We start from the raw sequence: 144,179 nt of genomic DNA on the forward strand, positions 1-144,179 counted from the left end.
TCTCAATGGAACCTCGACACTATACCAATGGTTTTATAATTAAAATGATAAATAAATATTGAATAATAAAATTAATGTAGAACATATAAGATGTAATTGCATGAATTTGTAATAGATTTCTATTACTATAATGTATTGAGTACTAGCCACCATGGAGTTTTATTCATATTTTATGTATTTGGTTATTAGTTATTACACTAGTAAATTTTACATGCTCTAAGCTCATGTTATTCGATCATAAAGAAACTTTGTATGGATAAAAGAATGATTGAAATAAATGAAATATTTTTGAGCTTCTCTAATGTACATTTAGGTATATATATATTTTTTTTATAATAATGTTAAGATGAACAAATATGTGTACGTACATACTTGTATCTGACCTATGAAATGAGGAAAATGTAGCCAATTTGCCATATAAGTATATATTTTTTTATTTTACAATAATCCTATTTATGTATACAGCTTTATCTGGATATAGTAACGACTTTGTAGAAACAATTAAGTTGATTGCTTCTAATATTTCTTATAAAAGGACTTTCCACGAAAATATCTCGCTGAGAATTTGCTTAATTAAAAAATTTTGATAAAAATCTTCAGTCTGTAAAAAGAGATAAGATTATAAGTCATAAAGCATAATACGAATTTTAATAGCCCGATACTGAGGGGATAATCCTCCATAAATCTCGCAAAGGCAAGGGTTGCGCTGAAAACTACCTTTGCATTAATATTTTTATCTATGGCTTAGCTTTTTGCTGAGGATATAATTCTACCATAACTCCTTCATAACGATATTGCAACTTTAGTATATTTAAAGGAAGCTGTTAGGTCCTCCGATGCAGTAATATGACGTATAACGTTGCCTGTGTTTATTACCATTTTTAGAATAAGAGACTATTCAGTTGACTTACGTCTAAATATAATACGTTGTGAAGTCTAGTTTTTATTTACACTGGTATATTATGTATCTCTGTGACATTATTATAACATTCACGGTTCCAAATTTCGCTAGAGTAGAAGTTTTGGGAATCAATATTTTCTCTGAATTATGTGAGTAAATTACCGGAGGATACATATTAAAGAAACTTAACCACATTTAGTATTTTTATATTGCACTTTTAGTGTGGAAAGTACTCATTTATCTCACTTCTATGATAAATGCTTTTCGTCTGTTCAATAAGGCTGAGATGACGTTGGAATAATACGTTAATAAGAAAAGATTTTGTTCTTCTATACTACTTTCTGTTATGATTTTAATGAATACCAAATACAGGCTTTGTTCTTACCTCATGTACTTTAGTCATGATATTCATTATTTTTTCTTTAGTATAACCACAGATAAGATAATATAATACATTGGTAGCTATATATAATTTCTTTTTTATTTTAACCAACTAAAATTCATTGTTTGTGGTCGTTAATGGCAGTTTGCCATTATAGTGGCGGTACAATACCACTGCTATGTTACCTACATTCATAATACATTAATAATTAGTTTCGTATTGTGGTGTCCATTATTAAGCTTCATTCCCTAAATATTTCTATATACACTAATATTGAAACCATGTCACAATTTGCTGTATTTATTTGTACCGAAATTCAATATACACATACCAGCAATGATACGTCACCAATTTTACATCAATTAACCGCGACGTGGCTACAAAATGATTATGCTAATATACCAGGCAATTGCTTCCACGTTGGTTGCGTCGCTGTAATTAAACCTCATCAAGCAGTCGAGTCGTGTCATCTACTTGTACTTATATATACCTATAGTGTAACTATTTAAATAGACCTTCGTTATTTTCTTTACGACCCCTTTTTGGTCTTCGCCATAAAGCGGTGCGGGGGGAGGGAAAGACGTTACTAAGTTGGATGTTACCTGTTTGCCGCAACATCGGCGCCTCTGGCCTAACTACCGTCATAAATTGTGCAAGTGGCGAAGCGGCTGGAGTTTTTCGTTCCTCTTTAGAGCGCACTCCAGGGAACGGTTCGCTCGAAGATTTCTTGTGTGAATTAAGCTGTGGTTCCACACGTTTGGGAATTTGCCTGTCGGTTTACTAATGCTAATGCACTGCATGCAGTACTAATAGTAAGTGTCATGTATGTTCGTGTATTTGTAATTTATGTAGCCTTGTACTAGGGAAACTCACTAAGTACATAAGTTTAGTATCTATATCCGCACGTGCTTTTGTGTATATTATACTATACAGTACTAGGTGTATAGTTAATAATTTAAATTCTGAATCTCGGTTGACATTAATTTACTTGTGATATATTTATACACCACATGTTAATTAAAGTTAAATGTCACTTTATTAATATTTTTAATTTCATAGGTCATAGATTTGATTAGATTCATATATCATAGTAGTCATATATTTTTCAAAATCTACTCTCTGTGTGCCTTTTTCGCGATAACTTTCGGAATTCAAGCATACTACCGATTTTTAATTCAGTCACTCTTTAAATAAATAGTTTTTAACTGTGTTAGTTTTACAGTAATATTGAAGTGATTTTAGTAGAATAGTATCAATTTAAATTTAAATTTCAAAAATTTCATGATAACGCGGGGAAATAGATAATTCTCATTATTTGCCTATTGTATTAAAATTAAAAGTTTATTTAAAAATTTAAAACATAAGGTACTAACTATACACATATATGCTTATGTTATTTTCATAAGAGAAGGCACTAAGGACTGACATGTCTCCATAATTGTATAGTAGCAAGGCCTTTAAAGGTTGCCCCCATTTCACTTGTCAATTGTTATCGGCAGTTATAATCTTGACACAGAATGGATAGTTATACAATATGTCAATAGATATGTCGAAAATGTTTCTCAGATATCTAATGTATTATATATCAAGTAGGTTGTTCATTTTATGTACAGGGGACTGATAAATCTTGTATGGTGTTACTTGACATTTTATGTTACTCATATATTGTATTAGATAGGGATATAACGCGTTACAGAATAGAATAGAATAGAATAGAAAATCATTTATTCAAATAAACTTACATTGAAGCACTTTTGAATAGTCATTACATTTTTTTAATCTACCGCTCATTCGGAAAGCTGTCTCATCATAAGAAGAACGAACAAGAAACTTGCGTGTTGCTCTTTTAAATAATTTTATTATTTCTTTACATTTTTAAGTTTAAGTGTGTGAATACAAACCACCAATTAGCACTAATTCAATTAAATACACAAACAGAAAAAATATTGAATATATAACCAACTGGTTAAACAATTAATAAGAGGAAATCAGTCATAGTGATTAGAGCAGACCAGTCCCCACAAGCAGCACCCGTTCACGATGTTATTAATTTATTATCATAATTTAATATAAATTGATTACAGGCTATTTTAGATCTTCCAGTTTCTTTATTTATAATGCTCCAGACGGTTTTAATTTTGTCAGAAGACTGCTTAATATGTTTATTAATATAATTAGATTTAGCCAAAATACAAACTTTTTAAAAAATTTTAGCATAATTTTTCACATAAGTGGTGATACAACTACAGCTATCTATGTCTATACATTTTTTTATATGAATCATATTGAAATGGAGAAGCGGTTTCTTCTAACAGTATACGCTGGTGTGCCAATAGTGAAGGACTAGGACAGGTCATTTAGCGCATGGTGATAAATACTATAGGGATTTATCACTATGGTTTCTCGTGTTCCATGTGACCAGCTAAATAAGCAATGGTACCTATTAAAAAAAATTGTATAATGTTTCAGTCTGGTCCAAGTATAAAGTCTAGTCCAGTAAATTCACTTTCAATATGGAAGTAAATTAGTATTTGATTGTATTGTTTACAAAAAAATGTAATTATAATGATGAATATGCTGATTATGACGGTTACAACTTACTATCTGGTTGGGACCAGATAGTAAGTGGTAACTGTCGCCAATATATAATACGGACATCATTTTATCAGATGACACCCGGGATAGAACTCATGCGTTATCATTGCAGGTGACTAAGATGTCAAGCCTCCTATTCTATAATTTGACTGTTTAATTGTTCTTTACTACATAAACACAACTTACAAGCTGCTTGGCAGCTGTAAATAAGATAGAACAAGAGACGGTTTACCTGCTGTGAAAATAAATAGAATATAAAGATTAATTACATTGACATCTGTAGAAGATATAATACGCATTCAATTAGCTTTCTGTACATTCATTCTAAGGTACGATGTGCATTTGGTGCGACTGTCGGAACTGGAAGCCGGGGAATATTGTCTCAAGACAACGAGGTTCATAATGAGATGCGGCTGGGCGAATTGCTAGCTCGTCCCGCGCTCCAACTCCGGGGAAATTAAACAGTTTATTTATATACTGCTCCTGACACATATCAAGTGATAGATAAACAGGAAGTAGTACAATCTAATTACAACAAGTTTGTATGCTTAAACGAAAACATTGGGTATGATTAGCAAGATATTTGGCAACGAGTTTTGATGTCAATTTAGGTGCCAATTTATTATAAAACTATATATTACTTATTTGAACTCTTTAAATATGTAACTTGTCTTTCGTTATAGGATCAGAAAATTTTCAATATTAATTAAAAAAAAAAATAAAGTTTAATTCCAACAAAAAGTCTTAGTTATTTATGGTTTCATTATCATAGCAGTAATCTAATATTGCATCTAATATTGCATTGCCATAAGTTCAAAAGCGTGTAATATAATATCAACAAGGGTTTGTTATAATAATTTGCAAATTAATAACTATACATATAATAATAATATACTAATGTATATATATACAATTTCTATAGAAGAAATTTAGTAAAATGCAGTAAAAATAATACACCAAAAGTTTTGGTGAAATTAAATTGAACTGAGCTCATGCCATTGTGAACTTGTAACAACTGTCTATGAATACAATTTTGTGTGCCAATATTTGCTCATAAATTAAGTAACTCGATTAAATTTACATTCCTAGTTCTTATATGAAATATATGCTGGAAAGAGTTTAAAGGATGCATCTGAGGGACATTGCAGATGCATTTTAGTACTGACGGAAGTTTACTATCAATAAATAGCTTCTGTAATATCCAGTAAAGTGTGAGGTAAATAGTTTAACAGTAACACGTGAAGTTTCTTTAACATTGAGGAAGATATATTCTTTATGTCTCTTGGTTTATAATATCTATTGACAGTGCTAATTTAACTACTATTTTATTTAATCCCAAGTAAATTAGTGAACTAAAAATGGAGGTCTGTTTTAAATACTAGACAAATAATTGCTAGGTACGTTAATTAGACAGGTATATTATTAGAAAACATACGTTAATAATGTAGATGAGAAGAAATGAAATATATCAAAATTTCCTGTATATTATGTACGCTATGAAAAAATGATGCGAAAGACAAAACAAGGCGATGTTTTTAACGCTCGCAGAACATCCATCACGGCGGTTACGCGGCAAATCGTTGACAATATCGATTACTGCGAGGAAAAATAATATTTATGGGACTTGCCAGTCAAGTTTATACATTATTCCCTTGTTTGTTTCACTTTTTCAAGTCACAAAAAAGAAACACATTTTCGCCTCGTAAATGCTTTAGAAAAAGTTAGTGGACACCCATCAATATAAGAATGGACCTTTTTGTCTCGGAACTTCCGACTAATAAATAGAACGCGCTCTATATAAGATTCGGGTCTTATAAGAGGATTTTGTTAAAGCAATCGGGAAATATTTTTTCTTTTATGACAATTGTTGACGTCATATTAGTACAGCGATTTAAGTGTCGGCTCTTAAGAGGTTTCCGTGAAGATGAGTAGTGTGAATTATTTTTCTTCTATGCTCATTCAGATTTAGTTTAATGTATATTTTATATACTGTATACATATTTTATTTGTGCATCTCTTTGTTGTTGTGTTGTTCAAACATACCAGATTTAGGTTCTGGCTTCTATGCTAAGATCTTCGACTAAATTAAAATTTTATATTCCGAATAATACATTGACTGCATTACTGCATACGGACAAATAATATTTAAAGAAATAGGTTTCATTTACTCTACATAGCGTTATCAAGTGAAAATTAATAAATGGATTACTTATACTTACTTAATTCTCTAAATTAAACACAGACAGTTCATTATCATTATTACATAGTATAAAACAAAGTCGCTTTCGCTGCCTATCCGTTCCTATGTATGCTTAAATCTTTAAAAGCACGCATCGGATCTTGAAGCGGTTTTTAATAGATAGAGTGATTCAAGTGGAAGGTTAGGAAGGTTTATATATAATATATGTACACCCGTGTGAAGCCGGGGCGAGCAGCAAATTGTCAAATAATATAATATTTCGGAACCCTAAAAGAAAATTGACTCATAAGTTAACGAATCTCAATTCCGAGATACTGCAGTTCTCTCCAATTTGTAGGCTGGCGCAGCCCACCGCCGTACTTTGCATATTGCATTTTATTAATTCACTGTGGATGTCCCACTGCGTCAGTGGTTTATATTATATATTTTTTGTACACTGTGGCACCGGTTTAGGTATGTACATAATTAATTTTTGCCTTACGCTTTGTTGAGTAGCTAAATATCCGTGCACCTGCAAATTAATACTATAGCATACTATCTTTAAAGCAAATTCTTTACCTTGCCTATTTTTAAAAAAAAACTACATTTCATGTAACGTATAGACACAGATAACACAATATTACATAGAAAACACTGTCTTAATATTCGCTAAATGACGGTAGAGTAAAATAAATAAGGTTGTTAAGTCGGTAATTGCCAAAAACACACAAAAAATATTTTTGTGACTTTATCATGTTCCCACCTATATATTCAATTTGATTAATATCATCAAATAATAGTAGGAGACAAATTGAATTCTTTTATTGGCCGCACAAAAACCTCTCAACGTCAGATATTTAATAGGACCCGGCGATTTGAGTATTCAATTACGACTGTGTTCTCAGGTGACAACAATTCAATTTACATTTAAAGTATTTCAATAGAAAAAGGTGACCATAATGACAAGCTCGAATCTGCATCAATTTGTGTAGGGTGGCAGTGAGTGATTTACTGAGAGCTGGGTGATTAATATGGGCCTCATCGTACGCCGTACAAAAAACAATGCACGCAACGCCTGGTTGATAAGGGCCCATTGGCTCCATTAACGAGCTATATTTTTCTCACCATTCTAAGCATTATTTTCTTTATATTTTCTTGTACTCAACTGTTCAACTGTGTGTGTAAAAACATTTTCAAATATTTGCGTATTTTTAGCGCATTTCACAGTTACAGAAAGTTTTTTATCTGTACATACATAAATAATGTAATCCCGAATATTTTGCATCAAGTCTATGGAATGACAATGATATTTTCATTTTTTTCTCGATTGTGTTATTGCTTTAAGCTCAAGCTAAAATTAAACATTAATAAATTTACTTACTACTGATATCGTACAGTTTGACGGTCTCTAGTCTTGTTTACATAGTGTAGCGGTAATACATCGATTTACTTCCTGTGGTAGTAAGTTTGATTCTTCGCACGGTGCAAACATTTGTATTGGTCTGGGTGTTTTCAATGCATATTATGTATGTACTTACAAAAGTGAAGTTAATTCGTAAATGTCTATGCTTATACCATATCTGGAACTCAGAATTTATAAAAAAATAACTTACTGTATTGAAAATTAGGTCGTATAAAATAGTTTTCACATATCATTATTGTTTCAACATAGCGTACTGATTTTTGTGATGTCTTTTTAGATATTTTCAGTGGAGTTAAAATAGGAGGAGGCTCTCTCTCTCTCTGTAAGTTTTGAAATTGAATAGGTTTAATGGCACATTAATGCCTCACTTTAAGTCTAATAGCAGTTGGTTATATTTATAGACCAAACATAACGTTCTAGTAACTTGCAAACAAATGATTGTTTTAAGGTATCGACTCTGCTGAAGATTGAATTTGGAACTCAAACATAGTTCTAAGTGGTTTCAAGATTATCCCAGGGAGTCTGGAGCATACAATAATAACTGGAGTACTATTGATTACATTCCTCGGGCTCTAATGTTAGTAATATGCTTACAATGCAATGCAGCTTACATTGATCTCGTTAAATTCCCGTCATTGTGATGGAATCTCTAAAATATTTCATATTTAGAATTTAGAGTGACGTGTAATAACCGGTAATTTCTGACAACAATATTATTATTCAATGCTAATTATATTTCATACTTATGATGTTGTGGATAGCTGAATTTTACTAATAACGATGTGATTTATGATTTCTAGTACTCATAATAGTTATTTATTTATTTATTTCAGGCCCATACTATAAATACATTAACATACATATCAATTAATATTATAAAATTAATATGTTGAATTTGTCTATGTTGTCACGGCACTGACGACAGCAATCTGTCATGGTAGCGTTGATACAATACAGCCTTCGGCCAGTAGTCCTCCTTCATGAAGGTGGGCAGCATAATTGTAAGTATAGGTCATTGTGATAAAGAGATAGCTGCTATGCTTCCTTTGGGCGAGGTTTTTCACTGTCTACTTAAATTACCAGTTAAACTTCAGTATGAATAATTTATAAGGCAAACTCATATAAACTTGGAACCGATAATTTCAAACGGCATTACCACATAAAGAAATGAAACATTGTATATTTTAAAATTGGATCATACGCAATTTTTTTAAATTGTAATTGTTTGTAGGACAAAATTAAAATTATTTTTATTATGAAATCGTCACTGATTTATGCGTCATCAATTTTAACAATACATAGATCAAATATGAAACTCTGTATTTAATAATACAGCAGATAGTCTACTAAAATGCTTTGGCAATGTGTCGCAATACGTAAATGTAAGTGATATACATTTTATAGATATAATGGATTGTACTCATTTTATATATGGACATAGTTATATGGATAAACATTATTATTTTATATTATATAAATTATTAATTCAATATGCTGGTTAGATAAAGTTATTCCCATTACAACAAAGTATACATAGATGGTTATTGAAGATATAATGGCTATGTGTGCAGACATTTTGGTAACAGAGATCTTCGCAAACCCCGACTATGCACGCCCATGACAATACATTACATCAGTGTCTGTCTATATCATCCCTTATACGTTCTTACTACGAGAAAATTAGATATTGTCTGCCATTGACTGCATTGATTGTTCTTCTCATTAGGCCTTTACTAATTCTACAAAACTGAACTTCCTAATAATATTATTATTGATATTACATATAAAAAGACAAGTATTTTAATTATTAATAATAATTATTAGAATCACTGATTATTATTAGCTAAAAAAACCTCGTCAAAATCCGTTGCGTAGTTTTAAAGATAGCATACATAGGGACAGACAGCAACAGCAACTTTGTTTTATACTATGTAATAATAATGATAATAATGAGTAACGATGATAACATTTAATGTAAGTGGAAAGTCGAATTTAGATGAAATAATTCCTAATTTAGTTTAGGTCTAACAGTCAAAACCAAGTGCATTATTTTATTTATATTTATAGCTATTGCTAATAATAATGCATTTTTAAACTGTATGTGATTTGAAAATTGGAAGGCTGCCGTCTTTTATTATGTCCGCAATCCCGCTGCTCTGCTAAACTGAGTGAGCAAATATTAGTTTATCCGTCTTGACTCTTGACTTTTACTGCTTTTATTTGTCAGTGTGGAGTTTCCTGAAATTACAATGTACATTTTTAACTTATTTATTAGTCGCCCAACATGAACAAATGGTAGTGTTTATTGGAGTGCCGTGCATAAGCTTTATTAATTAATACCAACATCTACGTTGCTTGCTGTTCATATTTTCCGTTTTCCTTTCTTTGTTTGTTTCTCTCCAGAAATGGAAGTTCGTTATGGTTTATACGGTTGTTCAGATTTCACTAAATTAAAAATATTTATGATCTATGAAGGCAATGAAAGCAAATTATTCTCAACGAATTCTGATCAATAAAATGAAATTGCGTACCTAACTAGATATTGATGGAAAATGTATTTTATTGGACGATATTGTTTATAGTTGGATGAACTGTAGATAATAAATACGACTCAAAGAGCTCATTTATATTGCTTTCTCAATATCAGAGCTGTATAAGTAAGTTCTTTTTGTTACTAAGACCTCTGCTGGGTCTGATGATCAATCTTGTAAGTTAGCTCCCAATGGTTCTGTTTATCCCAACCAAGATCAATTTAAGGAAATCTCGTGACTGGATGTCATATTATGTAGTATTAGGTGTACAGTGTTGTTGCAGTATTGTAGTAATTCCTACATATTGTTAACAATTCCTAAGTCGGTGTTACAAGGCGGAGCTCACAACAACCGCGTTGCAGCATTCACCGGCTGCAAATTGAATTTCTAAGTTATTCTACAACTTGTGAAGGCACGAATGAAGTGAAGTCGTGCCGAGTTGTTGTTTCTCTCGAGTCGGGAGTCGATGATTGGGGCGGGCGCACGAGCGACTTTGGTCTACGGAAACTTGCCGACGGCGACACGTAAGTGATTACGTGTTCGGAACTTGACGGAATGTCCTTGAAAGGTAATTCTCTCATTTTCTGTGCGGATTGAATCGACTCCCTACAATCGAGATCAGAATTTAAACAGCTTACTTTCGCTTCCGGAAGGTGCAGAAGAAATATGTTTAAAAACTTTTTTTAAAGCATATTTATAATTAGTATGTTAAAACTTCTAATTAGTTTTTTAATACTTTCTTGCATGTGGTTTATGCATTACCACGTCTTTTATAACGCAGCACTCCATGTAAATTGCTACTATTAATACTAAAAAGAATAAGCAAATGTAGACTCCAGGAATATTCAAGTAGAGTACATTTTTTAAATAGAATTTCTGCATAAAATTCATGTCGGTTATTTTAAGTTGCGCTAAGTTTTTTTTTTATTGAAATATGCTATTTTATACTTTAGAGTTCCCTTTTTGAAATCCTGAACAATTCAACCAATATTATCGCTTGTTATGTTTAAAGTAGAAGTAGAGTTTAAATTAAATTAGAGTTTTAAGCATAGGTAATATAAATTAATAATTTTCTGATATCTGCTGCAATAAAGTGTATAAAGCAATAAATATGTATTTAATGCTTCACTTGCTTATCTAGTTAAAGTTTTAAATAACCAACATTAATATTTTAAATGTGCCAAGTACGGGACAAATATTTTTTTTTTATTTATGTTCTGATCAGTCACTTTTTTTTTGTATAAATTGTAATATATAAATAAATAAATAATCTCAGAACTATTCAAACAGCGCCATCTAAACCCAAGTTAAGCTAGCTAAAGCTTGTTTTATGGCTAATACCCATAAAATAAGTACAAATATATATGACTGATATAAATACATAGATTTTTCAATATACTTTCGAATTGCTACAAATTTTGTATTAATATTTTATTTATAGCTTTTATAACTATATTTCTCATACTAAAAATTAGGTATGATTTCAATTTTAAAAAATAATGTAACTTTATTATATTATAAGAAACCCAACACCCATTTTCCATCGCGTAAGGCGATAAATTTGAAAAACTGACTCTCAGGCTTTTGTTAACAAATTATACATAGATAATCTGAGCAGTGGATCCCTTCTCTACGCCCTTGCGCTCAGACTCGTAACCTCCAACCATGAAAGGGAAGTCAGCGCAGCGTCAGATAATGATAAATGAGTCGACTTTCTTATGGTAATAATACTATGATAAATAACATATCCTTTACACTTATATTTTGGACGAAGAATTTCTATGAACAATCTACTCATTTTTGTACTAATTTCAAAAGGGAGTAAGTAGGTTGTTTTTATTTTTATGGAAAGCTGTTGTCACTTTGTCTTTGGTAAAATATAAAATAATTTCAAATCCATTCAAGATTTCAAATAATTTTGCATATTTTTGTGGAAATTGATAGCTTACTATATTGATCCCATATTTATTTAATAGGGATTGAAGTTATGCTTTAGTTAACTTTTACGACACTACAATTTTTATAGAATTGGTTCATTTTATTCTCAACACATTATCTTACTTACGGTAGTGGGACGTTGAGGAAATAAACGTGTAACTTCGCGTGCATATAACTGTTCCCATTAACGTTTCTCGTGACCACGTCATATGGCGCAGTTACAGGTCTTCATATATTGCATCTAGCCACGTTTGTAATTCAGACGACACATAAATCGAGCCTGCGTCTGCTAACGTACACAGTGGCAAACCGTGACAGCACAATGTTCTTATCTTAATTGCCTATCGAGATAAGATCGCACTCGGATTTATCTGCGGTGGCGGCGGAATAAGTGCGCCACTTTTTAGCCGTTTGCAGACCGCTAAAAGTGGTAAAAAGTTTAATAGTGCCCGCTGTATCTGTAGTCTGTAATCTGTAGGTGCGAGATTGCACTTTTTAAGAATATTCCGCTGTCGTTTTAGCTCGCCAAAGTTTTCTTACTTTCAATATTTTAAGCGGCTTGTAAAGTTTGATCTCAATTCTTTATTATTCTTATAGTTTGACAGGCAGTTTTCACGTTTGGCGTTTGCTATATTGCTATCTCAATCTCAAAGGCGAGTCGCGGTCGCGGGTGCGACTCTGAGCGAAGAATTGCACCCGCGACCGGCATCGTCGGAAACAAAGCATATTTTAAGCGACATGACCACCATCATTGCCTTGCCTTTATCTCATTATTTGGGGTCGGCGCAGTATGTCATTCTCTTCCACTGCTCTCTATCGGTCGTCATATCTGAACATACTCTTCTTTTATTCATATCATCTTTCACACAATCCATCCATCTTTTCTTAGGGCGTCCCCTCCCTTTACATCCATCCACATAAGCGACTAGACCACCGAGACTGTGAAATATATACTATAACATAATACTCAAATGTATGTATAATTTGTTTACAATTGTATATTTCGCATTCCACAAAATGAGGTATTCATACTATTTTAATATAAAAATTAGACAATTACATATTGTTAAAAGTAAATGTTGGCGAGATTAGATTTTATTCGTTTATTATTTATATTCCATAATAATTGTACCGTTTATATTGCATTATGGAGTTTGACCCGTAATTAATAGAATTGAAAAAATATAGACCACACGTTTAAAAGTTTACTAAATATACTATTTATTTTCAGTAAATTATTTCTGTATATTGCACAAATAATTTACTGATACAATTGTTATGACTATGTTCATACACCTTTTTTATTTATATAATTCAAAATCAATATCCATCTGTCAATATACAGAAATTGTTATTTTTCCTGCCAGTAATTTAAAATATATGTAAAAGATACTATTGAAATTGAACTACTTGAAGTAGGTACCAAGGTATCCAAGAGATAAAGTCTCATACGGACTAGTTAGTAACATATATTCTGTGGTTTCGGCTACGGAAGTAACTGTATGATAATGTCTTTAGGGATTATATATCAGCTACCCTCATAAAATAGGACACCCGCGTAAAGCGGCATTATGTTTATTTTAAATCTCTTGCTTCATTTTAGTTGTTTATACAGTTCAAAAGAGCAACACACAAGTTTCTTGCTCATTCTTCTTGTGATGAATCTGCATTCCGAATGAGTGAAGAATCAAAAATATGACTATTCAAAAGTAATATAAGCATATTGAGTTTATTTGAATAAAGATTATTTCTATTTCTATTTTAATACTTATATTATTTGAGTACATAATTGGAGAAAAATAATACCAAATGCCTTTTTTTATAAAAAACTTGCTATATATAGGACAATAATCCCGACTAGGTGTTGGCGCTAGAATACTAGAGCTCAAATGATGAGATGAGAAATATAACATTTATTTTTGTATTTATATTTTATTTTACGAATATTTACATATAATTTTATATGTTACTAATCATATTACAATTATACTATGCTAATTAATCATCTTCACCAATAGTAGGTATTACTATATAAATTTTGATTATGATCCAGCAGATATAATATTTCAAAGTAATTACGAAACAGATTAATATACCTAAAAATAAATATGTAGGTACTAACAGACACCATACTATACGGAATAATATATCTATTATACATGAGTTTTCTAGCTGTGAAAGTACTGAAACAAAATAGGTTAATGTCGTGGGGTAGGTATTTGGTTAAAAATACCATCGAAATAAAAGCCTTATTTTCTTATTCCTTAGCAGTTGCCCATAGTTTTTACTTTAGTATTTTATTCGAAAAAATTCCTACTATTCTATATTAATTAATACCTATAAATTAATTTTATGTAAATGACGATGGAATTGTGTGTAGTTTCAACACTTACGTTATTTATGGAACTCCCAAGATTAGTTCTTAAATAGCGCAGCTGTCACGTTTGATTATGCACATTTTTTTATTTATTATGTTTTACGGCTCTGGATACATGACCTTTTATGCTCAACGGTAACAAGTACACTAAACTATAAGTTTTATCAAATTACTTTATATATTTTACAATTTACTGAATATATTAATGGGTGCAAAGTCGTTAGCTGCTCAGTTGGCACGAAACAAAGTGAGCTAGGTACGTTAATTTTGCGTGGTCATAGCAACGGTAGGCGAGTCATGTTAATAGGTCACTTAAAATATAGCACATTCTCATTTTATGGTCTTTCAATTTTATTCACTATATGCGGGCAATTAGAATTCATAGCACATGACGAAAATAGAGCTGCTAATTACTTATATATATATATAAATATTTCAAGATAACAACAAACCGAAAACCTTTTCTTTTTCTTTATTTCGACGAAGTTTGCAACATTTTCCATTGCACCTCCGTTCTCAATAAGATCAGGTATTGTTAGGCTATTATAGCCTTTCTTGATAGATGGGCTATCACACACTATAAGAATTTTTAAAATCTGATGTGATGTTACCCGAACATACAAACTCACAAACATTATTGTTTTTAGTATTGGTAAAGATAGATGTAATAGTTTTTTTTGCTACTGTTAATAAACAACACTTTCTGTTAATACTTAAAAACAATTTAGTAGACAATATTGTACGGCATTACTAAGGATTTTGAAAATATGTAACACGAAAGGAGTACATAAAAAGTTTAAGTAAGTACGGTCGTGATCAGTAATCTCATGGAGAACATGGTTAGTGACGTTCAGAAGGCAATATACAGTAAATAAAGAATTATATAGATACTTTAAAGAAACAAACGAAGTTAAATGTACTTGTTTACTACTCGCTGCAGATCCAGTTGTCATCGAGAGTGTTGGAATAGAAGCACGTAAGTAAGTGCTCGCGTCAAAAGATGTAACAACGAAAAGGAGATTGCAATGTGAACATAAAATTGAAAGCAATAAATTTCACACTTGAGATAGAACTATATATACATAAAAGTATTACGACGATAGTACAATGTATGTTTTTCATAAAAAAACATTTATTATTTCATTAGAAAAGCTACTGAAATTGAACAAATGATATCAAGGATCAAAATAAATTGTTTAATATAAAACATTATTTGTTCGTAGTATATGTTCGTGTATTATATTATTTTTAGGAGATAAAAGAAGACGGACCTCGTGATATATTTTATCATGTCAAATTTAAAATCCTGTGCTCTGCTTAGTCGTGAAACGTTAACATTGAAATAGATAGATAAACAGATACAGATATATAACAAGATAAAAATTTGCATTACAAATTTTTTATACACATTACTATTGTATTGTTAATGTTAGTATCGATTCTCTAACTTTCGGCTCGGTTTATGTCCTATCAGGTATCGTCGTGTGGTTAGTTGATTGAATAATGTAGGTGAAATTACTGATTTTTTTATTCAATTTCCAAAAAGATACTAACTATTACAATATATTTAATGTCCATTCCATTCACGGCACGCTCCCCGGAAAGTGGTGATAATGGTTACGAATAAAAATTTATAGGCATGGAAATGGCCTTCTATTCTGTTAAGCTCCATCTCAATTAAAGTGCTATTATCTACTGGAACGGTGGTGCCATGTGCATCGAACTGCTGCTATAAGTATTATTAACAAAGAATTATCTGAGTTCGTTCATAAATTTCTTTACCCGACATTTAATTTGATGACGATACTTCACCCTTGTTATCATATAATTTTTTTAGTATTATATCTATTTTATATGAGATTGCAAATTTAATCTATTTATTTGACCTCACGCAAAGTTTCCTTATGGCGTAAATGAGAAGAACATTGCCACTGCCTCCAATGCATGGTTTATTCGTCTTCATGACTCTGGTGATACAATGAATTAATCATATTTATGAACAAATGTTTGCATCGTACCCGGAATCGAAACCGCGACTATCGGAAGGAAGTAAGGAAATGTGTTAAATTGCTAGAACACCGAGGCCGTCTTTTCTCTTATATTTAAAAATCAATATAAACGCGGTAATAGTTATAGTAGTTAGCTATACATAAATATTACATAAATTGCTGTATTATATTAACTTATCCTACCCAATTAAGTACCGACAGTATAAATTAACCACTCATAAGTTTTATTATCAGTTAGCCAGTGTTGCAATGAATAATAAGGAGTTTGCCAGTCAGTTAGAACTTTGCAGGCATCCTGCAATCATGTTTCAGTATATATATCTGTATACTTCAGATAACTTCTCGAAATAGTTGCCTACTCTCAGATAATTTAGACTGTTATATAGAACAAGTTATCAAACCGATTTATTGTATGAAATTTTAAGAGTACATTACAGAAAGCACGGAAGGGAATAGAATAATGTAGTAATAGTATAACTAAGATTTGTTATTGTTTTCACGGTCTTTTATATCCTCAAAATGTAAAATAAATGGTTAACCACAAGTAAGTTCTATATTCTATTAGCCTGAAAGTGACCTAACTTGATAAATAATTGGTCGTAGTGGGAGTGACCTCTCTACAATCTTTTATAAGACCTTGGCCTGTTCAGAACTCCAGTAAGTTATATACTACAACGGGTATCTAAAATATAACTTGCAGGTTCCTACAGATAGAGAAATACGAGCGGTGAAGGTGAGCAACAGTTACGTACATCCGCAAAGGAGCCCCTTAAACCTATAACCGGGCCACAGGTCCAGGGATCTGCTCCGAGTTTCCCCTTCTGCCACACCATATATATGGCTATCTTACAACGGCTGAGAAAAAGGATTTAATCGAGAGTACAGACAGATATCTTTTTTTTCAAAAAGTAGTATTGTCTATATATAATGTGTGTAGCTGCTCCAATTGTTTTTTAAATTCAATATATATCGGAAATATCTATTTTTATTTTAGTATGTATAATACATTTTATGGTTCAGTAGTTATGGTGCTCAGAGGTAATAAACAAATAAACATTCTCAATCTCGTGTAATAATACTATGCCAATATTATTATCTTATATTCGAAACAAAATACTAGACATATTCGTACAGTCACGTGTTATGGGTGTTATTATTACCGGTTCATAACTTCAACCTTCGAGTCTAAAAGAAATTCATATTTTAGCAGCATAGTCTTTGTATTTTGTATAAAGAAAGGTAGCTTTCTTACAAACGTGATGTTTTCTTTTCAATATTTATGTTTTTCGAGTGTGTATTTATGTCTCTTTTTTATGTTCAAAGCTTATAGAAAAAATAATTGTCTTCAAAGAAAGATGGATTAGCTATATCATAGTCTACATACACAGTATCCTATTAAATAGGTATATTTTTGTATCTGTTTACTCATATCTAAAAATATGTAGCTATTAATCATCACTACTAGGACTTTATCATCGTATTATGTTGTTTTGTATACAATTTCTATAAACTACATTGGTACATAAAGAGAGGGATACAGTTTATAATAATAATAATAACTCATGACAATGATGATTTATGTAGGTATATAATTTAAGCCAAGAATTGGTACGAAAAGTATATTTAGGAAAAACATCTATTCAGTGGTATTGAGCTTCAAATCAGTTGTAGCATAGTTAAAAGAAGATAATATTATATGATTGTGTAGTTTTACTTCCCACTAATGGCAAGAATGTTTTAACATCTGATATTCAATTTCCGTATATTTATAAAGTGACAGCAATCATAAATATATAACAATATAGTAATCTGTGGCGCTCTGTGAATTGTTTTGAGAAAAAAAAATCTGGTATAAATTATTTGAAAATTTCTAAACGGATGAAAGATTATCTTTTTTATACCTTCTACTGCTATCATGTTTTATACGGAAACTCTTTTTACCTTCTATTATCTGAAAAAGTAGACATTTCATCCATTTAAAACTTATAAAATCGGATTAAAACACTTTCTAATATTATTTATTTATAATGAGTGCAAAGCTCAAATATATTTATAGAAAACAACTAATTTGTTCCTCTGTACGTGCCTATTACGCTCTTATTTAATTATGTCAAAGCTTTGTGAATAAATTATATGAAAGTTTATTACCGTGTTAAAGTTTATGATGTGTTGTACGACGGGCGTTTACTTCGAACACTTGGCTGTAATTTGTTGATTTATGTTCCTGTGCCTATTTACTGCAATGCAAACATATAATGTAACTTTACAAATTTGATTAACGTGTGTAATGTTTTGATATTAAGACCGTGATGTTCTGAGTAATGAATAGAATAGAGCAAACGGTCTATACCGAGTTCTGAGTAACAGTATGTCATCTGTAACGAAGTATTAATATGGTACTTACAATTTTCACTTTTAATTACTTATAATTTATTAGTAAACCAAAGTAAACCTATTTTTTAAATAAAATAACAATTAATGTCATTGAATATTCTTCGTGAACAAACTTCAAAAGTAACTACAACGTATACTACATACTTTGTTACAAATTCATAAAATTCTATTCTATCTTATATGAATAACTTAGATTCTGTCGCTGACTCTCTGTCTATAAAGATAATACATGCCTTACCTTATATGAATAACTTAGGTAAGGCATGAATTTATCTTTGTAGACAGAGCGCGTATCATTAATAAATCTATGTATATCTAATCATTGTCATTCCAAAACTAGTGGAATATTCTAGTCACTTCAATAGTGATATTAGTAACTTTTTACTTCGGAGAGCGTCGCTTTAAACTACAACCATTATGTTGGCAGTATGCTTCGCGACTTCCTTTAATGTAAGTGCAGACGTTCTTTGTGGAGTCAATTTTGTTACGTTGACTTATTCACTCGAATAATGGCTTTAACAGAATAAGAAGGTTTTAATTTTCGTAAGAAGGCATCTAAATACCTTATTGGCTGATAAAATTAGTGTAGTACTTTTTATTAATTGCTTTACTACTAACATATTATATGGCTTTCTACTTCTCCTCAATTAATGTGAAATAAAGCATTTGAAATGAGTGTTCGTCTTGGTCTCTTATCGTCATCAGATCCTTCGTATCAGGTTCCTATGAAATGCCTACTAATAGTAATAATATTGTCAATTGTAGTTTACTGCGCTGTACATTGTTATAATCTTTTAAACTAGAGATTTTGTTATAGTAGGCCCATCTTGTCCTTAGACAGATAGTTTTGATGGTGGAAAGTATATAGTTAATAGGATTTGCTTAATTAATACAAATCAATAACAAACCACAATAGTACAAGTTGCCTTATAACGAATAATAATAATATATATTGCAGTTATAGGTTTTGTTACATAATTAAATTGTACATAAGAGTCAATACATTTTGAACATACAGGTGTAATTGTGTCATCTGAAATCGTATAGAATTATACTGTCACATACCTTTCCAGGGTGCATAATATTTCATTTCTTAACATTTGTCTTTACTCATTATAAGAACATATATACTACTTAACATAACATTACATAATCAATAAAAAAAGGAAACAATAAAAATACATGAAATCAGTTAGAGATAAATAAATCATTATATGCGATAACCACGTAATCAAACTTTTTTTATAGTATCCCAGGTATATTTTATATTTTATATTTTCAGTATAAAGTTTTCTGTTCCGTCATAACTTAATTTTTTTAGCCCGGTTTTGATACACTTTTTACAGGAAATTTTTAACAAGGATTTAATATTAATTATTATTTTATATATTTTGTTGTATTGGATGTTACCTTGGTAGCAAAAGAATCTTTCTATAAACGAGTTTATAAATTTGTAAATGCTACAAATATTCTGTTATATATTGTTGAATATAGCTGTTTGTATATTGTTGGATAAGTAATAAATTTTAAACTGTGTAGAAAGGGGATTAATCTATACATATAAATAAAATTGGAGTGTCTGTTTGTAATATTGAAATAACCGTTTTTACTACATACATATGAATATAAATACGGTACATAGAGCAAAATAACATTTTTTACAATTTTTTTATCTGTCTGTTTGTTCCGTCTCATCTCTGAAATGGCTGGACCGATTTTGACGGGATTTTTATTGGCTGGTAGCTGATGTAATAAGGAGAGTAACTTAGGCTACTTTTATTTTAGAAAATAAAGTTAAATTCCACGCGGACGTAATCGCGGGTACCTACAGCTAGTTTATTTATATGAATTAAAAACATTTAAGGTGTTTCGTATTTGAAACTAAATCCAAACGCAACAATATAGTTCAATATATGTAATATTAAGGAGAAAACTTTACTGAATCACACTAAGGATGTAAGTCATTGTAAGTATAGCAGTTTATGTGGCTCTCAAGTCACGGTCGTTTCGCCTAAGTTTATAATACCAAATGCGTGAAATACTTAGTAGACGATTCACCTAATGCTAGCGATTTCTTAATCTAGTCTACCGTCTTATGTTATGTATTTATATTTTAAAATAACATCACTGAAATAACTGAAATCTTCCATTTGAGAATATCAGTGATAAATAATGCAGTTAATACAGATCGCTGTTACGTTACAGATTGATCTTGTATTAAACATAATTACATATTTAATAGTCATACGGTATTTAACATCCTGAGTATTGTGTAAACATAGTTATTCCAACTAGGTGTTGTATTTCGCAATGCCGATCTTCTGACCGAGAAAATAAAATTAAAATTGTAGGTATTTAGGCCATGAGTTTTTTTTTCAGAATAGTTAGGAATATTATAAAACACTAAGAATAGATATTGTCAAAAAATCATGACTTTATACTGAAGGATTTCCTTGGTAGAATAAGGAAACATACGAAAAGAAACTCAATGTAAGCTTTAATACTATTATAAAATGTCATTCTAAACATTTATTAGGTCTCTAACACTAAAATTTCTAACGGGATATTGAAGTAACAAAGTAGGAGCCGAAGTAACTTTCATAGTCTGTACTTACGGTAGCCACTCTTCAAGCAGAGGCCGATCCAAGCTACGAATTTTGAATTCAACTGCAAATGTGCGGAACATTTGGCGTTGTGATTGAAGTTCTATATTTTTGTTATGTAAAATATTTGTCGCTGGTACTTCACTTTTCAAATTTGAGAATATTGTGATGATTGAAATAAAACTACAACAAGTATATTTATTAACATTTTTATGTATGTTATTTAGAAAAGATAGCATATATATTTTTTGTATCTTATTGTTTTTATTGTATTTAATTGATGATATGTTTGTAATATTAATCTTAACTAGGTATAAAGTTGACTCAACGCAATCAAAGAAAACAATACATGTGTTTTTAGCGTTACCTTAAAGAAGGAAAACCTATACCAAAATAAATGCCTATACCAATTTATAGAATAGACATAGCAGTAATTGTTGGCTATATCCTCACGAACCTTTTCTCGTTCTATTGCTGTTCTAGCAATAGAGCGAGGAAAGGTTGTTATTATGTTGAAGATTATTTAACTTTTAGGGTTTGATTATACAAATTCTGCTAAGAAGAATATATGTTCTTCTTAGCAGAATTTGTATTGTGAAGCAGGATTTAAATAAAAAAATCTAGAGACCCAAAGATAGAATTGTAAAACATACGTACTGTATTTTGTAACATACACTAGACTCCTAATTTTTTTATGAATAATTTGTGTTTAATTGACAACGTCTAACATGTAAAGGATCAATGCCTGTTCTTGGACTGTGTGTCATGGCCAGAAAGGTTTTATGTGCGGCTTAATCTGACCCGCGGGAGGTCACTACCCATTAATTAGGTTGGTCGAGGTTGCTTTCGCGGTTTTTGTGGACGCAATTGACGTATGTCTTTCTACCAACGTTTAGGTAGCTTTGTTGAACACTTCCACTGTCTTCTAATGTGAAGTAGTTCAGTAGTAGTAGTAGTGTTGTAATAATAAATAGTTTATTATAGCGACTTAATACTCACAAGACAGGTGCTCCTTTAATCTTGTTGAGGATTGAAAACTTCCACCTTGTTAAAGTTATGCCTTACTGCCAAGCAGTAGATCACATCTTGTATAGTATACCTACTTAAATATTTTCATTACGTATATAAACTAATAGGTGGAGGAGAACAATCCAATTCAATTTTTTATCTTAACTTGAAATCTTTACTTCTAATATTATAAATGCGAACATTATTCTGAGTGTCTGTCTATCTCGCTTTTACGCCAAAATTGCTAAACCAATTTTTATGAAATTTGGTATACAAATAGTCTAGACCCTGAGAAAGGACAAAGGCTACTTTGTAATCTTCATTTTTAAAGCTAGAAACATGAAACAATTTTTTCAGGTTGTTTTTTAAATATAAATAAATATGGCATTCAAAATACGAGTATGTAATTATTTTACTCTAAGGAGTAAAATAAAATAGAGGTTGAAACTTTATACAGAAATTCTTCATTTTTTAAGCTAGTGTTAACTTTTATCTTTGGCCTTTTTGGGTTACATTATTAAATATGTTATGTTATTAGGCACACCTAGTAAAATATATATCCTTTTAGCATACAATAAATTGTACAAATAAAGATTTACCAATTTAATCTATACATATAGCTGTACTACATAAATGTTACAGATCAATTAGCTAATGTACAAATTAATAAATATTCAAGATTATTTGGCACGAAATATTGTGTCTTCTTCCTCTTGCTCTCTTCCTTCCACAAATGTCGTGCGGAAATATTCATCTCCACAATCTCTCTGTCTTAAGTTATTAAAATATATTCATTCATGTAGGAAAAAGTTATTACACCCGGCAAAAAGTGCCACTGAATAATAAGATGTTTTTTTAAATATTCCTGATCAATAGAAAGTACTTTGCAGGCTTTGTATTAGATATAGAGAGTACTTTGAAGGATATTGGAAAATGGTTTTATTATTTGAGTTGTTTATATCATTTTTTCTTTATATTGTATCTAATTAACCACATCAACTATTCAAAATACTATAAGCACTAATATTTTATTGAAGACACAGCTTTTCGTATCAATCAGTACGTTATCTTACGTATATAAAAGAACCATTTCAATATAACAATTTAGTTAGTTTAGTGTATACTAAACTAACTAACTTGTTATATTGAAATATTTGGAAATTGAGTGTAATATTTAGTATACAAATATTACACTCAATTTCCAAATATTGGTCTGGCATTAATTGAAATGAAAACCATAAGTTAGTGTTTTGTGTCTTGAAATTATAATGATCTATTATTTCAAGTATATTCATACAAATTCTAATGGAATAAGAGAATTTAATTGAGATCCAGACCAGTGAATACATGGTTAGTCCTTTCTTAAGATAATATGAAATTATACACTAAGAAAATATTCAGCCGTGGCATTACCTTTTGAATTATGTAATAGTTCGTATGTAATATGTATCCATTTCTAAGTTATTCCAAATTACTTTGTTTGGAACTTTGGTTGAAATATGTAATATTATCTTTTCTGTGGTTGAAATAATATTTTTATATATTATCTCTTCTAACTCTTTGATGTTGTCTCTCTAGCTACTTAGAGGCCACTTTACACTGTATATATATATATATATATAATTCAAAATTAATCATTTATTTATTATGTAGGACATTTTAGCCACATATCAAGGAAGTCAAGTTTCTTGTATTATTTAATTTCTTTATCATTTCAACAATAACCATGCTTTCTATGATAAATCCAAAGGTAAAAATAAATAAAAGATAAAAGTTTATATTGTAAATAATTGTCTATTTAAAAAGATCTTCGTTAATTTTGCGAAGAACAGGATAATTACGAGGTACAAGTGTGAAAAGTAATTTAATATGAATTTACGCTCCACTTATTACAATTGGCGAACATTTTTTATTATCCCCGAATGAGAACAGGTCGTTATTTGAACAGTTCGTTGATATTTAACCTTTTTTAATAATGTTTACATGGGTAGCGGGACCTCTTGTACATAAGGTCTGTATCTTATATTTTATGAATATGTATTTCATTTTTACGACTTCTATTTAGAAGAAAATGTACGAAATGTAGGTACTTATTTATACTTCTCATAATCAGATGAACATGGAATGGAAGAATTAATTAATTTAACTATTTTTTTTTAAATATATTGAGCAATGACATGTACATAGGATGAATAAATATACATAGGTATATAAAAATATTTACCTAAGACTAATAGTCTTAGGTAAATATTTTAAAATTTATATTATATAGCTTTTAAAATTTTTAATTGTACCCATACTGACCAAAATAACCTAAATTGTAAAATATAAAAAAGTAGGTTATATTATTATGAATTTTAAATTGTTTGTATTATTACTTTCATATTTCGTCTTGATTTTTTTTGTATATTTAAGAACAAATTTAGAATATTAGAAAATGTAAGTTCTAATCATTATATAGTATAAAACAAAGTCACTGTCGCTGTCTGTCCGTCCCTATATATGCTTAAAGCTTTAAAGTTACGCAACCGATTTGGAAGCGGTTTTTTTTAATACATAGAGTGATTCAAGAGGAAGTTTTATATATATAATACATGTACATCCATGCGAAGCCGAGGTGGGTAGCTAGTATAATATATAAGGAAAACGCTAGATAGACACCAAGGTGTTTTTAAATGTTTATTTACTTTTTTATACAAAGAACAGAAAGGTCGACGTTGTTATAAACAAGTGAAAGATATGTGGGTTGGATGTTTACATGAACATTTAGTGGATCGTGACCTTATTCCTGTGTAAAAACGGGACATCAGTTGGCATCCACTTAATTCCTAACACGTTTGGTAGGCTCGGTAGGCAATGATGCTGTAAATATGTATAGACGCGACGAGTAGTGTAATCATCATATAAGGCGCCTTCAATATGCTATGGTAAAAGATGCTTCTAGACTCTACTATAGTATAGTGAAGATTTCCAATATAATTTATTGCTAAAACCACATATAAGATACTATTACATACTGAAACAGTACGTACAAAAGTATCAATCTGTAATCAATGATTAATCTTAAAACCATATATACTTTAATGTTAATAATTATATAATATTATTTTAATTGTGAAAAAACAACTTTGTTGTTCATTTTACAAAAATTACGCAGACGGATCACACTTATAATTTACATAGAGTTAGTTCTGGTTTTGGATTCCGGTAATAATCTCTATTTTTTTATAATTGGAATAACTGGGTAATTAAATAACGTATGCTGAAAAATGCTCCTAGACTACATATACATACAATACCTAAGTGATATTTTACTTGCCGAGTTACTTACGAGCTCCAAACTGTAACAATTTATTCTCATTTAATGGGTTCGTACCAGGTTTGTACAATAAGGTATTTTTAAATTTGTGTATTTTTCTTAAATATACATATAAGATATCAGTATGTATCACATAAGATACGTTCAATATGCTGCAGTAAAATACGCTTCTAGACGCTATTATAATGTCTGTTCGAAAACGATTTTTTTAACAAATAAATAACTTTTTAGCGTCTATGACATTTAATTACTCAACAAATCAATCAATTACACAACAAAGGTTGAAAACCTTTGTTGTCAATATTTCCGCTTAGTACATAATTAATTTTATTTAGGTATAAACTCATATGATAATGTTTTTGTGTAATAGAAGCTTTATAATAGATTTTAAATAGATTATCTTTATAAATATTATAGCTATTTGGTTCCAATTCTATGATTATTTCCATTATAATTGAGTACTCAATTTATATACTATTCTCTACATAATCATCATTATCGCCATTTAACATATACCATTGTCAATATAGCGCTATGCCTGGCAACACAAACATTACTTTTCTTTCTCTGATTTAATGGTCGGAAGGTCGGATGATTTTCAAGAAAAATGTAGAGCATTTCTTCAAATGACTTGAATGGACTGAAGATCGTTTGATGTTAAAAATTCTAATAATAAAGATTTCATTTTCCTATAAAATAATCAGCCACAGTGATGGAAAATATATGCTTTATGGCATGTTCTCATAGAACTTGCCATAAAGATGAGTGGAGCCATTTCAGTGCTATATATACTATATGTATATTTATATACATTTAAATTCAAATTCAAATTGAAAAATTATTGGTTCACGGACATTTTAGCCGCTCATGAACATGAATAAACACATATATATATATTTTATCTTTTGATTTTGTATTACGTTTTTCTTTCTTACTTTCTTTCAAAATTACCTAATTGTTTAATTAATACATAAGCGATGCTAAATTTTGGCATGAATGTTCTTAAGTACTAAATTGAATCATAGTCGACGGTCCAAAAAATATGCTAAGGAAGCTATCAAGCACTTGGTTATTGGGCCGGCAAACAGAACCGTTCATGAATAGTTAAAATGTTTGCTACTTAGGTTATGTACACATGGCGCGAAAAACCTTCAAGTATTGTCTACTTACACATCTTAACAGTTATACTTATAGCTTCCTTTTCAATTAGGTAGCGAGATTGTAATATTTATTATACGTACACATTATACAAGTTAATATTGTTCTAATATTCAGTTTAACTGAAACGGTGTGACAGAACTATTTAGATGTTGGTGTAAGCTTGGGTTTATTGTGATGGAGGCATGCGCGGTGAACGCCGGCAGGCAGGGTCGGCACAGTGGCGACTGGCCGCGCGCGGAGTCGCCCGCCCTCGAGTCGCCTACCCGTCCGGGCGGGATTCCCACGTCCCTACTTACGTAAGTCCAAAATACGAAAAAATAAACAACTAATTAATCGACTCGAGAGCAAAAGTTTAAGCTTCATTAACCAGTATCAAATAAAAACAGGAAACTAGAGACTTAGAAAAAACAGGTTATGAAATGTGAGTAATTATAAGTGGGTGAACATATGATCGTGTTTATTTGACATTATAGTGGTGTAAGACTTTATATTATAGTGTTACAACTGTTGGATGGGGTAAGTGTTCTTATAATGCAAATTTCGGAGTAAATACATCTCTTATTGATATAATATTCTTCTTCTTGTATAAAACTCATTCGATATTCCGTTTTGACTTAATGTATTCAAATTTTGAATTGATGGAAACCGTGGAATGATTATTCAACGTTCGTATTATTTTCGGATTAAAAAGCAGTATTAACATTTTAGTCGAATGTAATATTGTAATAAAATAACGTTTAACATAAAATTTCGGTAAAATATTGTGCTATCCACTCTACACTTATGGATTAATATACTTTAGAAAAAATGTACAGAAGATTGTATTTAAAATATGCTTTTTATTTATTTATTTATTTAAGATACAAATAGTTTTACAATGCTGTTACTATTTAAACACCTATGTATATATATATATATATCTATGGTAATGATATCAATATGATGAAAGTGTGAATATCATGAATAACGGATAATTTATAAAAAACATTTTTTAATTAAAGTAAAAAGAATTGACTTAGTTTTTATGTTTTTATATTTATGGTCTCGAAGTATGTATTAAAGATAGGTGGGCATTACATATCAGAGCGATACTATGTGTGTTGTTGTGTTTCCAGTCTGAAGAGTTTCATCCTTACGAGACTTATAAGTATGCGTAAACTAAATATAAATTATCATACTTCTTGATAAAAGTTTATAATATACTAACTCTATAATATCATAATAATTTTATTAAAATGATTTTATATAAATTCTTTTTAATAGTACCGTTATATTGGCTAAAACTGCTTTCACAACAGGTACTAGAGTGGTGCGATCGTGGGACTTTATAGTGGTAGATATTTCGGTATAATTAAGTTTGGTGAACACTCCGTTTTAATATATTATTATATGTATTTATTACTAGCTATACATTACGGGCGACTTCCACTGCAATTTTTTTAGATAAAACGTATTGCTGTTGTCCGTAATCGTGCTACAGTCCTAAAGATATTAAAGTCAAATTTCATTATCCATTTAGCCGTTTAGTCGTAAAAAATAATGAAATAGATAAACAGACAGATATAGTTACTATACTTAACATTAGTATAGATTATTTATTATTACTACATCCTTACTATCCTGTTACTAACTTACGTAGTCTTGATCACCATGGTCAGGATACTTAACCATAACAATAATTGATTTATAATTAACTATTTTATAATTGTAAATCTTTTTATATGCTTCTTATTTTATCTTATTTTTCATTTCTGGTATTTTTTTATTATTTCTAAATAACACTTACAAAAAGTTTTAGTGTTTAATAAATATTCGGCCAGTTTCTTAAATAAAATCTAAGCACACAACACAACATAATATTGAAAAGGATGGATTAATTTATGCAGGTGGGCGAAGAAGTGTCAAAAGATTTAAATATTAATATACTCGTCAGCTCGTAAAAAAACTAATTTAAAGAATATTATTTTGCATAATAAATTATAATTAGGTACTGTACAACGGAGACTTGCCACCTGACAGATTGATTTATTGAACTCACGAGATTATAGAAGTGACTGATACAGGTACTCCTTTACGAATCACTGTCAACGGATTTTATGATATGTAGTGCTAAAAACGGCTAATAACTAGAAAAAATAAATAAACGGGTGTTTATTTAGTATGCGATGGTATGCAAGGAATATAGGTTCGAAGTTCCTATGTTCCAATATTCAGCACAAAATATATCCGCACCGTACTAAGAAAGGCACGTTAAGCTGTTAGTCTTAGTTATCATTCAATCTGGATGTTAGTTGTCGACAAAGATGAAATGGGTCTGGTATTTTCTTCATGTAAAATAACAGGATATTATTTTTAGGTTGAATACCGAATTTCGAGATATTTTGTATAATTGTAAGGAAAATAGAATAAAAATATAATTTCTTTATCTATAGGTATACCTACTTGGTAATCCAAATCCTTTACATTTTTCTACACATTTTCTGAATACTGTGGCTTTTTATTGGCAAAAGAATTCTAGGAATCAGTCTTTTGAAATGATTCCAAACTGTATCCGGTAAACAGTTTTATTTCTTTATAATATTATTACAGATTGGTGCTAATGTTGCTATTGTACAGTCGAAAAAACAAGTTATTTTTTTACAATACCATTACTAGAATTCATTACATAATAATAATAATAATAATAATCTCAAGAAAATTCACACCGTGCAATCTATACCTAAGTTAAGCTAGTTAAAGCTTGTGTTATGTGTACTAACTGATACAAATACATAGATATATGCCTTTTTCGTAAATATATAAATATTACACTGAGAAAACATCCAGACCGATACACACAATCATACTCATGAACACAAATATTTGTGCCGTACGAGGAATCGAATCCGCGACTATCCGATGTAAGGCGGTGTCCTAAACCGCTAGACCATCGAGGCCGTTAATAGAATAGCAATAAGAAATAATTACTCATTATTCTACTACTTTACTACTTCCAATGCTCACTTAGGGTGTATTTAATCTGGGACAGTTAGAATCATAAAGTAAGTAGGTCAGTCCAAGATCAGCGAGTAATGCGGCAATCCGTGACGAGTCAGGGATGCGCGACTCGTAGACTGCACTTTCATTTTTTCTATGCAACCGAGAGTGCCAAAAGTTTTGCGCACTGCGTCTCTCAAACTGAATATGTATGGAATAAATTTGCCAATTCAAATTCAGATCCATTATTCTCCCACAATGGATACTTATTGAATCTCCCACTTTCTTTCCGTGGATTTTAAGGTTAAGAAACATGAGCGTTAAAAGTATCTTTATATAGTTTAAAATGAAGTCGCTTCAGTTGTCTGTTGCTTAGATCTTTAAAACTACGTAATAGATTTTATTGTTGTTTTTAGCATAAATAGAGTAAATCGGACGATTCGTGTAAGTTTGTAAAGCCAGGTCGCAAAGCTAGTATAGAATAAATTGTCGTTGAACTGTAGTATTAAAATTTTTGAAATTCGATTAAAGTCATTTAGATATTAATACAATACTAGTGATACATAAAGAAAAATATGCAATATATTAATTGACAATATTTTTAAATTCAGTTTGCTCTTAACATTTTTATATGAGCTTTATCATTCACTGTCAGCTGTGGCATGTCACTGTAAATCCGAGTTTATAAAAAGCGGAAATGTGTGCGAAATTGTCACGCTAAAATATATTACCAAAATTTCTAATTTAATATATGCCTTCATCGTACAAAGTTATTCATAGAAAAGGAAAGAATTTGCTTAGTCAGAATTTATAGAATTCAATATTTCCATAACATTTCCATTCATAAGTTATGTCATAATTTATAAAGTCACTCTTCAGTGGGCTCATAGGATTTGCTAATATATTGAAATTAGGGGCAGTTAAGAGTTAGTTTATATTGAATATGTTGTTCTTTATATAGAATGAAGTATTAAATTGGTATAACTGAGTCATCGTTGCAATTAAATTCATACTCTCTAAATACGTTTCAGAATTTGTTTTAATTTACGACTATACGGTCTTGGTGTTCGTAGGATCGTAGATGTAAAATCGCTGTCCTCTTAACTAGTCAGTGTCGATCTTCTGTGTATAAAAATATTAACGCGTCGGAACTAAGCTCTACCAGAGCTTACACAAACTTCCATATGGTGAGGTCGACCCGCTACGGTAGGATGGATCTCTGCCGTAGAAGTGCCGCTCGTTTCACTCGCCACGCCTCCCTAAACGACATCGTCTATCATTCTCTTACCTCAGCTACGTTGTACCAGCTATGCTGGACCAAATTATCGTGCGTGACGCTGCTTAAAAATTAACAAAACATGCGTTTAGTATTTATGTCTACTTCATTCTGAATCAAGAACCTAGATTCATATCGTTCATAGTTTCGATATCGAATTTAGCGAAGTATTTAGTGCAATCTGCAATAGGGTTCCAAGAACTTTTCTCGCTCAACTGATTTGGTTTGGTTTGATGTGCATTCCAATTGAAGTCATTCTCGTTATATACTATAGTTACAACATTTGTATATAGACAATAGATAGAACATTCCTATCACATTATCCCGAAAAAGTAGTCAAGTATGATACGTCATGAATTTAATGGAGCGATCGCTGACAACTTTATGACTACTGATTTAACGTCAGAAGCCATTTTAAGAAAAATAATATACATGAAACTTCAAACTATTTATAATAACTTATAACTTCAATATATAATAAATATAACTTCAAACTAAACTTCAAACTATCTTGCCAAAATATTAATGCTTGCATGTCGTTGTTACTAACTAGATGTTGGTAATATTATTAAAATAAATGAAAACTTAAAAAATGTTGTTAAGAAAAAGCAAGTCAATCTAGAAGGTATCTGTCATGATCTGAAATTGGTTCTAGAAACATTTTCCCTAGTCGCTATAAGGTCGGAAATTATGCCCCTTTTGGAATAGTCAAAGAGGATGAAACGCCAAGTCTAATTTAGTTTATGTTTATTAAACCATACAATTTTCTCGTCAACCCTTTAGGGAAATCAAAAATAAAAACTTCAGATATATAATAATGTTTACAAGGATCTTATTTGCATTATCGAAAAAATGTCAAAATATTTTAGTAGTATATTTTCATTTGCAACTGGCAAAAGGAAGAGGTTTCCAATTTGTTTGGGTTTACTCGCATATTGATTGATTAAGATCTATCTTTACTTTAGTTCTACGCGTAGGCTGAAAACTTTTTTCGGAGCCTGTATTCATGTTAATCACAAAAATAAATGTTTGCAGAAAAATCACAGATATTTTTAAGTGATTTTTGAAGCTATTTAAATTATAAAATTTCTAATTATATTTATTTATTTCAATGCAATAGACTTTTACTTTAGAAGTACAAATTATTAACTTTCCCAGCTGTCATGGAGTCAAACCGGAAAACGACCATCGTCGACAAAGTTCCGTACCATTTATTTCCGACATGATATTTTGTACCTCATATATTTATGTCAGAAGAAAGGAAAATACAGATTGTTCCGTGAGTTAATGGCTAATAGATCAATAGCTTTATTGACATTGAAGTGATTTATTATATCACAGACAAGGTCACCTGTACGTATAAAATATCGCCGGGATATCACAACGATATTTCCCTCCCCAAATTGTACGTTTATTTTGTACTAACTTGTCATATTTGAAGCATGCCAATGAAGTATTGTAGAAACTCAAATTACCTAACCGTAACACACATTAATTAGTTTGTCAAACATGTACCAAATAATACCCGTGTTTATAGCCGTATATGTGGTTTCAAGTGAAACTAATTTGTGTATCATTAACGTGTATTGGTAGTTCTATTAATTGTATCTTGTTGTTAAAACTAAACGTTATCGTTCAAATTGATGTTTTATTTGAGTACCAGTAAGGTACTCATATTTATACCAGACTTCAATCGTATGACTGGATTAATATCTATGTAGTATGACTAGGATATAAAATTCTGTAATAGATTTTCTTTCAATTATCAAATAATGCCTGCAAAATTCACTTTTAAATACATAAAATATGTATTTAAAAGTGAGAGATCTAAGGATACTCAGATTAGACTTATAGATTTATAGGAATAATATATAGCCTCATCTTTTTCAATGCAGTGGTAGAAATACTTTTCTCTGAGTAAATGAGTTTTCTGGTCCGATTTCTCGTTAAAGCAATTTAATAGAATAAAAATTACTAGAATTGTTGGCTTGTGTGCATGCACAATTTTACATTTTATTTATAAATACAAAAATTAAAAAGTATAATAAATTCCTAACAAAATGGCTCGTACACAAGACTTTATATTTATTGAATTCAATTAGTTTCTTATTTTCAGTAATAGAAAGCCTGTATACTATTCCTGAGATGTTTAATTATGCCAAGCTATATTTCACAGATAAATTCCCTTGAGATCTTGTGAAAACGTGTTCATGATAACCAAACCCGAGAACTAGTATGGTATAAAATAATAGAGTTGTACTTCATCGTATTACGAATATCGATACCTGATTACTTCATTACTGTGGTGGTCTCATTAATACATTGTTTTAATTAATAGGTGGAGGGTGTAGACTCTGGATACCGAGGGGATATGAAGCTCATTTGAAATCCAATCATATCGGATAACGGCAATCCAATAACTACCGTGGCGAATTGGCTATCCAGTGGTCTCAGTTGTTATTGTGGACGCCAACTTAATTTGAATACACGGTCATATTTGTAATGAAAGTCTCATTAGAATATTCTATATACATGAATATATAAAGTAATTAAAGTATTTTTTTAACCGACTAAGAAATCAACATATAAGGTTTTACAATGAAAAATATTTGAAATATTGTCTAAACACGTTTCTAACTTAGTCCACGTGAGATGGCTACGAAATTACTTTTTAAAATTAAATGCCACGATCATGTGTTTAATTCATAAAGTGGAAAACCGATACAATAAAAATGAATAGCTGAAAATAACGAATACGACAAAAGTTATATTATATAAAAGGAACGTGAAAAATGATATATACAAATAATATCAGCAGCAGACGATTTAATTAATTATCTCTATCTTCAATCCATAATGATTTTAGAGACTTTTTAATATGGTGAAAAATTGCTGACAAATGTACACTTAAACAAAATGATAGATTTGCATATTTCAACAAACACACATTATTATACATAATTTACACAGTATATTTATTTATTTATATGAATAGAGAAATAATAAATAGATTTCCAAATATTTTTATCAATCTCAAATATTTTATAACTATTTAACTATTAACTTTTATAAAATCCTTAATAATAAGGAAACAAAAGGAAGGAAATATAACAAAATATTACGTAATGACAGTTAAGTATATACTATTTTCTTTCAAATAAATATTTAGCTTAACTTTACTCAAATTTTTGTATAAAAACTCTTTTACTCCATTAAGTTTATAGAAGTATATAAACTAGAAAGCTTATCTAATATATAGTATATTAGATAAGCTTTCTAGTTTCTTAAGATTTTAAATACCAAACAAGTACGATTATATACGCCATACGTACTTCATATGTAAGTAGTTATAAATAATGTTGTTCGATCACAAATAATATTATTCAAAGTTGTTAATGGAACCTTAATAGGAGTGAATATACATCAAAGGAATTTTTGCACCAACTGCGAGCACAAAGCGTTTTCTTTACTTGATGAAGTTACAATTTATGTTGACAGATTTACGATGCTGGCGTCTTGCTCAGTCGATAGTGCTACACTACCTATGAACTGGGAAAGAGTTGTACAATTTAGTGGATAATCGTTATATTATACAGTGTTTTCTACATTCGATTAAGAGACGTAAATTTATAACTACTTTATTTATGAAGCTGCATAGGCAGAGTTTACATGATCAACGAAGCTATTCTGGTAACAAAACTATTTTCTATAATCATATATATCTAGATATCTACAAGTCGATTGTGAATATATAACATATATTTTATTTCAGGTTACAACATTCATATTTTAAATAACATTTATACAAATTCATACATTATTTAAAGAACACAATACAGTTATTATTTCTACCTGGGTTGGGGTCACCCATAACGCGTTTGACACAATACTGCATAATGTAAGGGCAATCCACTAAATTGAAGGTGGCTCCCACTCTACGCTCCAGGCACGCACACGTCAAAACCACGGTAGAATGAAAACAGTGGGGTAATTTGTTTTTCTCTTTCATTGGTAAACTTAATTAATTATCAATAGAGGTCTGCGCTACCACAAAAAAATATAAATTATTCTTTCCTTTGAAAGTTAACAATTCGTATTTAAAAATGTAAATCTGAATGAATACAAATTAAAATACTTATGAATTACTAGTTGTGCCGGCGGTTTCTCTCACGTTAAATTTCAGAAATAAATACATGTGTCTATGTGTTATTATGAAGCATAAGGTATATTAGTGTAAGGTTTAATCAAAATCCGTTCAGTATTTATTGCGTGAAAGAGTAACAAACATTCATACTCACAAACTTTCGAGTTTATAATATCATTAAGATTAAGATGACATAATTTATAAGCTAATTACTTAAATAGTAAGATCTCACAGCATCAAAAAAAAATCAAATGCTAACGTCATGTATATTCAACTCAACTCACGTACTTAAAACTATATTATCTCAAACCATATCTACTTATTTTAGCTAGCACATTTATTATAATTAGTTTTCAAATTATTTTTTTAAATTTTTTATTTATTTAACTTCAATGCACACAATATACAAAATATAGTAAAGTACATTTGGCGGACTTAACACCATGCTGCATTTTCTACCAGTCAACCATAGGTGGTGCAGAGAATAAATGTTCGCGGTGCAAATATAATAAATGATAAATAAAATGCAACAAAATATTATAATATATAATTATAAATTATCATTAATTAAAAATGTTTTAAAAACATTGTAAATCAGGTAATTTTATTATTTATGTATATATCACATTACAAACTTTCGGCATGGTTAAATAATTTAATTAATAGTCTGTTATGTCACTATAATACATGCATATCGACTTCAATAATTTCTTTGTATTTTTACTATTTTTTTACAGTAATAAGTGACACGAAGTCAGGTGTTTCCCAAAACACATTATAATACTACAAGTAAATATTATTACATTCTATTTACATGTCTAATTGTAAGTCGGATTTAAGGATTTTTAACCCTTTCCTTGTCACAGATAATCACATTTTTGAGACTGCCCATTCCCTAGTGGGATATTACGTTATATTAAGTATTATGAAAACGATTTAAATTTTTACTGGTTGATGTAAACTGTTGTTTAATGTTTGAAATTTTGTGTTTTATGTAAGATATATTAAATTTTTAACCTTTCACCTTTTTAACGTGTGAGGTAATTTATGCCTCTGGCCTAAAAAGACGTTATGACCGTCAGCTAATATTCCGTGGTAATCCATAAACACTAACTATATCACAGACATGAATTTTAGTCCACAGTCTGTCATGTCTGCCATGTTACCAAATATTTCGATGCAGGCGATATACTACGGGATGCGGTATTTTACTGCTGCACATACTAGTTACGTTACTGGAATGCCGGCAACGCATCTCACTAAGGTGAGGTTCTGGGAAGGTGAGTTAGTAGATCCATGAACCTATTCATTTGTAATCAAACTGAAGGTACCACGTACTGAAACTTTATGTCATAAAAACCTTGAAGCAAGTTAACGCTCAATGTTTTCCATTCTATTATTATAATATACATATACTTTATGCTAATATTATAAGTGAGAAAGTCTATCTGTCTAAACCGATAAACTAATTTTGAAGTTTTTTTTGTAAAGAGATACATTGGTTATTAGGAAATTATATAAACTACTTTTTCAATACACTTTAATATGCCGAAAACCGGTGAAATTAAATGCACTTTACGAGCGTAAAATGGATTTTATATATTATTTGTAGATTGTATATTAATATGATCGCAAAAAAAATCTTGAGGTGGATGGTCAAATTGAAACAAATCTACTTTCTGATCAATTAAGTAGGTTATATTTTATACGCAGACGAAGTCGCGTGCATGAGTTAGTTAATATTATAATTTCACATTTTGACGTAAGTAGGTGTGCCGCCACGCCTGTGTAATTAAGGCGGGGCGCACAGTGTTCGGAGTTTTTTACATGGGCCATATTAATGCTCTGACATTTTGTGAGTAAATGCTAATTTATGGGATATCTACTAGCTGTAGCATATGGCTTTGTCTGCGTATATAAATTAAAATATATATCTCAACGTATATTATTTATCTTACACTTAAAGGTTGCAAAGCAACGACCATATGTAATAACGACTATATATTAAAAATAAATGTTTAACAATATCTATCATAGTACATCGCGTACAATTTTTTTAAATATAATCTTTAAATTTAACTAATTCTATTCATTATTCTAGTCACGTAAAAATTTTATAAGAATATCCCTGCACAATTCTCCCGACGCCATCTAGTTCCAAGCAGAGTTTGTGTTACGGGTACTGGACATCTGATATAAATACTTAGAATCATGTTGTTTATAAATGCATGTACCTATAATATAAATAGAAAATACCCAGCTCGAGACAAAGATTCATACTCATGAATATAAAAGTTTGTGACGTGCGAGGAAACAAACTAGCTACCAACGAAAGTAAAACGGTTTACTATTCCGCTACACCACAGAGGCAGGCGAAATTACTTAATAGAAATAGAAACAGAATTTTTTTTAATAAATGGAAAAGCAATCAAGCTATGATTGCTCTTCCATTTATTAAATATAATAAAAAATATGGTTAAGTATGACAATCTAGATTTATTGTTAGACCTACATGAATACTATTAAGCATCTATAATATTACTTCTATTATGTTGGGTGGTCCTCATTTGGCTCACTTATAAAAATATAAATGATGCCTAGTATTTTTTTCTTATTCATGAAACCGGGACGATGCGGATTATAACATCTTCACATGATAAATAACAATAATTTCATGCTCTGAGAATTGTAACGGCCCCCGTGGTGTACATTCCGGTTTCTCTTCCACCTCTTATTTTCAACCCTTTGTATTTTTGATACATTATATATTAATTGGATTAGTTTCTTATGCTTAGGATATATATATATATATATATATATATATATATTTTTTTAATATAGCCCTTTTTTCAGACTTTTTTTGCCGTTCATACTATATCTACCAGTTCTTGGTCGTCTGCTTGCTTCCAAGCAAAGGCCTACTAATCTTTTCCACTCTGTTCTGTATTGGTTTAGCTTGTCTGCTGATCTAACTATTTTATATTCCCATCTTCTATTTGGTAGTCCTCTTTTTTAATATTATAATATAAATATATATATATATATATATATATATATATATATATATATATATATATATATATATATATATATATATATATATATAATATTAAGACATATGTTACATAAATATATAGGTATGTATTGCATATTTCTATAACCGAAAAAAATTATAAGCCGATAAAAAAGACGTAAGTAATCAACAAATTTAATAATTATTTATGAAAAATAATTAATGGGCAGATATTTATGCTTCTAAATATTCATAGCGAATATTGTAAACAGCAAACAATAAAAATATGATTACTTTGACAGTTTCATAAAAAAATCACGATATTCGTTTTGGGAATCAAATTTTCAATCCAATCAATTGTTCTGGAAAAATTCTATAAAAACAGAAATGTTTAAAAAAATGATTGTCAATTGAACGAATTTATAACACGCTGGGGACTAGACGAGTGTGTAAATTGAACAGACACGGGTTTCGTGTCTATTTGATCCTCATGGCGACGCCGACGTGTTCTGCGTCAGCGAACGACTCTCGACACAGACAGAAATTTTAGTTTTACTTGTACTTTTCAGATAGCTGAAATTACTATTAATAATTTTATTTAAAAAAAACAATGGAAGTTTAAACTATGCTTACCTTCGTTTGTCCACGGTATAGGTACAGTGTATCTTCATGTCAAATCGACGGCCTCGGTGGTCTAGCGGTTTAGAACATTGCTTTACTTCCGATGGTCGCAGATTCGATTCCTCGCACTATGCAAACATTTGTATCCTTGGGTATGATTGTTTGTATCGATCTGGGTGTTTTATATGTATATTATGAATGTATTTTTAAAAAAATCTAAGTATTTATATCAGTTGTCTAAAACCCTTCAAACAAGCTCTGCTTACCATCTGACTAGAAGGCGCTGTGTTAATTGTCTAGGGTTATTTATTTATTTTAGAGTTATATAAATTTCATTAGGATCCGTTAAATTATTTAGTCGTGAAAAGGTAGCAAACAGAGTGACACATCCTAATTTATAATATTAACATGGATAACTAAGTAACGATAAGTATCTAGATAAATAGTCAAATATTTCCCGAACTCCTGACAATCACAGACAGCTTCAGCTGGGCCCAGGCAAAGTAAACTCTCAATTAGTGAGAAAACAATAGGTAAAAGGAAAACATTTAATATGAAGCAATGGACCCTTTTTTCCGTAGAAAACATAAATCTTGTTGGCTTGGACTCTTTTTCGACATTCCAGGGTCAAAGAGCGCGTAAAAACTAATTCTGTTTTCTTTTTTACTTTTTTTTTTATCACACTCACCTATTTTGGGTGTACTTTTATACATTTTTAGGATATCGTTTTATTTGCACACACTGTTGGCACTTTGTAATATTTTACAGCAACAATCAGAATTACTCAACCGCGTTCAAAATATGACATGCAATTTGCAAGTTATATTATCTATATAAAATAACAAATGATTGTAGGGGATTGTGGGAACCGAGTGAGATTTAAGCTCCATTACGCACAACATTCTCGTGTTTCGGAATACTTTTATATTTAATGTATAATGCATTAAAAATTTGGGGCATCTATTGAAATAAACGTGCGAACATTTTTAATGTATGTAATATTTTTTATCATGAATAACTTACTGAATGTTTTTCAGTTTCATGAAATCATAAAAAAATATAGATATAAAGCTAGTAGTTAAATGAATAATAAATCTTTTTAATAATGATCAAAGTCAAGTTAAGCTATGCACATTAAAAAGAATATTGTACATTTAGGCCCTATTAGACACAAGAACCTCGTGTCAGCGTAATCGGGTCTTTGAATTTGTACATATTAGTATAATGTAAAGTCTATGTAAGTATGAAGTAATATAAGTTTTAAATAGTTAAATAATTTCATAAATATGTGGAGTGGTTTTATTTATTTTTCTCATAACAAATACGGCTCTTTTTATACAGATTGCGTAATATATCTAAAAGCGTAGAGAAAAAACAGGGTAACTAATTTCTTTTGTGTTTATTATAATATGTGAGTAAATAAAACCAAAAACTCATAATTTCGAGAGATCAGAAATTCCTTAAGTAGGTACGTAATTAGATAAGTGGCATTCTGGAGGTTACCAAAAGTCTCTGATTGACCAATTTCCATTTATCCCATATAATATTAACAATAATATAAAAACTAATATTATAAAAAGGAAAGATTTTACATAATACATAACAGAAACCTATATTAACAGTTAAGAACGTCGTAAACTTTATTTTCAAAACAATTAGATATCTTTGATAACAATTATTAGTAACTGTGCGAAGACGGAACGTATGGATTTATCTAGATTTTAGCATCAATTTTATATCTACAATTTACTATTGGTATTTAAATTGCAGTACAATAAACTTTGTAATAACATTTGATGTGTTTATTTAGGATCAAAGTGTGGTCACATGAGTATGAAATAATATTTATACACATGTGTCATTTTGGATTATTTAGAACATTTGTATGCGGATACAAAAATATAAAGAAACAATGAAATGTCATTTAAATTAATAAAAATGTAATTAAGAGAGAGAGAGGGTAAAAGAGCCACTCGATTAAATGTCGTGAAACAATGGAAAAAGGTTCTTAATGTAACTGAGGGCACTCCCAGTGACAGTCCCTTTTTATTGATGCACAGATAGGGAGTACCCTATCAAAATTTAAATGCGCTCCATTTTGGTGTATTCACATTGTGGTTTTGTAATGAAAATACTCCTTTTTTTCTATACTGGTTTACTTTTTGCAATTCAGATTTCAGCCCACGATTATTAAGCCGGTTTGATTATTCCCCGATTGAGATCGTTGTTCTATTATAGTCTTGTTGTTACGAAGGTTCGTTATTTTTATCCGTAAAAATGGCAACTAAATAGTAACTGTAGCCGACGTCAACGATGTTCTGAGAAAATATAGCGCTTTCATAAAATCCGAGGTGTCATTTCCTTCTGAATAGTTCGTTATATGTGCTCTGTGGACGGGGTCGTATAGAGGTCTCAGGTTATTCAGGTTATTACAAGCCGTCCCAAGATCCTTCCTCGTTTCATCCTCTCCGTGTTGTGTTATAAAGCATACATATATTTCACCTATATTGACAAATGACGACGCTCGTTACAATATCGTATCGTTTTCCACGTCCATTCCATATTTCCTGTCACCTGCTTGATATACATACTTCTTTTCTATATACATTGGGTACTTTCCTTGTATGTTTCATTCGATACTTGTAACAAATTGATAAAGTTGAGTAATGTATATATATATTTATATTTTTGAATATTCATTCTCTCTCTCTCAGAGCCTGAAGGTATTTTTCCTATTGTCATCGTTTATAATATTTCTTTAACCTTAGTGTAGTTATATAAACTTGTTTAGTAATTTATGATTTTACATATAAAATACGGTAAATTTACCAAGATAAAAATACCAATTAAATGTGTTTAATTTAGTCACTAAAGACTTTTCTATTCTGTACTACATTTTTTATTTTTTTTTAATTTCATTAAAAAATATATAGGTATATATTTATTTTGGAATACTATAAGTCGTGAAAACCAAGTTCTTCTAGATGTCGTTATGAATTCCTTAAAGTGGTGTATATATATCATGGGTATGATTTCGACTAGAAACAATGGTGAATTCGAAAGAGAATAGAACCCTTTTTAATTTAATAACATCTAATCTTGCTATAATTATTTGACACAAATGCAATTTGATATACATCACTTTGCAGAAGCACTCCTCTTGGCGTTTTAACTATAGATTCAATTGTGATGAAACTTAGTTAGTGGACTATATACATACTAAATTCCTAGTTTTAAGTTCTAGAAAGAATAATCTATTTTTTATTCCAATAGATCAATGCTACATCACGAGAATGAACTAGCAGATAGAAACCAAGCTTTCTATAAATTAATTAACCAAAATTAACTTATCCACCATAATGAATAAGCTGATTAAATTGACACAATGTTGATTTAATATGTACTCATACAATAGAGAATCAGTTATAATTATAACTGGCTGATTTCTTTTAATTAATAAGTAAATTTATTGGTATGTTCATAATTCAAAACAAAATCATTATTTTGACTCTATCTACATCACTTAGTCGAAACCCATATATAATTGTATTAGAACAAATAATTCAAGTCATATATTCGGCGACAGTATTCTGTAAACACAAATCTTCGCATTCAATACTCTTATATTCCATACAAGCGGAAGAATTTATCACGTCTCGATAAATAGGCGTATATGAACCCTCTTTGTGGAATGGTTCATAAATCACGCGAATGAACCCCAAGCTCTTTTGACAAAAGTACCGTCATAAATAAATAAATACATCCTTATACATTTCCACCACTTGCGGGGCTCATTGTGGCGATGTGCTCTTTATGTAAATAACAGTAATAGTCTTCTTATCTCAGGTACTCTTATTTGCTCTGATGAGTTATTTTTGCTATGTTGATACCCCGGTTCGATAGAGATTTCTTTTTATGCGACATATAAAAATTTATATGTACTGATAAAAGAATATTGCAAACTTCGGCTTCTATGTAATCTTTATTAAAATAGTATTTAATTTTCTATTTCGTTGGGGAACTAAACGGGCGGAACTGGGGCTATTGTCTACTATTTTATTAATATTTTATATTGAAACAATATAAATGTCATTGTCATATTATGACAATGACATTTATATCTACTTAGCATAGTTTGATGATTATTGAATTTATTTCGATGAAAAATGTTATGATGATCTGATGTAGGCGATGTTACAAAAACGGATAATAGATTTATCTGATGATATTTACACAAACTTTATTACACGTTCTACCCATTGTTATACGTCATATTTTGCCCCCCCTTTAAGTTTTTGTAATTTCTAGATGAGATGCTATTGTCTTTTATTTAATATCTGCAAATATTGGCACTTAAATAAATTAAAATTAAATAAATTCAGAATGGAATATTTACTACTCGTAATATTTTACGACTATTTATTTATAAAAATTTTAAATAATATATCAGGACCATGCACAGACTACCACCTAATCTCAAGTTAAGCTAGCTAGAGCTTGTGTTATGGGCACTGTACAATTAATACAAATACATAGCTGTATTTTTTTGTAAATATATAAAAAATATTATAGATACCATAAATTATTACGTATGATAAGAGTGTCTAAAAACAACATACACAAATCATAATAGGATTTGCTCTGTATATCCTGTCGAGTTCAATAGACCTCTCGCGTTGAGAGCGTTATATTAATGGGATAATACATTTTCATTCACAGATTATATAAAGCAATTTCTATTATGATTTCTGTATAGAGGCACTTTTAGACCTTTACAATTATATTATTAACACGTTTAAATTAATTGTATAGTATTATATTATTCTCTTTGTGGTTGTGACATATAGAATTTGCGTTGAAAATAATGTATGACTTATTTATATTCCATAAAGGAGAGACATTTATAGCCCAAATTAGAAACGGTGAGGTTAACGCCAGCTCTTTAAATAATACTGTTTATTAAAATCAATTAATTGACAAAGACTTGATTAATAATTACAATAAGCATAAATAAAAATTAAGACAACTATTTAAATAGTAACCTAAGTTACACTAATTTGTTCTCAACATTGTTGTGGAGTATAAATAACTATACATTGTATATTTTTTTTATTTCAAATATCTATGTATCTACTTTAATCTTCTCTATGTATGTCTATTATAATTAGTGGTAACAGTGATCGATCGAATGCGACCATAATTAATTTAAATTATAAGTTTAAACAATAATAATATTCTATTGTCAAAGACTTGCTTTACGTATTAACAGATAACGATACGTTGATTTGACATTGTCAAATCAGCGAATCGACGTTTGTCAATTTCAAAAAATGTCAATATTGTTCAATTAACAATATTGACATTTTTTGACATTGGTATTTTGATATCAGTTGTGTACTATAATTGTGTGTAATGTTTTTTTCATTAATTTTAGGTATTGTTATATTAATTGTACAAGTGTGCGAAATAATAATATAATAATAACTAACTTTACTTTATATATCTTACTTCATATGTAATGTAATGATATCAATGAAAGCTAATATATTATTTGTTATTTATTGTAGAACTTGATATTTAAAATCGAACTCAATCAATATACATTTTCTATACTTTCCTGAAATATATTGTTTTGCTGAATACAATAAGCCTTCATAAATAACCTACATTTTAGTGTACATATTTTGTATGACTGTCACCCGCACCATGCTACAACGTGCGGAATATAACAATAGCAGAAATATAAATATCAAAATATAGGTAGGCAGTGAATTAAAAACTCATTCTGATTTTTTCATCCACATGAAATATAAATTGAAATAATTCCTAGATGGTATTTGTGCGCATAAGCAAATATAATAACGTGATATTAACAATAATATACAGGATAGTACATACATCTCTTACACTATTGAAGTGATGTAAAGTGGAAATATCTACGTACGAGGGTATCGTGTACACCGCAAAGGAGACATTGAAAGGATTTACTCGATTGGAAATAATCGCCTTTTTCAGGTGATGTTGTTAGATGTGATTATTACTGAGGGTTTATCTTCAATGTGCGTGTGTGCATACATAAATGTATTCAATTGATATATCTAAACACTGTATAGTTAATTGTATCAATCAAGTGAATACCTAATTATATTTTCCTAATTGTACGTATAGTATATACGTACAATACTTCTTCGTTTACTACTACTACTACTTCACTCGTCTTCGTTTGTTGCTACGTTGTTGAAACTCGATCAAAACTCATCTTAGCAAACTATACTAACAGTACATTTTATACACTTTCTGATCGCGATCATTGTTTTTCAACCCTTTCCACCATGAATAGATTTTTTTATTGTTTTATTTGTTTCGCAGTTTTTTTATGTAAGTATATATTTAGATTTTTAAATTCTGATGCTTACACTGCGACTTGATACAGCGAAAGTTTTTAACAGAAGTTTCACAGTAGTAGACACTATACTCGCTGTGCCAGCGGTTTTACCTACATGAAATTTATAGCCTATACATTTCATCAAAATCCGTTCAGTACTTTTTGCGTGAAAGAGTTGGTAACAAACATCCATACTCACACACTTTCATGTTTATAATATTATTAAGATTATAAATATCATGTAGATAGTTAGTCTACACTCCATCTACTTAGCCAAGGTACCGTTCTTCTTTATAAGATTTATTAACCAGTTTAGTTGTTCTGCGGACAAGAACATAATCGTACGGCACACTAATAAAAAAATATCTATCACATAGTAGATGAGTCCTCTTCTTTATATTATTAAACCTAATTTATGAGAATATTTCTGGAGAATGTTGTGTTTGGTACTCAAACAATTTTTAAGTTTAATTTATTGAATTTATTATTTTAATAAATTCGAACTTTTCTGTACATGAATTAAATTTAAAGATCTTTAATATGTACGTATATATGCGGCAGGCAGAAAATTCAAAGAAAGGTGATTAGGTTTATTTCTTTTTCTTAAAAGTCGTTTCCAAAAACTATGTTACAAGATCATTATTGTACCTCAAAGAAACTTGTAGTAATCTGTCTTTGAACGATAAGTAGCGCTTATCTGAAAAGGAAGCCATTTAAGTAGTTTCAAAGATTACTTTGAGCCGCCGCACGGAATTTCAATCCCTTTAATCAGAGACCATTTACTTTTGCATGACATAGAATTTAGTGCCTTTAAATAAAAAATGATAATTCCATTTCATTTCTTTAGTTTTAAGCAAAAATAGGATCGTTTGAGAATCGATATTCTCTGCTTTAAGATACGGTATATCTTGTAAGGGATATAATACGAAGATGAATCTACAATATGTATGTTACACAATATGCAAATCTTTAAAGTGTGGATCAGACGAAAAATTGTATTCCATTATATTGAGTGTTGTTTTGTAAAAAGCAAAATGTTTACTTTGCAGATTTTCAATACAAACAAACGCACTAGAGTGCATTTTCATGGTTGCTTCGTGCAAACAGAAAACTTTAAAGCAATTTAAAAAGTTTCCTTTGTTCGGTTTCCTATTGAAGTATCGTTAAGATCTTTAGATAGTAGATAGAGAAAGGATTACAGCAATGCAATAAGATGGAAAGACTGTAATCCCAAATGGAGTAGTCAGAGAGGCAATTTGTTCTCTGTTGCCGTTTTTGTAAAGTAACTCTATTTTTAGTTTAAAAGTGACCTGCGAATGATTTTGTTTACTTTTAAACTTTACTACAGTAGAATTCATAATTGTATCCACATCTGATTCAACTATTATAAGAAATAAATATCTAAATCTGTTTAATTATAATTAAATTTGTAAATTTCGAAAACACTACATTTACTTAAGAATTACCTGCAATAAAAATAAAATTACTGCCTCAGTAATGGATGTCTTTAGCTAATAATATTTGTTAGATTAATTTTAGATAATCATATTATAATTAATAATTACATTTAACTTTTACTACTATTACTTAACATCGTAGCCTGTAGTAGCACTATGTTCAGGCCATCTTTATATTAAACTAAAATAAAAAAACATCTTATAATAATAATACATAAACTAAATTAAGTTAAAATATTGCATGCTATTTCAATTAATTTTATATTTCATACCAGTTTTATTTAAATACGAATGCCTATGGTGTACGAGTGTAAAAAGAGTTAACATGGAAACTTAATTAAAAATAGATTTTATAACAAAAATAGAACCTCATTTGATTAAAGTTATTGTTCATATATAAATTAAAAGCCATATAGTATAATATTAATAAAAAGCAATAGAATCTACAATTCAAAATTGAGGACATGAAAAAAAATTGTTGTCTAAATTAAAAATATGTTCCTAAATTATCAGTAATATTATGTGAGATAAAGAAGAAAATAAAAATTGTATACAGAAAATATATCAAAACATGGCGTACTGTTATTCTGATGATTGTGGGGAATTCGCTGTAACTCCGATGTTGGTCGCTCCTTGTTACCCATCAAAATGTTATGAGGAAACAGTATCTTATCCTTGTCTACCACAATGTCCTAAAGGACGTCTCGTGTACTGTTGCGAGAAAGATCTTCCCAGGACGCCTCCTAGATCACCGATTTCTCGTCTAAAGGAGCGAGTTGATCAATGCAATGATCCCCATTGTCGATTGCACCATGGTTGCAATAGTCCCCCTCGATATAGAAATCGTTCGCCACCCCCTACACGTTCCCCACCATGTACTCCACAAGACTGCTGTCCAACTTGTTGTCAACCAACCTGTAAACCTGTCAAAACTAAATACGTTATACCTTGTTATCGGTATGAAGATGGACGAATTGTAAGTTTATTTTAATATTTTATAATGTAAAAAATATGCAAACCAGTTTTGACTAATTTTGTAAAACTAATATCTAGGAGTACCTATATATTTAAACAATATTAAAATAGAGAATATATTATAAGATTCAGTCAAATTGTGAACCATCAAATTGGATGACAAAATAAGAGTAGGTAACAATAATACACAAACATACAATATACAAAGTAAACATTTTTAATTTCTGAAACCAATAGCGAAAACATTTATGTATACAACTTACTGGTTGTTGGTTTCAGGAACGATACGTTCCTACACGTCACGGTAGGCTGCCGATGTCCGCATACCGGTGGAATGGGATGCAGGACCAAATTCATAGTTATAGAGGAGCAATTCGATATTTATGTGCCGGGACAGGCTTTCACATGCCTTGTGTATATACTGCAGTTGAACCTTTACGCAAACTATATCCCAAAATTACACAGGAAATGCTGCCTGTTAAAAAGAAAAATAAAAAGTGAAAACATTTATTATGTAAATACAGGCATACCTTAGGTTATTAGAGACCAGTGTCAGTTTCATCTTCTAGTGAAATAAAAACATACGTTCACCAGGTTTATCCACTACCATCATCTGCGTTAAAGCGTAATGGACTGCAAGATCAAAATTTTACAGAAAGTGGTAGTGGAATATCATACATACGTAAATGTTGGCACAATGCCATATGGGGTTATCAACCAATTGGTATTCCTATCAAACCTACGAAGAAACTTCCGGCCAAGCATAAAAAGTGATGCCTCTCTAATGTGTGAGTTAGGTTTAATTACTCATTAGTCGGCATCAAATAACGTGTAAATTAGAAAGCAATTATGCAGGTATATACATAAATCAGGGCAGAAATAATTATCGTAAGTGACCTATTGTCAGATTTTTTTTGTTGTATGTTGAAATAATTTATTTCTTATTGTTAGTATTAGGCATATCGGATTTATTATATTAACCTCTCACAAGTAAATGGTATACGACAAACGGGTTTAAACAGCAGATATGTATCTGACCGATTACAGGTACGCAAGTTACCCGTGACTGCCTTCAAGCGTAACGGCATGCAAGACCAGGAGCACTCGAAGCTACTGGGCACTACAAATTTCCTCGTCAGGCATCCTTATGACGTGTCGATCGAATGTGATGTCTGCACTAATCCGGTCAAAGTGGGAGATCCGGCTAAAGTACCTCTATGTGACGCCAAGCACGTTCTTGGCTGTAGAGCGCTTAGGAAAAAACCTATAGAATTGTCCCTTGAAGATTTATTAGATGACTAGAATTGTTTCTTATGATTCTACTTTGAAAATTACATGGAAATAACGAATTAACACAAAACTTGTGGCATTTGAGAAATTGTTGACATTAAGTAAAGGGTAAGAAACAAACGGGACGCTCTAACGTAAGCGGATTTTCTTGTATTATGCCTGAGACGCTTTGCATAGTTATGGGCCTAGTTAGAAGTCTACGTTTAGTTCTATTGTCTAATATGTATACAAATAAACAAAAAAATATATAAATTTAGTTATATTGACATTAGTTTAAATATATGCATTCAACATAACTATTTCTATTGTTTCAGCGTAATCAACCCACTGTTCTGATGCGACGAGCTTGCGAGGTGGCTATAGGCACCAAAGCGAAAAGAAAACCATTCGTCGAGTCCATGTACTGTGCTGATTCACACAACGAGGTCCATCGATACCGATCTGAAGATGAAAGGGTATGAAAAAAATACTTGAATATTACATTAATAAAATCCTGAAAAAGTCAATTGAGGTCTATATGTTTTATAAAAAATAATATAAATATTTTCTTCTATTTTAGATAAGCACTACAGATTTCCTATATTAATTCGGCCATGATTTCACATGCTTAAAGTAAAATGAGGGTAGTTTATACTACACAGAATTAAAATTTATATCTCTGTATTAAAAGGCTTAAGACCCCTCAAGAAGAAGCATATAAATATCTTTATAGGTAATATTACAATATACATGAAAATTCATTAAACTAAGAACTTTTATAAAAATACTACTGTTCCTTATGGAACTTCTTTGGGAGATATTGAGTTCGTATGCTTTATAGTCCGTGAAATTATTAAATGGTACTAAATTTTGAGATTACGCTGAGAACAGTATAAAGTTAGCCGAAGCATTTTACGTGAAATTAATATGCAGCCAGTGGTTGGATAACCGCCACCTGAATTGATTCCCACGCAATATCCTTTCAGAAGCCAAAAGCAAAAAGCTGAATAAATGCCGTTTATGCCGCGCGAGAAAAATCCAATTTTGTTACGAACTTCAGTCGGACAGAACTAGAAAAATGAATCTGATATGAAAGTCGAAATTTAAATTGAAACCTATCTTATTAAAAAACTTCATATTAGATTAAGTTACGGCGTAAGAAGAAATGTTAGAGCTACTTTTAAATAGTTTAAATTGTAGAGTAAATGTTACCACAAAGCATCCCTAACTGATGTTAAAATTAAAGTATTCAAACATCGAGTTATTCGTTGAATTAGAATTTTAATTGAATCGTACTACCCGTTTGCGAGCAAATTACAGAAGATTAGGCGTTATTTAGAGGCTGGTTGCTTGGTGTGTTTTTAACATCGATCGCTCCGCGTCCTGGCCACAATGTTTATTCGCCGAATGCGGCGAGGGTTCAGATGGGGATTTATTTCCGACTGAGGCTCAAGATATGGCTCTTTGTGATTGGGCCCTATAATCCGATGGATTGCATGGCCGCGTTTAACTGTCTGTCTATACGCAACATACTGATTCCCCTTAGTTGTTCCAATCTTACTAAAATGAATATAACAAAAGGTAAATTTTGGGTAAATAACAATAGGTAATAATGGTTATTAAAGTTTAAATGATAATTAACGTCAAATATACACTCATGCAAATGAGCACTTACAAACAGGGTTCTTAAATATACCTGATATTTCGGAAATAAATACAGAGATAAGTAGATTGGATAAAGGAATTTAAACTTTTCTGTTTCTCGTACTCCCTCTCTGACTTTCTCTAAGCTTTAGCAATTAACAAAAAGCGTAGTATTACTGAAAACACGACAACTTTCCGGGCAGGATTTTCGTCTAACGATTTTTGCTTTTTTACCTGCAAAGTTAATTAATTTACGAGGCTCGAGTTAAGAAACTTATCTGCTTATGCAAATAACGGGATTGGTGTCTCCAATCCTGGAACAATTTTTTCAAAGTTTAGCTCGACTTGTGCGTTGGAATAAACAAAGTTTAGATTTTCATTTTTTTCCAAATGAACTTACATAGTAGGTAAAATGTTTATTTTTTATTTGCGTTTGCAGGGAAACTGTTGTTTTTATTATAAGAGGAAAAAGCAAGTAAATGCGCCATCTTGCCTACTGCGTGAAAGGGTACATTTGAGGAATCGTCATTGCCAGCCTTGTGTGTCGTGTCCCGAGTGTCAGTATGTAGATTGCATACGAACACGTATTGCAGAGCCATCAACACCCTGTTGTTATTACTGTCGTTGAATAGTGTCTCTATATTGGGTTACGTTTTGTTTTGTACATTGTGTTTAAACAAATTGGCGGCTATGTTATTAAAATTTTCTTAGTTAATTTCCATTGTTTTATTAACTATTTACTATATATACACAGTTAGGCAGGACTGGACAGTAGGGATAGTGATAAAAAATGTTAATGTTCATATAATCTTTTGAAAATAAAAGTCATGTGCTGCATGTGATTTAACATTGAATCTAAATCGATTATGTCAAAAGTCAGCGGCAATTAATACCCAATATTTTACATTAATTAGCTAACTGATTATTTGAACACCTTTATATAAGAAAAAATATATGTATAAAGAATCGGGGAAAAACAATCTTGAATTGATAATCATGCTATATCTGTTAATTCTGAGGTAAATAACGTTTGATATTGTTTGCTACAGTGCACCATCGATCTAACCTTTTAGCTGATTACAAATAATATGAATAAATAGCCATTACAAGCGAAGCATTGAACCGAGACTGCTATCATAATATTTATGAGTATTATAGTATATATTTTAGCTATTTTAGTATTACGTTTCACCACTACGTTGCGATTCTATGAAGATGGCCATGTGGTCAAGTTTCTGTTTCAAGACCTCAAAATAGTCTAGCCATAGATTCAAGTTGTCGTTGGCCGTGACTGTCATGAAATAAGTAATCTATACATTATCTTACGTATTCTGTACATATAAAATCTTGCTTGTAAAAAACTTTTTTTTAATATTTTACGGCTCTGGATACAAGTCAATCTATAACATTGCCATATAATATATATTAATAAATAACAACAATTAGTCCGTAAATGTTGTCATAAAAACACCTACGAATTTTGGAATAAAATTATGTTACGACAGAATAACTATTAATTTTCAAATCCTCTGTACTCATAGAAAGATGTAGCCACTATTGAATAATATACTACAAATACTCTTTCTTTATTATTTAAGCATAACTTGCAATTGTAATTTTGACAGAATCTCTATTATTTACAAGGTCAAAAAACTAATATTAATAGTTAGAATCCTGATCACTATGAAATATTGTGATACATAATACTATAACCACTTAATTTTGTTACAGATATGCAAACCTTCGTACAAAATCCAATGATAATGAAAGAAGAAACACTACGGAGATTTATAGTAAAGTTGCGATAAATTCGATTGTATAGTGATAGTAGGTAACACTGAAAGACTTTAGTTTGCTTGTAATCATGCCAACCATAGTACAGTGCATCATAAAAAGTTATTTAGTTTTTGTTAGGTGTGTATGACAATAAGAAGTGTAGTAAGTGATTGTGCGAGGTAATGAGAAGACGGCGAGGGAGGCTGGCGGTGCAAGCGGCGCGGTGACTGCCCGCGCGCACGATGCGGCATGCGTTAGCGTTACTTGCTGCTGCCGCGTGCACCATTGCCTCTGCGCAGCTTGCATGGACACCAATTTTTCTTGATGGTAGTAGTAAGTATCCTAATAAATCGTTCGCCGATCCAAACGTGATGAGTTCTTAGAACGTTCAAGAAGTCGTCGTCCTCTCAAATCCAAGGATATATTAGTGGAGGGTTCTGATACGACGGTTTATATCAATGAACGACTAACGTTTAATAATCGTCGCTTATTTCGGGACACCAGGCTATTTGCAAAAAAACACGGCTTCAAACACTGCTGGGTACGAAGTGGTAACATTTTTCTTCGGAAGGGGGACTACAGAGATGGATACCCTGCTATTAAAATACAGTCCGAAAATGATCTCGAACGCGCACTTCCTACAACTGGTAAAAATCAGTCCAGCTTACAGGGAGAATCGTCGGTCATTATATCTTAATCAGCCCAGCTCACTGTTTCAGTTATTCTCTTGTTATTGTTTTCAAAAGTCATATACTTTGTCTTGTATTAATATTTTTGAATGTATAGTTTTGTTCGTCTTGATTATGTTATTTGATATTGTATGCGTACTGTATTACACTCTCATTTTTACCACACACACATACACTGTTCATACTTTACTTCACAGTGTCCTTGGCGGACTTTTTAGTTTCACACATTATTTGGAAGTAAATAGTTCATTTTCTTATTACATGGGTGTTGCATTTGGTATGTTCTTAGCTATGGCTTACTAAGCATAATTTGGAACCCTTTCTCTTTACTATTTTTCCATGGCATCCCTGAATTTACTTGAAGAAATTGATAACTCTTTTAAAGTAAAATGCCATACTATACCATTACCGGAAGAATGCACCCGAGTAATTTGTAAATATAATCTGAAAATCTTAAATTTAAACATAAGAAGTCTTCATAAAAATTTTGATAGTTTTTTGGTTGTTTTTAAAAGAATGAATATTGACTTTGATGTCATAGTCCTTACAGAGTGTTGGTTAAATGAAAATTCCACTGTAAACCAAATTAAAGGTTACACGTCTTTCAACTCAAAAAAGTACATAAATAAATCAGGCGGTATAACGGTTTTTGTTAAGGATAAATGGTCATACATTTCCTCGGAACTGGAGGTAGAGGACGCTAATTGTGTTGTGATCGAGGCTCCAAATTGTTTTCAAGTAGTAGCAGCTTACAGGTCTCCAAGTTTCCAAAACCCTAGTCGTTTTATTTATTCCCTTGGCTCAGTTTTGAAAAAACTTACTTACAATCCATTTCTAATCTTTACAGGGGACCTAAACGTAGATATATTAAGCCCAGAAACAGATACCAATTATGTTTCCGAATACTTAAATGTACTTGCTGAATTTGGGCTTACATCGAGCATTGATATAGCTACTCGCCAAAAAACTTGTCTGGATCATATTTTTGTACCAATTAAGAGCAGGGCAGAATCTATAGTTTGTTCCTCTGATATAACTGATCATGAAATCACTATGGCAGGAATTACGTTAACGCATCAAAAACAAAATGCTCAGACACGTTCAAGGATTAGAGTAGACTATGAATCGCTGCATTCTGATCTTCATTTGATAAATTGGCATTCTTTGATGAACACAAATGATATTGAGAAGGCAGTATCTCTCTTCTCCTCCACAGTCGTGGATGCTTTATCGAGGCACTCTAAGATTGTGAAAGTTAGTCGCTCCAAATTTAATATCGAACCTTGGATGACTCCTGGACTTATGAGGTGTTCTAAACATCGTGATAAGTTACACAGCAATTTGCGTAAAGATCCCAACAATAGCGTAAAAAAACTAATTTATTCACGGTACAGAAATTTTTATATTAACTTACTAAGGAAACTTAAAGCTGATTATTATAACAAGCTGATAAACCAAAATAAGGATGCTCCAAAAAAACTATGGAATACTATTAGGCACATTACTCATAACACTGCAACTGTCTCGTTACCCGAAGAGCTAATTAGGACTAGAAACAATATTAAAGAGTCTCTCAATTATTGTAACACCTGCCTCTCTTCCACAGGTAGTAACCTCGCAAATAAAATTTTGACTAGATTAAATGAAACACAGGACTCAATCGCCAGTAAAGTACACTACACTAATTCACCTAAAAACTCTTTTTTTATGGAACCTACCGATTCTCATGAAGTGCTGTGTTTAATAAAATCTCTTAAATCAGGAAACACCTCTGGTTTTGATGGTCTGAATAATAGTATTTTGAAGAATATTGGACATCTTATAGCTGAACCGTTAGCCTCAATATTTAATCTGAGTATATCGTCAGGGACTTTCCCGCAGGTCTGGAAAACGGCGGTGGTGATTCCCATATATAAAGCAGGTAGCAAAGACGACCCGACTAACTACCGTCCAATATCACTTTTGCCAGCTTTTTCGAAACTTTTAGAACGCATCATCTATAAGCGGCTAGTTAAATTCCTCAATCAAAACAGCCTTCTAAATGACAAACAGTTTGGATTTCGTCAGGGAAAGTCCACTGAAGATGCTGTAATCATTCTAATGGATGCTGTTGTTGATCACCTCGATGAGGGTAGGTGTTGCATAGGTGTTTTTCTGGACCTTGCTAAGGCATTTGACACTGTTTCTACACCTATACTCCTCAAAAAGCTGGAGTGTGTTGGAATACGTGGCTTGCCACTAAACTGGTTTGAGAGTTATTTGTCGCATAGAAATCAATGTATCAAGATTGGTGATCATATAAGTGATCCTATACATGTATCTTTTGGGGTTCCCCAAGGGAGCATTCTGGGTCCAATCTTATTTACTATATATATTAATGATTCTAAATCTCCCGCTCCAAAGCTGTAACGCAATCTGTTACGCAGATGATACTGCTCTCATATTCCATGGCCCAACTTGGCAGGAAACGCAGTACATGGCTGAATGTGGTCTTCGACAAGTGTCTGAGTGGCTGGACTATAATCTCCTAACATTAAACGCGTCTAAGACCCAGTATTTGTGTTTCCATAAAACAGCTGTATCTCGCCCACCTTCAAGTAAGTTCAATATTAAAATACACAAAAACTGTCTATCGCCTAATGGTACTTCCAACGCTTACTGTAATTGTGATATTATCAACAGGGTGGTCTCGCTGAGGTATCTTGGAATTGAACTGGACGAAAATTTAAATTTCAAGAAACATATATCAATTACCGCAAAAAGAGTTATAGAGAAATTAATGTACACAATGAAATTATTGAGAGTCATTTCAGACAACACTACTCTGAAATTGGTATACTTAGCGTTATGTCAGTCTTTAATAAATTATTGTCTACTAGCCTGGGGAGGTATTACGAAGTCCAATTTAATTCCCTTAGAAAGAGCTCAACGAGCTGTTCTGAAGGTTTCTCTAAAAAAACCGCGACTATTCGACACGATGCAATTGTATAAAGAGGCTGAGGTCTTGAGCGTGCGCAAATTGTTTGTAATGCGAGTTACTGTATACATGCACAAATATGTGAAGAGTCTACCAACATACAAAGATATATTAAAGAAGAGAATCTATAAAGCTCCTGTGTCTAAGGCTAAAACATCATTTGCTCAACGTCACAAAAAAATTCTCTTTCCACACATATACAATCAAATTTGCAAACTAATTGATATGAAACACTCTCAGTTATCAGGTTTAAAAACACTCCTCAACAGTATACTGATGTCCTGGACATACGAGGACACTGAGAAAATACTAAAACCCGTAATATAAATTTTACACAATTCTGAAATATTCTAACGATTCTATATGAATTTATAACATTCTTACTCACTCAAACACACACACACACACACACTCACACGTACACACATACACACACACACTCGCCGACTAACAAATACATATCTGTAATTTTTATTATTGTATTCTTTGTTTATTTTATTTTATTTTTTGTCATATATTACTAGTATTAATATTATATAAACACTAAATTTTTATATGCACTCTGATCGCCGTACCAATGTAACGTTAACTGTCAAACCTGCTTTGATTTCCACGATACAGGCATTGCCTAGTGTGGGGTCATAGTTACAATGTTATTTAAGTTATATTTTATGAAATAAATGTTATTCTTATTCTTATTCTTATTCTTAAATAATCTGTCAATTATTTAGGAGACGACCATGTCTGGCGTTGGTTGTTCAGACAAGGGATATTTTAAATATGTTAGACACATATTCTATTTAAACACTATTACCAATTTTTCTTCATGATAGTAGTATATATCTATCTATCTATATATATCTATACTGTATAGTATATTTATACTATAAACTAAACTACTTCTTCCTTATTTCATTGAATTAGGGTTGGCGTAATATGTTGTTCTCTTCCATTCATCCCTGTTCGCAGTCATCACGTTATTTACTATAACCTTAAAACTACTAAGTACTCTATATATACTATATGACTAAATAATTTGCTATATATTCGTCAAATAATTTAACTAACAATTAGTGCTGTTAACACTGCTAACACAACTTAAATTTTTGAGCTACATTTATGAAAATTTCACCACAGTAACGAACGTAAGCTATTCTCAACGCAAATTCGCAACTAAAAACGAATTTTACATAATAAAAATGTCCACCTTTTAATACCACATCCTCGAAAATGGATGCTAAATGTATGATATTATTTATTTTAGGTCAAGTGGATCTATGGACCCAGTCTTCGACTGGGTGTGCGTGCCCAGGCGGCGACGGCGAGGACTGTGCGTGCTGCGTACGCGACGGTGCCTGCCCATGCGGGGATGTTGCACCCACGAGATGTGCCCAATGCGGCCTAGAACAGTACTGTGCTAACAGTGAGTATATATTTATTAATAGCGCGTATTACGAATTACAGTACTCGCATCCAGCTAGTATATAAAAACCATATGACGACAAATTTTAATTAAATTTTGTAATAAAATATTTCAACTCTTTACTGTGCTAACTAAAAGAAGTATGTCACTGTTAGAAGTTTTAACTAATGTGTATCTGAAATCGTATCGCAAATCACAATTGTCACAAAAACCTAGTCTGCGTTTTAGAGATCTGATTTGAAATTAAGAATATTCCAATTAAAAACTATTAAACTACTATAAATATTGAAATTGGAACTTTGTGGCCGCGTTCCATATTCGGCCCGTGCAGGTTATTCTCTTTTTAGTGGGGTTTCGCTGTACATATGTATAATACATATATCGTACATTTTTCATATAAATACAATAATAAAAAAATACCATATAGATCCAAGCAAATCAGAGCTTGCTTGTGTTGTGGGTACTAAAGAATTGATAAAAATAATTAAATATTTTTTTGGTAAATACATACCTAATATAAACAGAATACACCCAGGCCAATACTCACCAATCGCGCGAGGAATTACACCCGCGACCATCGAGAGTAAGGCGATGTGCTAAATCGCTAGACCACCCAGGGCGTCAAATATAATATATATTTTAGTGTTTTGATGTTGTTAGAATCGCTATAGAGTTCCTTCTATTCTATTCTATCTATTTTTTAAGTGAGTATTATTCTGTTACCTTTAAAATGAAGTGGTTTCCAATGTACCTGTATTTTATGCATGACTGTTAACAAGTTGGAGGTGTTTAGTTCGAAATTCTTTTTATGTATTTTTTATTTTATATGTTTTGGTCTATATATATTATTAATTTCAAGTCTATTTGATGGTTAAAATAATTTTAGAATTAAATTTTAGTAGTACATTTGATTTCATACAATTTGAATGTTAATTACTAAATACTTACGTGAAACAAAATAAATTATGCGGCTTTTGTATCTCAGATATGAATTGATGTGTATCGATAATTACAAATTCTAAGCAATCATATTAGATTGCTTAGTATTTGTAATTAAACAATAAATAAAGCTTTTATTTTAAACTTCACATTCTAGATCTAAAACTGTTATTAAAACGTACGAGATGAAAATACAATTGTTTATTAACATTATGAATTGTAATAAAATGTTATCCATTCAAATACAGTGAAACTTAATTGAATACGCAATTATCACAAAGTATAGAGGTATAATTGAATGACCCATATCATTGATGTGGTTGTGCGACGTACCAGAGATTAGAAATTAAACCAATTAAAACACGCATTTTAATGTTTCAAGATTATCTTTGTCGCTGTGAATATTAGCACAAACAATGAACGACAATTTGAAAACGGACTGTTTGTTGGCAGGCACTCTCTGATCCCACGAGTATTGAGACCCGAACAATGTTTACCTTTTCCTTAAATAACGGACCATTATTAACCCTTAGTCAACATGAAGGCTTTAGGATGCTTTTACTCGTCCAGTGAGGGTCGAACTCGAATTTTTAGTTGACAGTGGCATTTTGTTTTAGTTGTACAAAGATAAGTAATTGAAACTCATAAACATATATGTTAATAATATTATAAACGCGAAAGTTTGTGAGTATAGATAACCACGTAAAAATTAATGACCTGATTTTCATGAAACTTTACAGTAATATATTTTATACATCCGAATATATAATATGTAATCACATAGGCTACAAATTTCTTGCGGATGAAACCGTCTAGCTAGTCATTTATATGTTACTACATTTTATGCGTGTCGGATTTCAAACAAGACCAATCAAATCCCAATCCAAAATCAATCAAACGTTGCACACAGATTTTAATCAATCAAAATACTAAATATAATTTATAACACATGTCCTGTGTTATATTGTGCGTACTAAAATAGTAGGTACCTACCGTGTGACGGGCATAATAATAAATGTATGAAAAGTTTTAAGGCCATTGTTTTTTAAATTAATTTATTACTATGAATACCTTTGTCTCACGTAGGTACAAATAGTAAATATATATCTATATATATTTAAACTATACATATGTACGGTAAATAAATTGTCGATATATAGATTACTAGCTACTCGCCCCGGCTTTGCATATGTGTACATGTATTATACATATAAACCTTCCTCTTGAATCACTCTATCTATTAAAAACCGCTTCAAAATCTGTTGCGTAGTATACATATATATTTATAGTATTTTACATAGGGACGGACAGACAGCGACAGCGACTTTGTTTTATACTAGGTAGTGATTTTCTGAAATCACCTGATTAATACGTAAAAAAAATAATTATGACAAAATCAATATATAATAGATTGTGCAAATTGTTGATTTGATATTCTATTTCTAGTGTGCAACATTACCATCGACTCGCGTATCCTCAAAAGCAAGTCTGGTAAAACGTTTGGGCAGATCAAATCACCGTCAATCGAAGGTCCAGGATCGTGCTCATACATCCTTCAACCTGATGCTGGTCAACGGGTGGAGATACAACTGTATAGACTTGTATCAGTAGGACGATTTAATGGTACTGGGTGAGTAATACAATTTTGTTTAAAAGGACAAATGTCAAACAATTTTATGTAAACCTATTAAAAATAGAGAATATTTATAATTTTACATGTTTGTAAGGTTCTTATTCAATACATATAATTATTTTTAGAATCAAATAAGTATGGGAAACTTTGTATTAATATTTTTTTTCTGCCTCATTATCTTGTGTTTAAACAGCTGGTTTATATTTATTAGTCTATATATTCTTTTACAACACCGAACTTTTTTATTGTTTAAAGTATTTAATAAGTTGGTAGATATGTGATTTTTGCACAGATATAATTGACTTTGTTATTATTATTATTATTTTTGTAGAAATTCAGCCTCGTAGTCAGCTGTTTGTAAAATACAATTTGTTCAAAACAATATTCTTTAGAAACCATTTTTACTTTGTATATATTTTTTGATTCACACAGTTGTATACTGTACAATTGTTAAATCTTTCTGGCAATAACAACCCGTTACGGGTGATATTATAATGAAGTTCGCAAGCAATGAGTTTCATTGCAATCTGATAAATAATTGTTCTATAAGTATTATTCTAAGGTCCAAGAAGTTCATAAAATAGATTAATAAATGTAATTTATTGGCCATTGATATGGCTATTTTTGTTTATTTCACAAAAGATTTCGAACCACAACTTTAATGTGAAATTTACTCATTTATGTAACTTGAATAGCAAACAAGCTGACACCAAAACAACGTTTGTGGGGTCAGCTAGTTATTGTATATAATAATAAAAATGTGTTCTATATTGTATATTTTTATACAACTATAACTTATCGATTTGGCTTTCATAAAAATTGACATTTTATGAAGGACGAATCGATAATAATCGAAGCATAGATTTGGGTGTGACGGGCCCGAGATTGTCACATACAGCGGTTATGATCAATGTCCCGTCAAATTGAATATTTCAAGCGGACCGTCTTCACATCGAACCTGGGACCAACTAATATTTATGTTTTTTCATGTCAACCAGATTATAAGAAATTCTAAGGAAATAAATTGCACAAATGTTCAATTTATCCTTAGTAGGTATATTATTAAATACGTTTTTATGCGTTATACCTACCTATCTATCTAGCGAATCGAACACGAAAACTCAGAGCTTAAAGTAATGGTTTTTGTTTACTTTATAGATAATAATTATTTATATATATGTGATACAGATAATTTTGTTCGTAAGGTAAGCTATGTCGTTTCTAACTTTTTCTGATATTGAAGTTACTTAACCTAAAATCTGGTAGGCAAACGTTTAACATTTGGCTTTCAAACTGCGTAAGATACTTAGTCCGAAGCCTAAGAAATGCTGAGACCGTCTCGTTTAGAGGCAATACGTGTATTGCAGCATATTGTATAGACGGACGTAATGGATGGGGGTTAATCACTATTGAGAAAAGTGCCTGGTCTACCGAAAGAAAATGTCGCACTAATACGAATAAGAGTGAACAAAAAAAATTGACATCGTACATTTCGGTATAGTATACCAATACTAATATTAAAAATGCGAAAGTATGTCGTCTGCTTGTTTGTTGGTATTCTTTTCACGACTATACAACGGAAAGGATCTTATTGAAAGACGTGAAGATAGATTGCATCCTGAGAACGGAGATTTTATATCTCAAAAAAGCAGACGATGCTACGCAGCAGACGATGTTACGATTACGGCTAGCATCCAATAATTTAATGTTTATATATTGGGATAATATTACACATTTATATTTTTTTAATAAAGATCTACTTACTTTTATGTCTGAAAACTGTTGTGCTTGTCCATTAACTAACAATATTTATATAAGTAATAATTATATGATCAAGCAGAAATAAACGCGTAACCAATTTAAATAATCAGAATTGAATTATATTTAATTATAAAGTTGGATTTGTTAAGTTTGTTTTACACAACTGAAACTGTTATTATTATTTATGAACAAATTGTATAACATAATATAATAAGAGTATAAATATAGAGAGGAAAATATATTTCAATATAAGTTATTTACTTACTGCCTTAGTTACATAGTAGATTATAACATATACTGTATGTCTTATAAAACTTTTTTTTTTACTAATATCGCAGTTTTAGTCTGATATACTTGACGAAAATATTAAAGTAAAACTAAAATAAATATTATGCTGCAGCCAAACTGCAAAATAATATAGATACTTGAACTACGATTATTTTTGGATAATCTTGTCTAAATATACAGATAGACGACAAATAAATATATGACTGTATAATAAGGGTCTTCAGTAATATTAAATATTCAACAGTTGCATTGGAGGATGGTTGCAATTGGGCGCCGCGGGTGCAGTGCAAGGCAGCGCAGCTGAAACACGACTTTGTGGTGCCAACGAACGCTATTCACCACCCGTTGTTCTGTTTGCTGATCACGGCGCCTCAACTTTAGAATTTAGGTGGGTATTTAGTATTAATAATAAAATAATTTATTTAGTAAAACGTCATAAAATGAATATGATTAGTTAAGTTATAATTAGTAAGTATCAAAGATCATGCTTCTGAATGGATAAGTGATGGGGATATCTCTGGAAAAGTACAGTAAAAATGTAATTGTAGACTACTCATAACTTTTAAGTCTAATTAACTTACTGCAAATGCAACTAGACCAACTCTTAACAACTCCAGACACTAGATTTCAAAAGTACGTGCTTGTGCATTTAACAATGTCTTTCATAGAAGAAAATGATTCACAATTGTGTTGTTCACGAAATGTGAGCGTAACCTATAGCTTTCAGCGGAATATGCAGGCAACTGACCTAACCGGCTGCTTGGTAAAAGTGACAAAGTTTAACAAGTTTCATGCAAATTATGAACTTTAAATTACGGTGAAGACAATTTAATTTCCTTTACCTCAGTCTTAAATGCGCTCTGACGCGCGCTTATGGAACTGGCGCCGTTTGAAGTAAATTGCAACTGTAAGGAATTATTATGTTTTCCCATTTTATTATGAATTAATCATATATCACTGCTACTGCATATTAGCATCTATTTTATTATCTACGGATTATCTAAATGAACCATAACAGTAACGGCGTGATTGAAGGTATGTACATATACCTACTACTAAGCTGTATTTCGAAGGAAATCGACAGGAAACAAGCAATGGTGTTATTTTTCCATTCCAGTTCAGTCACATTCAATAAATTCCCCCGATGTTGAGTATGCTCTGCATTTATCTGTTCAGGTTAAAGAATTATATAAAGCAAAAATCACAGATTAGACCATAAATAGAAAGACTTTATTTGGAACAAAAATATTTTGTTTGAAGTAATTTGCTGTTCCGTTATTTTCGACCGTCCAAAATGACCAATTTGATGTAATCACCAATATTAATGTAGGTTCGTAATATATACGTAATAAAAACCAATAATCATTTATCTAATTGCCAATTTTCTACAAGAATCTGCAAATTGGAAACTTTGTCAACGAATTTAATAAAAAGGAAAATATTAATATGATATTTTTCTGTGTGTAATCGACATTTTGCCTATTTCTGTACTAATATGTAGATCATTATTTTTATAGCACATTATTCGATAACATAACTCATGATGCCATAAGTACACGGGCTTTATCTTTTAATGTAATCGCAAAAAAATGAAAGCATGTATAGACTTTTCAAAAACTTTATATCTAATCATTTACCAAGAGTTCATTATTTTATTATAATTAGTTAGAATTTTAATTATAATTATTTTGTATATAATTAAATCACCACTTTTTGACATACAACCACAACCACTTGATACATTAAAATACGGATTACGGATAGCAATATTGCTGAAATATTGTACAAATCAATTAAAACTTAATAATAATAAACCTATGTTATTATTTAATGCAGTAGTTAAATAATTACTGCGTCAAACATAAAAGTAAACGCTATAATATTATTTCAACTTTATATTGATTTCCGCCGGCTTTAAAAAAAATGGTAGTTAGTTGCATACTCGGTCTTTTTAGTTTACTCACGTTCCGGTTTCATGACTGTAAGGCATACTTTTCAAAATTATAGGTTTACACATGAAACTGCTGATAGAATTAATCAATGTCCTGAAACCATGAAACTAGTTTCAGTCTACTGGTTTCATAATATAAATTAGCCATAACTGCCAATTGAGTGAATATGAATGATTCCAGAAATCTATTATGATGTCACTATGACGGTTATTCCCAACTCTCTAAATTATTTGTTCATTGATCATCCAACAGTAGTATAATAATCCCTGGTAGTTAATAAATTTACTGCACGGACAATGATTGTCAATTACATTATTATTTGATAAATATTTCATATTTTGCAATTCAATTCACTGGAACCATAGGTAAATATTTATTGCTCCATAAATTGGCCTTTTACTATACAACAGCCTTTTGATCCAAATGATTTATTCAAAGTAGTAATGAAATAAGTAGATTTGTTATTTAAGTACCTAATTAAATATTATATAATAATAACATAATTACATATTCGCAGTTACTGGAATTTATGTCCATAAATATATTTATGAATAATTTCCAAACTATTCATGATTAAGTTAAGTGGAAGAATTACCTCCTACTTGTAGAAATCATTACAATTTACTTGTAGAAATATATAAGTAATATATAAAATAAAAAAAGATGACAATTAAGAAAGATCTTTATTTCTATGTGCACCAAAATCCAATTGATTTGAGTTTGGGTTTTTATGAATATGATGTTATTTTGCGGAGTTCTAATTTACTCAATAAATTATAGTAATACATTAAAATCTCCTACTATGGGAATAATATGTAAAACTACAAACGTTATGATGACTGACCACCAGCTGTAGAGACCTTCAATATTAGTGATCAATTTCCCACTGTTATTAAGCCAACTCTAATATTGTGACATGTTGAAGATTAATCAATTATATAGAAGGTTATGTAGCCTTGAGAGGAAATCGGAGTGATTTGCTTACATCGATAATAAACCAAATTAATCTGAGAGACGACTATAGGCTTGCCTTCTCCAAGTTGCATTAACGTAATTATTAATAGCAACATCTCCAGTGTTACGTTCACTACAACATCGTCAGTTGACAATGCTTCTGACTATCCCATCTAGAATTACGTGACATCGTCTAGATCATATCATGATGTCTACGTTATGGAACTTCTGTTAGTAGTGGTTAGTTCTTCCGAATCCAAAAGGTTTAGTCTGGATATGGGAAATAATAGCGAAATTAAATATCATTATTAATATATATTTACTAACCAAATTATTTCTCACAGTGCCATATTTGGCTATCTACTTTTTATGATTATCTCCTAAGAATACAGAGTCACTTATAAATATTATACCATGCTGAAAATTAGGTATCTAAACAAAATACAAATTAACCAATCACTTTCATTAAAATTAAAATTTAAATAGAATGTATTCAGAATTTCACTTTGTTTCTTGATGCGAGTAGTTCAGTTTTCTGATTATTCAAATATTACTAGACTTATTAGTCTAGACTAATACTGTAAAACATAAAAAATAAATGACAAATATTAGATCACACAATAACCAGCCTTATCCTTTAAAGCCATCGTTTCTAGACAACCTTTGATAGCTAATCATCCTAGTTGATAAAATTTCACGACGAGTTTAATCTCGAGCGCTAGACTGCTTCAGTCCGAACTGGAGTAAAATGGACGCAGAACAAAAGGTTGTCACTACGGAACCGGTAATGCTCGATTCGGAATTGTGGCGTACTCCGCTCCCGGTCTACAAATGTTCGTGTCAGCCGGAAACTAGTGCATTTCTCGATTATGTGAACTTAGCTTTATGGATATCGTCGGCTATAGGCATAATGAATTAAGTAAATAATCTTGATAACTTCATTTTGTGTTGTAAATTATTATATGTACATATGTATAATATTATTAGCTATATTGTGTATTAGTATATATAAATAACTATTGTCGCTTTTAAATGAAAATGAATTATTATTCCAAAAACACACTTTTTAGGATTTTTTGTAAATCAACTTATTTAGCGACTCCTTGCTTTACAGTGTAATTCTGTGACAATATTTAGTCAGAAATTGGGTACAGTTAGGTCCACTATATGAAATGCCGAAATATTCATAATGTCAATTATGCAATTCGTTTACTTTAAAAATACGTTCTAGTCGTTACATTAAATGGTATAACTTCATAATAATGAAACTTAGAGAAACTTATCAAATTGTCTTTTATGTATTATTATAATTCTACAGTGTAAATATACCTAGGTAATGTATTTTGTTTTTTTACCAGGATAACAGAAAAAACTGTGAGATCACAGTTCCTTGCGTTCTTTAGCTTCACGTCGTTAAGCAACACTCAGGGCGTGGGGTTCCATCCACGAGGCGGCTCCAGGATACCACATACAGGTAATTACAGCGTTTACGTTAAAAAAAAACAATTTAGGTAGATTAAAAACTATAGCTGAAAGGAGTAAGTTGCTTGAGAACATATATATATATATATATAAGCGGAAAGGGGATTTATGGGTATTCTTTTTAAATAAAGAATTTACGACGAAATGACGGAAGACGTAAAACGATGTACTGACGATTGTAATACATGAAGAAATATTATTAATAGTCTAAAAGACTATTTTTCAAGTCTCACCTGCAATATTTCTACATATGTAAATGTGTAAGCACTGATAACTTTAGACACAATGGTCAGATCCTGATCAACAACTCTCAGTCTTCGGTTGATGTGGATCTAAATCAAATAAGTTAGATAGAAACTCTAAGTAGTGTTACATTATTTAATATAATGTTCTTATATAAGCCTTCATCAGATAAACTTTACGCTCACATTATTGGATTGTCACCGAAGATACATAAATATTCCATTTAATTATTAAGGTAACAAAAGTCCTTTTACATTTACAACCGTAAAATGTACTTGGAAAAATAAATGAAGCCGAAGGACCGACATCTATTTAATAACTCTTATTAACAGTGCTAATTAATTTTGACTTAAATTACCCATAATCGCCATGAGCTACTGCAAATATTACAGAATTACGTAAGTACCTACTCGTATTTAAAATAAGATTGGTAATACAGTTTAAAATAAAAACGTAACTGTCATATTTTTTAACTTAGTAATTATTAATAAATACACAGACTTCTTGTACTAGACAATTATATTAATCAAATTGGTAGCATAGATAAAATTAAAGTTAAACTAGAAGTAAGTTAGTGTCTATTATCCACTTTGGAAACAAATAAAGAGAAACTACAAAGTTCGAAACAATAAATTAGATAGTTAAACGTTGAAAATTAGTCTTATTAATTAATTAACCTTATTGACTGTTCTGACCTATTTAATTTTGACATTCTTACTTAAATACTATTGATTATTTCATATTAATATTACAATACATGTACACATACATGTATTCTTACAGCGTATAGAAGCCATCGGTCATCGTCCCATATAATATCGGCGATCGATGGTAATACGATTTATTTATAGATTTCTTGAACAATATTGTATTGGAACAGTACTAAGTTGGAGAATCAATATGTAGAGAACAGATTTACTAAAACTGTTCATTTCGCGCCCATTACTCACGTTGTTGACCGAATAATTCCATAGATTTACTGCTATGTCGTGTCAAGATTTTGGTATGAAAAGGGAGAGCAAGTGTGGCGGACTTTTGCGCGACCCATGTCAGTTTTACATAGGTATTCTTAAGTATAATATTATACCTCATTCATAAAAAACCAAAGAACTAATAATATTGTTCAATTTAATTCAACCTCGATATTGGTTTTTAGCTAATCCACTTTTATTCATCTGCAATCAAGGCTAAATCGAGTAGATGAAATATAATTTCGTTTAATTTATTCAACGACTACATAATGTTGAACTAATGTGTGTACAATTCGAAGGTACAAAAAGTCGTATTATCTGTGGTATTAGTAATAAACGTAAGAGTTGACCGATAAGCAATTGTGATGTAGGCCTGTATGAAATTGTTAAAATGAGACATTTTTGATAGGGTATCTATGATATTTTCTTCAGAGCTTAAAGAATGTAGTCCAATTAAACCATATAAATAATAGTTATCAACAATATAGGAATACAATGTAAAAATACAAAACAATACAAAATAAAAAAAGTTGCCTCAGTAAGTTTATACTAAAGAATGCACGAACAAAGTTGATACCGGAAGCAGTACAGCTACTAAAGAATGTTTTTAAAATCTCTTTACCACGTTTACACAACATGCATTTTGGTGGAATAGCAGTATTGGACCTTAACGCTCGCTCTATTAAATACATGTGATAAATTCACACCCCGCACTCAGTCATGTCGTCGTGAAATACCACCTTACATTTTTGAAATGCCAAAATCTGTGCACCCGGTGAGAATGGACGACCCAAAATGAGGTAGCCGACTTCAATATAATTTATCGCACAGTATGCGCATGTTTCGGCCGATTTGCAGCGCCGCTCCAGACGCAATGAAATACTACAGCACTGCGTCGTTACGTGGCGGGGGTGTAAAGTGAATCGGAAATGCCTAAAATTAATTCAATTTTTTATGCCGACACATTCAATGGTTTGTTGCGAGTTGTTTCCTGGTGCGATTTCCGCCGCATGAATGTTTATACCTACATATGTGGGGGTAAATATTTGTTTGGATAACGGACTTGTCATACAATGAAAAATTTTGAAATTGATCTTCATAAAACTTTGCATAAAAAATATACTTCTTAATGTTTTTGTGCTCAGCACAGTACTCACATTGTATTAGGAAAATGTGTAATTTGCAGTACTTACTGATTATTTCAAATAGCAAGAGATATATTTAAAGACCTTTGGCAGTCTATTCTCTTTATGTGCAGTATATAGGACTTGGCATTATTCCGAGAGATCCTGTCGTGTTGGATTTCTGCGAAATGCGGGGATGTCGAATATTATGATCACCACAATGGCAACAATTGTAAATTTTGTCTTTAATTTAATTTCAAACGTATACACTCCTACTACGTATGAAAATAAAAAATATAATGAACATGATATTTGTGTATGCACGATAGTTTCATAAAGTTACAGGCTACATTTCACAAATATACAAATTAATATGTTTTACAAATATGTCTGATGAGTAATCATTGTAATGAAACATAATAAAATAATCACATTTAAATGATATTATAATATCGTAATGTCAACAGTTTTTACAAACAATATTTATATAAAATGCTATTGCTTTGAAAATATGAAAATAAATGAGATGTACGTTTGGTGATTGATTGGTTTTAATTTAATAAGACAAAAAACAGATGTATGTATGTATAGTAAAACATTATCGAATGATGTTCTACTACAAATTCGTTTCAGTATTATAACAGACTACCTTACTTCTACAATATACTAAAGTATATAATGATTCTTTCGCAACGAACTCGTTATTTCTCTATTTTATCCCTTTTCTACAGAAAACAATAAGATCGCAATGATGTGACAGCACCAAGCTCTAAAGGGGGAATTGTTTTCGCTAACTGTGAAGTGCAGTTCAGCCACGTTTCACTTCGCTTGTATATTTCCCGACCTTTTCCATTTATTTAAGCACCTACTCGAAACGTGTTATTTTGCGATAAATTTTATGTTCGCCACTAAACTAAATAGCGTACGCGTGGCCACTTCGTGACAATGTTAATTAATTATTTTAATGTCGACTGTAAATTATGTGGAAACATTAGCTTTAAGAAAAAATAATTTCTTTAATATTTATGTCATAATTTAACATTACCTAAATGTTTTCTGACTTGTTAATTAAAAAATAAAATGTTTTATTTCACATATTTGTACTATGTAATCGAAAGATTTTTATTACTATTGCTGAATTTATGTTACGATACTATAATTATATTAAAAGAAAAACTGATTTTTATAGTAGAATACAGTTTTAAACTGTATTAGCAGTGCTCGCGGCTTCACTCGCATATTTATAGTCTGTGTTATTCTGATGACTCAGCCATATTGTAAATTCAATAGTTTTTGCGTGAAAGTGTAACAAACATCCATCCATCCATTCAAACTTCCGGGTTTACAATATTAGAAAGATAATTACATACTAGTTGATGCTCGCGGGTTCGTCTATGTGATGTATTCTCGTTTTCATGATACATAAACCCAAGACAAGGAGTTCATGAACTGGTATTAGACTAATTTTCTTCCTAGGACTAGATCGACTGTATTTCTAGGACAAATGTGTTGCCTTGAAAATAAAAATAATGAAATGAAAGTAATACTTTCATGATTGTAAGCCACGTCACCAGACCTTGATATTGAAACATACCTGAATAAAAGATAGCAGGCTTCTAAACGAAGCCAACATTCACGTCTAACTGTCGCTCAACTTAGTACATTGAGAAACGACAGCCAGAGCTTTCAGTTAATAAAAAAGATACAAATAATATTAAGGTTGAGCAGCGTGAATTTCGTGAATTGAATAGAAAGTTTATTTTAATATACCACAGGTATACTTATAGACTTCAACGTTCCAAACGTAAAAATCATACTGTTTATAAAACCTCTAACGTATAATCTCTGAATAATATAAAGCAAATTCGCCCTTTAGTCTGGCTGTTTTTACGCTTACAGGATGAACTACGCAATGTGTGTTGATACTTGTCTCACTAACATTTAGAATTTTTTTTTTGTTTACATAATATATACATGTATCATGCGATCTTTTTTTAAATATACGCAGATGTATATTTAAAAAAAGATCGTATGATGCAAAGCCGGGAAGAGTCGCATGCTATATACCTATTTTTGCCTAGGTAGACAGTACCAAAAGGAATTCATTAATAACTAAACATTCATATAAAATACGTTGTTATAAAACAAACTTTTAAACATTATTATAAGCTTTACTTTTGTAAGTAAATAAAAAAAAATGCGTAATTAAATTTGAATGAACCTGTAGTGTCACTAATGAAAGTATAACTTATTTCTAATGTTAGTTATTTAATTAAAAATATACTAATGTAACGTCAGTTTTATAGCTGCTTATAACTACTTAAAATGTTTATTTTTTTGTCATAGATTGCGACTGGCTATACCAGGACGTGTCCTGTCGAGGCGCCGGGTCTTGTGTACTCGCAAGCCCCGGATATCCTGGACTGTATCCGCCACACCGTCGCTGTCGCTACCTATTCGCAACCAATTCTGTTAATACAAGGGTCAAAATCATCTTCACATCTATACTACTGCCTAGAAAGTAAGTAAAACTATTTTCTATTACATCACTAGGTTACAAAGAATTTTAAGTCTAAGTCAGATGGATTCCTTATTGCTAATTACTATATACTAATTACTTTATATTTCGCACACCACCTCACCTCCGATGGTCGCCGCTGCATTTCCTCCCACATTACAAATATTTGTACTCATAAATATGATTGTTTGTATCGGTTGGGTGTTTTCTATGTATGGTATATACAAAAAAATGTCTATGTATTTATATCAGTTATCTAGTACCCATAACACAAGCTCTGGCTAGCTTGGGACTAGATGCCGCTGTGTGAATTGTCCAAGGATATTATTATATTACGATATCAGGTGACTTGATAAACGATTTGAAGACCATTATTAAATTAAAATAATGTATGTAGTGTTTATTCACTACTATGATATAGTCTACTGGCTATCCATACATATACACAGAATATACATTCGTCGGTATATAGGCGTTCAACACATACATATATCAGTAAATAATTGCCACGTCGATTTTATCTTGTAATTCAACTTTTTTAAAATGTATTAATAATTTTACTTAGACGATTAAATTTTCTATCACATGACAATTGTCGCAAACGACGTATTAAACAAGTGCCGTTCGACACACCCTCATCGTCGTTCATTTACATACTAAATTCTCCATTTCTATTACACTATTGCTAGTGCACGGCTGCGAATATAATAATTGTTTTCACATATGCTAGTTGTATATGCGCTAATCTGTTATTTCTCATTTTCGAGAATGTTGATGTATGGATATGGATAGATGGAGCCTGTACGGTTTCAGAGGAGGTTCCACTCACGTTCACTTAGATTCTGGAATGAACTATTACAGAGACTACAATATTGCTAGAATAAAATAAGGCATATTATGATTTCAGGCTAAGCTAGGGTAACCGTTTGGAGTAGGGTGGGTAGTAGTAATAGGTAGGGTACCATCATTTGACGTAATTATGATGTTAATAAAAACCATTTCACCCAAAGTTACGAGTTTTGAACTTCAGTGATTTAGGAGCAGTGTTACTTCAAATTTATAATAAGATCATAAACTTTTGTACACTTTCACATGTTATTCGCAGCTGTTATTAATCTGTATTAACTTAAGTACAGATAACATAATATTACATAACTTAAGTAACCTATGCTCATGAAGTTTTCGCAGTTTGTTACTTTCTAACAAAGGCGATTTGTTAACTGTCGCCGTTGTGGTGCATGTTAACATTCAGCCTGCCTACATTTATAATATTATATTTATAAGAATGTTACAAAAGAATGAGGTAATTCTTAGTTTGTGGAAATTAAGTAATTTAAGTATACATATAGGTATGTATGCAAATAAAGGTCATTAACATTCATTATTTAAAATTGGCGCGCATTCGCAGTTAATTCGTTCTTCAGAGTAATATGTGTCACTTATTGAGGAAGTTTCTTGGCATAACATATTTTTTAATATATATAATAATTAATACATTTAAAATGTGTATATTCTATTGTGAAAAAATAGTTTAAAATATATTGTTTCTATTTTAAGGTGAATTGTCTAAAGTAGTAAAGCATATAGTTAATTGTTTACTATCCGACCATTAGGACACAAGTGTCCTCTCGAATGTATTCTCTCCCCACTAATGGCTCACCACCTCACCACCTCTCGATGATGTGGCATGGGGCGCCATAAACATAGATATTACAATCACCATAACTACATGTGGACAACACAAGATAAACAAAACACAGATATTTTTTCTAAAACAGTAGTGTGGAAATATGTCGCTGCTATCTCCACGGCATAACTTTAGGGTGTATTTATTCAATTTCTTTATATATCACTAGCCACATACCCCGGCTTCGCCGCCAACATAAACAACCAAACAAACAGTTTTGGCCACGTCTTGGCTTTTTTAAATTTTATTACATGCGATGATATTTTATATATTCTTATTTTCTAATTATATTTTTATTTTCTAATTGAAAAAAAAAATACTGATACTGCTAATTGAACTGATCTTAAAAAATATCTATCTATATCATAACTATTTATAACAACCCAGGACAAGAAATCTCCCTATAAGTGAATATCTCCACGTCGGTCAGCCAACCTTTATATAAATACCAAAAATTCATACAGCTAACCATAATATTTACCTTTGTTTAAATTTCCCGTATTGACGATTGTGTTTTCGAAGCGTTCGTACGTTTGTTTTCCATTTTCGGATTTCGATTCGGTTTGTTCAAAGATTTATTTGTATGCTGTATTCTATTTATTTAGATTTTTTTGTATGTTTACTTTTTATACATTAACATGACCACAATTTTTTGTACTTTCTCCTTTAAAATGTCTGTTCATAAATCACCATGCAGAGCAGACGGGTTCGTGACTGTACAGTTTTTTATCAGGAATAAAGGAATTTTAAAAGAATTTCTATAAAATACTCTTTTATATTGTTGTTGTCGTTGTAGATAATTCAATGTAATTGAAAAGTGCAGTACTATAGTATTTCCGTATGAGTTTACTATTTCTTCGACATGCACAATGTAGTGTTCTATGAAATTTACTACAATGGTACGGCTTTTTAGTCCGGAACTCGAATAAAAAGGTTATCTTTATGCTATTAGTATTCCATACATTAGACTTTTGTTTTACTATATTGGTTCACATTTGGTTCGATTAGTCCGATATTACATCCCAGTTTTGGAATGCCTACTTCAGCGTGCGAGTTATCGTAGTTCAATGATTGCATGAAACTATATAACGCCTGGGTTTACGACTCTCGGTCGATTATGATCCAGGATTACTGGCCATTATTTACTGGATTATTTCACCATTCCAGATTCCATTTTGGAGCTTACTATTTCGTTTTAGTGGCCACACAAATTGTTCTTAATAAGTTATGATGACGATATGTTGTAACATAGTACCAAATTATTAAATGAATCAATAAAATACTCGTGAAAGCGTAAGATCGGGTTCTGTATCTATAGAACACTTGCTATGTTTTCCCAACATTTACTTTTAAGATTTACACAATATAGTAATAATATATAATAATCTGAGGACAATTCACACAGCGCCGTCTAGACCCGAGTTAAGCTAGCTAAAGTTTGAGTTATGGGTTCTAGACAACTGATACAAATACATAGATATGTTTTTTCGTAAATACATCCATATTGTATATAGAAAACACCCAGACCGATATAAACAATCATACTTATGAATACAAATGTTTGTGCCATGCGAGGAATCGAACCCGCGACCATCGGACGTAAAGCTGTGTGCTAGACCGCTAGACCACCGAGGCCGTCATCTCATATCAAAACATAAAACAATCGGTATTGCTTATGAATTACGTGCAATATATCAAATATGTATTTGTGTTTATGAGCTAATTTAGTGTTAATAACCTATAGTTTAGGACAAGTCTTTATTATCTCAAACTTGGACTAAGTTGATACTATGTTTAAATATATTGGTACTAAAGTTCAACACTGTAAATAGGTATGCGTAACGAACGCGACATTCAATTAATTTACCAAAGGGCCGGCTTCGCTTTATACGATCTCCATTTAAACAATGTTTAGAGTTTAGACAACTTAGATCTATAATGATAACAGTTTAATTAAATAGATACATACATCATATTGTTATTAATTTAAAATGGATTACATTATTGTACATTTAGGGTTTGGTTGTTTGTACAATAAAACTATAGCAGACAAACTGAAAATAAACACTAATACAAAATCACCTTATCAATGTAGTATCATCATCATTCCTGCCCTTATCCCATAATCATTAGAGGTCAGTGTAATATGTTTATCCATATTAAGTTGCATTTTGGTTTATTATAGTTTTATGACCGGTTGCCAACTTTTCTTGCGGATTCGATGGTGGTTAAAACCACCATATCTTGTGTAAGAAGCGGTAGAAATTTAAAACACGGCACGTTGTTTTTATATCACTATAGTGACAAGCAATAAGACGAACCATCTGCTATTAAATTATTGCCGTAGCCTATGAATACCTATAATCTGCAGTTTCAGGGGTGTCATGTACGCGTGACTAATTATAATATACTCGTTTTGAAAACTCCATGCTGTGGTCTTTAGAAAACCTCCAAGGTAGTTTATAAGGAGAGAGGAGACACTATAGTCATGGACTCTACCAGTATATAGCGAGGATCTAAATCATCCTCTGAAAAAGTTCTATAATAGACCAAAATATATTTCTCACAATACAATAATGAACAAATGAATAGCAAATTGTCTATGCTAATAGTATTCTCTGGCGGGGATAAAATCAGGTCAATTAGCCTATTGTGGTCAAACTACCAAGAGTTAGCCATTATATTTTTAGAGGGGACTACGCGAAGATTTTTTGATAGGGTACATTATTAATAAGAAAATGAAGTCCCCTTCCCTAACCACCACAACTTTAGAAGGCTTCCAATATAGAGTAGAAAATATTTAAGTACCAATATACAGTACCAACTTTGTTACCCTTACGATTTATTATATCTTATGAGAAATTTATATTAATCAATTTATGGATGATAGATGTACTTACATCAATAACGACTCATTACTTCATCTAAACAAAGCAATTATTTATCAAAAATGCTGATAATTTTGTATTCGAAACAAGAATTTCATAAGTGGATAAAAGCAGCAAGCCTGTTTAATAAGCCCCGTATCGCGTTGTTTATTTACAAAATATTTATTTTCCCCAGTTTTCTTTAGTCTATACGTTGACTAAATATTACAACATATTTATGAAAAATCCACATCAAGGTAGATTCTATCTGAAGTCGGATATGGCCTATCAATTGTCTCAAAACAGCAGACAAAATCATGGGACTAGCTATTAGCTAGTATTGTATGTATTACGTAATTTTGCAAGTAAAAGCCTATCAGACTTATTTATAAATGTGGGTTCTGACCCCAAGGGGAGAATAAAGGGAGCGCGAAGCCCCGAGATATAGGTCACCACAAAAAAATAATGGGATTAAAATCACGTATAACAGTTAAATTATTATTTATTTATCTATGATGTTAATTTTTTAAGTACATTCGTACGTACACGTCTTGTAATTGCCAACTTATTTTGAATTGTTTTGTGGCATAGAGAACATAGTCTTATTCTGTTATACTCTTAAAGTTTAGACACCTCTTGTTTCAGTACAATGAATTGTGTCCCCAGAAAACATTTTATTTATAAATATCTTTTACCTTATAATATAGAGATACTAATAAATTCAATTATAGCGGCAAACATACGTCTATGATCGTTTTTCTTTGTACCACCGTGGTCACAATCAAGCATCGGCTCATCTGATGGTAAACGGTTCTCATTGCCTTTGGATATCTAAAACACCAGAAGTGAGCTTTTCCGGGCTTTGAGAAACAAAATAAATAAATCTATGAAACAGTTACAATAAAAACCTACTTATATTATGTACTCTAAATGATATATAAGAGATATTTAAACAATTACAAATCTTATTATTTTAGCAACAAATATTATTTTCCATTAAAATGATTCATACAGTTCAGCAACAGTCTCGTTCTTATCGCGCTATCTCCAATAAATCCCCGAGGAGTGCCGAGTGAGAGAAATAAAAGCGTTATCTTCCTGCAATACGTATTCCTACACAAGCATACTTGAGTACTACCACAATCCATGTCTCAAGTTTATTGCAAACACGCCCACTTTCAACGGTACCGTACAATTGTTTCTACAGTGATCGTGTTTACTATGTAAACTTTACGGGTACTAATGGGATGAACCGACTTAGATCATGATGAGTCATTTAATGTGTTTCTTAACCAACTTGAAATAAGAGGCCGTCAGTGCCACTGTATTTTTCTGTGGTCCAAAATTTTTAATTAAGGTAGTTATTCTGATTATATTTTCAAAGAATATGTTGTTAAATGTGTTAAATATGGTGTTAAATATATTGACTATAGAAAGCAGGGTATCCCCTAAAATATTATCTCCATTAGGGGGTATTTTCTAATCTAATCGACTTTGAGAACTTTATTTACTTGAAAATTATAAAAAAAATAATTAGCGACCCGATCTGACTACGCATGGGTGCATTACAAATCTTTGAAATTATTATTTTTCTGTAGTATAATATGCACTTATTATATATCCTTTCTCCTGAATCCCTTATTATTACTGAAAACTTAAATAAAAACTGTTGCGTTGTTTAAAAGATCTAAGCATACAGACATGGCAGATAGATGGCGATCTAAAAATGTATTTGCGTCGAAGTCGCGGGTACCACTAAAAACATAAAATAGTCGTTAATATTTATTTAGGTAAATTCGTAAAACTACACAGTATTCCCAGAAAGGCTATATTTTAACAACATAACTGAAATGAATGCTGTCTAGGAAGAGTGGTCTCATATTTCTATAAATAATGTACTCCCTAAAAACCAAGCCAGCGCTGTGGGATAAAATAAGATATTTGCTGTAATTATTAACTAGAATCGCTCTTGCTAATGTATGTTATGAACTGAGAGTATTAAAAATAGAAAGTGCGAATTTTGTGAGATTGTGTATATGGTAATCACCTGAACCTTTTGTGAATGCCTGATCTGTGCGAACTTGAAACATACATTGTAAATCATAAAAACGTCAAAAATCTAAATAAACAACAATTGCATTCACTAATATAATAATGAAAAATAAACTTAACCACATTTTTATAGTCAAGAAACTAAGGACGTACTTACGTACGTATAGATATATAAGTACCTATTACAACTACAGCGCCGATGACGTATAAAACCAGTAGTAAATATTTGATTAGTGAATTGGAAATCGAAATTATAATTGTAGTAAGGCTGAGCCCTTTAAACTACATATTACAAAGACATAATAAAATTTTATTTTAGGTCTGAAAGATTGATATAGCATTCAATAAAAAAGTTTGAAAATTTGATAATATACATACATGCATTATTTTTCAATATTTAAGATTTTATATACTTATTTCTATGATGAGGCTTGGCATAAGAGTATGTAGATAGAACTAAGGTTTTTATGACCTCTCTCTCCCCTTAATTATATTTTGAATTAAATATACTAAATCTTATTTAAAACATGGTCGACTATAGTGCAACTTTTGCTGGATATTCGTCATTCTCGTGTAGATTTACTGTTACTAGGGACTAGTTTTCTCTGATTATCACTAATTATTAATATAAATTATTCAAACTTTTCATACTTATAATAAAGCTACATTAAATGAATATTAATTCTATTTAAAAAGTATCATAACGTTACGAGTAAAGACTATTCTATAGAAAAGAATTCTAGAATCATTGTTCTTCCATTCTACGTCCTTGTTAAATGAGCATTAGAACGCATCACTATTTATTTTTGGATTTCAACACTATCTAATCTCAAATTGTCAGGGCATATCTCCTTCAACTCTACATTTATCTAAAAGACATTAAAATGTGTTCTAACGAAAGAATCGGTCTTTTCTTACAGACTGATAAAATAAAGTTACAGTTATTGATTACTAAAGTACCAAGAAGTACAACTATAAGCTCATTTATCTTGCAGTCATTGCGCCACGGACTATCTGACGCTACGTGCTGGCAACTCCCCTTCGGCTCCGTTACTTGGATCGATCTGTACCGAGAGAACTGCTACGTTGGAACATCCAGGGCCAAACTTGTTATTGGAGTTCAGGTATAGAAATAGTACAAAAAATTAAACACTTACTTCTTAATATTCAAATATTGAGCACGAAAAAAGTAAAATTAATACTATTCTTAATGTGGTTTTTAAATTAATGCACTATATGAATATCTACAACCATTTCCTTTACATAATATGTTATATAAAAAAATCTTGATAGTACCTAGCACGCCGTACCAAATGAAAGAATTAAAAAGTAAACTAAATATGCATTAGTACAGTAACAGTTTACATGTTTTAATACAGTCAATCAATACTAACCGTAATCGTAAATTGTAATCTTTCACTCTCGTAATTATTCATAAGCGGAAATTTAAATTCAATCGAAATCTATACAATTCTGATTCAAATCAGATTTAGAATTATGTGGACACTGTAAAATAAAAACCAATGATGCTTTGCATATTCTCCCAAAATCCATTCAATTTAGAGATATTTAGTTGCTAATTTATTCGACACTCGATTAAATTATTATCAAAGCAGCCTGAACTAGGCCCTAACATTATAAACATGACTGTTAAGTTCGTGAAGCAAGCAGAAGTCGGAAACTGTACCACTCCGACATCCCAAGCCACTCACAAGTGTTGCTAAAAGTTATTACTTGGTAACTCCTTAAAAGCAATTTGAGCCGTAATATACCCGATGTTGAAATTCAAAGTTGATAACATTTATGAACAGCTCTGGACCGTTAGTCCCGCGGTATGACTACAATGGTTTCATCGCCAAGTTGGAGTTTATAGAGAGGGTCGATAGTAGTGGTGCTCCGCCCACTGTAGTACCAGCGTCAGCACCTCTGGCAGCTCTCACTCATCACGTACAAAATGGTATAATTTATGTTTTTTTTAAATATTTATATTCACTTGCATAATATCTTTATGTAAACTTGTGGTACAAATTTTCCTCATCTTTTTCCGGACATTTGAACAGACTTTTATGAATACTTTATTATGTTATAAAAAGTTGAGAGAATATTTTTAGATAGACAATTTAAGCTTTACTTTTTTGTATTGACTTTGAAAAGGAAATTCTCAATTTGACGTAGTTCATGTTTTGTTTTTGTAAAAGGACTCAAAAACCGTGTCTTGTATATACTATATACGATGGAACCTAAGAAACGTTATAAGCAATATGATGTATTATGCAATTTTAATTATATATTCTTAATAAAATTTTATGTATCCATTAATAAAATAAGAGATATCCGATAAATCTTTTGTACAACAATGTCTATCATGAACATTTTGTGTAGTGTAACATGACCTTTGATGTTTAGTGGATAGGGTAGCGGTAATAGACAGCAACTCAGCGACGAACGAAGTATCACATAACAATGGCGGTGGTCGCATTGGGTGTGGTGCTACTGTACGCGGGTACGGCCCCGGTGGTGCGCGCTCTGGACACTTCGACACTAGAGCGACAGCGTGGAGGTCGCAGTGTGTTATACACTTGCTGGGCGCACCAACTGATGTCGTCCAAGTGTCGCTATTTAATTATAATCTAAGGTAAATGTTATGTAGATTATACATCCTAAGAACAATATACTCTCATCTGTTAATACATAGACTATCAATATACACTTAGATTGTGGAATGAACTACTTGCCGAGGTTTTCTCACGAGACTACAGGTTTTTCAAGAAGGGTATATTAAGCTTTCCTAGGGTTCGGCAATGTGTACGTGTGGTACACCCCTGGTGTCTCAGTCGTCCATAGGCTGCTGTAACAATTTACCATCAGATGCTTGTTTGCCACCATCCTAGTATAAACAAAAAAATGTACTTGACATTTTATAAAGAATTGCGTTTGATCTTGTTTTATTCGCAATCTAATGAGCAAATTTACGCACATTTTTGTGAAAATATATTTTAGTCTATTTATGTTCACGTCAGGTCCATTAAATGTTACATTGTTGGGAAAGCAAACAAGATAATGAATATTTATGTACAATACATTAGTAACCCTTTAAAGCGGCTGTATCGCATAACCGACCCGACACCCATCTTTTTTAGATTTATTTGACCGCCCACTGACCAAGCTGCGAACCGCAAATAAGGGGAGGGCTTTCAATCGTTAGCCTGTGATTTGTTTGTCATGCCACCCAAAAAAAGTACAATACATACATGTAATGAGTAGATATCTCAGCAATGGATTAGGTAATACATATACCTATAGTCCTATATATGTATATATTAGGTTTAACCGCCGCCAAAAAAATATAATACCTAAAAAGTACAATATATACACGTAATGAGTAGATATCTAAGTAATGGATTAATACATATATATTAAGTTTAATCGCCGTCAAAAAATATAACATACCTAATATATAGTTCTTCGTTTATCACAATTTTATTCTACATACATATAAATATCAAAGCGTTTTATCGTATACAAAGCTGTCGATTACATTTATTAATTCAAACCTTTCTATTATACAAATCGTTTTTGGGTGTTCGTGCATTGAAACAATTTGTAAATACCTTTTTGACATATTATAAAGCTGTGAAACACTCGATCTTCAATCCTACTTGAAATCGCTCGAATACATTCCACCAATGGAGTGGCCATTATATTTTATTTCATTATTTTTTAAAATCCATACAATATATTATATTATTTAAAACAAATCTATAAAAAAATTGAAGGAATTCTAATATTTCTACTTTGTGTACATTAAATTGTTTGGGTGAGGTTTGACAAATTAATGACTGAATAAAGATAGAAGCAAAAAACTGGGCCACTTTGAATATTAACAAAAGCAGATAGATATCCTTATAAATAATATAAATAATTTGCTCTCATTAATTACCAAAAATACATGATTTACACGTTAAAAATTAATTCCTGTCTCCTTTGCCTAGGTTACAAAGTTGTCGATCTCATATTGAGATAATAGAAGGTGTCCATGAATTTGGTGGCAGAGGAGATAGAGGTGATCGATCAGAGAGAGGGGATCGAGCTCTCCTAAGAGTTTGCGGGCCATCTGTGAGGGAGGCAAGAGATCCCTCGGGAAGGTTCCTCATACGTCAAGCGGTGACGTCCAAAGGTGCTAATTTAACCATATTGGTGCGACGGGCTACTTCGCAAAGCGTAGACGAAGAAGAATTTGTTGATGGTGCTTTTGCATTTCACGACGGTAAGTCTAATATCATTTATATAATCATTACGTTAAGTTAAGTTATATAATTAAAAAATCATGAAATGATATTAGTGATATATAAATAATACGATTGTCACTCCAATGACACCAGCCAGAGAGCTTACACATGAAAATATTAATAAATTAATTTATTATTATGGACGACATTTTTTTGTAACTATTACATAGCTATGGCAACATTGTATTTTTTATTATTATAGCTATTATTTTTCCATAAAACGTTTATTGATAAAAATATCTCATAATTGAAAGCAATTACTTAAATATAAGAATCGTTTCGCACACCAATTTTCTCCGTGGTTTATTCAGTAACTAAGTATACGAAGCTGTACGCAAAAAACCGTGTAAACAAATGGTGTGCGAAAATAATCTATACTTCTTCATAATTCTGTATACAAATTTGTAAATAAAAATTCTAACGAAAAATCTCTTATAACTTATATTTAATTTATTGTTATTACAACCTATTTTTTATAATTTACAAATATAATATTATTAGAATAAGAAATAGTGTAGTATTGTTTACATTTATTAATGCATGCTACTCTTGAAATACGGATTATGATTTCTGCATAAACACGATAGAAAAACACGAGCAAAATATTGACCAGTTATTGTTAGGTAATAAGATTTTCTTATAGATGAAAGGTTTTATATGGTCTTAAATTACAAGAGTAACCCCTTTTCTTACGACTGTCGTAATTAGTTGTGTTACTAAAACCTCTGATATAGATGGATGTACATTCATGTTCTTTGTTGTCTTCTGATACGCACATGAAAGTAATAAGTTTCTCACTCTTAGAAATAGAATTCTTTATACAAAGTAGAATGTAAGAATACGTTGCGATATTATTCATGAAACTGAACAAATAGTTTCCCCAAAGTTCTCCATAGAACTTTGGTCGAAATTGAAACATATATTGTTTCTTTTTTCGGAATATTTTACGATCACGTGATCAGCAATTAAGGAAACTTGATAAACTTAGATTCTTAGAAAATAATTGTTTGATTTTAGAATGTAATTCTTTTTAGATATTACCCAATTGAGATGTTTTTTATTTTAACAAATAAAACAAGAATTCCCTTACAATTTCATAATTAATATAGTACCTAATTATTTACCTAATATTCTATCTTAATATTATTCAAACAAAGACAACATCACATTATAAAGGTAACATGAAAATCTATACGAGGATAGCTTAAAAAGTCTGAGAAAAATACAGGCCGAAAACACAAATGTATTGAATTGAAAATAGACCTATGTTAAAGTAATGAAAACGCTGACGTAGCCTCCCACATTACGCTTTCTCTTTTCTTTTTGCATAGCTTTTGTAAGCAATCACAGGCGAGGGAATAGAACGCGAAGTCACTGTTCATCGCTTTGACATGGAAATTATTACTCGGATTAATATCTACGCAGCTTTCCTGAGTTCTATTATTATTATTTCAGCGTTCAGCGTTATAATGAGCGTCTCACTGATTCAACCATTTGAAATTGGTTCCTAATCTACGAGTCCTGTGTTAAGGGAATGTTTTTGTCTATATATTTGATTCAATTGTTCAATTAGTTTTTATAAACAAACTAGCAACTTGCCATAGCGTCGCAAGAATATCTCAATTAATTTACACAAAACCATAATTAATTATTCACTTAAATCATTTAAAGAAATCACTCAGATGAATTACAAAAATATCTTTAGTAGTTTTTGAAATTATCGCGAACGTACAAAAAGACCGTGAGGAGATTTTAATAGGTATTTTATAATACTACATAATTTTAAGTACGATACTGTAAAAAAATAAACATTATTTAGAAAGCCTTTTAAACGTTCATTTAGATTTGTAATTCTTTGTTGTTTGATATTGTTTAGAACTTATATCACAATTCATTTAAAAATGAAGAGGCAACATTTTTCCACCTATATATTTTTAAAATTTCCAACTTTTTATATTGTTATACTCTCCTTAGAGCAACACGAAGGCACTGCATCACCGGATGCAACCTGTGCGGCAACACATTATGGGTTGGCTGCGCCCACGCACGGCGGGGTTGCAGCTCCCTCCCATCATCATATCTTTTGGAATATTGAAGAAAGATTACTGTGCACTCACAGATTTATACCAGCTGCAAATCAAAGCGTAACTATTGAAGTAAGTATGATTCTATATACTTTATTATATACAGTTTTTATTGCTAAAGATTTGATCACACGTATATTCCTAAAATTATTGCTTTTTGTTTATAACGCAAATATATTGAATAAAAATAGATTGAAGCTATAACATAGATAAGCCTTTATAGATAAGTACTACTTTGCTATACTTTATCGCTTATCATCAGTACCTAATGCGTACCGAATCTTTTGATCTACCGTTAAAATGCCGTTTAAAAAATCATAGTAATAAATGCAAATTTAAAATGTAGGTACTTACGATTATCATAAATATTTTCTTATACGTAATATCTAAATATATATAACTCAAAGATGATTGACGTACTGATCTATCAACGCATAGCCCAAACCATTGGACGGATCGGGCTGAAATTTGGCATGCAGGTAGATGTTATGGCATCCGCTAAGAAAGGATTTTGATTAATCCTATCCCCAAAGGCATAAAATAAGGGATGAAAGTTTGTATGAAACTTTGTCAATTTTAAACCGATCGGGCTGAGACTTTGCATACATAAAGTTACTATGACGTATCTCTTAAGAAAGGATTTTGATAAATTCCACCCCTAAGGGGATAAATTAACGCGAGCGAAGCCGCGGACAAAAGCTAGCAACTACATATATCTTCTTTACCAATATTGATTTCATATTTTAATCAAATAATTAATAATTTCTTGTTTAAAAAAAACGAAAGAAACGTTATATTCTCCTTTTGAAGTACTACAAAAAAATTATATGGTGAATATTATTTCGTATTCAATTCTAATAAATATTTAACCTTTGTTATACATTTACTAATACATAGCTTCGTATAAAATAGGCCTCAATTTCATTTCACGACTATGCCAATTTAGTAAATGTAATTTTCTAATTTTAGTGAAGTGCTCCGAGTCTAACTCTTAGTAGAATATCATTGTATTGGGTATAAGGTTGAACTGCTTTCAACGATAATATATAAAAACGATTTGCTGATAATAAGGAACATATAGTCCGGATGACACTTTGTAATAATAACTAATTATAAATAAAGAATATTATTAATATGAAAAATTATTACATATGTGACTTTCTATGAATCTAGTCGTAGTATATTAAAATTATTACTATACTACGACTATATTCATAGAAAGTCACATATCTAACATTATCAAGTGTCGATGTTGTGGCAAACGCACGACTCACTAGTAGCATTTCCCTGTGTAATATTATCTTATCTGTGATTTTACTAAGAATATATGGATTCAATGTAGCAAGAGAATATACCGTCACTTCTCGGAGAATAAGTTATAAATTTATATACTACAATTTTTTTGTATCGGTGAGGTCCAAACCACACACTTATTATTATTTTATTATATCAGCTATAATTATAAATCTTATTATTATATTTAATGTAATTGGTATAGTTAACATGCCAAAGGCCATTAGGCCCATCATATGATAAACTAGTACATATCTCTTCAATCGAAACAAAACTCACAAAACAATCTACTTGGCAGTTGAAAAGGTGAGACAAAGGTGCTTACAATGACTTTGTACAAAAACAGTAATAATTACTATCATAATAGACATTGTTATTCTATGCTACTGTTACTATATTTTATTTCAATCCTAAAATTGTATGTCTATATTAAGTTCATCGTAAAATTATCCAGAATTTTATTTAAATCTATAATAAAGTAATAGCTCCTATCTTCTTGCTGTAGAATCTATTATTCAGGTATTCACTTACACTATTATGAAATATGAAATGTATTATTACAATTGGAGATGGCTATACAATTCTAATAACTTAATACCCAATTATTGTTAATTAGGGCATCTAAAACCGAAGTTACTTTGGAAAGGTTCCTTTCAATTGGAAGAAGACTTCCATATTGAAAATTCACGGGGAATAAAATGTAAATATGACAATTAGAATTTATTGGCAACGTTTTACCCTTGGTATTCGAAATATCAATAGTTAAGTTTTGTTTTTTGTTATGACTGCCTCGACTTCGCCAAATTATGACTTTTAATCTGGTCGTCACCTAAAATATTTTTCTGTGAATTTATATATCTGACTGACTCTCCGGTGATGATAACAGTGATCACAAATCAATCCGACCGATGTATATATTGAAATATCATGTTTAAATTGAATAGGCTCCAAAGTACTGGATTCCGATTTGGAAAATCCTTTTAGCATTAGTATCCTAAATTATAAGATCACATAAAGAAATAAAAATAATAACAAAAACTTTCATTGAAATAATAATTTTCAAACTTATTCCATAATATACTCTTTATAGTATACCCCAACGCAAAAAGAAGGATTTAAATGTATGGGTGTGTACGTTGATGTTTATATATTTTTAAATTCTTATAAAATACCGCTAGCTGCTAGTAAAAGATTAAAAAACATGTCTGGAATTATGTAACAGATTCAGCGGCTAGAACGCATGTGGAGTGCAGAACCAACAGGCACAGTAGGCGCTGCCGGATGCCGCACTGCATGCGGTGACGCCGGCTGTGAATGCCGAGCGAACACCCCTCTCCTTTACCACGATCACATCGCGCTCGTAGCAGGAGACGGAACTCATCTGTCATGCCTTTGCGGCGATTTCCAGGTAAGTACCTTTTGGAATATAAACATTAGCTTTACGTTAGAACGTATCGTGTTCATTAATGCGCGGAAGAGTGCGCGCAATCTTTAGTGATTGAATTTAACTATTTTGAGACTTTTTTTTTTACTTTTTCACTCCTTCGTGCTTGACTGCACGTATGATTCATGTCATTTTACTTTCTCTTTAAATTTTAACATTTTACACACATATATATATATATATATATATGTGTGTAAAATCTGTGCAATATATAATAATCAAAATTTATTATATATATAAAAACACATATTTACAGAGTTATTCATATCTTAATACCTCTATAATTATGTGTTTGTTCCATAGTGTGATGTCCCGCATTGATACAAAGAGGCACTTAAAGCACACACGATTTATGTATGCGGGAACGCGTGAGTTGGCGACGCACGCGGTTATTTCGTTCGGATCATGTCATAGACTGACATGCTCATTCTTGCCTGCGTGAAAGCTGATGTGAGTGTGACAGTATGCTCTTTGTGTAAGTGTAAAGGCAGCTATTATATATATGGGTGATGACGGGGTGCCATTATCATGCTAAGCTGCAAGTTTCCAGGAGAGGAAACGCATGACTACTTGCTATGCTCCATTATCAAAAATGGGTTCCCAATTCCTATTAATCCTTGAGTTCCCATTATTATATTTCTAGTAACATTTCTTAGTACATCTTTTCATAACTATGAGTCATGACTCATGTCATGTCATGATGAATGGAATAATATCACAAATATATATAATACAAAGTGAAAACAAAATCCTAAATAAAATGTAAAAATAAAATTCAAAGTTAAGCCCTGGTACGCAAAATTATTCACTTATGAGAGACACGTGCCCAACATTGAGACGATTATGTGTGGTTATGTTGACAATCATGCACGTCATATTTTGGCTTATTAAAATTATTTTTCTACCATTCAAAAATCAAAAACGTATTTATCAATTTAGTCTACCTTATATATTATACTATATATACTCTGTGTTTTATATTGTATATTTATGTATAGAATTTACCAATTCTAAAACATTTATATTTTATTTAATATAATTTAATTTAGTCTTGAATTATAATTTTTATTGTTACTTTTTATTTAAATTAATAGAATAGAATAGCATAGAATAGAAAATCATTTATTCAAATAAACTTAATTTAAGCACTTTTGAATAGTTATGGCTGTATACGTACATAAATATATTGTATAGGCAGCGCGCAGGCGCGCGCAACTTAAATATGTCAACTGTCTAGTCTCATATAAAATTAAATTAGATAAACGTTTGCTTTGTTATTTTATTTAAATATATATAAATATAATCCAGATCAAGCCCATATAGTCATAACAATTTGTTTTTTATCTACCACTCGTTCGGAAAGCTGTCTCATCACTCTTTTAAATAATCCTTGTAAGTTTACATTTACAAGTCGAAACGTGTGAATACAAACTACCAACAAGCACTAATTTTTGGGTCAAATATAAATATGCAATAAGATTAAATCAGTCGTAGTGATAAGAGCAGACCAGTCCCTACAAGCAGCACTCGTTTCACGAGTATGACGGATGAGCCAGCCATCACTGCGCTTGACCATATTTTAGGGAGCCCAATGACCCGGCCCACCACGCCGCCACATGTCTGGACATTTTAGTGAGCATGACTACTCATTCACGACTACGTCACAGCTACAAAAATTACTATATGGTAGTTACAGTATTCGCACTTTACATACGGATGCATGCGGCAATCAATATAAAAGCCGCTACGCTATCATATATCAAGAAAGCAATATGAAAATTAAAATTATAACGTTGTCCGCAAATAAACTTATTCTTGCTATATATTGCTATCATCTATAAATTCATCTATTTTATAATAGGCTTTTTTACATAACATTTGTTTAATATAAGAATATATAATCATAAATATATCCACAATGCGCGTTACTGCTAATATTATTGACTGCCATTAAAATGAATATCAACTGGACTATATCAATGAAAATAATTGACATTATACGCTTCAAATATAAAGATAACTTTCCAGTCAATCAATGGGAAAATAACAAATCAAATCATACGCCTAACTTAATAACGGCATTCCTATACTTTTAATTATAGCAAACAACTTCATTCTTCATTGATTAATTAAATATCTCGATGTAGGGCAGGAATTAATAAACTCACAAAGACTGTATTATATAAAGAATACGTTAAATTCATATGTATAATCGAATTGGTATGTGTTTGAAGGTCACTTGTTAAGCACTTTGGAAAGAGGGTAACAAATAAATTAATCGTGTTACTTGAGTCTTCTGCTAACATCACTATAGGATGAACAACCCTTCCGTAGCCTTCTCTCGGGCTTGCACGATCCGCATAATTAACTAAGAGGGTTACTATTAAGTATGTAACAGCAATAAAGCGTGGAACGTCCGCTCAACCGTATGGGGAGGACTAAAAGCAAATATGGCCCTAAAATATTTACAGTCACTTACCATACTCTCGCTCCCAAAGTTGACCAATTTCTTTATTATCAATTTTTAATAGCGAAACACTAAACTCATTTATTTATATGCTTTAACAGTTTACATTTCCCAAAGTAATTTTGGTTCGCAAACTTGTAAGTCTCTCAATAATAAAATAACATTTACTTGATTACTTGAATTTAGACCTTGGTACTAGTAAGGCGTAAACCCTTCCATAATTTTATTCGAAGTATTGATTTGGAGGATACGAATATATGTACATATTTTATGCGTAAATACGAGTCTAACGTACAATATTATAGTAGATATTAAATGGAGGGAAACTTTCCTTCTTCCATTTCCAAGAAACCTGATGTACGTATCGTGTAACTTGGCGAAGTTAATATTATTGCTTTATATATTGTGGTGCCGGTTCAAAATTAAATATTCAATGCTTCACCCTGATTATGACTTGACCGTGTCACCAAGAGGCATTGTTACAAAATGAAGTTGAGTAATATCTGTAACGGAAGTCGAGTCGGCGACCATTGGCGCTCATAAAACATGCCCTAACTGGCGGCATGTCATCCGTCGTCCCCTGTTATTAGTGGTCGGCATGGCCCGGAGCGACACGCCGGAGTCTCGCTCCTGAAAATTCAATTACTTAGTCGACTACGTATGGGCATTGCGTAGACAGTTGCAGGGCATATTTATTTATATGCGACACACGTAGGTGTTGTGTTAACCACTCAATCTAATACAGTTTTGTCGTAAGTAGAAATTATGTATAACTTTACGCAACAAACTTATATCAAATATTTACGTATAATTACAAATATACATATTTATAATTATACGTATACGTCGTAAGTTATTAACTGGATATTTCCCATGATAATATTAAATGCTGTTTCAAGTAACTATGAAAAAAGATTAAAACAGTGTTTATTTAAATTACGTAATGCTTGTATTAGATGTACTGTTTGTGCGTCGATTTTTATTCATATCTACAGCATGAATATATTTTGAGTAAATAAGATAAAATGCTATAACATATGAAATAAGGAGTCGTGAAACTGAAAGTGCATTATTTATTCCACAAACGTTTTATTACATTTATTTATGACAGGATGAACCAATTTCATCTACAAATCTAAATTCGTTGAATTTACGTGCGGTATTTTTTTAGAGATTTCAGTGTTCGCGGAATGGAATAATGTCATTGGTATGCAGATGTAATACTTCTTTATTAAATTTTATATGGTTATGAAAATACTAACTGTAATTTAATGTTACATTGTCATAGGCGGCGTGGTTGCCTGTAGTGGTACGCAGTTGGACCAGTGTCCGATTGGAGTATTCCGTGGCGCACTACACGTACGCCAGTAGGGGATTCGATTACGCGGCGGCGTATAGTTTCAACGACGACTCTATGTGCGGCCAGCGCACGTACACAACACATTCTGGTAAGTACTTATACATTCTCTATACACTACTTGTATTTAATTCGTATTACCACCGAGACACAAAACCCTTACCCCGATAATTCTATAAAGATGTCTCGTATACAGGGCAATATACCTCAAATGAACCCCATACAGCCTCAATAGCACAAAGCGAAAAACAAACAGTTCAATTTGACATTCGGCTCGCGTCTCCGGCCTTTGGAAAAACGCGTCGGATATTGTTCACGGCGGCAGCGTAGGGGCGATTCCGACTAAATTACGTGCCACGACCCAGTTTTAGCCGCCTACGGTAATACTGAATCGAAAAAACCTTGAACAAGATCGTAAAGTTCCAATTACAGCGTTGCTATTGCGGCGACTGGTGTCTGCCTTCTCATTCCATTATTACTCACGTAAATGTCACGTTTAAATTTCTTGGTTTTCCTCTTCACATTTATTTCTGTGCTCAGGTGAAATATCGTCGAGGAACGTGTCTGTTACTGGGAGTCTGAACGAGTTTTTCTACCAGCAATGTACTTGGGTCTTAGATTCGAATGTCGAAAGGCAGCTCTTCATTGATATATCCTCTGAACAGGTATTGTAAATCACTAAAATAATTAATAATTGAATTCCCATAAGATACAAAATTAATAAATGATATTAAGTAGCATGGTACCATGGTATCCTTCAGCCATTCATTATTAAACCAAGAATAAAGTATGGTATAGAGATGTAGAAAGTTGGTATATATCATAAGTATCGCTTACATAATTATATAATTACCAAGTCTTTACTGCACTGTATTTCTAACCTGACTTACTTCGTAGACCTGACCCTGCCCTAAAAACGGTAATACATATAACTTTTTATCAGGATAGTGGGCACTTCTCCTCGCCATGTTATCCGGATCAATTTCAACGAGAATTGGGATAATAATGAACTAATGGCATTGCATACATCTTTCTCCTTATTACTTTAGTAATATTTAGACCTTCACTATGAGAAGAAGCCATTGTGGCACATAAAAAGCCTTTCGGGTAAATAAAACATTAGATCCCTAGTGGATAAGTAAACATGTATATATAATTTTAATGGAGTATATATTGTTTTTTATTTAGGATAAATCCTGTGGTTCATGGAATATCACACTTCATGAGTGGTCGGGCTCTGGTGCACAAAGCGATTCAGGTCTGGCAGCAGCTGCCGGCGAGCTATTGTATACCTTTTGTGCCCGTCATAAGAACCATACTTACACACTGCCATGGCGACTCAATACTGTTGTTATAAGGTACGTACATTACGTTAATGTATTGGTGACTCTCTAAAATATATACTTATAGATAGTGACAACATTTTATCCACTTTGTGGTTGACAGTGGCATCAATTGTGTCTACAATTAATTATAAATACATAACATTTCGTATTAAAGTTTATGCTCTATAGAATTAGCCAATAAATTTATCTTTTCTTTAATTTAATGTAAATACCTATGTACAACACAATAATAATATTATCAGTAGAAACAGCAACTTTCTTAAGTAATTGAAACATATTCCCACGTGTTCCAAATATACGAAAATACCTATAGATAACATATAAAAGTTGGCTGTCTGTACGAGATAAACGTGACCCAAGAAAGTTTTACCACTAATCATCCTTGTCGAACGGCCATATAGTGCGGGGCACGTATCCTCAATAGCAGAAAAATCTTTCTGCCACTGCTTTTAGTAAAGCTTGAACAATTTCGGCAAGAAAGAGCTCACTTTTCAGATATCCATTTGATAAATTATTTATGAATAGCCTCTGCCCTTAACACCTACCGCCGCGCCAAATACGTAGAAGCGCATGCTTTATATGACTTGGTACTTTCTCAGTATAAAGATCTTTTTTCTTTGTGCATATTAGAGGAATCCGTAAGAGGGTACGTGGCATGTTTCCGAAATGACATTTCCACTCGTAAATCCCGAATAACGATGTGTGAAAACATACCTTTGTCGATAAATCGGGAGCTCGTAACTGAAACATCCTTCAGACGCCTTTTCGCTTTTCTGAATTTAATATTTAGAAGTAACTTTTATAATAATAGTGTTATATCCTTTTTTTGTTATAACAAATTTAATTGTTGCTAATCATAACTTTCCACCTCATTGACGGACTTAAGTCTCTCCACTTAAAAGCAAGAATTGTATTCTAACAATCACGGTTCTCTGCGGTAGATTTTGTAATAAATCAAATGCATGGGGCATATGACTTATTACAAAATCTACCGTAGAGAACAGTGATATCTGATACCTCCTGTCTGCCTATTTCAGCTGCTTGCTTTTTAGGCTATGTTTCTGTTGAAGATTGAGATAAAGCGATGTTATACGACAGAGTGCATGACATTTTAATTCTCCGGAATGGCAACGCCTAAGTGCTATCACGAGCGTGATATCACAGGATAACATGAAGTCAATAATGCGGTTCATGTACATATGTTACCTTGTTGCTATTCGAATCACATAAAAAATCTGCTGCTATAAACATTTCCTTGTAAATGTTACACTCGACTAAACTTCCCAACATTTCTCTTTTTAAATTTCACATATTTTCAATTCTATCGGAAACAGATTTCCACGCTTGACTGGTAAGAATGCCTATAGGTATTATTTCCGCTTTGTATATTTAAGTCCTATACTTCAAAGTTCAATAAATAAATAAACATAAATCTTGCATAATTAATTTACATGATATCGGTTTCTTTTGTTTTTAATAATTCTTATTAATTAATAATAATATATTTTTAATTAATATAAAAATGTTATAACCACACTTTTGTGAATAAGGGCAGCAAAGTCTGTAAAAGTGTAGTGGATTGCACACTTATAAATAATGCTCTATGTATCGTTTACAAATAAACAGCACTACTAATATCAGAAAATATACTAGGTATATGATCACATCTATTACTTTATAATCCTTGAACACTAAGGTGGTTATGGATCTGTCTACAGTATTTGTACTGTTCTATGCGACCCATTCTTCATAACATAAATTGCAAGGTGGCAGAAATAATTAAAACGAAAGTACTCATGCATACCGACTTGTTGACTCCGCTCGCAAATTCATCCTGTATTTATGTGGATATCTGGAAAGCGACTAGTAATTATAGATAACACTAATACATTATTTATACTGTAGAAGTTTCCCAAATACATACCTAAGTAGACCCAACCGAACGATGTTTTATTAAATAGTTTGAACATTCTACATTCCTCATCGCTCACTACAATGTATTCCTACTGGCATTTTATTGAAAGTTTATATCTATAGTATTAATAGGTTTCTGAAATTAAGATATTCATAATGTAATGTACTTATTCTGTATATGATATATACCTACTATTAAATGTAGAGCGATTACAGGTTCATTTTGTTTTAAATTTTATTTCTTCGTAGGTTAGTTGCGTTATCGCGTCAACAGCCGCTGTACAGAATTCGTTGGAGATCACAAGTGGTGCGAGCCAACAATCGACTTGGGCCTCCGACGCCCGTCCCCGCTGCCTCTGCCGCAGCCGCCGGCCTCACAAAGTCTGCAGCCGTATTCTTACTAACCCATTTCCTATGGGTGTGGATGATAATTAGGATGTCATTACAACCAATTCTATAGTTTTTAAAACAAAACTACTTTAGGAATCTCCAACAGCTGATGTCTACGTGTACATAAATTATTGTTAAGTGTGAGCGGAGATGTGTAAATAATGAGTGGATACAGTGAAATATGCCTTTTATTAATTAGTAAATAGATTTCTACGTTGGATTATAAATAGTGTGCTCTAGAAGAGCAAGTGAACGAAGTGATTCTAAACGAAAAACTAAATTGGTATTATGTATATATTTACGCTTGTTTTATTATATCATTATTTGTAGGTTTCATTTATAGATATTGTAATATTCATGTTTAAATATTTCAATGGTTAAATGCTTTTTTTGTTGATTTATTGACAATAAAAGAAACGGTCAATTATAAAATAAACGAGATATAATCACGATATAAGTTCGAAGATCAGTATTTTAAAATAATATTTATTTTTAATGGTGTGTACTTTTGTATTGTTTGATAATACTTTGATAGCATATAGTATCTTTTTCCTAATACAAAATTATGTAATTATTATTACGGAAATTAACAACGGAAGGCAGGACTGATTTTTCTTTATATTTTTTGTTCAATCTGAACTAGAGAGAATTTTGTCTGAAATCTAAAATCTCATGTCTATACAAAGCAATGAAAAGAATCTGCCTGAAAATGGATGCTCGAATTTACCCTTATAAATCAAAGATATTATTTCAATTCAATATTCTTCGATTTGAGAGATATTGATTTTACCCGAAGTTTTTTCTCCTCTCTAGAGCCTTGTTCACTACTATACAAGTATACTGACAGATTTAGCATAGATACATGACATAGGTTTTTTATTATTCAGAAGATAAAAGTTAATTATCTACGTGTATTACATAAAAAATAATGAAATTCCCAAAACAAAACAAGTTTTTATAATTTCCGAAAAACATTTATAAAAAATGTTATTTCCATATTTTCATTTTGTTTTTGTACAATAATATTTTGCAAAATTATTTTGTGATTAACATTTATAAATCATCATTGTTGTAAGCTATTTAAATATTGCATTTATTTCTTTAATATTTTAATACTTTCAGTAAGTAGCTGTGATAATTCGTTTCGCATTTGGTTGCAATATTAATGTAACAATAAATAAAGTAGGTAATTAGTATAATTAAATATTTGTCCGCCATCACTACTGTTGTCAGTGTTGAAATTGATGTATTTGTTGTTTACGTAACGCTATTATAAATTTATAAACTTGTAAAAGAACATGAACAATGTTTGACACTTAGTTATCACTGCAGTTTACTGTTCTAATTAATAAGTTTATATTTAATTAGATGATATAGTTTAGTTGAATTGTTATTAAATGGAATTGTACAGGAGTTCAACTCTACACTAATTGAGTATAGGTAATGTTATTATTAGCACAATGATTTATTTCATTTCATTATAATCGTGTTTTTGTCAGGCACAAAATGCATTGAGTTTGTAGAATTTTAAATTTGCTTTTATCTTAAGAATTCAATTTTATAATACTATGATACACATCACTCTTATTTCAATAAAATACATACTTATATTATAGATCGTGACGGGCCTTGTAACTTTTTATAACTTGTACGGTTATCTGAATGCAGCAATTTATTTAAAAGTTTTGAGTGTTTAATGTGACCAAAAAGAGGTAAATGTTTCAGAAATTCTATTTGATGTTATTTGACAGTTCAAGACCCATTCAAGCTACTCGCATTGCCATTTTGCTATTCGATGTCGTTATCGGTTTTGCAGGCTGATACGATAGAGCGTTCGTTCATTTATAGTATACATCCTGTGTAAATGAACATCCTGTGAGTGATTCACGCACGCGCTTGTACAGAAATGTCTCGTCAAATTTTGGACGTGTGGCAACCATTGAACTATTATGTAATTACTAACGTAATAAATAGTAGATGCTACAATACACATGTTTCACAATGTAGGTACATGATGAAGTTGTAACAAACCATAGTACTTTATATATATAAACAATATACGCTTGTGAACCATCAGTGGAAGATGATAGGATGAGCAAGAAGTCAGGTCAGTTAGCCCATATATATATACTTATCTATTTTATTTAAATATATGTAATTCTAATCGCCTAGCTATTGATTAAATGAGTTTCGGTGATATCACTTCAAATCTAGCTAAGATTAGTTTCATAACGACGTCTTTTCTAGTACGATAGTACCTCAATGGCATCGACGCGACTAGCAGTTTGTGGATTGCGCAAATACGGTATTGCTAAATGTGAATGAATAGCATTTTAGTACTAAATATTATTGGTAGTTGGATTGTAACTCTGAATTCATATTGAACTAAAACCGCGCTTGTGCCATTCCATAGTATGAGGTCTGTTTATAAACTATCCTTTGATGAAGCCTTGTAAAGTCGGGAAGCTTAATTGGCTTAATTAATTTGTGTTTTATAATTAATTATTTTAGAATCGATAATTATTTTAGAATATGAAAATCATATTAAGGTTATTATTTTATATTATCGACAATGCAAATGTAATTTGTATTCACCTACCGATGCCATATATGTACATATTGATTATCCAGAATGTCTTTTGAAACGAAATTACTGAATTTATTTTAAGTGCTTGTTTTTACAAGCATTTACATTCAATGTTTATATATATATATGTTGAATCATTGAAATAATTTAAGCACTTACCAGCACCCAATGGAGTTGTAATTGGATCGATACAAAAGGTATTTAAAAAATGTTTTAATTGAAGTTAAGAAAGCGTAAACGTACCGACTAGGACTTTACTCGAACTATAAATTACGACTCGGGAGTTCTTAAATAACGCCATAAAAAGGTTTCTAAAACTGGTTATATACGGTTGCAAATGAAAACGTAAAAGTGGCATATTTCCGTTACACAGGGTAATAAATAGTTTTGTAAAGCCACAATGTAGACAAGGAAATATGCATTGTATCAACAGAATCATTCCAGTATTACGTTGTCTATCTTCAAATATATATATATAAAATTACAATATCCAATATCATGATGTTCTAAAAGCGCAAAAAAAACTTTACACGAGTTAGACGATATATGTGTCTAAAGTGCCATTCTCTTATGACGAAAAAACTAAATATACAATTATAATATTTATTTAAAAACACTAATGTCGAGTATTGAAGCTGACTATACAATGTGTGAATTTTCTGTACCAGATTTAACAAAAGAAGTCCACGTGTTCTGCCTACATTGTTAACAAAATATTAATGGAACAAATGCACATGAAATATTAATAAATGGACACAATAATAGAACTTTTGATGTGAACTAAAATATTGTGCAATAGTATTTTTCTTTTGTTGATGTTATTTGTAAAATTTTATATCACCCAATTAGATAATAATAATAGTGATCTAGATGTATATATAATTATCTACAATCGATGCCTATAGTATAAGAGCTGACTGCAATATAGTCCTAAGTTTTATTTAAGCGTATAAAATTGTTGACGTTGTTTGGAGAAATAACAAACTGTCAAATATGTATGAAATAAAAATTACGTCCAATTTGAGTGAAATCGTAGTTGCTCAAATTAACATCGATAAATAAATATATCATGTTTTAAAATTACCAAATTACATACAGTAACATTGGTGTAACGCGTGAAATCTTTCTCTTTGTCGCAATTATTAGAGATATTTTAGAAACATCATATATAAACAACATCCGTAAATATTAAGAATGCCGTTAGCTCTCTTACTATATTAGATTAAGACGAAGCTCTAATTTAATATGTAGATGAATCAGTATGATAATGTTTGTTACACCGAAATAGATAAATCGAACGCAAATGGACTATTATTTACTTTCCACATCATTTTCCTTAACTTAATAATAACAAAGATTATTATTAAAAAAAAATAAACACTTATTAGTTTATATACAGATCTAAAAGTATCAAATATTGAAGTATATAATTCTACAAATTATTAATAAAGTACATAAAATAATTATAAGAATTATGTATAGGTATTTACTTCTAAAATATATCGTTGTAAATGTAATATATGGTAGTTGTAGTTATGATAACCTATTTTCTTCAATAGTTACGAGTATGACTTAACTAGGCCAAAGGCCTCAGGTGCAAACAGACTGAAATCTCTTCTCCCGTGCTCTTCGAAACTTCAACTGGCCTGTATAGTTTGAAACGTACCTAGTATGCAGTTGGTGAGTTCAAAAGTTAAGGTACTCGTAACTTCTTACTACGAAGAAGGGTTTATAAAGTTTCTAATGCAGCTAACCCATGCCTGATGAGTAGGTATGTAGTCTAATACCAAATTTAACATAGGAGTTTAGTTTATGTCTAAACAGGACTTGATTGGCAGTAAGGACACAACTGAAGACATCGAAACTGAGAACCTTTTTACTGGAATGATACACGACTTACTGGATCAGCTGATGGTAACTGTGAGCTTTATACATGAAGATAACCATAGACTTGTGATGTACCTAATCGTTATCATGTGACTTCTGTGGTACCCATCTACCTAAGATATTATGCATACCCTATAATTTCAGTGCCATTTCTCTTCCTCCAATCAAAACATAGGTTACAACACAAGGTTAATTATGTATAATATATACAGACGTAGATAATATAATATATATACGACGTATATAAGATGCAAGAGAGTAAGTGAGATAGAGGGAAAGATGACGCAAGTGCCTCATTATCATCATATTCCTGAGTTTATACCATAATAATTTGAGGTGGACGTAAAATGTATCCATCCATATTGTTATGGGTTACGGCTTATACACGTAGTTTTACGACCGGCCGTAGATGACGCAAGTATCTCAATTTGTATAAAATATAAATACTGAACACGTCACTACTAACGTATTTGTATTGATATTACTAAAGCTATTTGTTGATATATTACTACTTCTGTGTATTGACAATGAACACCATCTAGCAGTAAAATACTATCTGTAGGTACTTTCAATCGACATATAGTCATAAATTATTTGGCAATAGAATTTCATATTAAAAATTGACATCTCGCCGCGCCGTACCGGTAGTGCACAATATCGTGACGTATCATGCTTCCGTCCCCCATATTTAATTATTGCCTCATCGTGTCTTACTATTCAAATTTCGCTCCTTAGCGGTCGAAACAGGCATTTGCGCCTATGCACGTGGCTTTAATATGCAGAATCTAGAATTATTATCATATTGTCATGTTAAATTTGACATCATATTCTTTCCATGGCTTTTGTGAAGATCGGAAATGACAGAGGAAAGCATATAAAATACAATTTATTCCAATATTTATATAATCTCTGCAATACTTTTTATTATAGCTCAGCTGTTATTTGTCGTAGCGTGATGTTGTATCCCTGACTATCCAATTATTATATATATAATACTAATAAATAAAAAGAAGTAAAAAATTCTATCAGTTGTCTAATTATAAGATAAGTTCTGCTTAATTTGTGAGTAACCAGCACCATGTGTTATCCAGGATTGTTTAATAATTTTGTACTAAATCTTAGTCACAAAAATACGACTTCCGTCACGGTTTTCACTCTACCGATTCATGAAAAGTGATGCTTGGTTTGATAGAATTTCCGACATCCGATTTAGTTTCCGTTGTAGAATCAATGAAGACTTTGACAGTTTTTTCGATGATATGATATAGTTAAGTTTTTTTATAACTTTTATTTCCGCCGCCTAGCAACTGACTTTACAATGATGGAAGGTGAGATATTTTAATAAATTTACAGGGTATGAAATCATGATATTTGGTCATCCGGAATGGCAATGGTAACAGAGAGGCGTGACATGACAATTTGTGGTGTTGTTTATATATTATATATATGAAAGCGACGTTTGTCACATATCATCAAGTACCTACCCCGTAAGTTTCTTCTACATTCCAGTTACATAAAATATCAAATATTTTCTAATTTTAATGCTTATTTTGTATATTTTACTGTACTGATTATTATTGAAAAAGTCCAAAACAAAATCGAATTATTAAAATTACGTGAAATTAATTACGTGAAAACTGTATTAGAAACAGATCAATACCTACGTAACTGCCAACGAATGGACTGAAGCTAATAAAATTAAAGAGTAAATAGTGAAGAGAACTCTATCAGTTAGATCGTTTAGTTTAAACTTTCCAATGAGAATGTTCCCCTCTGCCTTTCTTTAAACTTCCGTTCTTGCCTTTGAGGTTGGCAAGACGGAAATTTCTTTTCAGGAAAGGTTCCGAACTCGAGTGCTTTTATTTTTTTATCGTCTGATGGCTTTTATAACTCTATAAACTGAAAAAAATCTTGAATGCTTATTAGAATTTATTTAAATTTTTAATTAAGTTTATAGCAGTATATAATTTATTTTATAATTTTATCTTCAGGCCAGATCTATTATTGGATATTTAGAGATTTCAATCCTTTAGAGCGGAAACTATTAACAAATCAAGTTGTTGAACTATAGGAATAGAGATATTCATGCAGATAAGTTTTTAAGTCTACCTCGATATATATATATAATTCAATTTAAAATCTGCCATTTCCCTTAGTTGTGGCAAATGATATGTCGCTTGTGTTCTCTGAAAAAGGCGAGCTATTGGATGAAGTTCCTTACATCCAAGTCGTCAGCCCCTTTGTTTCCCACTCAAAGGAAACGCAATTTAAACTACATGCGGGCACGGCAAATATTCATACCGTTAACCCGTCTGCATTCTATATACGATTACTTTCGAACTTTGTTTTTAAAGCATTCCTCCTGAGAAATGAATTCTGAGTAACAATACATGTTTAGTTCTGCAGTTATGAAATAAACATTACTATATTTATGAAGACTTGATATTGTTTAATAACTTGAAGTTGGGTATAAATCTAATATATGTAAATGTAGTATAGTAATTCAATTTATCAACTCAAAATGTTAAATAGGGAATATAAAGATTTTATATCTAAGAAGTATTTTCTTATATTCCATATGCCAATGCATGTACTTGTAAATTTAACTTCCTTTACTAAAATATGAAAAAAATAAGCTTATTAAGAAAATATAAATAATTACTAATGTTATTATTGATGAAATATGGGCCATTTATACTTTTTTATGTAATCCGAGTGACAAATATTCAGATGGCCCACCTGTTTGTAAGTGGATACCGTTGCCTATATACCATATATACATACCTAAGATGTCATGCCTCTGATGCTATAATGCCTTATATCTGTCTCCAACAAACAAAGAAATAGATGAGAAGACCCATACATACGACTTCTTACAAAGGCTACCAAAGTTTTAGTAAAGTTGATAATTCTAAAAGTTCTACTCATATTTCTGATTTAAATCTGATTACAGCATTATACCCAGAGTTTGTAATGAAATTTTAAATCTAAAAAAGTTGACTAAATATTATAGGAATTAATTAAAATTCTCCAATTAGGGCTCGTCGCATTGTTACACTTTTACATACTTATTCTATTTTAAAATTCCTATTACCCGAAATTTTGACGTAGATGGAATTTTAATAATCTGCCTTGAGTTTTTTTATTATATCTTTCACTAAATCTGGAATAAAAAGTTATTGTAGATTACCGATATATATGTTGTAATATGACATATTACTTAGTCGCGATAGGATATATAGATATATAGTGCTTTACTGTTAAGTAAGTGTAATTTATAGCAATGAAGCTGCTCGCTTATTTTGATACAATCAAATCACATTAAATTATTTAATATTATCAATTCAAAGGAGTGCATAATATTATATAAATTAAATATAGTCTACATACAAAACGGCCATCGGACAGAACAGATGTCATATATATATCTATGTATATAGATGTGGATGATATGATATATAAGAAAAATAAAACTACACCAAAATATCGATAAATAATGAAGGACAATCTATATGTCCTAGTAACTAAAATAATGTAGCTATTTATGAATTAAAAAAATGTGAATATAACCCAACTAAGAAGTTTCTATAGTTACAAATTTAATTCATAATTTTTTACAGTGGGTCTTAGTATATATATAGAGTATGTTTCGTAGAATAATGCACCAATACTATGCCCATATGTTGTGGTACTAGAAAGTAAGAAAGGATTTCTAGAAATTTCCATGTCAATGCAACATAAACGAATTCCGAGCGGGCGAAGCTATGGAAAATAGTTAGTATTGTTATTATTATTGTTAGTTCCCGTATATTATAATACTGAATAAAATGTAACCTTTTATTATTTTCATTGTACGAAAATTATATACAATGAAATAATAATTAGAGATATTTTACAGTCAGAGTAAGTAATTTTTTTTTAATAATACACGTTATGGATTTATTTGTATATACGAACTAATCATCACCTTATTAATGTACTAAATATGTTAAGAAATGTTTTATTTGCATCGGAAATCGTTTAGTTTGGCGAAAATTTAACGTACCTACTAAGTAGGTAGGTAAACGAGTCTTACCTTAATTAAAAACAATAAAGATTGTGAAATATATCGTCCTCTTTTATAGTATAGACAAGTTTATGGCTGTATTTTTAACCTACGACATTAATATAGGGACTTCCAATAAACGCTGAAAATTGTACGAAGTAAAAGTCTGGGAAACGGAAAAAAGTGTAATAAAAATACATGAATTAGTTTGCCTGGACGATGAACTTACTAAACTACGAAACTGAATAAATATTAACGTTTACGTAATTTCTGCTGTATAAAATAAAAAAAAATCACTCCATGTGAATTTACATTTTATATATTCGAATGAACCAGGCTACTGCAACTAACTGTCCCAGACTCAGTCACTCGTCACTCAGTAGGTAATACGACTCCCATTCCTATTAGCCCATTGTGTTTTTACGTCAGTTTTCTGTGAGGACGGTTTGTATCAATAAAAGAAACAGTGTTAGCAAACCTTTACTAGTAGTATAACCGACTGTATATTAACAACCTAATGTACCGATAATTACAAATATGTAAATTAACTCTGGACACTTCATTCGTTAATTTTGTTCCAGTCGTTGACAATAATATTTAAAAGATAATGGATACAAAATCTCGGTCATTACCCGACCTAACCACATTATATATAAATACATTTGATCGATTTGTGAAGATATTCCAAAGACACACTATTATTGACTATACCTATCTAAACCAAAGGCGAGTTGATAAATAATAATCTAGCGGTCTCTTAACTTGTTCCATATGTAGGTATGTTCTGTTGTATTGTGTACAATATTAGCTCAAACACAATGCTAAATATATTGACATACCTATCCTCGGGATAAGGGGCTTATGTTTTATGCATAGCTTCTACACAACCACCTAATTGAAACCACAGACATTTCTTTAAATATGTTATACTTGTTTATAGACGCTTATTCTGTTTGTTCTATAAAGCAAAAACCTAAACTGTTTGGATTTATTATTCTATTTGATAGTAAAGTAACAATCGCGGGCCGGAAGACGCAGCGTGGGAAGACCTCCGACAAGATGGACCGACGCGGCGACGATTTGGTCAAGATAGAAAGTGTTGGTTGCGAGCAGCGCAGGACCGATTGTTATGGAGATTTTTGGAGGATGTTTTTTTCAGCAGTGGACGTCTTCCGGCCTGAAATAATGTATGGTATAGTTTACCCACCTTCGCTAGCGGTTTACGCTGGCGGGGCACCAGTAGAGTAGGATGAGCATGAGGTCAAGTCTGTTAACTCACCAGGAAGTTATCACGATCCAGGGAGAACCGCGTGAAGGTCAACATGGTACAATGCTAGCATGGGGTCATTGATCTACATTACAAAAATTCACTTCATTCTTTCCATTGAAATAGGTTTTGTTTGCCTGAGAAAATATACTGTGGTGGTAATAATGTTTTTAAAGGCTAATGTACACATAAGGGATTATTTGTCTTCATTAGGAAAATTTTTATGCATGAATAAAATTATCTTTAGGGACATGAATTTCTATTATTATCCTATACTGATGAAGGAACGCAGACAAATTAACAATCTATCCGAATACAGAGTAACTACTTAGTCATGCATCTGTAACTGTTACTGTAATGTTACATGGGAATTCTTATTGTCCTAATTATTAGGTAGGTACGTTATAACTACAAAGATTATAACTTTTATAAAAGCATTGGTAATATAATATATTTATGTACTGTACACACCTATTAAAAGTATTCACGATTGTTAGTTACTAATGTCTCATTTAGAAAATTATTTATTTTATGTAATTTTACAGTCCTTAAAAAATCAAGAAAAATACTAAAGTGTAGTAAGTGATATATATATATATATATGTATGTGCTTACGAGCAAAGAAACGAAACGTATAAACCAAGAAGTTGGTAAGCCTAGTTCCGAGGAAATATTGTATCTTTCTTTTTATTATATTATACTTACAATAAATGTGAATAATCCATTATTAATATTATAAAGCTGAAAGTGTATCTACATATATTGCTGTCTGTTTGTTACTTTTTCATGAGTAAACGGCTAAACTGATAATAATGAAATTTGTCACGAAGATAGACTGATCGCAAGGTATAATGATAGGCTAGGCATTGATATGAAATCTAGTATAAATTACACAAACTATAAAATATAAACGGTGTTAAGTATATTTGCATATTACATCCATCCATTTATGTTTCAAGTTCAAGTTACATTTTAACTTAAACAAACAGAATGACAGTCTTTCTTCGATACTATAATATTAATAAGGTTTGGAAGGTAGATTTGGATAATATATATTTAACCATGTACAAATATTAAATTAATAAATAATTATAAATAAATTCATAAATACGCAGTTTGATTGTTAATTGTTTAATTATTCATATATCTACCGTCTTACATAGTAATTTGATGGTATTTAGATATTTACTTACAAAGGCATTAGTCCGTCAACCAAAACAATTTGAAATTCAAAATGATATCTTCAAAAGCACCCTAGTTTACCTGACTGGGGATTCTGGGGATTTGTGTCTGACATGCAGTTGATTCGTATTGTTACCGTCCGTAGTCCTTTGTATCTACACTATTTTGCAATATTAATATGTACGAGCATATTCTAACCTAGCTGTTCTCACAACTTCGACCGCCTAAAATAATGACTTTGACTAAATAATGAAAAATATTTAATAATCTAACCCTAAAAGGCCAAGAAACAGTTTTATTGTTCTAGCTTCAAAAATAATGAATATCCCACTTAAGAGTAAAAATTTCACAAACTTTGAATGTTATATTTATTGATATTTAAACAACAGCCTAAAGAATAAATTTCAAGATTCTAACATTCTTCCCTTTCAACTCTTTAAAATTCTTTTTTCGCATTAAAAAGTAGCCCCTTCTTCTTTTAAAGGTCTAAACTATCTGTGTAACAGATTTAAATTAAATCGATATAGTAGTTTTGATGTGAAAGCGAAACAGATAGACAGACAGAAATACTTTCACATTTAAAATATTAGTAAGGACAGAGCAATATACGGATGCTGGATCATTGTGGACTTCTCTTCTACTCATTATTTTGGGTCGGGATAATCAGAAGAGATATTTTTGATTAACTGAACGGGCCTTTAATTCGTCTTTATCCTTGCCGCTCTTAATTAGGTGACGTATTAGTCAATCTGCTCCATCGTTCAACATTACAATTTACTCACGTAGAATTTTTCAAACCGGATCAGCATTTCAATATCGATGTCAATCCAATCTAGTTATGTTCTTTTAAAATATTATCAAGACAAATAATAACAGTATCATTACTTTCTTCAATCACTTACACTATAATAAAAAACAAAAAAGTGAGAAATGGCGCGTTTATCATTAGATCGGAATTGGTTTCTCGAGTAAAAGTAGTAAAAAAAAAATAACAGTTTCAATTAATTTAGCTTAGCTCATATAATTTAATAAAACTTATAATTAAGTAAATCCCGATAAAACGAAACCTCGCCGCAGGTTAAACAATAGTTTCTATGACGATTCAGAAATAGTTATATAAAAAATCATAACTAAACTTGCTACAAGAAATAGTAGAAAACCGTACCTATTCGGTGTTATTTGGTACCTATGCTTATACGTACACTTTTAAATGAACAAAGGTAAAACTTAAATTAATCTAATTAACATTAATCTAGTCCTCCTTGACATAATTTCTTAATTGACCTTCCGGAAAGGAAAAAGTTACACATTTGTTAATTGAAGTTTAAATTAGAATTGTCTTCTCAATTTCAAGCTTATTATATGTACAACATACTTCTTCGAACAAAGAACACACTCTAGTCAGTAAATATAATAAAATTATAAAAATATAAAATTTTAAACATCTTCGTTCCAATACAAAAAAATTACTAATAATAATCTCAGAACAATTCACACAATTCAATCTAGTTCCAAGATATGCAGAGCTTGTGTTATTGGCACTAGACAACTGATATGCATAGATTTTTTTATTAATTTATAGACTATATAATATATAGAAAACATAAGATATGATATATCCTTTTTCTATATGTAAGCTATAATTAATGACTGTAATAAACGTTTCATTCGTAAAAAAATCTTACCGTTAAGAATTTATATAAATAGATACTTATCAAAAACAATTACAATATTCTGTTTATCAGCGTCACTGAACATCTGCCAAGTATTGTTTTTATTGCTTTTGTGGGTAACCAAGCATTTTAAAAAAGATAGAAACATCCCTTCAGGCGTTTCGGTGAGAAATACGGTTAAGATGTCCATAGACGATCAAGTCAATGAATTTAAAGTTACAAATTGAGATAAACGCAATTTCTTTATCTACGAGTACAATATAATATACGCTTGATTTAATGATACTGCTTTCTTTCTTATATATCGTAAATAGTAAAATTACTCTAAAACTGGATCAAGATGCGTGTATTGTTGTGTTTAGTTTATGTATGTTAATTACTGTCTCGCACACGCATATCTAACATATATGCTGTCTCTGCCCGGAACTTACTTAGTCAGTATGTTCAAAATAATGGATTGTCCTAGACAGTACAATATTTGTTATATCTGTGTGTGTAGTATATGATAAAATATTCATCATTCTGGTTGAGAATTTACTATGCATACCGCACAATGACAATAACAAAATGTATAATATGTCAATACTATACAATAACAATAATTTACAAATAATATTAAACCTAAACTATATCTATCATTCCATTTTAACCAAGCTGCTTGGCTCTTCGGCAAGCAGCTTGTTAAAGCAATTTTACAAGCTGTAAAAGTATCCGTTCAATTCTCATTGGTTGACCGTTTATGAGCTGCTTTACTTTGCCTCAGAGTCAAAGTAATTTCAACATGCAATGAGCCGAAAGAGTACCCTTAGGCGGGCGACACGCACCTAAGCGAGGCTGTATCGTATCGATTTTATTATACATAGGTCTAGAATAGTTAAAGGCAAACTTTATTGCTTTATTTTTAGCTTTGACACTTCGTTATATTTCTCTACTATGTACAGTCTGCTTGTTTGGTTTACGTAATTATACATTTCGTATTTTAAAACGTACAGTAAATTTAAATCTCAATGGACGAATCTCAATAATCTATTTATTACGTTATTGGAATGGTCAATAAATGTAAACAAGCTGACGGCCCACCAGAGATGGTAAGTAGTAACCGTCGCCTATGCATTACCACGGACATCACATTATCAGATAAGGTTTTCCAGTCATGACAAATATATCATGCCTCTTATCAATGTCATCCTAAAACCGAAACACAGTTTACAATACAAATTGCTTGACAACATAAATTAGGTGAAATAGAACCATGCCAGACGACTATTTATAAAGTCTAACTCCGTAATCTATAACATTATTTTTATATAATAAAGGATAGACCTCAAAATTAAAAATTATTAATGTTACTGAATAAAATAAGACCTAATAACTATCTATGTTACTGCTGGCTATATAATAGTAAAACACAACATTTAGGAAAATAAAGAGAGTAATCATTACGATAGAAATATTTCTGCGAACAAGTACAAAATATAATTCCACAAATCGTTTTGAAATTAGAATTCTAACAAAAGCTTGTTATTTTAATAAATTTATTAATAAAACAAACAAAAGTTATAACAAATGTAATGCAATAAGGACCAAAAGTACCAGTAATTGTGCCTTGAGGACTCCGAGACAAGTTGTACCGTGTTGCGTCGAGGAAGCTTGTCATAATGACACCGCAAGTGCCGCAACACGTGTTTAGGCGTCTGTTTCTACACTACCATTTCCATAGACTATTTATTTACTTAGGATAATAAACAGGCTTACAATTAGAATACTTATAACTATTTTAAATTAATTAAGTATATATATATATATATATATATATATATATATATATATATATATTATATATATATATATATATTATATATATATATATATATATTATATATATATATATATACTATATTGTTGTAAACGCAACATGCATGACCACAGATTAAAGTATGTGGGTCTTAGATATTAAGCTACCTTAATTAAACGCATGTGAACTAATATATTATGTACTTATAATTATGATTGGTGTATATGTGTTAAGTTGAATGTGGAATATGGAAAGGAAAAGTTTTACTATAGACTAGACATATATACAGTCAATGACAAATTATATACGGACGTATAAGGACCGTATCTGCTGAATTCTAACGATATTAATATTTTAGATTTAATGTTTATATAATATATATATATAATATAAACTACAGAACTAAATAAATAAAAAAAAATATAGTCCTTATAGTTAGCAGATCTAATTAATTTAGTTAAATCTGCTAATTACGCTATATGGAATTGATTGTAATACAACAATTGAATTTAAAGAATAATTTATTCAATTAGATTAAAAATTCCAAAAATGTAAAACAATTCATTATACATACATACAAATTGTAAATATTGTTTTTATTAAACGTAAGTAGTCATCGTTTACATTTTTTTATAACATATTCACAGAAAAACACAAACGCAGATAAACAATATCCATAAAAGAGTACAATAAAGGGCTCCTTGAGATCACTTAAGTTTTTTGATACATAACCAGAATAAAATATTCTTTTGTATTTTATTCTAGCCTGATGTTTAATCATATTTATGTATCGATCTATAAGACCAGTCTCTGTTATCTTTTCCAAGTGTTTATTAAAAGGGGCACTAATAACTGAACCGCGAGATAAAAACATAACTCTATTGAGAATTGTTGCTGGAGTCCGTAATCTATACAATATAAACTCTCCACGATCATCTATCATATGACCAATAGATAGATCATAAAAAATATGTGTTACTATTGCAAATTTCCTTTGACCACGAATTACAATGTCCATACATTCAAATGAGTTGTCACAAAATTCAATTTTTTTATTTTTAAATAGAGGTTTGTAAAACGAATGGCGGGATCTTATTATAACTGGTGTAAAAGAACTATACACTTCTTTTATATCATTAACTTGTTTAATATTAGGTTTTGTGCTCATAGTCAGTAAAAAAACTTGAATAGTATTAGTCATCAGAAACACGAAGACTAATAAAGTTAATAAAATAATTCGAGCTACAAATTTATTACTCAAGTGTTTTATATTTATATTTACTAAAAAATATCCATAGACTATAAGTATATTCCGAACAAGATCTCTTCTGTTTTTATTATAGACAGACAAACATGAGGTTGCAATGCAAAAAACAACAAAAAGTAAACATGATAGTATACCAACGATTGGCGAGAACTGGTCTATAGTGGCTTCCCAAGCATTAACATATGGATTACGAGCCACTATTACAGAGCTGTAATCAATAACATATACTTTAGTATAATCAAGAGCACTTGCTCTTTCTAAAGTAAGAGAAAATCCTCCTAGTGTTCCATCTGCGTACGTTTTATCCGTCCATTCAAAAACTTTTCCGAAAGCGTACTTCTTAACCATTTCCTGGAATGATAGCGCTACGTCAGTATTTATATCTGCAGTTACATTACTGGATTGCTTCCATAAGTCTAAAATATGCGGTTCGACTCCGCTTATTTCTGTTTTAGAAACATTACTAAATGGCCACTGATTTACTGCATATAACTTTAAGCGACAGTTGCGCATTTTAGTATTTATGTTATAACCAAATATATTACTTTTTTTATGGTGCAAACAGTGTGATATTAGTTGCAAAGGTGTCTTAGGTCTGTTACAAGAATCTACTTCTGAACGAAATCCATATAATGCAAAGTCTTCTTTTCCTGTTTCGTAGTTTTTTTCTATGACTATTGTATTAAACATATTATTTAGTAATAGGTAATTTGACATTTGCAGTAAGAATCCAGTCATATTTTCAATTATGATAATAAATTTGGCTTTAGGATTCCAGAAGAAATTTTGTTTTAATTGAGTAATTCCTTGTTCAAACTTATAATAATCTTCGCTTACAATGACATATACTTCATTAGATGTGGTTTCGTACTTCCAAAAATATGATCTGTTTACTATTGATATTCCTTGCACATTGTAAATAGTTACTCCTACTAAATCATCAGAATTTGTTAATGTAACAACTATGTTTGACTTATTTGATTTCATTTGTTCAAGGACTTTTAATAAGCAAACACTTAATTGATTTTCAATATTCGTATCCGAAACATTAAGATAGGCATTTGTACTACAAACTACAAAACAATAAATAGAAATTAATTTGAGGTTGAACATTTCTGTTCTACGTTTCACATGGAAATGATATGCTCAGCGCGTTTATTTCCATTTATAGCACGATTTACTATTATTGAGTTGGAAATAATTATCATGAAATATTACGCACTAATTGTTCCCGTACTTACAACACAACTTATAATTATTATAATGATAACAGAAACTAACCACTAGAAATATAAAGAAAATTAGCGATTAAGAATGTAAAATCAAGTAAATTTCGTTCTCATTTCGTTAATGTAAATAGTATTGAATAAAAATTTGTTTCAACAAAAGTCAGTATTTTGAGTAAATTTGAGCATCTTTTCTTTGGCATCCTATCAACTGTTGTTATCCCTAAGTACTCCATTAGTTATTTTATTAATAATTGCATTTTAATGCAATATTATATTTCAGATAATGTTTGCCAAATAAGTTTCATTGTAAATGCAGACAGATTTAATTCATATAAATTATATTATTGCTAATATAACGCTGTTATAATTGAATATACATTTACCCCTAATATACCTATTAAACATGAGGGCCTTTCACATTTATTATGTACTCTTCATAATAAATTTTTGTTTTACTTAAAATTCTTGTTTGATATCTCTCCTGGTAATATATTTATCTTGTAAAACATGTTTTAATTAAAGCGTGAATTAAAATCGAGTAATTTTAGTAGAATGTAATCAAAGTTGCCGATTGTGTTCAGTTATGAGGTATTTTCAAATAAAGTTTTGGAGTACCTACTTCAACAAGTGTCGAAGTTAATTGAAGTTTCGTAAGGAAGTTTAGCGGCTTGGAATTAAATAACAATGAGCCCTCTCCGTTGTAGTTAGTAGGTACTGTGTAAAAGAGGATTGTTGAGTTATGTATGTATAAACATGTGTTATAAAATATTTCTAAAATATTCAACTTATCTAGAAAAGTATCATTATATAAGTTACGTTTACATTTTGTTGTCTAGTATTCGAATATTATGTCTAACACGTTCATCCAAATTTTAATATACGCCAATGACCGTTCATTAGTAGGATATGTGGGAAGGGTTTAACCTGAATATATGTGGACTTTATTTAAATTACTGCGTACATCGTAGTCCTCTGGAATGGCAGCACATGAGAGGTCCGTAGTACGATTTATGTATACATGTAAGCAACAGATACTCTTTACCTTCAGGTGGGCAGTTAGTAGTCAGCTAGTACGCCGTTCCTATTACATAAACAAAACACTAATCATGATCTAATAGACTTAATCTAAACATTCTTAATTATAACTTAGTGATTTAAAGAATCACCTGTATGCCGTCAAAGAATTATTTTATTTCAGTAATCTTTATATTGTTATAAATTTGCTGTAATGCAAGACTACAGTAGACTCCGACACTCTATCAAAAGACTTACAGAATTATTCATAAAATACCGTTGTTATTGATAGTTTAATTGTGTGTCCATATATATATATATCGTATGTATTAGGAACTGTAATAGTAAAGCAAAATGTATGGCAACTTTTAAATTCCATATTAAACATATACATACATTCGATGTTGTTCTTTTGGACAGAAAATTGTAAAAGCCAACAATTATATAAATTAGGATGTAATTACATTTTCAACATAATTGAGCAATTTTTTATGTTACAGGTAGGTACATATAATTAGAAAATAAATTACCCTAGAAACAGGTGTAATAGCTTCTAACATATAACCTACAATAGAAAAGACAAAACGTAAATAAATTTTAAAAATAGAAAAACATAGACTCTTTAATAATTATTTTTAATTAGTCTGAATATTTTCTTCAATTATAGATAGCAATTGATTTGACTATGGTAGCTGAATGTCTGTTTGTAATATTGAATAACAGTTTTTTACTACATGAATATGAATATAAATACAGTACATGTACTGTATTTATATTCATATTCATGTATAAAATAGCATTTTTTTACAATTACAGAGATTAGCCGGAACAAACAGACAGGCAGACGTCTGTTTGTTTGTTCCGGCTAATCTCTGAAAGGGCTGGACCGATTTTGACGTGACTTTCATTGGCAGGTAGCTGATGCAATAAGTTACTAATAGTAAGTAACTTAGGCTTTTAATTTAGAAAAATAAAGTTAAATTCCACGCGGATGAAGTCGCAAGTACAGCTAGTAATCAATATATCAATACAAAAAAGAAAGGTAGAATAAAAAAAAATTGAACCCTTGAGCGTGGAAATGTGTGTTACTGATGTGGTACATGAACGAAAAATTGTTTCCATTTGTCTCTGCCGACACCTGCCGAATTAAGTTTCCGTTTGTGTTAGAACATAACATGTTAAAATATATAATAGAACACAGTTCATTCTGCATATTGGTATTATGGGCAACAATTTTTTACCCATTTGTGACATATGACAATTTGCTTTCTGTTTATTCCTACAAGCAATATTATTAATATTATTGTGAAAGTATGCCTGTCTATCTGTCTGTTCCTGTATTTCTCTGTTGGAGACTTTTCCACTGCATAACCACTGAGTTTTTTAATGAAATTTGATTTTATAGATAGTGTCCATTGAGGACATCAAAAAAATAGACGATAAATAGCTGGTATAACCCTGAAAGATATAAATTTAAACAATCCAAAAAAATTAAATATTCTAATACAAGTTCAACGGATTAAAAAAAATAATAGCTTACATGTTTCAAAGCTGAGCTTTCATCGAGTAGAATTTACAGATGGACTTCAGTCGACAGTTGATTTTAACTTGTATTATAATATATCAATATCAACTTGTCTTAAACTAAACAGAGCTTGTGTTATGAATATTAGAAAACTGATGTATAATAATAGAAAATACCTATATTAATTAAAAAAAATCATCAATACAACTGTTTATACAGTGCAAGGAATTGAACCCGCGATCATCTAATGTACAAGGAAGGCGGTGTACTAAACCGCCAACCACCGACGCCATCAATATATAAAAATTAATGTAATCGACGATTAAAACATGGTGCCACATTATCCTGATAGGCATTGGCAATTAACGTATAGGATCAATATCGTCGCATTAATTTGCATACAAAAGCGTCCTAGAGCTTTGAAAGTTTTCCCTCCCAGTGGCGACCGACGAGCAAGCGAACGTCGCAAGCATTAATTAAAACTGGTATTTATCTCTCTTAACCTATTTTCCGCTACCTGCCCCCTAACCAGGTTGTTACAGATTTTAAGAGTAATGTGGGGTTCTTAATCCATACTAATATCAGAAATACGAGATGTCTATCCGTATCTATTTGTTAGATTTTCATGAAATAAAGATTTTATCACCAGGACGGAATACTCCTACATATGTAGATTTTCTTTTATTCAGAAAAAAGGAAACAATTTTTCATGTCATTTTAATTTAATTAAATTCACGGCTGATAATAAGAGCTAGTTTTATTATGTGCCTTATTATTGCGGTCAATATAAAATTCATAATCCAGTTCAATTTCATCCAAGAAAAACAATTGAAACTCTTTTTTTTAAAAAAGCTAGTTTATTTACAATGTCTTTGCATATACGTGTCAATGTCTAACATTAAATGAAAATCCCATCCATGAACAACTATTGCCATGTACGCTCGTAATTAAGTAATCATTTATATGGATAGGTAGATGGATAAATCTATAGATCAAATAGGGGATACTTCCTTCTTTCTGTATATAAATTGTTCTAATATTCTTTTAAGTTAGTATAACCATAAAACTAATGAACACTATAAATATATTAAATGTTTATATGCTACATATATCAAAGTATATCGCGGACTGAGAATGCAATAAACATTTTGGGTGTATTCCCACGTGTGCAATATATATTTAAGCGCCGTTTTTTTAAAGAAGCCACCCGCAGTTGTTACACGGCGAATATAATTCTGCATAGGTCATTAAAATTTCATGCCACATTCTCTCAGTGGATTTCGTAAATCGCAGAATATAATAGTATAAATATTTGTATTCACACAACGCAAAACAAAAATTAAAAATTTCTGTAACAAATAGATTTTGCTTTTATCTACAACTAGGAGGAGGATAGATTCTCAGTTTCATCGTTAGTTGATCGTAATTAAAGACATATTAACTATATAATTAATTGAACCCGTCGAATAAAATTAGGAACGAAATTGATTAAGTAGTACACACATTTTGACGATTTACAAAATGTACAATGATACATGACTCACCTTCTGACAGTCTCGACAGTGACATCCCCTCCACAACACTTATTTGTGCTTATAAAAATTTTAAACAGATCTGGTATTATCGTATGTAACACGAAAACAGACACATTGTGAACTCTACTCTTTTTAAGTTGGTTAAAACTTGTTAATACTCTTCACTAATGTAGTTCTACCTATCGCAAAAACTTCCTGTTCCACATGAAATAGGTTTCGGGAAAAAGTTCAATAGTATTTCAGCAAACAAAAACAATGTAGGTTACTTATATGTTTTTGTATGGGAAGAAGAATATTGCGATCCCATGTGGTACCGTTCCTTAGCTACGTTTCTTCCAAATAGAAAAGTTTTAATTTGATGCGCATGGTTGCTGCGCGGTGCGGTCACTGCCGATAGATATTACAAGTATTTATTTAGTTATTCGTAAAGTAATGATTACTAAATGCAAGTATTAAAGTAGTGCATCTGTTTGTTGGTTAGCTTTTATAACTTAATAAAACTTGACATAAAAATGTAGAGTATTACGTGGACATTATTTATCATAAATAAAGATACTTATTTTTGGAGATAAAAGATAACTATATATATATATAAAGGTATAAAATCGGGAGGGGCAACATAGGAGATAAAAGTTTGTATCGACGGATTCGCGAGTAATAGTTTTAAATTTACATTGACATCGCCATTTTTAAAAAACTGTTTCACATATAATAACTGCAGTATTATATATACTTGTGTGATAAGTAGTTATTATTATATTATAACTGGAAGTATTCAGTGGTGGGTAGTACAACACTGCAGACATTATATTTGAAAATTGAGAAACATCCACATCCATTTGCTAAAATCGTTCTGTACAGGTTTTTAAACATTTATCTAAATCCAAATCCACAATAGCAATCTATGTGCAAATCCAAAGATCAATCTACAGTCAGCAAAGCCGCCTTCAATAACGGCTAACTGACTGCCAGCCATTTTGTTCATTCGCTGAATTCAATTCAATTTGAAATTCCTCTCAGGTATCTATTCCAGACCATAGACACTAAAGTCTCTATCTACAATTCCTACACCTTAATAACATTTTAATATTATTAAAAAGGAATAATAATCCTCTAAAACTTTCCCATACAGCTTCTCCTAGAGCAATTACCAAATATAGAAGTAAGTAATTACGCTGTAAAATACTTAAAATTTATTTATTAGCAGAGTATCCACTTAATGCACTTAAATATAGTATTTACTTATTGCTAAATGACATAGAGAACAATTGATTGTACATCACATCATAGTCACTTAAACATCTAGCTATAGACTCATTCATAATATCAATAATAACGTAGATTATTTTACTTGAATATATTGGGTATACTGGTATCTCTCTCTTTCTACTCTAATGCTATGGGCCGCAGCTGACTTTACAGCTTCACCGGACTTAAGGGGGGCGAGTGCAGATGGCACTCCAAACCCGTAGAACGACTCATGTGGCGGCTGAAGCCCAACTCCCGCTTGACGGATACGACTTTAGTCTGAGGGCACCGGGCTTCGAACAGCCCATGCCATCGTAATTTCAATCCCCGTGAAATGAAAATTTTAATTCAATAAATTCAAATTAGTATTGTTGTTGCTAAATAACATTAATGTAATGCATATAATTGTCATCTGATATAATCCAGAATAAATTATATTTACTGCTGTATTCCCACTGAATATCTCCATCAGAAACTCAATATCGAAGCTATGCGTGATACAGGCCGTATTCTAAAGTGAACCACACGTAAGACAACTTTATTATTCAACTTACATGGTTATAACGCTCCAGTTACAAGCCCCTAATGTCATTAAGAGAGTGTTATAACTCACGTCCGCGTTGTAGTTAGTCACTATAAAGCTAAATCCTGTTATATAATAATAATAACCCAGGACAACTCACTACGCAGTGTTATGGGTACTAGATAACTGATACACAGACATAAATATATTTTTGTAAATACACATTGATAATACCCAGACCAATACAAATACTAATACTTATGAGTACAAATGTTTTCATCGTGCAAGGAATCGAACCTACTACCATTAGAAGTAATGCTAAACCCATTCATTTTGTCATGGGAATCATTATAAATAATATTACTGGTTCTTACCCTTGACATTGCCTTCCTTTTTAGATAGTTTATATGCGTCCTCGGGATACAATCTGTCTTCAGATCAAGTTTCATTAAGATCTTTTGAACAGTTTAGTTTTAAAAACGTAAGAAACAGACAGACAGAAAACATTTCACATATATAATATCAGTATTGATTACAATTATATTGTAATTTTATGTAGATTAAATATGAATTACACGTTACATTATTAGCACGACACTTGGGGCGTCACAAATATATAATATAATGACATGATGTCCGTATTTTAGGCGATATGCGTTCCAGCTTAATATTGGGCTTAGTTACCATTCCAATTACATAAAACAGCAAATTTTTAGTTGTTTCGTTATAACTCTGTTTAAGTAGAACGGTTAATACTGCAAAAATGCAAAATACTGCAATTTAGCTGAAATAGTCCGTAACCGGGTTTATCATTATGTATAGCGGCGTAGTGTTGGCGTGGGCGGCACGTAGTACGAACGAAACACTCATAATTAAGTTTCCAATGAAGCTAAAATGCGGTTTAACGGCCAATACTGGAGTATAAACTAGCTCCGCAACTAAACGTTACTCATTTACCCAAGATCCCTTAATTTGATATTCATCCTGAGTTTACTCTGTAACCTTACATACAGTCTCCAGATTTAAATTTCGTAATATTGAGTGAAGGTAATATAAATGTAGAGTCCAGAATGTCATTACTACTCTGTTAGTTAAAAATGCTATTTTACTAAACATATCGATACTGAACAAAGTTCAATATTTAGATAGCTATTTACTGCCGTTACATTAGTATATAAGTATGCTTGTATTTATTTTATTTAATATAATACATATTTATATCATTACAATCAACAATTCCATCTGGGTTTAAAAAAATATGTTTCAGTGACCTACCTGTTACACCTACTGCTTTTGATGTACGCAATAAAAATCAATAGATTAGATTATAATAATTTATAAAACGCAATATATGTCACATATCAGTATGATATTTTACGTATCCGTCAGGCGGGAGTTGGCCTTCAGCCGCTCCATAAGTCCTTCCGCGGGTTTGGAATGCCATCTACACTCGCCCCCTATCGTCCGGTGAAGCTGTAAAGGCCAGCTGCGGCCAACAGCATTAGAGTAGACCGGAAAACAAAAAGAATTATATTTTACATATATTTTCTTTATTTACAAAATGGGCACATAACCTTTATGGTCTTATTACTTGATATGTGTTTTTGCGCACATACATAAATTAGAGATGCCAAGTAACTGGGTACCTCAATTTATATTAAAGCTAAAGGTGTCACTACAATACTATTTGGTTTAATATTACAAAGTAGATTTATTTATTGCAAATTCCCTCCAGCACTAAAATACAATCCGTAATGCTATTTTATTAAAGGTCTAAATATTTTACGACATTAATTTTATATACAAATTCCAAAATAGAATTTATTCGTAGTCAATTAGGCTTTATAGACTATTTATTTAAGGTATAAAATTTTTACAAGTATTAAACTTACAGTTGTGACTTTTACTTAATAAAGAATTCCACGAACTGAAAATAAATAAGTTAGATTTAACAAAATGAGTGTCTAGTTCTTTATTTATTTAATACACACATCACTCACTCAATAACCACTTACGTGTTACAGTACGTTAGTAAAGTTTATTTTAAATTGATATTGTATTCCACAGATGCCGAACATAACCTTTAAATGACATAATATAGGACAAAATACGTATTACGTGCAAATATAGAGACATTTAACTTTCAAACTGTAATTTTATAGTTTCGAATAAAGTTATCGAAGGATCGTTCAGCGAGCATGACACTGGTAATAAAACAGAAGCACGTTGTTTCTGAAATGGCGAGGCGTTTTATTCTTTTAGAAAGTACACGATATAAAGGATTACTGAAGCTCTCGTTTCATGCGATCGGTTCACGTTGTATGCACTTTGAAAATGCCGTGTCTATACTGAGTAAGTCTAAAACTGAATACGGAAATAAAATATGATATACACTATAATATAATAATGTAGTAATGTATTTCACTTAAACTAAGAATCGTAAGTGCATGTGGAACGGACGTAATCGTTTAATGGTTACATGAAGACATTTTTTCACTATAAGCCGGATGCGTTATTAAAAGTAGTATTATTCCATGAAATAAAAGTCGACTTTATGATAATTGACCTTACAAGGAACATGATTTTTCATAGTTCACGAATTTACCTATGTTTTGTGAGCTGATTAATTTTTATTTATAATGCTTTATTGCACCAACATTAAAATTAGATACACTGAAAAATAAAATAAAAGTTTGAAGAAACAAGCAGGAACAAAAAACGGTCTTATCGCTAACGCAATCTCTTCTAGACAAGCTTAGAAAAGAGAGTATTACTGAAAAGAAAAAGCAAGCAGCACATGAGTGGAACTAAGAATACAACAAAAAAAGAAAACAATAAATACAATTTACACTTCTAAAACAAGCTCTGATAAAGATTATTCTAAGTGTTATTCTGATGCCATTATACGCTAATATGAGCTATTTTACTGAAAAGTTTTATCAAAATTCGTTCAGTAGTTTTTGCATAAAAGATCCATACTCACATACTTTCGCGTTTATAATATTATTACTAAGATAATGAAAATATAGTATTGAAATAATGAGCACATGAGTTTTTTTTCGTTTATGGATATTCTACGACCCACAATTTTTGTTAAGATAACCTATATTCTTCGAAATACAGTCATGTGAATGTCATTAAAATCCATTTAATCATGAGAAGAAATCAGCATACTTTCACATTTATAAGATTCGTACCGATTTTGTAAAAATACTTCAAGTAGTGTCATATGCTGTTCCAAAACTGCATTGCATTTTCCGATAGACGACGTTAAGGACCATCAAAACTCTCATCTCTAGTGATCAGTTCACGCTCTATACACTTTGTATTGTCGACGTAAATAGCCTGTACTTGGAGAACTTAGAAGCATTCATACATTTCTCCTCAGACTAAGATGTTTCTGATCATCCTGGAATAGATTTTTTTATGTTTATTTTTGTTCATGTCCTTTCTATATTGGTGCAATAAAGTATTATAAAAATAGAAATGATATACATATATAGATAGAGATAGACAACTGACAATTACCAAGCTCCAATAATATTTTGATATTTTTATACAAGGCGCAGATCCGGTCACATTTGGAATACTGTTCTCATCTCTTGGCGGGAGCACCACAATTTCAGCTACTTCCATTTGATCGCATTCAGAACTGAGAAGCCAGAATCATTGGTAATCAACGTCTATGTGACAGACTCGACCCATTGGCTTTACGGCGAGATATTGTATCTCTGTGCATTTTCTACCGCATATATCACGGCGAGTGTTTTAAGGAATTGTTCGGATTAATACCAGCTGCTGAGTTTCACCACCGTACTACCCGCCAGAAACTAAAGAGACACTTTTTGCCACGCGCAACCACATTGTGGAATTACCTAATACCAGCAATGGTATTTCCGAACCGATACTATATTGAAACCTTTAAGAAAAGAGCTTATTCCTTTTAAAAGGTCGACAACGTACTTGCAATTCCCTGTACGTACAGCACCTGATTAGCATAATAACAGGAGTACTAAATGCGATGGCATGCGTACCCTGACTCCGTGGAACATAACATACATTTTTTTTTCAACTAAATATTTTTTTAGTATATACCTACATAAACTAAACCGAAACTATTTATTATTTTCAACTGTCGAACTATCATTACATATAATATTTCTCGATTCTGGTTGGGCATCCACCATCGGCCTTCACATGATATTGCTACGATTATTCTTACTATTCCTTAAAACTTTTTATTTTTATACGGCTTCTAAAATTCCTTTTTAGCGATTTTTATTTAATACCTTTATATGTAACTATTTTTTTTTATATTTTTATATTGTAGTTTACACATTATTTTTATTCAAAACAACTGTCAATCTACATACATCTAATGCGCCAAACCTCATCATTATAATAATTTGACTACGGTCATTATAAAAATCATTTCGTTATTATCTTCTGCTGTATCATTCACTAATGACGGATTCGATTTCTTTGTTTGTACATATGAAGTTTTTGTTAAGTATGATAGATGACCAATTACTGATCGATTATGATAGGACCAACAGTATCTAAACCTGTAACAAGTCTTTAGCACTAGTTGTTTCTGAGACAAAGCTCGTCGTGTAAATTGACTACAGACGGACGAATACTTACGCAGCTAGTTTCATTAGTATCTTTTTATCATGATATATATAATTCAAATACCTTAATCATCATCATCTGCTTCATCCTTATCCCATTTATTTGGGGTCGGCGTAATATGTTTTTCGTTTCCATTCATCCCTGTTCGCAGTCATCGCGTTATTTACTTCCTTTCTTACCATATCATCTTTCACACAGTCCATCCATCTCTTTTTTGGCCTTCCTCTGCCCTTATAACCATCCACATTCATTTGTAACATCTTTCTTAAAATATTATCCTCGTTCCTACGCATTACATGTCCATACCATGATAGACGATTACTCTTCAACCTCTCTGACACCGGTGCCACTTTCATACTTCCTCTAATGTATTCATTCTTTATCTTATCCATTCTTGTCACACCACACATCCACCTCAACATTCTCATTTCAGTTGCATGCAGTCGTCTTTCATCCGTCGCCTTTACGTTTATAATTCAAATACCTTAATATTATGAAATAAAATATTAAGTAAAAGATAAAGAGTTTGGTACTATATGTTCCTAAATACTTATTAAGTAAGTTCAGCTAACACATGCTACTGTAATTATGAAATTTACCAATTTAATTTAAATAATAATTTTACACAAATTTGAACAATGACGGGTTAATTACACAACAAGATAAAGGCCAGAACTAAACTATTATCTTAATATTATAATAAAATGATAGGTAGGTACGTTACACGGTAGGACTACGTGTTCATCGCAAATATCTGTATGATTTTTCCACCTACATTTTTGCTACGGCGCGATTGAAAATCCTACTGAATCATAAATGAATTGAATTGTAGTCCTTTTTTCTTTGAAGTAGCTTATTTAGCATTTAGTCCCTTTTGCCATTACTCATTTTGTCAGTCAGTTAGTTTTTCTCAGTGACTCCATACTTGTTTATTTAAATAACTGACTAAAATTAGAATCTAAATATTTACAAAGCTACGTCTGTTGATTTGTTAGTTCAAATCTCGTTACCCACAGTTTTCACTGATCCGTAGACTTAAGGGCGGTTTATCTATACTTACATATCAATATATATTCGTGTGTAACCGATTGAATTATCTGGAATTGAATAAACCATTTCAATACACAATATTAAATTTATAACGTTGTATTTCGTTTCTCTAGGTTTATCGGTGAAAGATTTTATATTTATTTAACATTAGTTTATTTTTCTAGTCATAGTTTTTATTCTAGATCTATAATGGCCTACGTATTATTCTGATATATAAGCTATATTACTATAAAGATTTATTAAAATCCGTTCAGCAGTTTTTGCGTAAAAGACTAACAAACATCCACCCATCCATCTATCCATCCATACTCATAAACTTTCGCTTTTATAATATTATTAAGATAAGATATATACATATTTTAGTGTTTCAGTTGTATCATTTTGACGCATAGCATTTTCGTATTCTACTATAATACATCGAATGTACATAGTCCGGAACTAAGTCTACGCTACTTTACACGTGCTACGAAGATGAAAGCACCCTATTCCGGGGACTGCATTGTTTTATACATACAACAGTACTGAATGGCCTCTACTTTCACGAGTGTTAGTTCGTAGTTTGAAAATTCTTTTCAGTTGTATCGTTATTATTTAAATGTAGACCCGCAGGTTAAACAATGTACAATAATAAAAAAAATAAAACTGTGGAAGTTCATTGTATTAATTTTCTGTAGTTAGGTGTGTAAAATGATGCAAATATAGGTAATAGTAGGTATTTCTTATATATATTTTGTTTTCTTTATTTATTTAATAAATGTATACAATAATAATTTTGGACTGACCTTAATGACAATAGCAATCCTTACTTGAATAATTAACTAGTTATAGTAAAGTAGTAGTAATCGCTTTTTATATACATAAGCGATAGTTCCTATTTTTAACAGATTTATACTCTGTAATATACTAGAGGCGACAAACTTAATTTTCTTATGGGCCATATATTAAATTTAGAATGTGTAGGCGGCACAGATTCAAATAAAATAAATATACTGATTTATTTATACGGTTGTTAAATATATATGCGATTGCGGGCCTTATTGATACAGGGGCCGGATGCGGCCCGCGGGCCGTATCGTTGACACGACTGATATAAACAGCTCCACAAATATCACAAAATATACCCCTTATAGGTTCGACCCTGAGGACCTTCGAACCCAGTAACTCTGCAGTAACTGTCTTGTACTTTATAGCTTACAAAGCAAGTAATATAATAACAGAGGTAGGTGAGACAGACGAAGTGCACTCAGACAACGTTGCACAAACTTTCTCTCTGTTAAATCATGTGAAGTTTGCAAATTCTGGGAAGGCGCTTAGCGGACTTGAGGGAAATTGGACATAATTCATGACATTACCATGTATATGTTCATACTTAAACATACAAGTATGTATTGTATACATTACATACACAGAAGTTGTACAGTCAAATGGAAAGAGTATCTTTTAAATATTAATAAAATGAAATTAATGTGACTCGAAACAGAAAAAAATAGAAAACTATGCCATAATTACTATAGGCAATAATAATGTAAAATAACTAACTATAAGAATATAAAATAAAAATATATTGTGCAACCAGGGAATAAAAATACAGAGTTGCGTAATGTAGGTGACAAAATTGACAAACAACAACATTATCCTAAATTACAATCGAATATATTTAATATTCTATCATATTTATACTTTTCTATATCTCTTTTATTTTGTAGTTTTTCTCATGCCAAGATATGCAATTTAAATATTTAGTATTATATATAAAAGTATTATGGTTATATATAAGAGAACTGGCTCTAGGGGAGACATAACATCTCTCTACCTCATCATAACTTAGTATAACTTTAATTACAGTTACTCAACCCACTAACTAGTTTTGGCAACTCGTTTTGTACATTCGGGTAGTACGTAATTAAAGTTGTTGCAATGAGGAATCTATCAATATACATTTAGTAAGTACAGATTAATTTCAACAATAGTTATAGATTAATACTGTGTTGTTATTATTATTTTAATTTTTTCGCCTCTATATTAGGAATTGTTACAACAAAAGATCGAGACATACTACTTCGCTACATAAACATCCTAAATATCTTTATTCTACTTTACGCAATAGACGAACAGATTTAAAAGATAGATATATTCCACCACGTTATACCTAGGTCGCAAAAAACGGAAAATAGTTATTTAAACTTATGTATACATATTTTATTATGTTTTCGGCCGGCCGGAATCTGTCATCATCACGTCGTTTTCTCATAAATCACCTCTTGTCGAGCTAAAATATTTATTGTTCCCTAAAAAATACTAATTTTATTAACAAAATTGTGTTCCAATTATTCTCAATATGATATTTTTTCTTATGATTAATTTCATTTCGCATCTCAAGGCCGAGTTCAATTTCCCTTGGGCACGGCCGATTTGTTCGTTGAGAATATTCCAATCGACGAGAGATGACTTCTGTTAAGTTATATTCCAGCAATATTTATGTATCTCTAAAAAGATAGATATTCAGAGCTTTACACAGTTATCATGTATAAAATCGACAAAAACATCGAATACAGAAACTCGTATTCATTATCCGTTTATCGTACCATACTGTAAATATAACTTATTTTTTTTATTCTATTCAGATTTAGTCCATTAAGATATAGTCTCTCCCAACTTCTAGAAGAGGACTGAAACATTTACCTACATATATCTCTTTCATTCTCGTAATTCGTCTTATTCATACATGCCTTTTTAGACAGTCCCCCGGTATTTTTACTACTTTTATGAAACACCATATGATCTACCTGATAATTATAGGCCAATCTCCCTCAGTACCTGTGTCTTTTAATGTTTATATGTACTATTCCTTCATGCGACATTCGACGCGTAGGTTTGCTACAATTCATATGTATATATTTTTAAGATATTTTATATCAAATTATAAACGAAATATTAGTGTTAACTGATCAATATCCAACTCCTGAAAGGGTTAAAAGGGGTTCAATTGGAAACGTAGTGTGACAGTATCACCAAAAATTTAATTTAGATTTAGGGACTGGCATAATTCGAAACTACTTTGCATGTTGGGAAGGATTAAGTCCAAGTGGTTTCTGGGAAACTGTGGTCTAATAGCTTTCCATGTTACTTTACTGACTGAGAATTTCCGGATTTCGTGCTTAATGGCCGCCTACATTACTAAAGGAAGATAATCCAGAAGTTTGCGGTAATAAAATAATCATAAATTAAATAAGTTACTGATATATTTTATACCAATTCGTAGAATTTGTCCTATTTGTTATATCTTCTAAGTTTAATATATTTATTTATAAACGACTGGTAATTTAATATCATATTGTCATTCTGATAAATAGTAGATGGCTGTACTAGATATATAATAGAATTAGCCATTTCGTAATTTTTTTACATACTATTAAAACATACAAATCACAAACACAAAGACATAGCAAAGACGAGTAAATTTGACTAGGTTGATTACAATTGTCAAGAATGGACGTTCTCTTGCATTGACGGCAACACGACTCTGTGAGTATAATATAATTATACAGATTGTTTTCATATCGGCCAGATTTGCACACACGAACATTGGAATGTATTTGTTATATCTATTTGAGTTAGTAAAGTCATGCCAGTTTAATATTATATATTTTAATAAAATAACAATCTTAATAATTTCCGCTCGATTATACTTTTTGTTTCATTGAAATCAAAATAAATATTTTAAACAGATTTACATAAATGTCTTGATTGATGAAAGCTTTTAAAATATTGAGTATTATTTAAACGAAAGCCCAGTTACTTGTTAATGAGTTCGCGAATGTCAAGTCAATTTTAATCAAATCAGGAAATAGCTTCAAATTAGAGAATCCAATTATTTTGTTAATGGGTTCCAGAGTGCTGGCGCTTGTAAGTCTTAAAAATAACTGTTGCATTAGTTAAGATTTCTCATTAAAGAGTTTAATCTAATTATGATGATCTTTATAATATTTATTGTATTTTATGGTATATAAAAGTCAAAATTTTAAACTAACGTGTCTAATGTGATATATGAATGTTTGTTTTAGGCATCCATTAATATCATAGATAAGAGAATTAATAACATCTGTAATACACAAAGTAATTAAATAAAAATACACTAATAAAAGGTTGTATGAAAATTATTTTACCTACATTGCCGCCGCGAAATACCACATAGGATGAAACTACTGCGTTTATTTGTATACATACTTGTAATGTTATATTTGTATATAAACATTCCACTAGCATTCTTATAGTTAGAATGGTTTCACCGTCATTGTTTCTTAACTTATTAAACTCCGTTCAGTAATTTTTACATCATATATTAACAAATATCTATCCATCCATACTCAAACTTTCGCGTTTATAATTTTAACAAGATTGTAACTTTTTCACTAGTACTCTTCGTACCTACATTACAAGTATTTACCATTTTTAATATATTATTTCATTCATATGACTCATACTGTCCACTCATTCTATCGCCCATAAACGTATTAGAACACATTGTCTCGATGGTATAAAAAACAAATATTTTTTTCTTGTAAATTATGAAAACAATTTCCACAGACCTATTTTTTGTTAACTTTTTCTTGTTTTGACTAAGAAAAAGCTTATTAAATTTCAACAACTCTATCAAGGAAATTCGGCATTTCATATTTCCTCACAAACTTGAATTGCAACAATTTTCATGAGACAATGTAGCTTCAGGCGGTCTTAGGGAAACAAATACTTATAATAAAGACCCACAGAACGCGTACAATTAAATTTTGGTTAATCCTAAGTGCCGATTTAACAAGTACCATTGAAAAGGTCTCGTAGTACGATGGGCCCGACAGATACTACGCCTGCTTCGTGTTGATAAAAGCTTATACAACGTATTAAACACAGCTTATTGAGTATTTTCCCAAGAATTTCCATAAATCAACAAATTTTAAGACCCTTATCTTAGCCAACATTATGTTTACGTATTCTTAGTAGTAAGTAGTATCAGAACTTGTTACGTGTACCATTAGATATTTCTTCTGAAATTATACGCGTTTTTAAGCCACGAGGAATCTTTAACTATTAACTGATTCCACGTAATATTTGCCAGACGGAAATACTTGAACCACTTAACTAGAAAGGTCAAACACAATTACTTTTAAGTTATTGAAAATTTACCTCATTACCTTGGGATCGTATTATCAAATCTGACTTGCTGTCAGTGGGACTTTCTCGGTAGTATAGCTTTCCAATCAAAATATACTTTTGAAATCAGTCCACAATTGTGAAAAATAGAACATCGATCGCAACTAGACGCTTACCTTTTTTGAAGTCGGTTTACTAAAACAATAAACAGGATAAACTGACATTAAAATAACAGTCCGTTTTAATGTCACTTTAAGACGAGATGTGGTATGTTAGTAGAAAAAAATAAGTACGATATTGAATATATTTTTTAAGAAAATAAAATCAAATTGGTCTACGCTTTGAACACTCGTACGAGACCGAGATACACTTAACCAGATTTTCGTTATACCCTTTGAACATCAATAAATATTATTTGCCAACATAAATAATACCTTCTAAAAGTGGGTAAATTGGCTTAATGACATTCACTTAATGTTCCTCGGAATATTGTGAATACAATCTCGTCTTAAGCCTATTTTCTTGGTAAACTGTTCAGTTAAGAAAACGTCAAACATAGTACGTGACATCCTCGTTCAAAACGAAACGATGTTAGTCATTTAACCTGGCCAGTTCTTGGCATGCCTGGAATGACAATGTCTACCGATGTTTCAAAACCATTTAATTTGTACGTACGATCTATTTACTTGTTACAGAGTTCCGCACACAGAAGGAATTGAAATTTTTCGAAAAATGAAATTTTGCAAAAAAATAGTTTAGATGTAGTTTGTACAATATTTCGGCTACAAGAATCATAGTTAATAATTATTCTACTATACAATTTAGAAATATAGGTAAGCAATATTATTTCTAAGTTTTGCAAATTTAATCTTGAGTAGCAACCATAGCGAATGGTTGCTACTCAAAGCAGAACCCTTTCCATGATTTAGAGCTCTGTTATACTGGCTGCGTGCACTAGTTAAAAACTATTGAGTTTTGAGTCACATTTTGGTATAACATTAATTGGATGAAGCCATTTATTGACTGTAACTTTAAAACTACATATTCTAAACTGATAGTTACATAGTTCAAAGCAATGATATTTAAATATTTCTCATAGATTTATTTATTTTGAAAAAACCAGACATAATTAAAAACCGTCTTTTTACTTCGATAATAATCTTTTCATATTTTTATTGTTACCTGAACTGAACTTGATATTATCTTATTAAAGGAGCTTTCATCTTTTACATTTCAGAGATTGCCTGTTACATTCGCTTTCATGTCAAATTTTGTTAATTTACGTAAAATATGATAGTATTATAAGTCATTTAAAATAAAAACAATGAGAGTGATTTGCTTTCCGTAAATGGAGTTCCTTTGTGAGAGGAAGTAAACGAGGCCGCGAATGTTTGTTTGCCGCAAACAATGAGTCTGCAATTTGCGGCCAACGACGTTCGCTTTGTTGATGCGAATCAAAACCTTAACAAAATAGAGAGCAGCTGTAACGAATTTAATTACAACATCGCGTAATTTCTGAGCCGCCCTCGCCCTTCTCCGTACCTACTTTCAACTCATGTGAAGTTTTTACTCGTATTTCTATTCTTATTAAGATCATTAGGACCATTTATTTTCATATTAAATCTTATAATTTCACTGCATAATTATTATTTAAAATACAATAATTTAATATATAATATTAAAGTAATAATAAATTTTAAAGACAGTGATATTGTTCAATCAGTTCTTTCATCAGCTCGTTCCCATTCAGAGCTAAATTATATTTAAATTCTTCAGCATTTCATTTATATAGTCAATACACAAGTTGACTGTACTTTGGAACCTTATCAGTAGCTGAAGCATTTTAATACACGGTCTTCCTTTTCCTTTTCACACGGGCTTTTAGTATGAATTATTTATTTTACTTTTTAGAGAAGTTTAAAGAGATTCATTGTATGAATGCTCATAAAGCACGAAAAGATTATCTGGTTTACCACTAGTATATACCCTCTAGATATTAAATCATACTATTGTTCATGCCTTTACCTATGGATATATTATGAAGTTGAATGTAATCAAAAATTCTAACAGCTATAATATATCAAGTAATTTTACTACGATGATAAACTACATTTTCTAATTATTGAGTTGTCAATCAAAATTTTCTCATCAAAGTTTCTTTTTTCTTATCCTCTCTTCTGTTTTGACTTTAAATGGTCTTGAAATATGTCAAGTGCCTAATAAACATCATGGAAATCAATAACTATATTAAAACACGAAAAATGTGTTATTTATATAATTAATATCACATTATTATTTACAATATAATAATGTGATATTAATTAATTTTACATTGCATTTTACCATCGCAACGCATAGTCACGAATCTTATCTCTTCTGTAAATGCAAAACGTAATCTTCACTACGGCTAGGTAGGCTAGGTATATAAATTCTCTTACAAGTCTTAGTGCCTGTAAATAGTAAAAATTGAACATTTTTTTGAGCATGGGCTTCAGAAGTGTTCGCCAATTACAGTAACACCCTGTTCGTGTCAGCAGCTTTGCCATATTAGTTAAACTTTATACGATTTCCGGCAGTCAGGAAACCCAATTAGCAATATCATCCGGCGTGTGAGTGTAACGAGAGTGGAGTAGCAATAAGCGCCGCTGGTACTGTTAACATACTGCAAATTGCTGTTAAATTTACTTAAACTTCTCTGTTACATCTCGAATAGAGTATAAGTTCTGCTACAAATCGCCTATAAGATTTAGTATGTGCATAGTGGCTGGGTGTAAGATAATATATCTCCACTAAAATTAAAATAAAATAATAGAAATTAATCTTAAGGTCATCTATTTTATTACTATATCTTTACTTTAAGCTTTATTCATCCCCGTATTGTTATAATCATTTATAGTCTTCATAGAAAATACTAAAAGCACACTTTCTATTAGTAATTCTCAATACAATATGCATTCAGAACTGACGGTAGATTTGACTTATTAAGGTGTCCGTAAGCTATACGAATAATGTATTTTAATTTATTTAAATTTGAAATATGTATCTAAATTTCATGCAGTATTAGTACAGTAGTATGTATTCAAATTAAATGGTAAAATGTGATAACATTTACATATAAATAGTATTATTGATATTCCAAAAAAATATTATTCACTCTGAAAAAAATATACATCTAAACATAAAAAAACATACAACAAGAGATAGTCTTTGATACAATTTTTACCTAAAATAAAAACATTGATTGTTTTAATTTGATGAGATACAGTTATATATTTAACTTGTGGGAATCATTTTACCGATAATCTAATCGAAACTTTATAATTAACTCGTAGACCTACTATGAGTATTTTAGTTTGTACTTATAAAGCAATCACTTTACATTGGAAATAGTATAAAGAGCTTCAGCCTTTGCTGTAGATAACTATCTACATTCAACAGAATGGATTGAAAAGGACCACATCGTTTAAGTTAGATCTAGTAAATCACACATGAATTTAAAAATTTGTCATCACATTATACAACAACAGAGTAATTAAAAACTAGTAAATGTTTATGTGTAAAGGTGGACCGACGATCTGAGCAAGATAGGTGGAAGGACTTGAATGCGAGCAGTGTAGGACTAATCGTCGTGGAGATTTTTAGGGGAGGCATTTGTTCAGCAGTGGACGTCTTCCGGACTGAAATGATGATGATAATGATGAAACATTTATGTATAAATTAGTAATTAACTGTACCAACCAGTAAATGAACTATATTAGTACTGTTTGCAACTACACTATTAACATATACCAGTGACTCTATCAGCGTTATCATATATCTTTTTCGTTCCAAATACAAAATTTTAATATGTTTGTTTAATTTGGCACAAACACTGTTTCACATTAACAGTATCATTGTTAAAATTCAAGAAATTAAGCAGTCGCGTGATGATCAGAATGAAATTCGATAAATTAGAACTATAGTTAAACTCGAGCTCAATATTACATTCCAAATGATATTAATAAGTGCTGACCCCATGGAATCTTCTATATCACCATCATATTTCCTTTATGAGGTCAACTTAATAGCACGCAATACCTACCCCATCTTGGCTTAATAAAAAGTAGCATGCGAATTTCTTAGTAATGTACTTTTTTTATAGTTTGTACTGTCCACACTAACCCGTATCCGACCGCGCCTGCTAATCAGGGTCATAGAAGAAATTTGGAAAAGAGTAGATAAATTCAATAAGTATGTTAAGCAACAAAACAGGATTTTGTTCATTCTTATTGGAATCTCAATAGTTTGTATTGGTTCAAATTTCGTATCTAAATTTGGTATTTTATTTGTGTTAAACAAAACAAATCAGTAAATCTACAGTTATGTGTGTGTTTAAAAAATTCGTACCCGGCAAATTCTGAAACTCCCATTAGGTGCGTAGGCGCAAAATCCTAGAGCATTATCGTTTATATAGTGTGAATAAATATATTTCCTATGACCTTACTATGAGTATGGTTTTTATATTTTGAACATGATAGATATGTATTTAAAAAAAATATTCACGCGACCCAAGATAAACGCACCTTATTAAGAATAATGATATATTACCGGTTTCATGTTAATAAAAGCATTACTAATACAAGGTCTATCCCAAAATAACATGACATTGAGGGAAACAGAGTATTATCATTGTTGTCATTAGCCCCTCAAAGGATAAATAACCATTTTATTACGATCTCTATGAAGGTCAGAAACGAGTTGTTATGCGAGCTAGGGTTAAATAGGTAAGTATAATCTAACGGCACCGGTAATTATTATTTTTTATTAAAAACGATAAGTTTAAAAGTGAGATCCATAGTTATGATAAATAAATAACGGTTGGTAATAATCCTAGTACTTAGGTATATGCCGAGCGTGCTGCCTTGCTTTTTCCTATGTTCATACTTAGTTGTATCTAATGATACCAATACTACTACTATGTAATATTGTCTTATCGGTGCTACTATTACTACTACTACTATTACTATATATATTATATATAGCTGTTATAGTTATTTAATTAATAAAAATAATGTCCTGCACGTAGTTCAATGTGGTTAAATACACAAAAGGTTAAAAATAAGAGTGTGATAAATTTGAAACAACTTTTTTATTTTTATCTGTAATATTATATATATAACGGTGTCTTGTATAGACCACAGAAAGTGGTGTAAGCCAACTTTCAAAGATTTCAGATTACTCTAGTTTTAGGAATAAGATCGTACTCGTTTGTCTGTCAAATTATTAATTTCCTGAACATTAATTAACTCATTAGTTGATCATAGGACCATGTCTCAATAAATAAATACACTAGATCAACTGTCAACGCAGAGAAACTAGCAACAAAGAAATAATACAATTATCCTTTTCGTTACTAGTAACTATCGGTAACTAAGAGTATATTAAGTTAGCTGAGACGTATATACTCGTACTTATGTGTGTGTTGTAAATGTTTGTACTACCTTTACAAACAATAACTCCTGGTTATGTTACTGAAAGGTTATCGGTCTAATATTGTCTTTTGATTATTTGGATGTCATAAAGCAAGGTAAGTATCCTTCCTTCCAAGACACATTGTCCGTAACCCAACTTTATGAAGAGATGTCAATAATATCAGAGTATCCATTACATTCTGTAGATTTGTAATCAGTATAGAAAACATTGTAGTTCATTTGTTATTTATAATAGCAACCCTTCCTTACAAACGAACCTTTTATAGTCTCTATCTATTACTATCAACTAAAGTCGAAAAATTGAACCCTCCACAAAACAGTTTTCGAAGCATAAATTCAATTAATAATTTATAGATACATTTAATATCTACTGACTTGGGATAATAAAAGGAGAGTGCCAAATCCAATCCCAGTTCTGTAGGTAATTATCGACAACCGTAAATCAAATATAAATGGTACCATTTCGTTTTGGTGTGTACGGAAACACTAAAAAGCCTCGGGCAATGCCGCTAAATGAAGATTTGTGGCCGGCAATAAAATAGTATTGTGTTGTGCCTTCTATGTAACGGCGTTGTCAAAGCCGGCCAAAATAGAAATGGAGGAATAAAATCATACGAGCTATTGAAATGTCCTATATAGATATCCAAAAACAATGGTATAATACCAGAATCAGAGTGTAGCTGAATAGTGTAGTTCCGAATAAGTATCTAATAAAATAATTGATATACCTCTGTGATCTCAGGTGGGATGGTCAGAGGCATTATCAACTGTTGACAAGTGGTAACTGCACTATATAGAAATGTGAGCATGTCAAATTGAATAGTTATTTTTAAACTTTCGTGTTTAATATACATTATTTAAATTATTAACCGGGTCTTAACACGAATAATTTTGTCGCAAATAAAGGTATTTATATCGCTGTTGCTCTAGTCAGCTCGTGGCCACGGCTAGTGGAACCTAATCGAAACGTCGAGGGAGATTTATTTGTCATAAAATTATTCGTGTTAAGACCCGGTTAATAATTTAAATAATGTCAAATTCAAATTCAAATGAAAAAATCATTATTCATGTAGGACATTTTAGCCGCTTATGAACGTAAAATTTTTACATTATAATTTTATTTTTTTTCCTACCGTCCATATATCAATGCCCACATTTCGATATACTTATTTGAATCTATCATGGCAGGATACCCCCTTCTCTTGTTAATTTGGTTTGTTAGCGGTATTTCCAACACCGAAAAATCAGTTAGAAGTATATTATATATATTGACATTTAATGATATTTAATGTCGTCAGGTTACAACTAACGTAATTTTCGTCTTTATTGGGGTGTAAACCACAGCCATGATACTCGCATAATTATGTTATTTATTTATACAGCTATTTGACGATCTCAGCTGTCTGGCGGTTTAGCACACCGCTTTATTTACGATTGATATGGTTGTTTTTATCAATCTGGATGTTTTCTGTGTATTTAAGTACGTAAATACAAAAAAAACATAACACAAATTCATAGGAATAGCTTAGGACTAGAAGGCACTGTGTGAATGGTCTTTCGTATATATGGGTATATTGTATTTTGTGTGTTTAGGTTTATTTCTTACACATATCAAAATTAATGTGCCTTAATGTCACATTCATATTGAAATACATTATGTACATAAAGAATAAAGAATTTATATCAGAGCCAGATTATTCTATAATATTGTACAAAATCAAAATGCTGTTCCTTTATTACTCACATATAAATATATCTATTATTTTAATTGAAAATGTAAAAAAGAAATGTATATTAAATTAACAATTTTATTTATTTTTGTAATTCTTTACAAATAATCCTACTAACTAATTCAGGTAATACCTACTCAGCAAATATTTTTAAGCGCTTAAAGGGCAATGAACCTAATGGTACTGGATTTAATGATTACGTCGAAAATATTTTTCAGTTAAACATAATTTCATTATGAGAAAGGAATCTTTTGCAAGATCTTGTTTACTAATAATACAAATTTACATTGATCAATTACTGCACAGGATTATACTATAATTTAAACTCCAAATAAAAAACCTAAAGTATTTTAAACTAACAAGGCAGAAAAGTTTGGTTGAACTTATATTCTCTTACACCCTGCTCTCATCATTTAATTAGCCACTGAATGATAACCGTCGCTAGCTTATGTCGGACATATTTTCCACTTATATATACACCCGTCTTTACGCTTTTACGCTACCCGTTTTTACGCATATGAGATACCACTTTTAAAGCTGGTCGTCTTACTACCCTTACCCATCCCTGCTGACTGGAGGAAAACATCATACAGTTCACTTTCCGCTGTGAGAACTAAGACAATTTTGGTCATGAAGAAGCGCTGTAAGACCCTGGATGCTCAAATAAGATATTAGAAACTTGGTACTGTTGGATACCGCCCATCACAAGCCGAAGGTCATCCTTCGTTCCCTTATTTATTTATAGCCGATTTCGACTAACCATTATCACTAAAACGTGCATTAGGAGCCTACATTTTCTATTATTGGTTCCCCGCGCGCACAGCTATAATCTACCACGCAGAGTAATTCGTATTTACATTACATATATATTATAGTCTTTTATTAAAACGAATTTTAAAAGAATTATTACTATAGTATGCATAAACCAAAGATTCAAATGGTTGACAATTCGAATCTTGACAATAAATTAGAAACAAGCTAACCGCACAAGTACCGAGTTAAGTGTTCATTACACGACTTGTCAACAGAAATACAACGCAAATTGCTGACTTTATAGCTTCCAGAGTGGAAATATCAGCAGCAAACAACAGTGGATAAAAAGAACATGTCACTTTTGTTGCGCTTTTAGAAATGAATGTACTTTAGGTTGTGGTCTTGAATTTCTGATCATGGCAAATTTGTAATTCAGTTCTAGACTTTTATTTTAAACTAGTTATATGGACTTCGTCTGCATGGCTTCTGTATAACCATTCTGGTGGATATGTATTTTGTGCTATCTCGAATATTTTTAATATCGACGAGATAGTTCCAGTACTTGTGAAGACAACAAATTATGGACGATTCTTATTCGATATTTTTGATTTTGTTATATCCGTAGTACTTTTTTGGTGTCTAGACTACTATTACCAGTTTTCACGAAGAGAACCGATAGTTTATGTATATGTCATTAGAGTTTTGTAAAACTTATTCGCACACAATTATTGCACATGAGTGCAGTTTCAGCAGCAATTTAGCAACAATTCAATATATACGGCAACTTCTTTGCTTTAATTTAATGTTTCACTCCAACATTTACCGCTTTTAAATTTCCGCTTAATATGGTACAGTGGCTTGACTGCGCGGCACTCACAGATTTATTGAGTCAGGTAAACCGCAAATACCTTTTAGCAACATGTGCATGACGCTGTCTATGAAATGTTTAATGCTTCACACATCAATATGCTACTGTAATAACCATAACCAGGTAGTACTTCTTAACAGGTTGACTCGTAAACATACTACGATGCATAACTTGATTGCCTTATATCTTCCTATCGTTATTTCCTATAGGATCTATTTAGTACTAAATACATTACATACGTACAGTAATATATTTAGTAGTTCTTAGCTAATTGTGTAAATACACATAATAATAATGTTTAGACAGATTTCAAACCCCCGATAGACTTGGAAAAAAGTTCTGTACGGGGTACATCCAAAAGCAATCAAAATACACAACAAGGCATGATACCTTAGCCCTTGCGAAAGACAACCCAAGTATGTCGATCACATTTTAACGTGATGTTCATACTGCTATTCGTGTATATGGGCATTGGTTACTAATATTATGTTATCTTTGGCACTAGTATACCATCAAATGATACGTCAGCGTGTTTGTCATTCAAATTATTTAAAAAAAACTAAATTTTCATTCCTCAAAAAGAAAAAGTGGTTCTGTTACGGGTCCACCTAGTATAAACATGGATTTCATTTCTTGCATTTCTATAAAAAGCTTGATATTAAGCTGACTAATTATACCTACCAGAATACAATCTAGGACTAAATTCCAAAACTGTATTTCAACAATAAGACAAAAATATATGAATGTATGTTCCTTGCTATTTACGGAACAAAAATTTAATACGTGATAAATAGGTACTTTGTAGACGGAAATGTAATGTTGACGATGAAATAATTACACTGTACATTACATTCAGTTACCAAGTCATGCGATAGAAGCTAGCACTATAATAGAGCAATTAAACAAGTGCTCTCTTCAGCGGATGTCACCGATACAATGCAGTTGCCTCGTTCGTTAAAAAGCTTTGCATCCTAACCCATGTATCAAGCTACAAGTTTAAATTGCCATGCGGACTTTTGTGAGGCTGTCAGTCTTCGTGCGATCGTTGGTATTCTCATCCAGTGAATTTGTATTTATTTTCATAAACCTAAAACGTTAAAACCCCAGATTTTGTGCGCCTATATATTTGTAAATGCAATCTATTAATAATACTCAAGCGACAACAATCAATGAAGCATATATATGACAACATTTATTGTTTTATCAATAAATTAATTATGGCTTAGTAAGTATGGCGTAGTATATTCGTAAAATTAAAGTTGATCACTTTCTTAAGCTTTCTTTATCCTGTTTGTATACGCTATACGCCTATATATATTTAATGACATATTTATTCTAACTACAGCCGTTTTAAGTGAAACCTTAACACACTAACAGATAAACAGATAATTTTGACAGGATTTACGATTTATATTTATAAGTAAAAGTCTGAATATTCGTTTATAAGTGATCACGTTGTGTCTTAATGGCACAATCAAAAGTCTTGCAAATTTGGCATACTTAATAGGGCGAGTGTATTATGCACAGACAATTCAAGAGAAATACATGGGCTACCTTATCGTTCCATAGTATAATACAACGTCGCTATCGCTGTCTGTCCGGCCCTATGTATGCTTAAATCTTTAAACTAAGCAACGGAATTTGAAGCAGTTTTTTTTATGGATAGAGTGATTCAAGAGAATGGTTTATATTTATAATACATGGCTTCGTACGGGTGTACCGTGCGAAGCCGGGGTGAGTAGCTAGTTTAAAATATAAGTGAAATTGAAGTCACTTTTCTAATAATTTACATTCGATTTTTAAAATTATATAACTAATATCATTGTATTATTTTTTAAAATACAATTTTCATTAACATATTCTAATTACTACTAGATAATACGAGTAGTACCTACCTAAATAATAATTATCCAAGTTTCATATAATTGCGTTGCATGTTAAGATAAATTTTCATTTTTATTTGAGTCAATAATATACAGTAAAGCATTCGCCTCTGCTTGAACGACTGTTTAAAGGTTGATATTAAAAACATTTGAATATAAAATTACGTAATGGAAACTCTTGGAAACCCTAAGGGTGCATCCCTTTACGTGGAGTATATTTTAACTTTTCTCTGAATAAATGCCTCAAAGGAATATTATCGATTTACATTCTTTATTTTTCAGTACGCAAGTATCGGTTTTTCAAAAGGAACCTGTTGGAGATGACCTAGTAGTCTCACAAAAGCATCCTTACCTCTAGACGTCCTTATGTAATGATGAAAATATTTTAAGTCAAATTAATTTATGTTATTATAAGAGTTGTAAGGAAAAAAATGAAATATAACCTTCGTAATTATAGTTAACCGAATATAACAATGTGATTAATCACGCGTTTCATGTTGTGCAGAGAAATTTACTGAATAACTAATTTATAATACGTTGTCATGCTGCATACTTACCTAACCATATGGGTAATATAGTATACATTTAATACATACGGTATATATAATCATGGTATTTGGCACACAGTTTAAATTTTATATGAGACATAGAGAGACATACATTTTATTACAGCCAATCAAATTGATTAACGGCCTCGGCAGTCTAACGTTTTAGCACGTAGCTTCACATCGGATCGTTGGGAGTTCGATTCCTCCCACTGTCTAAACATTAGAATTTGTAATTGTTTGTTTGGTCATAATCCATCACTCATAACCCAGTATTATGTATATAATTACAACAAAAAATATTTAAGTATTTCTATTTACAAAATTGAATAAGTTACAAAATAAAAATGCGTCAATGTAATTAATAAATATGCAATTTTGTTTGGTCCCGATCCATTCCCATAGGTTTTATTCTGTTTTGTTCGGCAGTGTTTGGTTCTGTTCATGAGCACCCGGTAATACAAGGGAAAATGTAAGTTCATTGCCGGCCTTTTAAGAAGGCATAGGCTCTTTTCTTAATGATTGGTCGAATTTGGTTCAGAAATACCATTGCTGGAAGGCGATTTGTGGAATCATCTTCCTATTATAATTATATGGATAATCTATAAGAAGAAAGAAAATATCTCTTAACTAAACTTCATAATCGAAATAAAAAGCGGCTTTGTTCATTTTAGTGAACATTTTCAGAGAAGTAGCATTCTGTTCAATTCTAATTTTAAATGGAACGTTCAAATACAATTATTCCATATTGTTACAACAAACAAAGCTACGAATGGCCTATATAAAACTTCCATGCCTCGACACGAGTTAAGCGAGGGTAATTGAATCGAAGCCACTCAGCCCTCGCGTCCCTACTAAGTCGATTATGAACCACATTCACTATGGCTGTTACGTGCTTTGACACTCGGGTGAAGGTAAAGGCATGTTCTTTCAGCACTTCGTCTCATATGAAAATGGTTCAAAGGCAAACTTTTATAAATATTCTTCTGTGGTTTAATAGAGATAATGACGTATAAGAGTACGTACGTAACAGAGTATAATAAAATCTATACCTAATTAGAAGCCGAGTACATTAAACTCCCATCTATGATAAAATATTTGTGATGGTTTTGCTTGAACTTTACTTACTGAAGGCATATAAAACAATAAGAGTTAAAAGGCATGCCTATAATAACGTACGCATCTAAATGTGATAACAGCAAGTACAAATCATCTTAGCTCGTCAAAAATTAAAAAAAAACCATAAATAACAATAATAATAAAAATGTTTAAATAGATATATAAAGAAAATCTAAACATAAAATAAAATTATATCTGATTTTGTTTTTAAATCAAGAGAAAATTATAAATATGATTTTTTTAACATAAAACTTTTTTTAACTTAAAAACAATGATTGTTAATTTTTTTGTCTATTTGCCTAGGCGCTTGTGCGAGCTAAAAACGGATTACCCAAATTGGGTGTGATTTTCACTAATATACCTATTATAGTAAGAGTAACTTAAAATTTACTATTAATTTTATTCCAGTCTGTTTTATAATAAGTCTCAGATAGTTAGTAATAAATATAAATAACACGCTGATATTTAACAAAATAACTATTAATAACAATCACACGGGGTTCGAAACCACGAACGTATATTATTTATATATTTACGAATTAGAACAAAATTCTCAAGAATAATATTATACATGTTCATTATGTTACTAACAAGTAACTTAATGAGCATAAATGTATAATATAATTTTAGAGAAGTTTCGCGAATTTATCGAGAATATATATTCGAAATCGAATTACGTTACTCAAACATCATCACTATGTTACAGAACAGGAGTAGTGAGCTCCTTTTGTGAAATACAATAACCTTATAAATCCAATTTCGATAACATAATAGCAGAGTTATCTTATACAAACGTACAAGCAATATATTATTAACTTCAAACGCAATTACTGCTTTTGTAGGTACAACTAAGAAATTTAAAAGTCGTGTCTCCATATAAAAAAAATAAACTACTGCCTCAGACTGGTAGTCTAGAAGTTTTGAGGTACAGACTAGTTTCTTACGCGGTAAGACTAGGATTTCGATTTAAAAATCACGACAATATCCTTAATGCGTTCCGATCTTTCATATAAGAGAATAAAGATATATAAGAAGATCAATAAATATAACTGTAAAAACTACTAAACGGTGTATTTTGGTTTAATTTATTAGGGTATAATTTTAATTCATTAAGGTTTTATGTAAACTGCTAGAAATATCCAGGATGCTAAATAAATTTCCATAATAGGTATATTTTAAATTAATATAAAGTTTGGAATTTATATTGACGGAGTTGCAATACACATTAACCACTCTATTTTGATACTCCAACAACAGGTTTGTACAACAGTCCGTAGAACTTGCTATAAAAAACAAGATGAGTCTAATGACCATACTCGTGAGTGTATGGGATCTAATGGTTCAGTTTATTTGAAAACTTTGTAAAATACATTGTAGACTTGTAATAATGTATATTTCGCGAGTTCATTTCATGTTGTTTTATGATACTCTCTTGAAGGAATGTACGTGTCGATCTCGTGAATGGGGTCATCTAACTTTGACTATAAACATGCCTCGGTCGACTGCGGTTGCAACGCTCTGAAAATTATAGTCGCAAATGAATTTCAAAGCACTTTCCTACATATATAAATAGACTGTCGTTCGAATTCGTATTTTTAACGAGCAGGTAACGGTAAATAAATTTAGTAATATTAATATTTATCCCTTGATATTAATATAAATATTAATACATATAAGTATACATATTAACAAATTAGATATACATATAATAGTTATAAATAAAATAAAATAAAATAGTTATAAATAGATATCTGATATTGCATTACACATTTAATACTAAATTCCAACCATATAAATTCTAGATTCAAATTCAAACCAACTAATTTCTAGATTTCAAGACATTTATGAAGTTATTTTATTCATCAAAGTTATTACATTCTATTCTATTATATAGTACTTCATATCGAAGAAGTCTATTAAATCGTAACGGATACCTAAAAAACCTGTTTTAATTTACTTTTAAAAAAGCAGAAGAAATATAACTAATGAAAAAACATATTCTCCATTATTTATTACATTAGTCAGGATTTATTGGAAGTGAAGGTTTTTTAATTATTTAATGCACTATAAAGAGTGTACAAGCGTAAGATTCGGTTTCTCAACATACGCTCGGGCTTCACGACCAACAGGGCATCCCATAATCGACATAACTTTTAAAATACCTTGAAAACCTTCATTAAAGATAATAACTGCTAAGTAGCTAGCAATTTCAGAATGAAGATGTTTAGGAACGAAAGTCTACCATTGTTTTGTGTCTCTGCTCCTAAACCATTTTTGATAGCTTCTTGAATTCGGAATTAGAGGTGGTTTTTTGAAATTGGTCCGTTCAGCTTCAGGCATTTAAAAGTCTTCCTTGATAATCATTTTGGAATGTTGTTTGTTTATCGCAAGTGGTATAAATTTAAAATTGTATTGTAGTAAAACATATATCCTAAATTATATATATACATACAAACTGTATATTATATTTATATATACGTGAAAAAAAAAAAAAAACGTACCCCCTTAAAAGTCTTCCTTGATATATATGTTGTGTGTGTGAGTAAAACATATATCCTAAATTATATATATACATACAAACTGTATATTATATTTATATATACGTGAGTATAAATATATACGTGTGTGTGAGAATTTTATAGTGTATGTTGTTATTTTTATATAAATATTAATTATATATTTTCGGTAATAACTTTAGTAAAATTATCATAATGTATTTTCTAAATATAATTTTTCTAGTATCTGATACAAACATAATGGAATTCGCCATAATGGAAGTCATCAAAAGTAAGTAGTGGTTGGTACCTCATAAAGTATTGAACATCAATACGCAAAGTACTAAAATAGTGCTATACAATGACACTATTGCCACCTCACAATATTTTTACATATTACATTGTTATTAACTTGATACATACATAGCAGTTTTAGGGTACAAAACAGTGCAATTCATTTTATGATGACTATAATGTTATTCAAATAAACGACGCAAATACCTAAAATATAATTTTACGTGTTATATCAAATATCTTAATATTACTACTCAATAAAAATAACAATAATATTTTATTAAGACTGAACTTTTTCTTTTATATTATGCTAAAGTGTATATATGTTGTAAAGTCTAGTAAATTAATAAACTTAATTTATTAGACTTTACAACATAAATTTTACATTAGATCTCCGAGTCTAACTTCATTCAAAGTGAAGTCGACTTTTCTGAGCTCAATTTATAAGTAATTTATACGCACTATTTCAACTTTTTGAAATGTATGAAAGAAACGTATTGTATGAAATTTTGAAATGTGTGTGAAATGTATGAACAATTAAATTTATATTTGTTGTATTGTTCAAGTTTATAAACAACTTTTACCACTTAATGTCTAAGTCAATGAATTTATTTATATTCTATGAAGTGTAAATAAATTCCTCAAATTCATTACATAATAGATTTATTAACTAAGCCTTTTAAGTAGCATCTATAAAAACCATGTTTGTGGTAACGAAGGAAAAACTAGACAGTAGTATTGTGCGCAGTATTGAATATACCTTACAGGAAACGACAACACTATTGCATTACCATTGAAGGAAAATAAACCGGGGTGAAAGAGTGTACGTAAACGACTAGGCCATAATTCTACGTAATAGCGGAAGCAAGGACATATTTTTTTCTATTCCGCAAGTTCGCTTCAAGAACTCTGCA

At 31.0% G+C, this 144,179-nt stretch overlaps 2 protein-coding genes across 8 annotated transcripts; both read left to right on the forward strand.

Moving 5' to 3' along the window:
- The first annotated feature begins 47,112 nt into the window (after positions 1 to 47,112).
- On the forward strand, positions 47,113 to 51,289 carry LOC131845922 (uncharacterized). Of its 7 annotated transcripts, XR_009357660.1 has the most exons (6): positions 47,113 to 47,668; positions 47,947 to 48,181; positions 48,262 to 48,455; positions 48,715 to 49,091; positions 49,272 to 49,412; positions 49,517 to 49,654. XR_009357660.1 is itself a non-coding variant. In XM_059195083.1 (3 exons), the coding sequence occupies exons 1-3, from the start codon at positions 47,264 to 47,266 to the stop codon at positions 51,206 to 51,208; spliced, it is 735 nt and encodes a 244-aa protein (XP_059051066.1). In that variant the 5' UTR covers positions 47,115 to 47,263; the 3' UTR covers positions 51,209 to 51,289. The 7 variants fall into 7 exon arrangements, 3 of the variants coding, with proteins under 3 accessions (XP_059051068.1, XP_059051066.1, XP_059051069.1); XR_009357661.1 differs by lacking the exon at positions 48,715 to 49,091; XR_009357662.1 differs by lacking the exon at positions 47,947 to 48,181 and having other exon boundaries at positions 47,579 to 47,668.
- A 1,029-nt stretch (positions 51,290 to 52,318) lies between these two features.
- LOC131845915 (uncharacterized) lies at positions 52,319 to 95,333 on the forward strand. The gene is made up of 16 exons (XM_059195073.1): positions 52,319 to 52,689; positions 57,287 to 57,445; positions 59,831 to 60,014; positions 62,311 to 62,454; positions 66,331 to 66,446; positions 71,139 to 71,313; positions 78,912 to 79,040; positions 79,728 to 79,873; positions 80,323 to 80,551; positions 81,909 to 82,183; positions 84,180 to 84,361; positions 86,805 to 86,990; positions 90,782 to 90,941; positions 91,391 to 91,515; positions 92,039 to 92,208; positions 94,360 to 95,333. Exons 1-16 carry the CDS (start codon positions 52,599 to 52,601, stop codon positions 94,568 to 94,570), a joined length of 2,682 nt encoding a protein of 893 aa, XP_059051056.1. The 5' UTR covers positions 52,319 to 52,598; the 3' UTR covers positions 94,571 to 95,333.
- The last annotated feature ends 48,846 nt before the right edge of the window (positions 95,334 to 144,179 follow it).

The sequence above is a fragment of the Achroia grisella genome, unplaced genomic scaffold (genome assembly GCF_030625045.1).
Source record: "Achroia grisella isolate CSIRO2021 unplaced genomic scaffold, CSIRO_AGI_Agris_v1 utg487, whole genome shotgun sequence".
NCBI lineage: Eukaryota > Metazoa > Arthropoda > Insecta > Lepidoptera > Pyralidae > Achroia > Achroia grisella.

Bases quoted from the DNA above. Each gene is read 5' to 3' on its own strand.
- LOC131845922 (XM_059195083.1), top strand. From the start codon at position 47,264: ATGGCGTACTGTTATTCTGATGATTGTGGGGAATTCGCTGTAACTCCG. The intron at 47,669-49,271 runs GTAAGTTTATTT...CTATTGTTTCAG, and splicing joins GGTATGAAGATGGACGAATT to CGTAATCAACCCACTGTTCT. The intron at 49,413-51,019 runs GTATGAAAAAAA...TTGCGTTTGCAG, and splicing joins ACCGATCTGAAGATGAAAGG to GGAAACTGTTGTTTTTATTA.
- LOC131845915 (XM_059195073.1), top strand. From the start codon at position 52,599: ATGCGGCATGCGTTAGCGTTACTTGCTGCTGCCGCGTGCACCATTGCC. The intron at 79,041-79,727 runs GTATAGAAATAG...ATTTATGAACAG, and splicing joins AACTTGTTATTGGAGTTCAG to CTCTGGACCGTTAGTCCCGC. The intron at 80,552-81,908 runs GTAAATGTTATG...TCCTTTGCCTAG, and splicing joins CTATTTAATTATAATCTAAG to GTTACAAAGTTGTCGATCTC.